Below are 126,519 nucleotides of genomic sequence, written 5' to 3'. Positions count from 1 at the left end.
GAACAGCTTGTGAGAGGTCACAATACTGTGTGCACCTCAGGTGGAGAAGAGGTCTTACGTGAAGTGCTTAAGATTAGCTGAAGCCACCGTCAGACAAACCACCCTGGTCCCAGGGAGGCCTCAGAAACACACGCACGCAAGCAGACAATTTAGTATGGGTGTGGACTGCAGAGGTCCGAGGCTGTCTGCCCAAAGTCCCCTTCCCTGTTGGTACATGGACCTCCTACCTGCACCCAGGGCTGGCCACAGCTCTGCTCCCCAGCCACAGGAGTGGGTACACCAGCCTGTGGGGGCCAGTGAGAAAGACCACGGGGACTTTGTCTGGAGCTCTCTGCCCCTGAAGTCCAGCTTCTCTGAACTTGGAGCTGTTGATGGTCACCTTGCCACCATGTAGGAGAACTGCCCTGAGGAAGAAGCCAAAAAGGTGGGAGAGGACAGAGTAATAGAATTATGGAGGGAGGGAGGGAAGGGGGAGAGAGAGAGAGAGAGATTATGGATACAGTGTGAGCTCCTGGATCCAACTGTGCCTAAAGGTATGACCCAGTTACACAGCAATGAATTTCCTTTCTGTTTAAGCTAGTTCGAACAGTTACAAATGAAAACATCCTGAGTAATATAATTACTAGTTGGCCATTGGCTGCAAAAATGCAACATAGAATTCTCCTAAACTGGGCAGTACCCCTAGGATCCCTCCTTCAGCTCAGGCCAGGATTCGGGGAGGCTCCCTTTCCCCTTAAGGCCAACCCATTAGTGAAAAATGCAGGTTACCTGGCCTCAGCGTGGGAGCAGAAAAGACACAGGCCCTTCTACTGGGGGTGTGTCTACACCTAGCACTTCCCTCTCACTCTCAGTGTTCCCCCTTCCCTTCCGTCTCATGGCCTGTGGGGCCAGGGGTCAGGACATGACATAAAGAGGTAAGTCAGGACTGCAGGAGAGCCCCATCTCCTCTGGTGGGGGGGTGGCACGGAGCCAGCTGATTGAGCTTCTCTGCACCCTCATGAAAGGGCGCCTGTGACCCACGATCCACAGCAGAGTCAGGAGCTAGTTGAGGGCAGGGTTTGGGGAACAAAGACCTTCTCAAGTGAGCTTGGGTGGGTGGGGATTTCCTAAAAGGCCCCGGGAGACCACAGCCCACCCACATGAGGGCTGATGCGTCCTTACGAGCACGTGCAGCTTCTCTCTTCTGGGCCGGTGGGGTCTGGCTCCTCCATCTCATCTTCCCACATCCATCCCGCATATGGACCCTGATGACCGGGGGCCTGGCCTGGCTAACCTGGGCCAGCAGCCTCAGCCCCCAGCCCGTGCATACTTCAGGTTCACAGGCCCAACCACAGAGCCCAAGATCTAGGAGGTAGAGGTGCCAGATAAAATGTAGGACACACCCATGCAACGTTTGGGGCGTGCTTATACTAGAATCTTATTTGAATATTTATTTGAAATTCAAGTATTCAATAGAACTGACTATTCTGTATTTTTATTTGCTAAAACCTGGCAACACTAGCGGGAGGAAGCCCCAGCAGAGAGAAGGCTGAAGTGGAAAGGGAGACCCCAGGATTGGCCTCCTGCCCACCGGGGACTTGAGCTCTGAAGCAGGCCTTGGGCCAGAGCACCCCATCCCCACTGGGGGAGCCGTAGATGGCTACAGGGGCACCCAGAGCAAACCTGACGTCGGACACGGTGGAAAACAGGCACCCAGCTGCTCCTGCCCATCCCCATCCGGGTCACCTGCAAGGCCACTCTGATGACAGCACTCTAGGATCCTCTCCCGTGGCAGCAGCCACTCCTGGCAATAACTGTGTGAAACCTCATGTGGCTTTGGGGAGGATGTTGAACTGCTGGGGCCGACCTCCAATCTGCTCCGGTGACTGTCTTTCTAGGAAAGGAGGGTAAACGTCCACTCGCTTTCGACCTTGCCCACACTCCATGTAAGTGCCCAGAGGAAAATCAGCCCTCCTCACGTGACCCCGGCAGTCAGGGCTGAGGGCCCTCATGTCTGGGGGGTGCCCCGCAGAAGGTGAGCCTTCTGGGCAGCCTGCACTGGGAACAACTCCCCCCACCCCAGTGTTTGCCTGCTGACCTGGAGGCCTGGCCCTGCAGCAGCACTTGAAGCTGCCAGTGAAGGGACAGCCGAGTCCCTACAGCCTGGGCCTGAGCTCTGGGAGGGTGGTGGGCTGCATATTTAGCTCCTTCTCCTGCCCGTGCTGGCCTGCCAGGATAGTGACTACTAAAAATGGTTCATCTGGTTCTTTCCCAGACAGAACATTGTCACTTGGCATAGAGTGAAGGGGCCCCACAGCCAGGTAGGGTGCGCATAGCCCCAAGCCACGCCTCTTTTAGTGGAGCCTCCTGGTCCAATCACCCCGTCGGGGTGAGTAAGGGGTGAACTGAGTAGTACACAGGGAGCAGCCGTCCCCACCTTCTGCCACCCCTTCTCACCCACCTGTGCCCTATTCATGCGAGCCCTGGGGCGGGAGGGGCTGCAGGGCCAGAAGTCCTGCATGAATTAGGAGCACTTCCACCTTGCACACCTCCTGCCACGAGAAATGTCGTGATAAACACACTTTCCAAATGTGAGCAGAGCCACTGGCTGTGCACAGATTATCATCACCTACATTTAAAGGAAACATGGGCTCAGAGGGGCTCAGAGGGGCTCAAGTGCAATAGCTGCCACACGGACTCACGTCCTCAGAGGCATGACCTAGAGTTCCTCCTACCCGGGACACTTCATTCCCTAAGAAACCCCAGAGTCCGAGGGTGGTTCCAAGCCGCTGGGCCATGGTTCAGCTCTGACAGGCCCTGCCATCTGAGGCAGAGATGCTCGCTCCTTCCTTCCTTCCTTCCTTCCTTCCTGGCCACGTGCAGGCGTGTGCCCAGCTGGGTGAAGCAGAGTGTGCAGTACCAAATGCTGGACCATGGGGGCCCCACAGGCACGACTCCTCCCTGTTCAGTGTTTGCCAGGCTTAGACTGTGATCCACTAAGTGCTGGACATACGCTCAGTGGTGATCCGAGGAAATGCAAGTGTATAACTAACACATGGGGTGAGTGTTGTTTCATGAACATGGTATCAGTTATAGATATGCATATATATGCATGTATGTATGTATATGTACACACATCTATACATAGATGCATGCGTACATGCAGCAAATGTGAACGTATCACACGCAGGATGAATGTCATGCACAAGGGTGAGTGTTTTTTCATGAAAATAGTATCAGCTATAGATACATATGCATATGTTTATATATGCATGTACACAGCTGTACATACATGTGCATATACATATATATGCAGAGGGGGTTGCCATGTAGCTTCTATCACCTCCTGTGGTCACAACCAAAGATGGTTGCGCAACTCTCTTATTCTGTTTACTTCAAGAGAAAGAAAAAGTAACAAGCCAAAAGCCCCTGGGCTTCTCAGGAAACCAGCTGACAGACATTTTTAGCACAGGATGGGAAGGTGGGGGCTGGAGACCACGTCCCCGCCTGCCACGGGCGCTGGAGGGCGTGTTGGCATTGCCTGCAGATGTCCAGGCAGAGCCTGGGCTTGGGCAGCAGGAAGCTGGCTCCGTGACCTTGGCAAGTTCTCAGCCTCCCCAGTCCTCCATCTTCCTTGATCCTTATAAAGGAACAAGAGCCTCTTGAGGCTGTTTTGAGGTTAAACACGACATCATGTGCGAAGGGTCCAAAGCGTGTCCCCAAGGGGACCTTTCCTCCTCATTCTCACAGCCAAAGGTTTTTAACTTGCCGAGAAGCCCAAGCTGTCCCCAGCATCCTTTACAGTGACAAAGGCCCCTCAGGACCAGCCCCACCCTCGTAGCCTACAACTCACCAAAGGAACAAAACATAGACAAACACTTAAAAGAAGCAAAAACATAGACGCCGCCGAGCCCGCCCCGTCCCTCAGCGTGCGTAAGATATACACAGGAAGGAAGTGGCCGGGTGATTCAAGGAGGCAGCGCTGCAATGTCTCGAGGAAAGGAATATTTTCCGACAAGCCCGCCCTGGCTGTGGTTTTGAACAGGATTTCAGACGCAGCTCTGGCCAGCACCCCTGCCCCCACTGTTCCCGCCCGACCCCCGCAGCACTCGCAGTGCCTGCAGTCTAGACACTGCGGCCAGGGCGGGCACCTGGCAGGAAGGCACCCCGCGTGCTGCGGCTTCAAGGCCTTGGGGCTGGAACTGGGCAGGGCACGGGGCCGGGCTGCAGGGCTGAGGGGCGACATGGAGTCCAAGAGGCTTGTTCTTCTGTGTTCCCAGTTACTGACTCACCAACAAACCTGTTTTTGATTTCTGGTCATAACCAGCTTCAGGCCCTGGCAGGTCCAGCCCTGTGGAACCAGGGTAGCTCCAGGCATGTCACTCCCACACTCAAAAGTCCCTTCCACGCCCCTGTGACCCATAAGGCCTTACCTGTGGGACCTGGTTCTGGGCCTGTCCTGCCCGTGCCCAGAGCCTCCTGCTTTCCAAGGCTTTGCACACCACGGGTCCAGGCTCTTCGGAGGCAAGCACCCAGATTTGCACCTCCCTGCGTCTGTGCCGCCTGTCCCCTGTCCGGCCTCCCTGTCCTCTGTCCCAGGACTGCCCATCCCCAGAGCCAGCTTAATGCCACCTCCTCTGTTCACCTTCCTCGCCTCTCCACCTGCAAAGTCTCTATCCCCCACTGTTGGCGCTGATCTGGCATATGACTGTTTCAGCAGCTGCATGTCCAGCCGGAGCCAGTCACTTCACCTCTCTGAGCCTCAGTTCCCCATCTGTAGAATGGGGACATTGAGAGTTGCCAGATGAGATGAAGTCACGGATGCAAAGCAAGGAGCCTGGCACATACTACCAGCTCCGTCATCGTCATCAGGCCACCTGAAGGATTGCACTGATGACGATGATGATGATGGCCTTTTATCCTCCAATAGAGGGTAATCTGTCCAGAGTAGGACTCATAGGTTCTCTTCATCTTCCCTTAGTGCCTACAGAATCTTTCCTCATACAACAGGTGCTCAAAACAGAAATGTGAGGGGTGATATCTCCAGTGGTGTGGGGCCAAAGGATTCTCTGCACGGTGGAGGGCGGTTAAGAGCTCAAGCACCTTTGCGGGAGTTGAGAGAGAAGAGCAGCTGCGGGGTGGCTGTGGCCCCAGCTGCCAGGGACTGTCCTAGGACCAACGTCCACTGCACGGAGCCTGACAGCCTGTCAGCATCAGCCCGCACAGGGACAGGGCTGCATCCAGACCAAAGGCTCAGGAAGACCTTGCAGGGCTAAGCTCTCAGTACAGGTGTGTCTTTGAGGTGATGCTCCCTGGGGCCCACAAAGGCTCTGTAGTCCAAGCCCACATGTCCATCCAGAAAGAGGAAGGCTTGGGACACAGGTCAGCCTCTGTCCTGTGTCTCATGAAAGCACTAAGTCACAAGAAGCCTGGCTACCACCTAGCAGTGAGCCAGACACCCCTGTGGGGCTGCCCTCTGGCTTCTACGTGGACAGCCCTGGAGTATCTTGAGAGACTGATACACGGAGTGGAAGGGAGGGGAGACGGTCCAAGCTGTCCACTGGAATATTCCATTGCTGCTGCCAGCGGGGTTGCCGAGTGTCTTAGTCTACATTCTGCTGTTTATAACAGAAATACTGAAAGTGGGTGATTTATAAAGAAAAAGAATTTATTTCTTACAGTTATGGAGGCCGAGAAGCCCAAGGTCAAGGGCACACATCTGGTGAGGGCCTTCTTGCTGGTAGGGACTCTCTGCAGAGCCTCGAGGCAGCACAGGATGTCATATGTCGAGGGGGCTGAGTGTGCCAATGTGCTAGCTCCTCTTCTCATAAAGCCACCAGCCCCACTCCCGTGATAACCCGTTAACCCACGAATGGATCAATCCATCCATGAGGGCAGGCCCAGCCACCTTGCGAAGTCCCTGTCTCTCAATACTGCCACACGGGATTCAGTTTCAAATGAAGTTTTGGAGGGGACAAATATTCAAACCACACCACTGAGGTCACTTCGATTTTCCAGAGGTTCATCATGTTCCTCAGTCAAAACAGACACGTAGTTCTTGAGAATTTCAGGACAGAGATTTGTCGAGTGTTTCTGGCTTTTCCCAAACAAAAGCGATGTTCTCAGACCTGTTGGAAAGAAAGAGGCCTGTAGACCAGGGCCGAGAGGGGGATGCCAGGCCCCGAGCAGAGCAGCCAGGCTACCCGTGGGTGATTCGCTGCATGTCGGGGCCTGAGGAAAGGGGCACCCTTGAAAACTAGTGCTGTGAAGGTGATCTCAGGGGGTGAACAGGGCTCCTGTTTCCATGACGATCGTAGGGGGACCTGGGCATGCAGCCCGGGCACAGGCAGCTGCCTAACGCCAGAAACGGACCAACACGGGCCCTCGCAGGGTCTATGCCGTGGGCCGTCACGGAAAGCCCCTTGGCCATCAGCTTCCCACTTTCAGAGAAACTCCAGGACCTCTGCCGGCCTGCCCTTTTCCGAAAGCTTTCTCTCCTTTCCTGCAAATAGGTGGTCCCTTCCCCAGGGTATGGCCCACCCTCTCCTGGTGTACCCAATCCTGCCCCTGTCCACTCAAGGGCATCACTCGCTGGTTCTCCCTCTTGTCTTCTGCATTATCAATTTTTTTATTTCTAGCAGAGAATTCCCATTAGTGAACCCTGTTTTCATTACTCCCAGGTTAAAATCAAACCTCTCTGCCTGCCCCTTGCATCGAGATGGAGTAAACTGGATCTACCCTCCCTCCTGGAGCAGCCGACGCAACCAGCCAACAGATGAGAACAGCAGGACATCAGATGAGAAAGGACGGTGGTTTCTGGGTGATGGGAAATTGGACGGGTGAGCCCTTTAATGAGCCCAGCTCCCTGTCCCCAGGGCATTTGCAGACTGCAGAGCAGAGAGCCAGCGGACTCCCTAGGCGGAGGAAACAGAGCTGAAAGTCCAGGGAGACCAAGATGACTAGAGTTTTCGGGACAGGGAACCGAAAAGGAGAGAGCTGGCAAGGGAGAGCCATGGCCATCTGCAGAGTGTGCACGTGAATATTCAGCCCATGTATGTGAAGAAACTGCCTGGAGCCAGGGAAAAGCCACCCTACTCAAATACAGGACAGTGGCTGGGGCTCCCGTGGGGCTCCCACCGGCCTGACTACACGTCTTCTGGTTCACTGGGCATCGTGCAGTGTACTCAGTGGGTACTCTGCACTCTCCCCTCCTTTCTCTCTAGTCTTCCTCTTTATTGTGAAATATAATATACATCCAAGAAAATGTTTAAAATGCAAATGTTCAGCTTAGCAAGTTATTGTAAAGCAAACACCTGTGTAGCCACCACTGGGATCCATCCAGATCACACGTCCTCCCTCCCGAGGCCCCTCCCTGGCCCTCAGCCACCTGGCATTCCCAGTCAGCACTCCCTTCGGCTGCTTCCCTGTTAAAGCAAGCAGCCTTAAATGATAAGGGCCTATCTGCAGGTCTGTGCAACGTGTAGAAATGGAATCGTGCAGTGTAGGCATGGTTTGAGATCTGGCTTCTTTCTCTCAGTATTATGCTTTCAAGATTTAACCATGTTGCTGTATGCATCTAATTCTTTTTTTTTTTTTTTTGCAATGTAGAATCCATTGTATGAATATACATTTATTAGTCTGCTCTACTGTTGGTGGACATTTCTGTTGTTTCCATTTGAGGGATGTCTTAGTCACTTTGTGCTGCTATATTAAAAAAAAAAAAATACTGCAGACTGGATGGCCTAAACAACAAATACTTATTTTTCATGGGTCTGGAGGCTGGAAGTCCAAGGTCAGGGTGCCGGCATAGCCAGGGTCTTGGTGAAGGCACTCTCCAAGGTTGCAGACTGCCGCCTTCTCACTGTAGCCTCATGTAGCACAGAGAAAGAGGATGTGAGCCCTCTCGTGTCTCTCCTTGTACGGGCACTGATCTCACATGAGGGCTGCACCCTCATGTCTTAATTGGCTCCCACAGGCCTCATCTGTGAATACTATTACCCTGGGGTTAGGGTTTCAACATACGGATTTTGAGAAAAGACATACATTCAGTTCATGGCAGGGGCGATGATAAACACACTGTTAAGAATACACGTATACATGTATTTAGCTACAAAACACATGCTTACTAGTAGGTATGTACCTTCCAGTGGAATTGGAAGCTCACGGCTGTGCATATCTTCAGCTTTAGTAGATATTGCTACATCATTCTCCAAAGGGATTATACCCCTAGCTGTGTTATGAGTTCAAATACTTACTAGCACTTGGTATTGTCAGAACTGTGGGTGTATGGAACTATCTTGTTGTGATTTAACATCCTCGTCTCGTTTCTGATCTTAGCAGGAAAGCATCCAGTCTTTCATGATTATATACATTAGTGTGAGTGTTTCATAAATGCCTTTATCAGGCTGAGAAAGTTCCCTTCTTTTCCTAGTTTGGTGAGTGTTTTTTTCATGAAAAGGTGTTGGATTTTGTCAAATTATTTTTGAGATGTTCGTGTGATTTTTGTTTTACAATCTACTGGTATGATGTATTACATTAATTGATTGTCAAATATTAAACCATTCTTGCATTCCTGATATAAATATCACTTGGTCATGGTGTATAATTCTTTTTATATCTTGCTGGATTTGGTTGGCTATTATTGTGTTTAGAATTTTCATATCCATAACCATAAGTCATATTGGTCTGTAGTTTTCTTTTCTTGTGATGTCTGGTATTGGTATAAGGATAATACTGGGCTCATAAAGAGTTGGAAAGTGTTACCACTTCTTTTTTTTTAGTGTGTGAGAAATTGGTGTCAATTCTCCTTTAAATGTTTGGTAGAATTCAGTGATGAAGTATTCTGGGACTGGGATTTTCTTAATGGGTAGTTTTTTATTACTAATTCAGTCTCTGCTTGCTATAGATATATTTAGATTGTCTATTTCTTATTGAATCAGTTTCAGTAGTTTGTATCTTCATAGAAATTTGTGAATTTCGTCAGTTATCTAATATATTGGCATACAATTGTTCCTAGTATTCCTTTATAATCCCTTCTTCTTTTGTAAAGTCGATAGTAATATCCCTTCTTTCATTTATGATTCTAACAATTTGAGCATTCTTTTTTTTTCTTGGTCAATCTAGCTAAAAATTGATCAATTTTGTAGGGCTTTTCAAAGAACGAGCCTTTCATTTCACCAATTTTCTTTATTGTTTTTCTATTATGTTTATTGGTTTTTATTCTCTATTTTATTAATTTCTGTTCTAACGTTCTTTATTATTTTCTTCCTTCTGCTTGCTTTAAGTTTAGTGTCTTAAGTTAGAAGTTCAGACTGTTGATTTAAGGTCTTTCTTCTTTCATAATGTAGGCATTTACACCTATAAATTTCCCTCTGAGTACTGCTTTATCTGCATTCCATTAGTTTGAGGGTATTGTGTTTTCATTTTAACTCATATCAATGTTTTTCTGATTTCCCTTTTGATTTTTTCTTTGACCCACTGGCTATTCAGAAGTGTTTTATAGAATTTCCACATATTTATGAGTCTCCCAAATTATTTTCTTGCTATAGATTTCTAAGTTCATTCCATTGTGGTCAGAACACATATTTTGTGTGATTTCAATCCTTTTAAATATATTGAGGTATGCTTTATAGTTTAGCATACGGTCTCTCCCAGAGAATGTTCTATGTGTACTTGGGAAGAACATGCATTTTGTTGTAATTGGATGAGGGTTCTAGAATTGTATAAATCATCCATCTGATCTTGCTGAGCCTTTAACATATTAATCATTATTATTTTAAATTCCTTGTCAGACAGTTCCAACATCTCTTGCTTTATCATATGGCTCATATTTTTGTTAAAAAAAAAAAACAGACATTAGGCAGTAGAGACTGAGGTAAATAATTTTCATGCTTGGAAATGAGCACACCCTTCCTTCTGCTAGGTCTTTAATGTAGGGGTTCTATTAATCTAGTCAGAAGTTGGGCTGGGTTTGAGATTTAATGTTGCTATGGTTATCCTCACGTTATAACAGACTTCAAATTCTAGTGTTACCTTGTGTTTAGGATGGGGGCTGTTTTGCTAACTCTTTTACTTCCACTTCTCATAAGGATGATACCATTTGTTGCCCTCCTCCTCCCCAGGGTTTTAAGGCATTTATTCCATGAGTGGTAGAGCTGGGGGAGGAGAGGGGAGAAGCGACCTGCAACACTGGGACACTTTCTCAAAAGTCTCCTTGGTCTTCTCTGTGAGTATCTGGTGGGATACATTTCACTTTTAATTTCATATGTACAAATTATATAATATATGCAACATGTGAAGTCTATTAATCGCTGCCTGTTAATTTTACAACCTCCTGTGTTGTAGAATCCTTTTATTCTTTAAGGTGGTTTTACCAACTATTCCCTAGGGTTTTCCAGGCACACTGTCTTGTCCTCTGCAAAAAGAGATAGTTCTTCTTTTTCAAGTCTTACGTCTCCAGTTGTTTTCTCTTAATCTGATTATATTGCTAATATGTTAAGTAATAGAATTTTAAAAATTCTTGCCTTATTTCTGACCTTAGTAAGAATGTTTCTATTGTTGCCCCATTAAGAAAATTTAGGACTGAGGTGTATATATATATATATATATATATATATGCGCATATATATATATTTATCATGGTAAACACATATCTATCTGTTTTTTCAACACTCAGAGTTCTAATGGGTGTTAAATGTTTTCAAAGGTTTTCTTGGCATCTGTGGAGATAATCACCTAACTCTCCCTCAACTTATTAATGTGGTCAGTTTTAATAGTAGATTTCTTATTATTGAATCATCTTTGTACTCCTCGTATACAATCTCTTTTCACTGTAATACTGATTTAGTTCTACCGTTTGGGAAGTCCTTATTTTTCTTTTTCTTGATTTCCACATTCTTGTGGCCAGCGTACTTCACAAGTAGTTCTGTTTCCTCAGAATAAGTTAATGGAAGGTTACCTTTCAAAATGCTTTCTTATACATCAAAAGGTACTTTGCTTTCATACTCTGTTAATAATTTGGCTGGCTCTATCATTTCAAGTCAAGATCATTTTCCCTCTGGCCTTGAAGGAAGTCTTCTATTATAATATTTCTCTCTAGCACACCCTGACGCTCAGCTCATTCCTTGGCCAGTGACCTGAGCCACCCCCTTCCCTTAGCTTTCTAATAATGCATGACAGTGTGCCCAGGTGTTATCTTTTCTCAATCATTCTATTAAATAACTTGAGTGAGTTTAAATTTTAAAAATTTCCCTCCTTTTCGGCTCTGGGAAGTTATTCTCCCGCCATTTCTTTCTTTTCCACTGTAGTACACAAAATAATGGCTCACCAAAGGTGTCACATCTTAATATCTGGAACCTATGAATATATTATCTTATATGGAAAAGGGACTTTGCAGATGCAATTATGTTAAAAATCTTGAAACGGGGAGATTTTCCTGAATTATTTTTGTGGCCCCAACCTAATCACAAGGGTCCTCATCAGAGGGGGGCAAGAGGGCCAGTCAGAGAAGGTGACGTGACAGAAGGCACAGGAGAGAGTGTGATGTGGTGACAGAGGAGGGCTCACAGTCATAGAGAGAGACTGGAAGATGCTACACCCACTGACCTTGAAAACGGAGGAAGGGGCCATGAGCCAAGGAACGCAGGCAGCCTCCTGAGGCCGGGAAAGGCAAGGAGACACATTCTCTCTTAGAGCCTCCAGAAGGAATGTAGTCCTGGTGACACCATGATTTGGGGACTTCTGGCCTCCATAGCTGTAAGATAATAAATTTGTGTTGTTTTAAGCCACTGAGTTTGTGGTCATTGTTTAGAGCAATAGGGACCAATGCACTTCCCTCCATTCTTATTTTTTTCTGTTTGTTCTTTCTGAACTCCTACTAGACACGTTTTGTACAGCCTGGACTGAAGCTACTCGTCTCTTAACTGTCCTCTCAGACTCTTCATCTTTTTGTCTTCTTGCCCTACGTCTGGGAAGTTACTTTGACTATATCTTCCAATCCTTTTCCTGATGTGTTTTTAATTTTGACAATCTATTTTTAATCTCTGAACTTTTTCTTATTCTCTGATTTCCCCTTTCTCTAGGTTCCTGGTCTGGTTTCATGGATGCAGTATCTCCTCCAACATCCCAGAGATGTTAATCATGACTTCTAACTTCTATTACCTATGTCTTCCAGGGCCAGCTGTTACTTTCGTTCATCTTGCTCCTTGTGTCCTGTGTGATTATTTTCCGTGGTTGCCTGTTTACATACACAAAGGAATGACGAGGCTGATGCCTACAGATAGCTGGCAAGGGTCCCTTTGTGGTTCTGGGTCTGTTTACTCAGCAGGCCTCTCCCCTTCCTGGGAAGGCTGGCTCCAGTCGTGCATGGAGGGGTGAGTCATAGCACCTGGCGGCCTTCACTAGAGGGTGCCTGGCTTCCTCATCTCCACAAAAGGACCAGACTAATGAGGGCTTTATTCTGGTGGATACTAACCCTCCTTCCAGGTTGACTTCAATTTCTTAACAAGATGTCGTAGTCAATGCGGGCTGTTATAACAGAATACCATAGACTGGGTGACTTATACACAACAGAAATTATTCGTCAGTTTTGGAGGCTGCAAAGTCCAAGAACAAAGTGCCAGCAGATTCAGCGCGTGGTGAGGGCTTCCTGGTTCATAGCGGACCATCTTCTCGCTGCGTCCTCGCGTGGAGGCAGGGGTGAGAGAGCTCTGCAGGGTCTCCTTTATAAGAGCACTAATCTCATTTACGAAGGCTCTACTCTCATGACCTAGTCACCTCCCAAAGGCCCCACTTCCTTATCCCAGCATATTGGGGGTTAGATTTCAACATATGAGTTTTGGGGAGACATAGATATTCAATCTAGAGCACAGGCATATCATTAATTCTATCCTAGAGCAAACACAGCACTGCTAGCCTCTTTGTCTGAGGCCTGGTGGAGCCTGGGGTTAGAGGCAGGTAAAGAGCCCCCTCTGCTGTTCCGTGGACAATCCCTCCCTCCACACCCCTGAGTAAAGTCACCTGCCTACTGTTCTCCAACTGTGGACCCTGAGCTTGGAGCCTCTCCAGGGTACTCAGGGAGGGTAGCACCTCTGCCCAAGCCCCCACCTCCCACCACATACCGTCTCTCCTGCATACTTACTGGGATGTAGTCGCTTCTGCTTTGGTTTAAAAATCAATGTGGTCATGTCTGTTTTTATCTTCTGGAAGTCCGTGAAAGCCACGGGGCCACTGATACTCCACTTCTCAGCTCTGCTTGAGATTATGCTATTTGGCCATTTCCAGGGAATTTGGAAAGGGGAGGGAAGCAAAACTTTCCTCTGGCTGCCTAAGCTGACGCAGCCTGCGGCACACTCAGTCATCACTATACACGTGGTAACACGTCGGTGTGTGGGAGGAGTCCTGTTCCTTGACAAGGACAGAGCCATCCCACAAATGAATGGGTTGGCTCATTCCCTCAGCTACAGTGCTCCAGTCCAACAAGATAACTTACAATCACTGGCTAACTTTTTTCATGAGAAACATAATTGTCTGTAAACTCTCTGAGAGTGGTGAATCAGTTAGGATTATCTCTGGCTATGGATTTTTAAAAAAGGCTAACACAACAGTGGCTTACACAATACAGCAGATTACTCAATATAGAAGGTAGGAAGTCCAGGTCTGTTACAGAGGCTACACCGTGACAGGGACTCAGGCTCTATCTATTCTGTGCTTGCCTGTGTGTAGCTTCCATGCCCAAGATCACCTCACGGTCCAAAATGGCTGCTGCAGCTCCAGCCATCATGTCCACATTTCAGCCAGCAGAAAGAGAAAGAAAAAGGAAGGGCCCACCCACTTATTTTAAAGTTACTTCCTAGTATAGAAGTTGTTTCATGAAACTGTCACTCACACCCCATTGGCCAGAATTGGTCCAGATAGCCATGTACCTGCTCATTATTAAAGAAGGGGACATATATGGTGGGACTCTGAAGGAGCCTAGTCAGGTGCCATATCTCCTCTGTGATTTTATTTCCCTCAGTCTGGAGACAAGAATTCTGAAGGCACAGTTCATCGATTATTTGCTAGACACCCAGTTCCATCATAGCCTTTAGCTTTGAATACATTGTCCAGAGTTACCCAGACCAGGACAAAAGATCTTGGCCCAGATTTGTTCAGAGTAGAAAAGTCTAAAAGAATCAGGGGAATCGGTGGACATATCTGTACTCAAACATTTTGGGATCAACGGAGACTGTCAGTTTGAACTGGCAACAGAATGGGAGAGAGAAAGGAAATGGAAAACAACTTGTTTCCCAGGGCCTTGGCTAGCAAGCTGTCCTCTCATCCATTTTCCTGCTGGGTCCCAAGGGATCCGGCCCTATGCATCAGTCCTGCTGCAGCACGTGATGCTAGTAAGGCTGCTTATGAAAGAAGAAAACAATTCACGAGTACCCCCGCCCGTCCCTCCAATGCAACCATTTTAAAAAGTATTTTGTCCCCACATTTTAGCATCTCATGTAAGGATGGGAGGAGAGAGTGGGACTCAGCTGCGGGCAGGCAGGCTGTCGAGAAGCCCGGTGGGGGTGGGAGCGTGGGGGTGGCCTCAGTCTGGCTTGGCCAGAGACCAGCGGCTTGCAGGCTCTGTGGGTCTGAGCAGCACTGATGGCAGCTTTGGGGTCTGAGTTCGCCTCCCCAGTGGGAAGCCCCTGGTTGAAGGGCAGAAGCCAAGTTCCAAGAGGGACAGCTGAAGCTTTGGAGAGCCATCAGTCAAAGGGGCCTTGGAGAGGACGAGGCACTGAAATGTGGGGCCCAATGTGGCAGAAACCCAGAGCCCAGAGCCAGGCTCTCAGCCCTTCCCCATGGCCTGCCCTGGCAGACCGGGCAGGGCAGGTGCGAGCATGCACAAAGAGCCCCTAAACTGTAGGACTCTCCCTCCCAGGGATGGTGCCCCTCTGCCTCCAAGTGACCCCACCCTGGCACTCCCACCCAAGGTGAACCAGCCCTGACTCCGATACCACAGCCATTGTCCCAAAGCCAGCCATGGAGGAAGGGTAGCACAGGATTCGGCAACCTTGAACTTCGTCTCGGAATAGAGGGCGCAGGCCTGGGCCTGGACCCAGAGCAGTGAGTGGCAAGGCATCCCGGGGAGCAGACTTTAGCACCTGCGTGGCAGGATGGCTCTGGGAAACCCTTGGTGGCTTGGCACAGCTGACTGCAGAACACTCAGGGACACGGATACCCTGCCAGGTGGGTCTCCCCCACACCTGAGCGTCTGAGGGGCCCCTGGCTTTCAGCGGGAGTCCAGTTCCTCCCAGAGGGGGATTGGCACCTGAGGCCCGGGGCTGGGGGGGAGGCTTGCTCTGCTTCCCTGTCTGGTGCTGACCTCCTCCAGGGAAGCCGGCACAACGCTCTCCACAAGGGCTGGGTGAGGGGGCTCGCGCTTTGTCAGGGACACTCTGGTCAGGGTGATGCCAACCTTCCCTGGGCACAGCCTCTAGGGAAAACCTAGCAGATGACGCAGCCCTGCCCAGCGGGGTGGATCAGAGGGAACTGCGTGGGCGAGTGTTAGTCCGCAGCAGGGCTTGCCCAGCAGGGCCTGGCTGCGGGCTTTGCCCGCCCACGGGGCGCCTGTGGCTGCCTGGGGAGGCGGGGGAGCAGGGCACCCACAGCGTGGTTGACTCTTCCTGCTTCTTGGCTCCAACAGCCTTCACTTCCTGCTTTCTTCCAGGGCCTGGGGTCCTGCTCCAAAGTCAGCCGCTGGAGACTACTGATGTGCCACTGTGGCCTGGGGACGAAGGTGACTTGGGGGACATGGTGGCCACATAGGTCTCAGAGCCCCGAGCTCAAGCCCTGGGATGGGGGGGTCACTCCTTCAATGTCGGGGCCCAGGAGCCAGTGGGACCTTGTTCCAAGGGGCACCCTGGGGGCAGGGTCAGCGGCACTGAGCATGTCCCTGCAACAGGCACCAGCCAGGGGCCTGGGTGCAGCTGTGGGGCTGGACCTGGCGCCACAGCAGCTCCCCCGCTGCCCACTGTGCTCCTGGCCACGGCACGCAAATGCCAGCAGCTGCTTTGGTTTGGCTGCTTCTTTCCAGTGTTGTCAATGCAACGGGCGTTTGACCTGTTCTGTCCCAGTGCACCCTGTCCCCTAATGCTTGGGCTGTTTCCTTGGTGAGGTGGTCATGCCTCTGAGGCCTGGGCTCCCTACGGTTCGGGGGTTGGGGAGCAGTGAAAACACCACCGATTACCGGCCCACCCGAGCCTGAGCACCATGTGCTCTGTGGTGGGGAGCCTGTCTGGGCAAGGGCCTTATCCGAGAGATCAGGCAGATTGGTGGAGAGCCATCAGCAGAGCCCCAGCACAGACCTGTGAGCAGCAGGCACCTTATTAGGCTAATTATGGGCTGCCCAGCCCACAGATGCCTGTAAAACTGAGATAAACTCAGGGTGGAGAGGGCAGCTCTGAGGTGGTGTTTTCCTAGGGAGGCTGCTTACCAAAGGGCCTCGGGCTGGGAGGTGAGGGGGAGAAAGATGAAAGAAGATGGGGGAAGGGAACCCCACAGCCAGCTCCAAACTCTTCCTCCCTCCACTTCCTCATCTGTAAAGTTCATCCCTCTGACATTTGTGATGTGTCAAGAGCTGCTGGCCACTGGGAATGGTTGGTTACAATAATGTCACTAATAAGATCGGCTTGGCACTGTACACAGATTAGCTCATTTAGTCCCCCGAAACAAACCCATCTTCATTTTATAGCTAGGGAAACTGAGGCTCGGGGATGTTAAAGGATTTGTTAGTAGATGTCAGAGCTGAAACCAAGAAGTAGCCCTGGCCTTAAAGGGAAAACAAGTCCAGGAACCTCCCAGGACAGGCAAGCTGGTGGGATGCAGAGCATCCCCGGCGCCCCTCGCTCCAAGGCAGACGACGTTGGCTGGCCACCGCGCGCCCCTCCCGCTCCAAGGCGGCTGAACCCCTTGGCACACAGCCTGGGCGGCGCGCGTCACAGAGGAGAGGGCGCCACCGCCCCAGGCCTGAGCGCATCGCCGCGGGGCCTGGAGCTCGCGGCTGGCGGTGGGCGCGGCTCCCAGTCCGGTGATTACGCTCTGGGCGAGTGCAGGGAAGCCTGCGCCGAGGGGTGGGGAGCCCCGCCACGCGCGCCCCGCCCTGCCCCGCCCTCTCCGCCTCCGGGCGCCCAGCATGCCCCAGTCGCCCCTTACCCCTGTCAAACCTTTTCGGCAATGACCCTGGGGACTGTCCCAATGGCAACATCAGAGAAACCTGGACTGGATAAGGGAGGGTGTCCACCGGGTGTGGGGGGCGGGGAGGGCACCGGTTCCTGCCCCACCCTTCCCCCCAAGCAGGGCTCCAGGCTTTCATAGGAGTGCCCTCCCGCCCAACCAGCCCTCTTCCACCCTGCGGCCCCTGGTTCAACCTCATCCCTCTGGGCAAAAAGCCTGCCACACCCTGTCACCCGGTCCCCGTTTTCTTCTAGCACCTGGAGTCATCCTCACAGCCCAGAGCCTCCAGGGCCCAGCCCCTCACTCCCAGCTAGTGTCCCCCAGGGCTGCACAGGCTGGAGGATAGGCAAGGGGCTACCACACCTCCAGGAGCCTGGCCAGGCTGAGACTGCCCCAAACGCCGGAAGGGACAAAGGGCCTCTCCCTTGGGGGCCACCCAGGATCACTCAGAAACTCCAGGCCCTTCCCCAAGGTCCCTGTAACTTCAGGACCACCACCCAGACCTGGGGGTTTTAGGAGCAGGAGGGGGCGCATCAAGTTCCACATCAACGCAACAGACTTCACCGGACTTGCCCATCTCCTTTCATTCCTCCAACTGCAGCACCCGGGAACCTGCTGGAATACCAGGGCCCTTCCCAGACTTACCGAGCCCGATACTCCACTTAACATGCCCTGCAGAGGAGCCTGGTGCCAGCTGTGGTGTGACACCCCCTGTCCTGGATCCCACTCTCACTCCCTCCACACCACGAGCTCAGCAGCCCAAGGGCTTCTCCCTCCCAAAGCTACTCCAGAGCTCCCCCTGGGCTCCCTTTCTTTATAAACTGCAGCCAGGCTGACCCTGGAGCTCCTAACCTGCCTAAATGCACCCCTCTCACCAGTGGTGGGACTTGGGCGTGTGGGCAGGTTGGGGTCAGATCCACTACCTGGCTCACAGGCTGGAAGCCCCAGTCCCATGTGAATTAACCAGGCCAGGGGGTAGAGGTCTGTCTCTGTGTCTGGTCTCCTTTCCTGAAAGGCAGTGCCAAGTGTCTAAGCAGGGACAGAACAGGGCACTCTGCAACCTCTGCCCGCCAGAGAGAGAAGGAACAGAAGGGCCATGTGGAGGTGGGGTGGCTTCCAATAAGCCCCAGACCAGCACAGCAGGAAGCCACCGCACTCTGCCTCCACTGCCTCCGCCCTCGTGTCAGTGCTGATGGGATGCCCTTTCATGGCCCAGCTTGGGTCCCCGCCCAATTAGCCTGGCTAAAAAAGGCAGCAAGTGCTACCTCACCCTACCCCCAAACTCCAGGGCAGAGTCCCAAGTCCCTCACTGGGCCCCACCACCTTGTCTGCCTTCTGTGTCCCCACGTCCAGGCAAACCAGCCATCAGACAGTGTCAGTCCCCAACGCCAACCATGCCCTCTGCCCTGGAATCTCACAGACCAGTTTCTTCTCTACCAAGTGCCAACTCTGTGCATCTCCTGGGTCTTGGTGTCTTTTCCTCTGGAGTAGTACCTCATGTCCCTATGGTGTCCCTGTGGTCTCCCTGACAAAGCCTCACTCCGTCCCTTGAGGGCAGATTCGTGAACTCACCCAAATACATACTCCCTCTGCCCACCCCCCAGCCCCCGCCACAGGTCCAGGCACATGGGGTTCCATGAGTCAGAGAGACCCCAGCTCTGCCGAGTGAGTCTGTGAGCCTTGGTTTTTCTCACCTGTAAAATGGTGCTTCTCACGGGTGTTCCATGCTCATTCACGTACTCGGTGAGTATGTATTCCGCACTCACCATGCAGGTATCAGATACGGCTTTAGGCCAGGCGGAGGCATCTGCACACACTCAACGTTGTGATGGAGGAGACAGCTAACACGCAAAACAACAACAAAGACAAGAAAGAGAGGGCAGTGAGGGGAGAAGGAAAAGAGGATAAAGGGGTGTGAGCAGCAACAGGGGCTCCTTCAGACGTTCGTGGTCTGGGCCTCTGCAGAGGAGAGGCAGCACGAGCAGGTTGCAGGAAGGAGCAGGCTGCGGGGAGAGCAGCCAGTGCAGTCTCTAGACCGGAGCCCTGAACGACTCCAAGGACAGACAAGAAGGGTGGCCGGATGGCAGCGGAGGGGTAGAGGCGGGGACAGACGGACAGAGAGGGCAATGGAGTCAGGGCACGGAGGTGGGGTTCATGCCGAGTGTGACAGGAACACATTGGTGGGAATAAGCAGGGTGACAATTTAAATGACCTCTCTGGCTGTGATGGAGATGGACTTAAGACACAGCCACAGAAGACAGACTGCTGTGGGCCCGTGCCTGTGGCCAGGCAGCCCTGGTCACCCTAAAGCCCCTCCCCAGCCCCCGTGTGCCACAGCAGTGACAGGAATCCCTGAAAGCCCCACAGCCCTGACTCCGCCCCAGCTCAACAGGAGGGTGTTGATGTCTTCTAAGGGCACATTTTGTGCACAAAATTCAGAGTTTATTTTATCTTAAATTTAAAAGTTTTAAAATCAACATTCAATTCATTAAAATTGCAAATGTAAAGGCCCAGTTCTTGCTTAAACTTTTAAATTCAATTTATTAATGTTCTTATTTTATGAAGAAGCCTAGAAAATTTTCACCATCACTTCACAAAGGGTGGAGGAGACACTGATTTATGTTTGGTCCATCCATATGTTTTGTTAATTAAATCTCTTTAAACGCAGTGAATGAACTACATTAGTACATTTAATTTTCAATTTGCTTTTTAAGTACAGCACTTCAATAGTCTCAATGACAAACCCTTCCCAAGCACTTAAGTACTATTTATAAATCTAATACATTAAAATATGGTGACTCAAGTTTTCTAATGTTCCAGTATTTTATAAGAACTTAGATTTCAAGTTAAAATCTCAAGTCTAAATTAATTACTCAATTATGACTTTAAATTCTCATTACAAGGCTGATCTATGATTCTAGATAGTCTTAAATGTGACAAATGCTGAAAAGACCAAGTACACATGTTTAACAACCTTAAAGTTATGGATTTGATTTTCATTAGCATCTGGATGAACAATTCTACAATTTTATCACCCAAGACGGTATCAGAGTCACCTTCGGAGGAATGCTGCGGTAGGTTCTCGGCTACCCGAGGGTTTAACGTCCGGGGTGGTCCTGCCTGGAGCTGGCTGGGGGGCTGAGCCTGCCACTCAGTTGCTCTGTGGATCCCCTCCATGAGGCAGAGAGGCCAAATCCTCCCATGCCATTCCCTGGACACCAGTGACGTGTCACCTAATTCCTATTGCTTTTCACAGATGTTCCCTGTCCCCACTCTGGTGGCTCCACACTGGTCTCTTTACTGCTTTATTCAGTTCTGGACTTGTTTCCAGGACTTCCTGTCTGTTAGCAGAGCTGACATTTGTTTCCATGGCACCTAGCGGACTCTCCCCCCACCTGGTGACACCTGATTATAGCTGCTTGGTAGTCTAGTCCCCCCAGCCTTGGTCATCTCTCCCTACCCAGGCTGTACCAGTCTTGAGTTGATTGTGCTGTCTGGTGGCCCCAGCCTTCCCCAGCCAGATGTCCAGCAGCACAGACATGGGGACAGGAGTATCCCAGTCCCTCCCTGGGTCCCCAATACAAAGCTGTGTAGAGAGCAAGCCCCATTCACCAGCCATGGGCTCTCCCAGAGCCAGCCTCCCAGCAAAACCCCCTCCTCACCCCCCTTATGTTCAGGGACATCCCTGTAGCCCTCCCTCCAGCACTTCTGATGTCGAGCTGGGACCTACCAGAAAAGCGGAAAAGTGGGTCTGCTCAGGCAGGGGCTTCTCAGGGGTGCTGGGGAGCTGAGCGGAGGGGATTCTCAGCCTGACCATCCATATCCAGGCAAAGGGAGGGGGGGAGTGCCCAGCCCAGGCATCCTGGACACAGCCTGCAGTGACAAAGAGTAGATGTCTTCCTCTCAGCCTGGAGAATTTGGCTGGCAACAGAAAGAGGCGGCCTGGGAGGGCTGGGTTAACCAAGTCAGAGGACGGTGGGCCGGGCCCTGGGACGCTTGTATCAAGGGCCCCAAGGAGATAACAGCCAAAAAAAGCTGGTGAATGTCCCGGAGGCAGAGGGTGGAGGTTCTGAGCAGGCTCTGAGGCAGACTTCCTGGGCTGGAACCTGGGCTACACCCTCAAGCAGCAGCACCTCTTGGGGGACTCAATTCTTTATACCTTGGGGGCACCCCACCTCCTCCAATTTTATTTAATTTTATCAAATTAATTTTGATGTGACATTATTACATTTAACTAAATGTCAAAACTATAGATAAAATGTGTACCCTAGCCATCAGGGGAATGCAAATCAAAACCACAATAAGATAGCTCTTCACATCTGATAGGCTGGCTGGCATCAAAAAGACGGACAGTAAGGTGCCGGGCAGGATGTGGCGAAGCTGGCCGTCTTAGAGATTGCCAGTGGGAGCGCAACGTGGTGCAGTGGGAAGCAGCCTGCAGGTCCTCACAGCTTAAACACAATATTACCACATGACCCAGTACTCCTAGGTACACACCCAAGAGAAATGAAAACGGGTGTCCACACAAACACTTGTACACAAATGTTCATAGTGGCATCATTCATAGTAGCCAAAAAGTAGAGATAACCCAAATACCTATCAAATGATGAACGGATTTTAAAAAATGATATATCCATACAATGGATTATTATTCAGCCATAAAAGGGAGTGAAGCACTGACACATGCTACAACATGAGGCAAATCCATAGAGACAGAAAAATTAGTGGGTGCCCGGACTCGGGGGAGGAACAGTGGGGTGATAGCTAAAGGGTACAGGGTTTCTTTTTCAGGTAATATCCTACAATCAACTGTGGCAATGGTTGCATATGTCTGTGAATATACTTAAATGCATTGAATTACATATATTCAATGGCTGCATTATATGATATGTGAATTATATCTCAATTAAAGTTATAGAAAAAATGCACCAGGAGAATGCTTCTGCTACTATCCCAGTTTCCCGTATACACAGGACATCTTTTTGCAAAAATAAGTGTGTGTGTGTGCGTGTGTGTGTGTGTATGTATATGCAATTTTTAAGAAGTGCCCCCTACTTTCTTACACAAGTAGTAGCGTCTTCTATGTACTACTTAGCACCTTCCTTTTTTCCTTTAACTTAACAGTGCACCCTAGCGCCGACTCTGTTTCCATCTCTCACCTGCTTTTTGGTGGGTGCACAGTGCTTCTGGTGGGGGGGATGTTAGACATCACAACATGCCCCCCCAGGAACAATTGTGCCTGCATGTTGCTCCTCTACATCAAGGTAGAGCCTCCCTGGGGGAGGCTCCCGGGATCCGAGGGCAAACTGAGGGCAAGCTTGGCAGATGCTGCCACCTGCTCCCTCCCCGCAGGCAGGAGTGGAGCCAGGATGCCAGTCTCGCCAGCCACACAGCTAGTCTTGGTTCCCCACAGACGCCTCCATTGGCTCCCCTGCAAGCCAGGTTGTGGTGGGAAGGAAGCGAGTCGATACAGGTCCAGCACTTAGAACAGTGTCTAGGCCATAATGAACATGATCTCAGTGGGAACTCTCATTATCACCACCCTCATCTTCACAGCCAGGCAGCTGAAACCTGGCTGGGAAAGCTCTGCCTGCTGGTCCTAGAGGGTGGAAGCAACTGTAGCTGTGACCCCAGGAGTCTAGCGAGGTCGAGCCCGGTGGGGGACAGAGGCACTAGTGGACTACTGGGAGGATCAAGTAACAGAGGGTGCTGGGAGGGGGCTGAATAGTTGGCACCTCTGCCCCGACACTGAGACCCGCGGGGGTCAGTGCATCCTAGGTCCGGGGGTGAGGCAGGGAGGAGGCAGGGAGTGATGGCGTGAGTGCGCTTTAGTAGGTTTCAGGGAAGGCCTCTGATGAGCATCTGAGCGGAGGCTTGCGGGGAGTGGGAGCCCACCCCATATCTGCAGCAGAAAGGGCAAAGGCCGGGCCACCAGGGCTGCTTACTGTACACAGGAAGCTGCAGGGAAGTCCAGTACCTCCAGCAGGGTGGGGGCTGGCGGGAAGGTGGAGCAGGGTCTGGCTGCAGCCTGACCACGCCCACGCCTGCCGCTTAGACACCCTGGAAGCGTCACGGTAGGGGATGGGGGATGGGGGATGGGGGTGGGGCGGGTAGTGGAGAAGGCAATTGTAACAATGCGTGTGGGCACCCAGATGGGTTGATGATCCGTCTGGGGTAGGGTGTCGCTGCTAAAATACCATGAGCACTCTTCCCTGAATTCCAAAAACGTCACCCAAGTCACTCTCCTTGGTGGCCCTTCTAGGGGTCCTCCCCCAAGATATATTCGGCGATTCTCCTGACCCTCTGACTCACCCCCAGGAAGGAGACAGGAGACAGGGGTAGGGGATGGGTAGCAGCAAAGCAGCAACAGCCTGAGGGGACAGGCAAGAAGAGACAGTGTCCCTCGCTCGCTCGTACACCCTGCAGGGGCAGGACGCTCACATGCGTGGAGGACAGAGGATACGTGGTCACGGGCCACAGGAACCCGGGGGATGCCGGTTACAAGGACGCGGGTGGGGGCTGGGGCCACGTCGGGAAGGGCGGGGTACGTTAGGGCCCGGGTGGCCCCAGGCTCGGCCGCGCCCCCACACTCACGTGACCTGTGACCTGCTGAGACTCCGTCCCGGACTGTAAAAGTAAAAGAGAAGGGCGGAGTCTCCCTCCCTCTGTCTCAGGGTCATTGTCTGGATTAAATGAAGTCGTGTGGGTAAAAGCACCTTAAAATTACAAACTACAAAGAAACAGTGCAAGTGATGATCATTATCATTATTACCCGAAACCACAACTTCGTTTTTTAATCATTAAGAGTGTGTGTGTGTGTGTGTGTGTGTGTGTGTGTGTGTGTGTGTGTGGCTGCGGGGCGGCGGGGCTCTCAAAGTGCATTCAAAGTATTATTCCCCAACCAGGGGCAGAAAGACGTTGGGAGGGCCAGAAATACAAAGTCCAGTGGCGGCAGCAGGTGGTCCCGCAGGGCGCCTGCACGGAAGTCCCCTGGCGCGGCCGGCTGCTCGCGGGAGCCCACTGCCACTGCCGCGTGCGGTTGGCGGCGGAACGCGGCTCGGTGGCGTCGCGCTGAGGGAAAGCAGAGTGCATCGGACCTAGACCCGCGGGCCAGTCGGGTTCAGAGGCAGTGGCCGGTCGTCAGGACCCCGCCTCACCCGGGGGTCTCCCTGCCTCTGGCCCTGCTGCCACCAGTGCTGCCTCAACTTGTCAGCCCAGATGGGAATCCCGAGCCTTCCTGGTTTCCACGGAAAACCATCCTCACTAGCAAGCAGCTCATGAATTCCAAGAATTCACTGGAGCTTTGGAAAGCCCAGGAAGGGCCTTCCTGCTCGGTTCCTCTCCCCTCCCTCCCCTCGTCCCGCCACCCCTCGCCCTGACTGTCCCTGGGAGGCCCTGATGGCCCTGACAGTGCCGTACCCCAAAGCCCTGCTTCACAAACCCGCAAAGCCCCACACGCTGACCCTGACCCCACCTCCACCGCATAGAGAGGGTCCCGCGGTTGCGAATGTTGCCTCCCTTCCCTCCTTTCTCGTTCCAGCAGCCTAGTGAGGGGCAGGACAAGGTGCCAGGAACACTCCCTGGGGACAGGGATGCCAGGAGAGGCTCCAACAGGACATGACATGGGGTCTGCATTTTAGAGGATGAGTGAGATTTGAGTAAAACAGTTTGTTTTGGCTCCAGGAACAAAACAGCAGAAAAAGGGAAAATAAACACAGGGCTAATCCTGAAAGAAGAGATAAGGAACATAGCAGGCTGAGTCAGTAAGTCCCCTTCAAATAGGATGAAGCCCACAAAGGAAAGAACCATGGAGGGAGGGCAACTAGTACTAAAATGTTAGAGGAAAATATTCCAGACCTGAAGACAAACGGTGTCTTCAGGTGTAGTGATCCTTGGAATTCAGAGTGGTAAAATGCCGTGCCCTTGGAAATGGCTGCGTGAAAGTGCAGAGCAACAGGCTAACAGGTTTCAAAGAGTGAACATAAAATGTTCACTGCAAAGGCTGAGAACCACAGTGCATTGGACTTCCCATCAGTAAAGATACTTTCAGACCTCCAAGGACTTAATAAAAAAAAAAAAACCACCTCCCATGCATCCTTTCTTGGACAGTTACTTGAGGATGTATTCCAGCAAAGTGAGAAAGAAAGCTAAGAAAGGGAAAGACATGGGATTTGTGTGGAGTTCCAGGCATGTGCAGGCCCAGGGGCAAGGAGCCAGATAGTTGGGTGGAGAAGGCAAGGGAGGAGGTCCTGGGAACAAAAACAGGGTAAAACTGAAGTGATGGAAGAGGCACATTATTACTCTGTTAACAAAAAGGAAGAAAGCCAGTCGGGTGCGGTGGCTCACGCCTGTAATCCTAGCACTCTGGGAGGCTGAGGCAGGAGGATCGCTAGAGGTCAGGAGTTCGAGACCAGCCTGAGCAGGAGCGAGACTTTGTCTCTACTAAAAATAGAAAGAAATTATCTGGCAAACTAAAAATATATATGGAAAAAATTAGGCGGGCATGGTGGCGCATGCCTGTAGTCCCAGCTACTTGGGAGGCTGAGGCAGAAGGATTGCTTGAGCCCAGGAGTTTGAGGTTGCTGTGAGCTAGGCTGACGCCATGGCATTCTAGCCCGGGCAACAGAGTGAGATTCTATCTCAAAAAAAAAAAAAAAAAAAAAAAAAAGGAAGAAAGCCAATTAAAAGCTAAAGAGAAAAAAAAATCTATGTAACAAAATTAAGCTTCAACTATAAAGCAAACTAAAATGTGATAGGTAGAATGTAAAATGGGTTCACCCTATTTGCTCTTGATGCTAAGAATATCTTCCTTGAATCATCAGAGGAGGAGGTGATGACTTTAGGCTCACAAAGAAGGAACTGTCCCCTAGCCCAGGGTTTAGCTGTGTAGTAACAAGTAACAGTGACATGCTCAGCCTCAGGGGTGTAGAGGCTCCCACCTTTGGGACCCACCTTTGCAACAGACAAAGTTGCAAAAGTAAAGGCTGAGGAGGGCTGGGGTGGGTGGAGGGTAGGAACAGTGGAGGCAGGGGCTACCCTACCCTTACTCCCTTACTTTCCTGTGAAGGGGAGTCCAGACACAGAACACAAGTGTAGCAGCAGACATAAGGCAGGAAGAGTGCTATGTAAAGTTTCAGAGAGCACCTACAGGAGAGTTAGAACACTCCCCCTAAATGTAAATGGAGGGGGTGGGAAGAGGTGGGAGGAAGGGGTGGGGAGATGGAGGTAATTACAGTTGACATTGGGAGTAAGGAGTGCCAACACCCACACAGAAGCAAAAAATTCGTGTGTAACTTTTGACTCCCCTAAAACTTAACTACTAATAGCCCATTATTGACTGGAAGCCTTACCAATAACATAGACAGTCGATTAACACATATTTAGTATGTTAGATGTATTATATACTGTATTCTTACAATAAAGGAAGCTAGGGGAAAAATGTTATGAAGAAAATCATAAAGAAGAGAAAATATATTTACTATTCATTAAGTAGAAGTGGATCATCATAAAGGCCTTCATCCTCATCATCTTCACACTGAGCAGGCTGAAGAGGAAGAGGAGGGGTTGGTCTTGCGGTCTTAGAGGCAGCAGAGGCAGAAGAAAATCCACATATAAATCAACTCATGCAGTTTGAAACTTTGCTGTTCAAGGGCCAACCATGTTCATCGTTCTTATTAAGAAGCCAGCATATTTTGCCAAACACTCATAAATCACAGAGCAGAAAGACAAGCATTTCATTAAGGCTTAAAGGAATAACCAATGAAATATTTAAAATCAGAAATGATTTAAAAAAGAGAGAGAGAGAGAGAGATTTAGCCCTGTGTGGTAGAACTGGTTGAAGGGAGTCAAGGTGGGAGGGGGCGAAGAGAGACATTCCCGCATTAGGGTTTTCTTTGGTATTATTTGGTTTTTTAAACCTTGCTCATATGTATTACTTTGAGCGAAATTCCTAAATCTTAAAAATAAAACCAATTATCAAATTACTTCCAAAGTCCTTGAATACCATGGCTTAATTCTTCATATAATAACCATATTTTGCTGTTTCATTTTTTAAAGCATTATCACTGGTATTAGTTTTGTAGCCAACTGTATACAAAGCATGCATTTTTTATTGCGTACATGAAGAAAAAAAGAGTTTTCAATACTTACCTGAGAGTACTGTGCCAGCTGGTGAGGAGAAAAATAACTGCCCACCTCCACCATGTTCAGGTGCCTCCAGGGACCCGGGTAGGTGACTGTGACTCCTGCCGGCACTCAGGTTAACATCCTTCTGTAGTCTACTATCAATGAAACCTGCTTTTGTTTTAGAGGCTTCCCAGCAAGCCTGGGCCCAGGGTGCCTGGCCCCTTCTCCTCTCTGGCAGAAGCAGTTCTATTTTTATTCTGTGTTGTTGGATGGCTTGTGTCCAAGCCAGTGGCTGTGCTCCAGGTGCCAGACTCGCTGGCAGTGCTCCTACTTTGGGACAAAGCTCTGCCTATTGCAGGGAGCAGCACCTGGTCACAGCCTGGTCACAGTCAGGTCACAGCCATTTGCATACACTTAAGTCTGTACTTCACAAGGAGAGTCTCCAGTCCTGCTTGAATGAGCCCAGATGACACACAGGAGCGACATCTGTGGGCCATGTCACAGACTGTCAAATCGTCAAACATTTCACACCTAGAGCAAATACAGAAAAAGGAAAAGCAAACGCCATTGTTCCCATCACCCAGCTATAATACAGGCATAGCTCAGAGATACTGCAGGTTTAGTTCCAGACTACTGCAGTAAAGCAAATATCACATCAAAGTGATGCACACAAATTTTTGGGTTTCCAGTGCATATAAAAGTTATGTTTACACTCTACTGTACTCTATTAAGTGTGCGATAGATACCATTATGTCTAAATAAATGTACATACTTTAATTTAAAAATTCTCTTTTGTTAAGAAATGCTAGTGATCATCTGACCCTTCAACAAGTTGTAATCTTTTTGCTGATGCAGGGTGTTGCCTCGCTGTTGATGGCTGCCGACTCATCAGGGTGGTGGTTGCTGAATGTTGGGGTGGCTGTGGCCATTTCTTAAAGTAAGATGATGATGAAGTTTGCTGCATAGATCGACTCTTCCTTTCATGAACAATTTCTCTGTAGCATGCGATGCTGTTTGATAGCATTTGATCTGCAATAGAATTTCTTTCAAAATTGGAGTCAATCCTCTCAAACTCTGCTGCTGCTTTATCAACTAAGTTTATGTAACATTCTAAATCCTTTGTTGTCATTTCCACAATGGTCACAGCGTCTTCACCAGAAGTAAAGTCCATCTCAAGAAACCACTTTCTTTTCTCATCTGTAAGAAGCAACTGTTCATCTGTTAAGGTTTGATCATGAGATTGCAGCAATTCAGTTACATCTTCAGACTCCACTTCCAATTCTAGGTCTCTTGCTATTTCTACAACATCTGCAGTGACTTTCTCCACTGAAGTCTTAAGACACTCCAAGTCATCCATGAGGGTTGGAGTCAACCTATTCTAAACTCTTGTTAATGTGGATATTTTGACCTCCTCCCATGAATAACAAATGTTCTTAATGGCATCTACAATGGTAAATCCTTTCCAGAAGAATTTCAGTTGCCTAGATCCATGAAAAGAATCACTATTATGGCAGCTATAGCCTTATGAAATGTGTTTCTTAAATAATAATAATTAAAAGTCAAAATTACTCTTTGATCTATGGACTGCAGAATGGATGTTGTATTAATAGGCAGGAAAACAACATTTATCTCCTATATGTCTCCATCAGGGGTCTTGGGTGACCAGGTGCGTTGTCAACAAGCAGTAATATTTTGAAAGGAATCTTTTTTCCTGAACACTAGGTTTCAAAGTGGCCTTAAAATATTCAGTAAACCATGCTATAAACAGATGTGTTGTCATCTAGGCTTTCTTGTTCCATTTATAGAGCACAGGTAGAGTACATTTAGCATGTTCTTTAGGGCCCCAGGATTTTTAGAATGGTAAATTGGCATTGGCTTCAATTTAAAGTTACCAGCTGCATTAGCCCTTAATAAGAGAGTCAGCCTGTCCTTTGATGCCAGGCATTGACTTCTCTCTAGCTATGAAAGTCCTAAATGGCATTTTTTCACAATATTAGGCTGTTTCATCTACATTGAAAATTTGTTGTTTAGTGTAGTCACCTCCATCAATTATCTTAGCTAGATCTTCTGGATAACTTGCTGCAGCTTCTACATTTGCACTTGCTGCTTCACCTTGCACTTTTATGTTATGGAGACGGCTTCTTCATTAAACCTCATGAACCAACCTCTGCTAACTTCAAACTTTTCTTCTGCAGCTTCCTCACCAATCTCAGCCTTCATAGAATTGAAGAGAGTCAGGGCCTTGCTCTGGATTAGGCTTTGGCTTAAGGGAATGTTGTGGCTGGTTTGATCTTCCATCCAGACCACTAAAACTTTCCCCATATTAGCAATAAAGCTGTGTTGCTTTCTCATCATTTGTGTGTTCACTTTTAATTTCTCTCAAGAATTTTTCCTTTGCATTCACAATTTGGATAACTGTTTGGTGCAAGGGGCCTAGCCCTCAGCCTATCTCAGCTTTTGACATGCTTCCCACTAAGCTTAATCACTTCTAGCTTTTGATTTAAAGTGAGAGATGTGCAACCCTTCCTTTCACTCAAACACTTAGAGGCCATAGTAGAGCTATTAACTGGCTTAATTTCAATACTGTCGTGTATCATGGAATAGGGAGGCTCAAGGAGAGGGAGAGAGGTGGAGAAAGATGGGGCAATGGCCAGTTGGTGGAGCATTAGAACATACACATTTATTAAGTTCACAGCCTTATATGGGTAAGGTTTGTGGTGCCCCAAAACAATTACAATAATAACATCAAAGAGCACTGATCACAGATCACTGTAACAGGTATAACAATAATGAAAAAGTTTGAAGTCTTTCAAGAATTACAAAATGTTAAACACAGACATGAAGTGAGCACATGGAAAAATGGCACCAATAGACTTGCTCCACACAGGGTCGCAACAAACCTTCAATTTGTAAGAAATACAATATCTGTGAAGAACAATAAGATAAAGTAAGTGCCATAAAATGACGTGATCCTGTAAATCCTAAATAAATGTCATGTTGCAGGCACAGCTGAAATCCCCTTGGGCCCTTCTGAGTCACCTCATCTTGACTTTGGGGTTAACCTTCACCATGTGGGCTCATACTTTGGTCTATGGTATTAGTCAGCTCAGGCTGCTAAAACTACCTACCACAGGCTGGGTGGCTTAAACAACAAACATTTACTTCTCACAGTTCTGGAGGCAGGGAAGTGCAAGATCAAGGTGCCAGCGGATCCTGTGTCTGGGGAGGGCTCTCCTCCTGGTTTGCAGAAGGCCACCTTCTCCTTGTATCCACACATGGCCGAGAGAGTGCTCATCTCTCTCAGGTCTCTTCTTGTGAAGGCAATAATGCTATTTATGAGTTTTTTGAAATCATGAGATCTACCCTCAGGATCTAATCACTTCCCAAAGTCCCCACCTCCTATTGCCATCCTATTGGGAGTTAGGGTTCAACATATGAATTTTGGGGGAACACAAGCAGTCCACGAATTTTGGGGGTAGACATGCAGTCCATGAGTTTTGGGGGGAAACACGCAGTCCACAGCAGGTAGGGATGCACGAGTAGCACGTAACATTGCTTGGTGTGTTGTGTGCTCCTTTTGCAGCTTGTTGTCTTGGTGCAGCACAGTTTTTGGATAACCACTGGGCAAAGCACTCAGCTCTCGATCACACCTTTGCACTGATGTGTGGGTAGCCACTGGCGTGTCTGTCCTCACGTGAACACATTGAGGGCATTGTCCAGGTTTGCTCTCCCCAAGGGCAGCCCTTGCATGCCAGCAGTTGATTTCAGAAAACTCTCTGGAGTGTGTTTACGGTTAAAGGAGCAGGAGAAAGACAATAGACAGGGAGTGGCTCTGTTCATCAGGGTAAGCATGCAATAACTATTTTCCAAAGCACAGTAATAAATCAATCAGTGGCCTTCATGTTCCTGGTGTCTGTGATGATGGCTCCTCTCAGGAGGTGCAAGGGAAGCCTGCTGATTGTACAGATCGTATCAGTATTTATTGCTCTCCCTGCTGCTCCTGGGGAATTCATAAGTAAATCATTACCCAATTGCTATAAGGTTGGGAATAGAAGACATTACGATGGGGCAGGTGTCAAGAATGAACCCAGGAGTTGGGGCCAGGAGACCCAGGCTGAGCTCCCTGCCCTGTCACAAGTTCGTAAATGAGGGTGATGACCGTCACTGCTCTGTGCCTCTGGTCTCCGGGTTCCAGGAAGTCTGGGGCGTGGATGCAGCACCCAGAGGCACTGCAGCCAGGGCACAGGGAGTCACGGCTATGCGGGGGAAAGGCTTAGTTGCTTGGAGGGCCCTAAAGGAGGCCTGAGCCTCAGAGTGCCTCAGACTGGGTCCCCCTGGGGGCAGCCGGCTCACTGTCTTGGAGGACACTGCATTGGACACTGCCAGGTACAGACCCACAGACCGGCCAGTGTTCTGGCCCTGGAAATGCGGCAGCAAGAAAAAAGCTGAGTGGCCAGTCCCGTGTCGTGGGGCCTACCAGCCTTCTGGGCCAGCCCCACAATGCCAGAGAATAGACAAGGGTACCCCAGGCAGGTTAGAATAAGCCTCTAATTAATCCAGAGCTTAAGGCAGCTGTGGTCAGTGGGCCAATCAGACCAGGGTCTCTCCCTGACTTTTGCCGGCTGTGTGACCTTGGGAAGGCCACTTTACCTCTCTGAGCCTTATATCCTCTGTGCCTCTAAATTAGGGGTACTCATACCTTCCTCTGAGAGTGCTCAAAGGGAGTCACTCAACCAGCAAGTTCTAGCACAGAACCCAGCTGAGCCGAGGCAGCCCTGCAGGCCTCTGGGGCAGGGGGCTGCAGTGTGCCCTAGCCTGTCTCTGTGTCCCAAGTCAGTCCCAGGCCCATCCACATAGAGATAGCCCAGCAGGGCTGACTCCCTGGGGACCCCTTTCCCAGCAGTGTGTGGGAGTGGAGGTCAGGCCCTGGGGGGCCGAGCATCTGGGCATGGTTCACAGTTCCTGCTGACCCAGCACCCGACATCCCATGCCTCATTGCCAACTTCACAATGGCCCTATCTGGACCATGGCCAAGGCCGCTGTCCCAGTGAGGACGGTGAGGCTCTGGGAAGGACCTCCCCAGGGCTGCAGGGCAGTGTGCTCAGAGCTGAAGGCCCAGGCTGAGTCTGTGCTTAGACCCAAGTGCTTTCCCCAGCACCGCGTGGCCACTGCCCCGGGTTGGGGTCATGCGGGCAGTGGCAGGTCAACTGGGCTGCAGGTCCTTGAGGATCGGTCTGTTTTAAAGACTGCAGTGAAGTGATGATTATTTCATTGTTAGTTCTACTTTTCAAGGCTGAATGACTGAAGGGAAATACTATGAAGGACAAACCACAGGTGGAAGGAATGCCCAGTCCAGTTTAATTCAACCACGTTTTGCGGCACTTGCTGGCGGTGCTGCGCGCTGTCCCGCCCATGCAGGAGTTCCTCACGCCCTGCATTTCTCTAGCTGCAGCCTGACTCGGGGTGCAGGAAGGAAGAAGGCTGGGACAGGTGGGAGCTTATCCTGGACTCCCTGGGTGGGCCTGGTAGAATCGAAAGGGGCCTTAGTGCAGGGCGGTCAGGAGGTCAGAGAGGAGAGAAGATGCTACCCTGCTGGCTTTGAAGACAGGGGAAGGGGCCACGGGCCTAGGAATGTAGGTACCTCTACAGGCCGGAAAAGAAAAGACTCCAGAAGGAACCAGCCCTGCTGATACCTTGATTTTAGCCCTGTAAGACTCGTTTTGCACTTCTGACTTCCAGAGAGATAACACAATAAACTCGTATTGCCTCAAGACACTGTTTGTAGTAATGTGTTACAGCAGCAATAGGATATTAATAGAGACCCTGTGCTTCCCATCTTCTGTCCAAACCTGCATGTCCTGTGGGCTGTGGCTGTGAAATCCCGACCTCTGATCCATGACGGCAGAGGACAGTTGGTGCAGACAGTACCCCTGCCAGGCGTGGCTGGGTGCCTTTCCTGGCCTAAACTTCTTTCCACTTAGAAGACCGCAGGAGTGGTGCCAATGCAGGAATTTTATGGTGGCATGGATGGGGTTTGATTGGGGAGATCGAGCCACCTGAGTCCCCAGAATAAATCACACACTGCCTAACCTGTTATTCAAAGCCCTCTGCAGTCCACCCTACCCACCAAAGGCCAGTCTACACTCCAACCTGACTGACAGGCCGGAAGGAGAACATTTCAGAGGATCTTGGCGATCGTGCCCCAGTAAGTCCCCTGAGAAAATAATGTGGCCCTTCCTTTGCCTACAGTTACTATGCTTCCTTCCAGAACACAATCACTTTGTGGCATTCCTGGCAGGCAGTGTTTCAGCTTCTGCTTGAATATCTCCAGCAGTGGGGAGCTCACTGCCTGCAGGCCAGCACCAAGTGATGATAAGTCCTTCTTCAAGGAGGCAGAGGTAATTGTGAGCCTTGGCCAGGCTCTGCCCTCTTGAATGACCAGAGGACACCCCCTCCCTCCACCAGATGCCACTCTTCACCTGGTCAGGATGCAGCCAGCCACAGCACTTCACCTAACTGCCACAAATTTGACTTCTGAATCCAAGTCCTGATAAAAATGCAGAGGGGGGTCAGGAGTGTCCTGAGGCTGACCGCTCAGGCCTGCCTCCAGGGCGCCGAGCCACTCTGCTCAGCACAGAGGTCCTGTCGGCCACAGAGCTGCACCCCCTCCCCGAACGGCTTTATGATTCTGTGCACCTTTGTCATCTGGTCTAGGACAATGAGAAGAAAATGTGCTCTGTGCATGCTACTCAATTACATTTGCTTTTTAAACACCAGAAAAACCTACTGCTTGCAGTTTTCTCCTTCTATAAGACTGGGGGCCTCTCAAGGCCTCAGGAAACTCCCAGTTCCTGAGATGGGAGCCCCATGAATGCTGGGCCCCCCAGTCTTCTAGAAAGGAACCCCTGCAGAGACTCATAACCTCTTTCACATTTCAGCAGTGACATCATAACTGACGGGTTGCTTTTCTTTCCTGTCAATACTTTTTAAGCATCTGGGATCCTCTCAACACACAACTATTTATGGGAGCAGATCCATGCTCTATCTGGGGAAGTTCCTGAGCAATAAGGAAATGTGCCTGAGAAGGTGGAACAGTGGCTGTCCTGGGAAAATGCTCCAGCCAAGAATGGGCTCCAAACGTCTCAGCACCAGAAAGCCCTTTGTTTGAAAACTTGTGCACTTGTTTTTATGACGGTTCAGTACGTACTTGGGTGCATGCATTTCCTCCTTCTCATCTGTGGCACAGAAAACAACGTGGATCAGGGAAGGCCTGCCTGTTTCCATGGAGCTCCAGGAAAATCTATCTCGGATCAACTGCATTGCCTGTAGTTGTTAGGAATGTAATATATTTCACATTTCTTGGTGGTTTTTATTTACCCTATGAATAGCAGGTGATCATGTAAGAACAGCATATGGCCCAGAGCAGCCCTGGGTCTGCCCTTGGGTGGGGCTGAGAACATAGGCCACGCCTGCACCTTCCTTCCACGTGCTGCAGTGGGTGCCAGGCACAGCCAGACCCCCTCCACCCGCCTCCCCCTGCCAGCTTTGGGCTTCCTATTGCCTTTGTTGAGGACATCGCCTGCCCTAGGGACAGTCAGGGGCAGTTAATGATCACAGGAGACTTAAATGGGCTATGGTATTCCTACTCTCCAGACCCCCCAGGGCCCCCGGGCCAGTCCGTGCTGCAGTGCACTTTGGGGTCAGTGCAGGAATTTCAGTAGCTAGAAACAGGGTGATTGCTAGACTCTGGGCAGAAACGCCAGGGGGCAAGCATCTGGGGTTGAGAGATGTGGCTGCCACCCAGGGACAGGAAGTTGAGGTGTTTATGGGGGTGTTTTAGGGAAAGGTGCTGTGCCCTTTGGGGGAGACTGCCACTGCCATGTCCCTTCCTCTCTGCTCTCTGGGATAGACAGAGGCATGGCAATGGGATGAGCCGAAACAGCCTCCTACAGGCAGGCATGGAAGCCAGAACACCCGCTCTCCACAAGAGCTCTCCTGCAAAGCCTCCTCCCAGCATAAGGCCTGCACAATTCCAGCTGAGTTTCTGCCCCTTGGCCAATTACAACTGCTTGGATTTGTCCATTTCAGTTCCCTTCCCCTCCCACAGTCTCTGCAAGACACACCCTTCAAAGGAACCAGTTCCAGCAAATATAATAATGAATCATAAATTTTATTTCAAAATGTAAACGTCACTAAACATGCATACACGTTAAAACAATAAAATTTACAATTTCGTTAATTTTTTTCTTTTGCATAGGACATCATTACAATATAGAATCTATGCCATACAAAATACATACAAAGTTTTATCCAAGCAAGCCAAGGCCAGACTGGGAACTGTACAACTGTAATACTTCACTGTAGTGATCCAGGAAGGATGAAACGTGGCCTTCGGAAGCATGGTTGGGTGCTGGTTAAAAAAAAAAAGTTCCTATGGAAAAGGAAAACACGAGCTCCATGGAAATGGTCTTGGACCCTTGGATTCTGCCTTGGGCTTTTGGCAAACGATTCCAGAGAAGCTCCTCCAATGACTTTGGATGGGAAGGGGTCGCCTGTGTGGACCTGGAGCAGCTGAGACCCCGCTGTATGCATCCAATGTACCCACACAAACAATTCCCGGCCACCAAGGAGCCACAGCAAGCCCTAGCCGGACACTGTACAGATACTCAGGAGAAAGCTCCCCTTGTGCAGAGCCCCGGGTCCCCAGCACTCGGCACAAGGGGCCTCTCTAGGGTGAGGCCAGGGAGCAAAGTCTCCACTCACACACCCAGAGTCAGGCACCCTGACCTGGAATGGACACTGGGGCTGTGACCCCGCATGGGGTCTGAGCCACGCTGGGAAGCCGCTCCCCTTGCTCCTCTGGGAGGGCAGCCTGGGGAGGGAGCCGGCCAGCTAAGGCCAGCTGTTGTGCTGAGTGAGTGTCCTTGTAGGTATTCAGCTCACACACTTGGTTTCCAAATGAGCGTGCACAGTGGCCTGTCAGCAGGTCCTCTGGAAGAGGCCAGGGAACAAGGCCGAGCCCTGGGGGAAAGCTGTTTGCACGCCCACCCCCAGGCCTTCCTGCCTCCACTCCACTCCCCACCCTGGAAGGCATGACTTGCAGGGCAGGGGACGCTACTTTTCTCCCAGCCTGTTTATTTTTAAATAAAAGTAGTAAAGTTTTAAAGCTGTATGAGAAAGGGAGAGGCTGGGCAGGGCCAGGTAGCCACACTGCAAGTCATCTTGATAAGGGGTCAGTAGAAACCAAGCGTGGACACAGGCTCCTGTCTCCTGCCACATTCAACTCTTCCGACTGGGGAGGGCTGGGACAGCAGGCAGGAGGAAGGGCCTCGCCCCGAAGGGTGTACAGGCCTTTATCAGTAGTAAGCTGGATTGTACATCCAAATTCTGGTACAAAATTCTCTGGAATGTGTGTAGGACAAAACTTCAAAGCCTCAGAATCAGGAAATCAGAATCATAGGACCTGGTTCTCCCCGAGGTGATCCTGAATTCAAAAACCATCAGCCTACATCTCCATTTCAGCTTTGGAAAATATGGTCACCAGAATCGCATATGGAAACTTTGGACAGGAAAAGATGTGGATAACTTTACAAAGCATTTCTTACTGGTTACAATGTGACCAACACATCACACCCTCTACACCTTCTAGCACTGTGTCTTTGACTAAATGACCTTCTTTAAATGGTGGGTTTAAAAAACAAAAAGAAAAAGTGACATCTATCAGAAGTCAAAATAATCAGGTAGCCTTGTAAACACAGCCACAACCAGGAGCCCAGAAATGAGGCCATGCTATTGCTCAGATCACATCTTCCTCTTGGGTGGCACAGCCGAGGTCCTGAACGAGGTCCCCAGGGAGTGCTAGGACCCTGTGCAGTCCACCGTAGCAGAGGCCAGCCTCGCTGCCCACCCCACCCCTGCATCTCCCCTCACTGGGCTGAGCAGTGGCCCAGGGCGTGGTGAAGCCTGGCTGGGGTCACAGGGACACAGGTGCTTCTACCTGGAGGCTGCACTGTGGTAAATCCTGCACCTGCACAGACGCATGGCCTTGGAATAAAGTCGGGGAGACGGGATTTTGCACCTCAAGTGCTGTGGGTGCAGTGGGACACAGGAAGGCACCTCCAGGACCACGTTCCCTTCAAGGGCATCACTGCCCGCTCCTACATAGCACCCAGCAGGAGAGGACTCCAGGGCTCTTTGTGGAAAGGGCTGTGTTCGTCTGTGTTTTTCTGTATGGCTGTAGGATTCAGTAGGCATTTGGGGAGCTGCCAGTGTTCCCCTAATATGGCTGATGCAAAGAGGGGCTTTCTTGTTCGGGACATGAACTGAACACCCCGCCCTTGATGGCTGAGCCCAGAGTCAATTTTAGGCCTTTTTGTAGGGAACTCTCCCTTCACTCAGGCGACCTTCACTTTGAGATCTCTGCCCCTGTGGCCCGCTAGAACCGAAGTCTGCCCCAAAATAAAGACTCGAGTTTTCACTATTATTTCTACAAGCCCTATGGGTTCCTTAAACCCACCGAAACCGGCAAGCATGGCCATAAACCACAAAAATGAAAGACCCTGAAATAGACCCAGGCTGGGAAGACATTCTACACGTTAGAAGAAAACGAAGGCTGTTTCAGGAGGGTCCTGCCTGTGTAACTGCTTCAGTGGGTGCGGCGTTCCGAGGCCCACCACCCTCTTACACAGGCACCCCCCCATTTCACGATGAGATGGAAACCTGCTAGTGAGAAACCATCTGAACTGAGCCTGAGATTTATGGATCCCCCCTCCCCCTTTCAAGTGAGATGAATTTAAGCCCCAGATGATTCAAGAGGGTCTGGCCAGGAATGCCCAGCGGGAATTCCCTCCTGGTGCCCTGTCCCCACTTCCCAGGCCAGGCTGGGCCTAAGGACCGCACCCTGACATTACACGAGAACCACTTTGGGAATGAAGACACACTCATTTGCCAAAAATAGCCAACTCCTGCATATTTCTGTTTTAAGGCAATGTTACCCTTCCATCTATCAGACGGAACAGCCCTGGGTCATTTAGAGGAAAAATTAAATTAAGTGCTCTCTTTGGAAACAGCCAACACCCACTTCCCTCCCCCACCCCCCACCCTGCTCTAAAACAAACCAGCTCTATTTTTTTTATTCCAAGATGACTGGGTTTGGAGTCCTTTCTTTCCCTTCCTATGTGCAGACAATGTGGAGTTAGGAAACCTCCTCCCGAGACACCGTGGGCAGATCCAGATCTCAAGAGCACTGGCTTCTCCCGCGGAGTGCCTCCGGGGACACGCCGCTCCCTCTCCCTGCCTTCCGGAACCCTGGACGGTGAGTGCACCAAAGGACTTTGGAATAAAATTCCTGAACCTGGAATGTGAATTCCTGAGACATGAAATGTGTTCAGAGTGTGGCTTTCTCTGCCTCACACGGAAACAACTTTGGGAGGGACCTCACTTTGGAACCGGGCATGAAGATCTTTGCACCCCAAGCACCCAGGGCTCTCTTCTGTCAAGGTCCCTACTGCATATCAACTCTCTCTCCCAGACCAAATGCAAGCAGGGCTGTCCTAGAGCCCCAGTGCAACATGGCACCCAGGCTGGCCAGCTCTGCATCTGACCAGGATGGGGGCTACCCCTTCCTACCACCATGCAGTGCCCACTGTGCTACTCCGAAGCCACCACCATGCCATTAGCTGATCTCAGCTGACACATGGTAGTTAGAAACGGGCACCTGGAACACACTGCCACCTGCGCAGCTGCTGTGGACAGAGGGCACCCATCCACTCTGGAGCCAGCCAGAAACAGCGGCCAGAGGCTGTGGGTACTGGCTGGGCCTGGGTCTCTGTGGCTTCTCTATGCGCACCCCATGCCGTGGCAGGGCCAGTGGAAGCAGGATGGCCACAACCAAGGCACTCTGGGCCCAGGAAGCCCACCTATGGCCCTCTGAGGTCCCAAGGGCCGTTTCTCAACAAAATGAGTACCCACTGAAATGGGTATCTCTACAAGATAACCCAAGTCTTCCCCAAACCCACCCACCCCCACCAACACACACACACACACACACACACACACATATATACACATACACACACACACATACTCTATCCTGGGACCTTGTATGTACAGGCCCCAACTCTCAGGAGGAAGGGAAGGTGGTGCCTGGGCTGCAGGCTGGGGTGGACACCCCAGGTGTCTGCAGAGGAACTTGCTGGACCATGGCTTGACCGATCTGGCCCAGGGCTCGAACCCCAGCTAGCTCAGGCCAGGGCTATGGGAGCAAGCACCCCAGCTCTCTGCTCCCCCTCTCCTACCAGGAAAAGGCTAGCCATGGGGCACCCTCAGCAGTCCTAATGTGCCACAGACTGGGTGTGGCCTGGGGCCTCCCGGGCAGGGCAGGGAGAAGCTGCAGGGAAAGGGATGAGGGATCCAGGGGACATGGGGAGGCTGGAGATTTGCTGAGTCTGTGCTGGGGACACGGTGGGTCTGAGAAAAATGTTTCCCACAACTTTCTGTCTGGTGTTCCCTGGGGAGGAAACAACACACACATATGTTCCCCGACAGCATTTCCTATAACATCCGCTGTGCCACTCCTAAAAAGTTCCAAGTCACAATGTTCCGGTCTCTTGCTACAGAAGGGTCTCTACGAAGTACCGAAAGCACTGCCACAAGCTCGGCCGCTCACAAAGACCCTCCGATGAGGCAACCCCATGACCTCACCCATAGTTTCAAACAAAGGTGCCTGGACGGCAGCCCCATGGGGGAGAACTCCGGAACTGGATGCGCCAATGAGACTTTCTGCCATCTTTTTAGAAGACCAGAATCCCCATCGGAGAACATGGTATGATAGCAAAGGGGCTCCATGTGCCTTCTGTAGGGACACAGAGCAATGGGGTCCCGGGCAGGCATATCCCAGGCCCCTGCCTCGCCGGGCTGGGCTGTGCAGCAGTGGGCCCAGCCAGGGCTTGTAGCTCAGCTTCCAGTGCTCCGAGGGGCCACCAGGGGTCTCCTGGGGCAGGGAGCAAGGCAGGCAGGGCCCCAGAGGGCACCTGCCCCCTCCACAGTCTGAGAGGCAGGTGGTCCTTGGCGCCACAGCTTAAGGCACCTCTAAGGGGGCCTGTTTCCCCAGAAACAGCTGCGTGGTCACCCAGCCAGGCCTGTGCGGCCAGAGCTGGGCCGCAGGCAGGAAGACGGGGAACGCCTGCCACTGAGGACCACAAACGTCCGTGACCACGTCTGCTCCCAACTGACCAGCCGACCGGCAAGACGGATGCCCAGTGCCACCTGGCCTAGTTGGCCTGCTCTGTCCCCACTGTGTTCCTGGACAGAAAACTCCAGAGTGCAAATCTATGTACAGAGTAAGGCGGCAGGAAGGGGTGTCCTCACTGACCTCGTGGAACGTGTCCATCCCTGAGAATGGGGGTTCAACACCGCTGAATCTCAACTTCGTGGGCATGTCTATTGTGCAATTTGTGGAAGGTGTTTTGGGAAATTTTTTTTGCTTTTTGATTTTTTTACAAATTTACTTTGACACCTGAGGTGAAGAAAGTGTTTTTTCGTGGACTTCTCCTGAAGTTCTCTCTTCTTCCTTATTACAAAAGGGAGGGCGGGGCGGCGGGCGGCGGCAGGCGCGGAGCGGGGCTCAGGGGGAGCTGGCGGGGCTGATGGTGGGGCTGCTGGCGTCCGAGCGGCTGTAGTCGCTGAGCGAGCCGGTCCGCGAGCCGCCGCCGCGCCGCTGCAGCATGCCCGGGTGGAAGTTGGCGTGGCGGCGCGCGTGCTTCGTCAGGTGGTCGCTGCGCATGAAGCGCTTCTCGCAGATGGGGCAGCTGAACTTCTTCTCGCCCGTGTGCGTGCGGTAGTGCCGCGCCAGCTCGTCGGAGCGCGCGAACTTCTTGTTGCAGTCCTGCCAGCTGCAGGCGAAGGGCCTCTCACCTGCGGGACGGGCGACAGGGCAGAGCGTCAGTCTGGGGGCACCTGGCCCTGCCTAGCCCCGGTCAGGCCCCACGAGTCCTCACCCTCCTCCCCCTGAGCCACCCCAGCCTCTCATTAACCCCCTGCCCCGTGCCCCGTCTCCACCAGCCTGTGACAAATCCATCAGGCTGAAGACGAAGGTGGGCCAGTGCCCTTCCTGCCCACACTGGGATGGAAGGGGACCATGTCCCAGCGTGACACCGCACTTCAGGCGCTGAAGCAGCGGGCCCTGTGGGGTGGGTGTGGGCCAGGGCCCGCTAAGCACACGCAGGCTGGTCCCACCGGAGTCCCGCCCTGGATCCCTGCACCCTGTGGTGCGGGGAGGCGGTTCCCAAACCCCACTGCCCGATCTGCATTCCAACCCGTCTCAGCCACATCTGTAACAAGGGGCCGCCCGCTTAGACTGGGAGATTTTTAGGGCCTGAGGTTCTCCAACCGCTGGTCTATGGCTCCTCCCACAGCAGGCTGGTCCCACCGGAGTCCCGCCCTGGATCCCTGCACCCTGTGGTGCGGGGAGGCGGTTCCCAAACCCCACTGCCCGATCTGCATTCCAACCCGTCTCAGCCACATCTGTAACAAGGGGCCGCCCGCTTAGACTGGGAGATTTTTAGGGCCTGAGGTTCTCCAACCGCTGGTCTATGGCTCCTCCCACAGAAGTCCCAACGTGGTCAGTGACCGTGAGCAGGAGATTGCCACAGGATCCTGCAGACCCCAGCATGGGGACAGACAAGGGTGGCAGGCAGAACACCTTGTGCAGGGTGTGCAGGTAGGGAGGAGATGGAACACAGTGGGGGTGGAAGCACTGAAGAGCAGTTATAGTCAGGACCCTGCCCCTCCTCCCATCCCATGCTCAGAGTGAGACAGGCTGGCCAGCATTTATCCAGGTGAGCTGAACCACAAAAGCAACATCAACTGCTCAGGGAGACTCTGCCACCCCAGAATGCAGCTCTTCTGGCATTGGGGGCCGCCATACAGCTGCCCTTCCTACCCTGTCTCTCCCCTTCCTTCTCTCCCCCCATACAGGCCCTAAAGCAGACTGCCAGTCCCTGAAGCTGGCCCACCTATGCCCAGCAGAGGACATCCATACCACCCACCCATCGTGAACACAAACAGACACCCAAAGATGGTCAGACAACCAAGGAAAATCAGCAGCATAAAGGAGAAAGGCCAAGTGCAACAAAACCACCAACTCCAGAGGAAAAGGACGTAAAGCCAGGGAACAGCAGAGAATTTAACCTAAAACTTCTAATTAGCATTTTTGGAGGAATTTGAGACAACATTTGATGCATAGACCAAACAGGATACCATAAAAAGAAAGTTCAAAGAGCAAAAAATAGCATTTAGAAGTTGAAAATATCATTGCCCAAAAAAAATTCCATAGAAAAGCTGGAAATATACTCAAGCAAATATCCCAGAAAAATAGAGCAAAAAAATGGTTCTAGAAAATACGTGAACATCGCAGTGCATGTCTTCTAGTACTGAAGTTGAGGGCCAGGTGTGTCACATTTGCTCTCCTTACTGATCTTACTTTTGGGGAGAAAGGGTGTTGGGGTGGGATTTGAGATCAGGTAGCCACCATTGTTTCTCAAACCAATTGGACAGACAGTAGAGATGAAAAGTTGAGAGCCAGCAAATCAACCCAGGGAGTTCAACATTTAACTATCAGGAGGTGTCAGGTGAGAAAACAGAAAAAATGGAGAAGAAATTACAAAAGAAATAATAGAACAGCATCTGTCAGAGTAAATAATACAAAACGAAGACAGGAGACGAACACAAGCAAGGTTGGCACAGAAGAGGGCAGAATAAGTGAGCAAAGGCCCTGCTGTCAGAATTTCTGCAACGTCGGAACACACTCAAAACAAGAGATCCCAAAACTTACTAGAGAGGGAGGGAAGAAACAAATACTAGGTCATCCACAGGCTGGGACAGACACCAGACATCTACGTCACACTGGATGCTAGAAGACAAAGGAACATGACCTTCCAAGTTCATGTCTCTTGCACTCTGCAAAAATGAGAAAAAAACCCCAAGAGCCCAGGGACATGAGTGAATTGTGAAGGGTCATCTTAGGACAAAAGCGAGGCAGAGGCCTGAGAGGCCACTGGAGCAGAGGACCACGACTCAGAGGGGAATAGTTCCAGGAAGAGAGAGCTCTGTGCACCAGAGGGAATGGTCAAGAGACTGGATAAATGTCAAGACACTATGAAGACATATTACTATTCTTTGTTTAAAAGAAAAAAAGAAAGGCAATTAGAAACTCCAGGAAACACAGAAGACATACAAGAAAGTTGTCATCCAAATTAGATGCAAACTAAAATTCCACATGATTAGGAGCAATCAGTCAAGAGCTCTGTGCCAAGCTCGGTTCTAGGGCCCTTTCCTATGTTACATTATTTGTCCTTCACAGCAACCCCATGAGGCGGCAGAAGGAAATATAATCCCAGCACAGGCCCTCGCTGACAGAAGCAAACTATACAGTCATGTAAGTCATGTAAGCCTTAGCACCAGCTGTCGGTGTTCAGAACTGATCCTATAGACAAAGCCCATACAACTGACTCAGTGGCCCCCCAGAGAATGTGGATTCAAGGGAAAGGTGGGACCGCACATAGTGTACGGTCAATGGATATATCTAAGTGTAAAACACAGGTTTAAAGTTATAAGGATAGCCAATAAAAGTAGTAAAATAATAACACATTATCAATTCAGGAGGAGGTGGGGGAGTACGAGTGAGGTAAATCCTTAAATTTCATGGCAGGAAGGTAACAGAGAGTATCTAAACATGATAAATTAAGAAACAGCAATAAAATCATACAGCTCATTTAAGACAGTAACCACCAAGATAATTTAAATCAGAAAAGAAAGGTGCTGGTCTGAGGAGTGGAGCTAGACTGGTAAGAATATTTTTTGTTGTAAGCTCTTCTGTGGTATGGGTCTTTAAAAAAAAATATGTATTTCTTTGACAACAACGAAAAGTCATCTTAAAATATATTCTAGTCCATTATTTCCCAAACCATGTTCAAAGAAATGTTATCACTGAATGAACTGTTAATAGGTTCCAAGAAAAAAATAGAAAAATTTGAAAAAGGCCACATGGTAATTCCACTCTTTGAGATATACAATGCACATTAATCATTCACAGCCTGGAAAGGTCGAGCATTAAATGGTCTAGCATTAACTATTTTGGGTATGAAAGATGAGGCTCTAGACCCTGTGTGCACCATGCAGAGACGGTATGGCCTTGGTCAAGCTCCTCACTGCCTCTGGCAAGGTGGACAATGGTCCCCACAAAGATAAGCCAAGTTATAACCGCCAGAACCTGTGGATGTGAACTTATTTGGAAAAAGGGTCTTTGAAGTCCTGAGATGAGCTCACAAGTGTGAGAAGAGGAGAGAATGGGAGGGGAGGCATGGAATAGAACCTCCCTCAGAGCCTCCCTCATACTACCAGCACCTTGATTTCAGATTTCTGGAACTGTGAAGACAGTAAATTTCTGTTGTTTTTAAGCCACCCAGTTTGTGGTCATGTGTTACAGCAGCCACAGGGTATGAATGAATACACTGCCCCAGCCTCACAGTGGGGTCCACGTGGCAATTCCATGGGGCTGCACAGGACCATCCTTGGCACCGTGCCTGGCATGCTCCCAGTGTTCACTCCTGAAGTGTGAGCTATTATTGCTGCTCTTATGCATAGCTATCCCACCCGGGTCTTCTCACTTTTGGGCCTGTGGGGGAGGGGAACCAACCCAAATTCAGACTCACCCTTGCTTCCTAACAGCCCTTACTGGGGGCTTTGTCCTTTTCAGGTCCTTCTGCTTATAATCCTGAGAAGCACATGGGGTGAGCAAAATTATAGGTGGGCCACGGGATACTGGGGCTGCAGAGAACTACAGCATCCAATGGGATGGGACGCTGGTACCAGGAAGCCTAGAGTGGAGGAAGGTGGGAAGCCGGGCATGGCCACCAGCACACAGCTCTCAGCCTCTCTGGGCGTCAGCAGCTCCACACTTTGAGCACATAACCGATGCCTGGCCTAGGGGACATGGTCTTGACCCAGACAGACAGTGTTCCCTGCTCAATTCTCTATTCCCCTGTCAGCCTCCTGCAGGAGAGGCAGCAGCCAACGAACTGGTCCACAAACAGAAGTTATGATTCATGCTGGCAAGGGGCAGCACCAGGTCTGGCCAGGCGGCACCTGAGTGGTAACATTCGAGCAGCACCCAGCAGGCTGACAGGGAGCAGCCACCACAATCAAGAATGGGTTGGGGAGAGGCGGACAGAGAACAGCATACTCCAGGCCACTGTCACTCACACTTTTTGCAAGGAGCCCCAAGTGCTTTTATTTACATGGGTTATCATTGCTGATATTTACCATATTAGAAATTAAAACGGAAAAAAATCCCACAGTCAAGCACACATTCCAGTAGCTGTCAGCGTCATGATGCCATCACACATCTTGTAGTGTCTGGAATATCCCACTGTACTCTTTTGGGAGAATGAAGAGCACATAATGTTATTGTTATAAAAACAGTTTTGATTTCATGGCCCCTGAAATGGTCTCAGGTACCTGCAGGTGTTCTCTGACCTCACTCTGAAAACCACTATTCTGAGGACTGCCTCCAGGAGGGTGTGTGTGGCTGAGCAGACTGGGGTAGGGGCACCCAGAGTGAGGGCTGGGGGCCAGCAAGGCCTGACTCTGCAGGGAGTGAGCCCACTTCCCATTCTAAGGCAAAGGGGCAAAGGGAGCCCACTGGAGTAAACAAACCCAGGCGTCCTTCTTGCTAGGCTCAAATCTAGCTTCTGCCTCTTCTGGGCACATGACATGGAGACAGCAACAGTATGATAGGACTTCACAAAAAGGGGGCCCAGTCTAACTGAGAACTGGCCCTGTCAGGAAGGGAAACTGGTCCTACCTTCCAGACCCCTGGCAGGGAGCTCCTAGCCTTCCCACAGAATACCAAAGCCACTCCAGGTCCCACCCTCAGCAGCCTGGAGTGGCCCACCTGGCCCTAGCTGTGCAACGCCTATGAATGGGGCTGGCAGGGAAGGGGGAGGTGGTGGGAGGGCCCGGCCACTGAAAGCGGGCTGGGGGAGGGGCCAGGTGGTGCAGGGTCAGGGTTGGAGGGGCTGCAAGTACCAGACAGTGGGGTCACAGGTTGGGGGTTGTTAGGGAGGGTACCTGGGTATCTGGCCTCAGACGTAGGATTTGGGGTGCGTGCAGCGGCGCACAGTGAGGCAGGGGCCAGGGGTGCAAGGAGTAGGGCGGGGTATGGTGGGGCGGGGCAGGGCCGGGTTACATAAATGTTCCCTGGCACCGCAGCGAGGCAGCGGCTAGCGGAGCAGCAGCCCGAATGCGATTGCCTCATCTTATCAGGGAACAAGGCGTCCCAAATGCAGCTCTTGCCCAAGCCGAAGGCCCAGGCGGGAAAGGCGTGTTCCCTCTGTGAGGCCGGCCAGGAGGGAAGCACAGTGGCACTTTCCTCCTTCTAAGCCCCCGTCTGAGTGCCCGGCCCTGGGCCCTGCCCCCGACCCACTGCAGCCATGTGAAGTGCCACGGCTCACAAGCATGCGTGTCTGCTCCAGCCCAACCTCTGGGCTCAAACCTCCATGGCACAAACTCCCTTCTGTTCTGGCATCCTGTGCAATGGGCATGCTCCCAATCATCTCCTGCCATCCAGCTGCAGCCAACCTGCCCCTCAATACCCCCTAGAAGTGAGGGGCCCTTCCTGGCTCCAACAGCAACTGTGCAGACTACAGTGCAGTTCTTTCTGTCTGAGCCTCTTGTGTGTACTCTAAGGAGGGGTCATTTCTGGCTGTCTCCCCAGTGCCGAGCACTGAGTGGGCAAGAGCCTTTCCTGCTGGCCTCCTGCTTGGTCAGCTCCGGCTGACTGTGCCTGCCCCAGCGGGCTCCGGTAAGCCCAGCTGAGCTCCCCTCTGGCAGGGGGAAGGGAGAAGGGAGAAGGGAGGGTGCGCCTCATTGACCACAGGGTCCCTGGAAAGGCAGATGGATTTATCACCTTCACAGCAGTGTCCTGAATCACGAAAGCAGACCTCTGTGGGCCCAAGAAATCCACGTGGGTGTGTGCCTGTGGGGTGGCAGGGGCAGGGCGGTCAGACTCAGGGGCAGGGCAGTCAGACTCAGAGAGAGCCCTCCAAAGAGAAACGGCTTCTTCCAGGCTCCCAGGCCACAGTGCCCAATCCCTGCTATTCACTACCAGTGAGTGGGCCATCATTCATCAATAGATGGCTTTGATCTGTGGGTGCTGGCTTGGGGCCATTTCCAGCACCCAACCTCAAGACTGCCATATTCTTCACCCCAGGAGGCCTGTTCACCCTCCCACTCTGGGGCAGCTCAGCAGACAGCCAAGTACAGGGGCTGATCAACTGCTGGCCTCCAAGGAAACCCAGGCACGCAGCCCTGGGGTGGCAGAAAGGCCTATCCTCTGTGGTGGGGAGTGGACTTTCCTAATTCCTTGGCTGCCCTGCTGGTCACTACAAATGCTGGTGGTTTATTAACCCACGAGGAGCTGACATACAGATGACCTGTCTCCCGAAAGTCCAGGTTGGAAACTCTTACCCACCCACTGAACGAGTAAAGGAAGTGAGACCCAGGAGGAGGGAGAGCTGCCACTCGCTGGCTGGTGGCAGAGCCAGAGCCACACCGGGGACCCTTCCCGCTCTGGGATGCAGCTTGTAGCAGGGAGGTGCACCCTCCCAGGACACAGCTGGCCTCACCCGCTCCCTGCTCCCCAACTTGTGTGTTGATACCTGGGGAAGCCGCTGTCATCCAGCCTGTTACTCAGTTACTGTGAGGGTTAAGTGGGAGAATACACTCGGGCACATGCCTGCTGTGCAGTAGTGCTTGGAGGAGATACACGGTTATTACCTGTGGGCAAAGGGGCCCCTGGGAGGCATGCACGTGAGGCAGACGGTAGCAAACAGGACACACAGCAGGCAGGGCTCACTCTTCCTCCTAAAGCTGCCTGGGTGGGGCCCCTGCCCCGCCCCTGCCCCAGGGTGCTCGGATCTAATGCTGCTGATCACACTACTATCCATTCTTGCACATGCTAGAGCTGGCAGGGCATTGAGGGGACACTGGCACGCACAGCACAGCCTCGGGTGGAACGTTGTTTCAACAAGGCAATCACCTTAGGCAAATGCATGTCTGCAACATTCTATGTTGGATGTAAAGATAAAGTAGGCATTTTTGTTGTTGCTTTGCTTTGCTTTGTTTCGTTCTGGAATAGGATAACTTGATCCTAAAATTTATACAGAAAAATAAACAGAAATAGCCAGAAAAACTCTGCAAAAGAATGATGTGGAGGAACTAGATTACCAATATCCAACATACCATTGCATAAGCTGGTAACTGGCCAGTGAAGTGGAGCAGAAATACCAGAATGGGACCCAAAGGCAGTGGCAGCTGTGCACAGGATAAAGTGACATCTCAACTTTGAGGGTGGGAGTGGGCGTTCAATAAATGTATCAGGACACCTAGGTAGCACCTGGAACTTTCTTTCCAGATAGGTTAGACCCATATTTCACACCTTACACCAAGCTAAATTCTAAATGAGTCAAAAATTCTAAATGAGTCAAAAATTCTAACATGAAAAATGAAACCACAGACATTCTATGAGAAAACAAGAGAAAACTGTTTTATAATGCTAGAAGTTCTTTCTATGAATCAAAGTCCAGAAGCCATAAAAGAAAAGATTGCTAAATTTGATTACACAAAAATATGAAATACTTCTCCATGGACAAAGTCAGCATAAACAAAGGCAAGATAAGTAACAAAGAGAGAAAACAGTATTTACATATCATGAAGGGCTGACCTCCAATATATTATAGAAAGAGCTCACAGAAATTTAAAACAAGATAAACAACATCCAATAGAAAAATGGGCAAAGGCAGTTTATAAAAAAAAGGGAAATACAAATGGCTCTCCAACACCTGAAAAGATGCTCAACCTCGCCCATCAGGAGGTAAAGGCAAATGCACCCCCACTGGAACCCTCCCTTTACCTATCCACTGGAGAGGCTGCAGGAAAACAGGCGTTCTTTGCTCAGGGGAGTACAAACTGCCACCACCCCTGTGGAGGGCGATTTGGCAATACCTGTCAAAGCAGCAAATGAGCATATCTTTGACCCTGCAACTGAACTTTTGGGAACCTATTCTACAAACACACTTGCACACCTACAAAGTGGGATATATGCCTGATTATTCAACACAGCAGGAGCCCGAAAACAATCCATGTCCTTCCACTGGGGCCCGTTAAATAAATTATGGAACACCCACATAAGGGAATAGAAGTTGAATGAATTCTTTACGAACTGATACGGAAAGCTCTCCAAGCCACACTGAGTGAGGAAAACAAGGTTCAGAACAAAAGGCATGAAACAGGAGGATAGATACACAGTAAAGCTCTGCGTGTGTGTTTGCCTGTTTGTGCAGAAAGAGGCTCTGGGGAATCCCTAGGAAAGTTAGAACAGAGATTACCTGGGGGGATACTGAGCAGATGGACAAGGAAGGTTGGGAGAATTTTCCCTGGAAAACTACTTAAGTCTTTTGGATTTTGAAACACACAAATGCATTACTTATTCAAAAAATTAAATTGAAAACAAAAAATCCATAGCAAACTAGAAAAATGCTAGCCATCAATAAGGCCAATTTAAAAAGGAGACATTCAACACTCTGCACACATTCCCAGCCCCCATTCTGTATTGACACTCCCCGGCACACTTCCTGTTACTACCCCAAGAGCTCTCTTAAAGTAACAATGGTCGCCCAGGCAGACTCTCCTCAGAGGGAGCTGGAGAGTAGCTTCCAGTAGAAGTGAGAAAGTAGCAATAAAATCCAATCTACCTTTCCAGGAGATGCCCCCAGGACAGGGCCCCAGGGCTCAAGAGCCCAGGGTCACACTGGGAACATTCTGTTGGTGGGCCCTGATAAACCCTTGGTTCTGTTGGTGGGCCCTGATAAACCTTTTGAAAGGCCCAGCAATTTAGAAGGGGTCACACTTAAACGGCTGTGGATGACAAATATTCCGCCAAGAATTTAAATAGCAGCAGCTCCCAGATTGTAATTATGTGTCAGAGGTCCCCTCCAGGCTCCTGAATACTCCACTCTGGCCAAAAACACCACTTGGTAAACCCTCACGGGCTGACAACAGATCCAGGCGGATGGAATAGGTGCTGGCAGCTGGGAGGCCAAGTCCATCCGGCCACCAGAGCACAGACCCCAAGTTCAAGGCAGGTGAGTCTGTCCCTCTGCAGGGGCTGGTGAGGAGTGGGAACCAGGGAATCTGCAGCCTGCTGGGAAAGCGTTTTCTCTTAGACCAAAAAAAGAAAAGGAAGGAGGGAGGGAGGGAAGAAATGAAGAGGGGAACAGTACGGAGAAGCCTCTTGTTCCTGCCTCTGGCAGGCCATGCTGGGCTGTGACGGCTGGGGTGGCACCAGCCATCGCTGCCACAAGGGGAGGTCTGCAGAGACTCATAGAGAAGTCCAACAGTTCCTTGACAGGGACAAGCCCTCAGCCAATCTGGGGCCGCCCACACCTCCCCTGCCAAAGAAACAGCGCTCTCCAAGGTCAGCCAGGGCCTCTGGGAAAGGGTGTAGCGTGGCAGGGGTGGGGCAAGTGGACTTGTCCCACGGCCACCTGCTAGTGTACACAGCCAACCCCTCAGCTGCACCCCAGGGCCCTGTGCCCAGGCTCTTTGGGCAACTGACGGAGGGGCCCCTCTCTGCAGAGCCTTTGGCAACCATTGTGCCCCACTTCCTCTTCCTGTGCCTCCCCTCCCCCACCTTCATTTCCTCCCCTGCCCAGTCCCTTGGTGCCTCCTGGGTGGGCCCTCCCTGCCCTGCTGCAGACGCTCAATGGCAGGACTGGGAACAGTCCGAGGCACAGACAGCTGGGTGCGCACACTGCACACTGGTGTGGCTTTCACTTTCAGCACGGGCTGGCCCATCTGATTCTGCCAACCCTGAGGGACAGGAAGGTGTCAACGGGAAACCCATCTCAGAGAGGAGGAGCTGAACGACCTCACCAAGGTCACAAGCCCAGAACCACAAGGCTTCCCAGGCTAGATTTTACCTAGAAGGAAGCCGTTCCTGCAGCCCTCCCATCCTGTCCCAGTGGGTGAGAGCAGAGGAGGAACTGTGGGGGAGCCATGGCCCCATGTCGCAGACTCCACCCTGCCAGTCGCAGTGTGTCCCTAGCTTGATGAGGTCCCACCCTCTGCACTCTGGGGCCCCTGGGCTGATTTCCCACTGGGGACCTCAGAGGTGGCCAGTTCCCCTGCAGCAGGAGGCAATGACTAGGGAAGGAGCTGGGCTGGGCTGTGCCCACTGGGCAGCTCCAAACCAGGGAGCTGAGAGGGGGCTGTGGGGACCCAGGCGGGTCCTCAGCTGGCACCTGCCACCTGGCCAGTTCCAGGTGTGCAGCAGGCTCCGTTTGCTCAGGAAAAGAAGTCAAAAAGGTTCCAGCAGAACATAACAAAACAATCTACTTTTCAGAGTTGGCTTCATAGAACACACAAATCAGAAGAAAAATGAGTATGTCATTTTGACAATGGGCCTAAAATACCTTTAGTTTTTGAGGGAGCCAAAGCAAAAAAACAAAAAAAAAAAGTCGGACACTGACGTGTCTTTTCTAGAACAGTTGAACAGTGCTAGGAACTTCTGCTCCAGACCCCAGGGAGGAGCGGGAGAGCCCTGGGCCTGTCCTGCAGTAGGCCAGGCTCACCGACCCCAGTGCCTTCCCGAGTCCCCAGCCTCACCCACTATGAGCTGGTGACACCTAGTATCTTCTGGGGATACCCTTGGGTTCCAAAGTCCTCCAGCAGGGCACAGACACCCACAAAGTACCAGCAGCCCCTGAATTCTGGGGGGAATCTGGCCAGGAGGATGAGGCCTCACATCCAGCCCTCTCCTGCTGGAGGAAATCCACACAGCCGTGTGGAAAGACTGCACCACTGAGCAGGAGAGACAAAGCCCGGCCCCTTCCTATCACCCGCCTGCCCCATGCTTATCTGCCATGGTCCCTTCCTCCTCACATCCTGCCTGGCCCTTCACCCTGTCTCCTATGCCCTTCACTGTCCTAGCCCAGAATAGGACACTGAGGGAGCTGACCCCAGGGATGCCAGTCATGAACAAAAGAGGATGCCACGCTCTGCACTAGCCCCCCATAAGCCCCAGGGTTGGAGTGACCCCTTTCTTAGTAGCTTTGCAGGGGACTCCAAGACCCGAGGCTACCTGGGTCTGCCTGATGCCCAGGGAGGGCTGGGGAAAGCAGGGACAAGCCAGCAGGGCAGGATTCCTGTCCTGTGCCCTGCCTCCCTGCCCCAGGCCCCTGAGGCCCAGGGGGTAGGGGACTCAGTGCTCCTTGGTATCTCCCCCAAGGTCACTGGAACCAGGCTTCATCTGTTGGGTGGGATGGGGTGGAAAGAGGGGTAAGCACATGAAGCCCATCTGGCTGTCTCTAATGTTCTTATAAACACAGACAAGGGCCACTTATAAACAGGCCCATTCCCAAGGATGGCTAAGAAAACAGACTACCAAGTGGCTGAGGCCCACCATGCAAGTGCACTTATGAAGTGCATACGCTACGGAGCTATAATTGCAGGAAGGAAATACAGAGGTTGTCTTGGGAAGATGGGATTGGTGCGTGATTGTCCTTTCTGCATGCCTACATTTGTCAAGCGAATTGCTTTGGAGAATCAGGAAGAATGCAACAACATTGTATTACAAAGTTGTGTACACACACACACACACACACACACACACACACACACACACACGCACTTCACCCAAGCCCCAGCTCACAATGGAGACTGCTTCCACAGAAACCCAGCTCCCCTGACCTCTGATAAGGAGCACTAATTTGCACATACCAGTACACTTGCCTGGAAAGGTCAAAAGGGCCACATACCAGGAATTTCGTAAAGGTGTTTTACCTCCTTTTGCTAAGGGTTACAAAACACATTTGAAAATTTCTGTTCCCAAGGTCCCTTTTAAAACAGCAATAATAAAATACCAATGGTTTCTGCCCAGAGAAGGCCAGAAGCCACCCCAGATGAGGGTTCTGGAGTTTCTCTCCTTCACTTGCTTTCTCTGTACACACACACACACCCGAGTCACATTCCTTGTTACTCCTGAAGGCAGAGGGTATCTGCCCCTGCCCCAGAAGCTTCCAGATCATGAACTGCTACATGCGAAGACCTTTTCCAGGTGATCAGTGCTACGTGTGGACTCACGCAAGCTGAACCCAAAGCACAGACCCTTCCATTTCTTTTCTCTATATTCTGAGGATCTCATCACTAACTGCCTCCAGAGGGAAGGAAGCTAGGAGCATTGTTCCCGAGCTGAGTGGACTGATGCACGTCCAGTCCCCTAGTCCCCTTTCCTTTGCTGTCTCGAAGGGAATGTTTCCCAGCTTCAGGAACCAGTATGCTGTCAACACCCTGGTTCTGGGCATACCCTCGTGTCTGCTACACACCAACACCAAGCCCTGACGGCTGGTGACAGCCCAGGAATGACATTTCTATCAACCTTATCAAAGATTTTCTGAAACACCAAGGGAAGACAGGAACATGAGTTTGGAATCCACAATTAGAGATTCCGGTTTATTTAGCTGATAAAAATGTTCTTCAGTTGAGGCTGATCAAAAGTAAAGGTAACTTGTGTCAAGAATATGGAAAGAACTCTTAAATTTCAGCAATAAGCAGACACCCAATTTTAAAAATGCACAAAAGATCTAATGCTCAACCAAAGAAGATAAAAGAGATTTGGTAAACAACTATGTGAAAAGGTATTCGGCATCATTTGTCATTACAGGGATGCAAATTAAAACAATGAGATACCACTATATATAAGAATGGCTAAAATACAAAAAGCTGAGAATACTAAATGTTGATGGAGCAACCGGAACTCTCATTCATTGCTGGTGAGAATGTAACATGGTACAGTCATTTGGGAAGCCAGTTTAGCAGTTTCTTACAACGTTAAACATAGACTTACTATACAACCCAGCAATGCTGCTTCTAGGCATTTACCAAGTGAATGGAAAACTTATGTTCACACAGAAACCTGTACACAAACATTTACAGCAATTTTATTCATAATCGTCAAAAAAGCAAGCACTTTCTGCAGATGAGTACACAGTGGTATAGCCATACAATGGAATACTACTCTATGATAAAGAGGATACAACAACAAAATGGATAAATCTTAAATGCACTTTGCTAAGTCGAGAAAGCCAGATGCAAAAGGCTATATATCCTACTATTTCATTCATACAACATTCTGCAAAAGACAAAAAATTGTAAGGGCAGAAAACACAGCAAGGGTTGCAGAGGTTGGGGGGCTGGGGCGTGGTTGACTACTATAAAGGAAATGATGGGGCAATTTTTAGGGTGATGGAACTGTTCTGTCTGGTACTAGGGTAGTAGATACAACACTTTGCATTTGTCAAAACCCATAGAACTGTACACGTCACACTTTTAATATATACAATTTGCAAAAAAATAGCCAGGAGGCTGGGGGATCCCGGGACAGAAAACAGACTATGCCAAGAGACTCTCACTGTATTACAAACATGTGATGTGGCCTCTGCAAGGGGGTGGGAAGTAGGAGCTGACCTAACTAACAGTGTTACTGGGAAAATGTGTTCTGACTAAACGCAGTAAGCCTGCAGACGAAAGGAACCGTGCTGTATGCAGTTAGTATTGTCATTTCAAGTACAGTAGGATAACAACTCTGAAACTGCCCCACAGGTACGCTGGCTTGAACAAATAGGTGAAGGAATGTTGGGGGTGACAGCTGGTGTCTCACTGTTGGAGAGGGGGTTACACACCAGCAAGCGGGGAGGAATGAGTCCTTGGGGCAGCCCCCAGGCTGAGACCTCCGTGTGAATCCAGGCTTAGTTCAGTGGACACACAGAGGGATGGAGAGAAATCAGTAAAGGCACAGCAATGGAAATGGGCGAGTGTGCACACACGCACATTTCCTAGCTCTGTCCGCTGATGGCGGCTAGAACAGCGATGCCCCAGTGGCAAGGAGCACATCCACACCCAGATCCTGGGTTCTGAGACCATTTTCCAAGGAAAGGAAAGAGGCTCCTGGAAGAAATGGCTGATTCTAAGAGTGGGACAGGAAAAATATAAGATGAACCTGAAGCATCTTACAATGCCAGAAAGTCAGGAAGTACAGAAAAACCCAAAATGACGGGGGGCACGTCAAGGGGACACAGGAGCCAGCCTGAAAGAGTTCCTGGCCAAGGTGGGGCCATTTGAGCAATAACATAAATAACAGTGACAAGTCATATGCATATCATTCCCCCACACATATGAAGTGATGAGAAGGGCACTTCACCTCTGTGGTATTTTTCCCAAAAAGCCATAAACCCAGCCTAATGAGGAAAACATCAAACAAATGCAAAGTGAGGGACATTTCTTTAAAATAGCTGGCCAGTATTCCTTAAAACTGTCAATGTCATGAAAACCAAGCAAAGTATGAAAAACTCATAGCAATGAGGAGCCTAAGGAGATATAACCATGGTTTAGATAATGAACTACAGAAAATATATTTCACTCACATTTTTTTGATCACTGCAACAATGACCATGTGGCTTATTTCTGAGTAATAAACCAATACTGCTTAGATAGTGCAAGTAGCTAAGAGAGACGCTACTATTAGGAGAAAAATAAATGCTGGAGAAAGTAAGTGATTTCTGAGGTTCCTCAAACACTTTGGGAACATTGGCTCACACAGTGGTCACCTTTACCAACTAGACACCTCCTCGATCAATGACTCCCCACCTTGAGGACAAATGCATGGGAGCCGTCTGGCAACTGCAGCAGCAACAGCAAAGTGTCTACTGGCCCAGCAGCCGCACTGCCTGTCTTCTCTCCCCAGAGAACAAGACTTCAGTTGCACCAGGCAAATATGCTTCCTTCCCGACTCCTTTGCAGCTAGGATTGGCTTTGAGAATGATTGTGTTCAACACATTCTGCAGAAGCCACTGGGTGCATTTCCCTGATAAAGAGGGCCATAGTCCTTTGCCCTTTCTTCTTCCTTTTCTATCTGCCTGGATTATCTTCCAATGCTGTAGAAGCAGCAGCCATCATGCATCCATGGGGGGCAATGGTCAAGTCCACACATCAGCAATGACCAAAGACAGAGAAAGAATGAGCCTCGGTCTCTTGTGGCCCCCTGGGGCTGCCACACCAGCCCTGGACTATCCACGTCAGGGCCTGTCATCAGAGAAAGAGAAACCTGACCACCTTCCTTTCCCTGTACAACTGTCTTCTTGTGAGCTGCCTTCAGACGCTTCCAGAATATCACTCGGTGTAGTTTCAGCTACTTTCTGGGTAACATTGCTGGGCAAGAACAAAAGCAGAAGGCTGGCTGCCTGGGAGGCTGGACAACTCAGCTACCCATGCCTGGTACTCCCCTAACCTTTTTGCCCCCCAATCTCCTGTATTGGGCCAAAAGCCAAACATGAATTCTGGATAAAGACGACAGGTCACTCACAGGCATTTGCCACCTTCCTGGCCCCAGATCCCATGACAAGGAAAGAAAGATTTTTAACAGGCAACGGGAAAGGGAAAGGGGACAACAATAATAATTTGGAAGCTGGAAATTATTAATAGAAAGGCAGCAGGAAAAGCAAAAAAGCAATCCACATTATCCCTCAAAGGCTCAGGAGCCTCTGGCAGAGGAGGGGACTCAGGTGGGCTGGATGTTGGAAGGTAGGGAGGGAGGGGGCAACTGGACATTAGATAAAGAAGCTGTGCATGCGAGGTCTCCCCCCAACCCCACAGATGCTACCTTCCCTTCCCACACCTGCCAGAGACCAGAGGTTGACTCGGAGGGTCAACATCGGAGGGGCTGTGGACTGGGGATCCCCACATGGCTCAGGGTGGGCAGCTGCCAGAGCAGGGGCTTGGGGAACAGCTCGCTTACTGGACATTGCCATCCCAGCCCTCTACCCAGCCAGCTTTCCTAGTGCTACAGGCAGGGCCATTTTGCCCCCAACCCCTGGGCAGGGGCAGAGGACTTCTCTCTGGGGGAAACCCCTGAAGGAAATGGCCCAGTAGACCATCTGCAGGAGCCCACTGTCACTGAGCGGGCTAGAGTGCCTGGGACCCCCACCCAGCTCCCAGCCCTCTGGGCAGCATCAGCAGACACCAAGGATTATCAGACAAGGCAGAAGAGCACAACTTGGGCAAGCGAGAGGTCCAGACCCGGGACCTCAGAGGAAGCAGAGGCCACGAGGGAGGGGAATACTTCCAGAGCTGTCCCCAGTATCCTCACAGATAAGATAGGGCTTGGCCGAGGCAAGAACTGGATGTGCTTTAAAAAAAAAAAAAAAAAAAAAAAAAGGAGGCCTAGAAACCTGAGTTTGAAAGTGAAGACACAGCAGGGAAAAATATGGCAGCAATGAAAATCCTGATAGCAGGTTGGAAGAGAACACTGAGAGAATTTCACAGAAAACAGAGCAAAACGACAAACGACAAATGGATGATAGGAGGGAACAGATAAGAAAATGTAAGGTCAGTCCAGTAGCTCCAACTCCAAATCAAAGGAACCTCAGGGAGCCCTGGGAACACAGGAGGTAAGATGACCATGAAGAAAGTGGCAAGGACGTTTTCCAGCTGCTACAGGGAAGGGCCCACTGCAGAAAACAGCTGAACCAGGCACCTCCATGCACATCCACGTCTCAGAGCCCTGGATGAAGGCATGAGCCCAGAAGTTCCAGAGAGGACAAGAGTATGGCAGGTCTGCACGGTCAGAAATTCGAACAGCTTCAGCCTTTTCCACAGCAATGTCAGAGGTTGGAAACAGCACAGCAAAGCCTTCAAAACCCCATGAGAAAACCGTTCCAACTGATGATGGGACACTCAGCCAAACATAAATCAAGTGTTAGACTAAAATCAAGACATTTCCAGACCTGTGAGCCTCAAAACAGTGGCCTTTGGTGTACCCTCCCAGGCAGCTATGAGGAAAGCAGAAGGCAGGGGCTTAAGGAAATGGGAGCTGGGTGGTGGGGAGGGGATTTCAGGATGACAGCTAGGCCCCTGGGGATGATGCTGCACAGGCCACACTGGGCAGGCTGCACATGGCCAGGGGTGTGGGGACAAGCCAGTGACAGCACCAAGACAAACAAGCAAAAAAAGGAAACGAAATGTATTTAATGCATGGGTCACCTGCAACTGGCATTTACTCAGTCACGACATGGCAACACTGCTGACCCAATCCTACCTATCCCATTATCACATACGGGGGGAGGAGCAGGCAGTGTGTCTGTGGGGGTGGGCAACAGGGAGCTACACCCTCATCTGCCATGGTGGGAAGTCAAGAGATAAGGCCTAAAATTGAAATGTCAAGAAGAGCCCCTGCAAGCATGTTATTGAGAGACCGGAAGATAAACACCAGAGGAAGCAGCTGAAGTAGCTGGCGGTGGTGGCAGTGTTGGGGGCCGGGGGGTGACACGGCAAGTGACCTGTTTTATCATGATAAAACATACAGAACAATTTGATCCTTAGCTGCCTGTATTACCGCGTGCACTACTCTACACAATTTTTAAAATAATTTACAAAATAAGATGGGTGTAGCATTCTCAGCAGACCAGCCTTTCCTCAGAAAATCTCATTCTCTTTGTTAGCTCCCCTTCAAAGCCAAGAGAAGGTGTTGGTCCTGCCATCCCCCTCAGGTGTGTGGAGGTGACACAGGGCCCTCTGCTCCAGGAGGTGGGGGACTGTCCAAGAAGACCCTCCCTGGGCAGCTGGGTCTCCCCTTTACCTACCTGAGCCACCGTAGTAGCACTGTGATTGTTTCTGTCACTTTTGAGTTCATAAATATCTGTGCCCTGGTTCCTTTCTTTTTACCTGCAACTACTTAAAACTCAAGGCTGGGGATGGTGAGAAGGGCCCCGCCAGTCACACCGTTAACAGCTCCGACCCGAGCTGAGGGGCTTCAGGGCTGGACCCACCCACTTCCAACTCTAACAGTCACAGTCCCGAGCGGTTGACTTCAGGCTTTGCTTTCTTCGCCCCACACTTACTCCGTGTGATTCCAGAATTAGAATTAGACATATTGGGCTTTCATTTAAAGACGTGCAGCACCAAAATATTTATGGACAAAATGATATTGTGTCTGGGATTTCCTTCAAAACAACCGAGGGAGGGGTGGTGGGAAGCGGAGCAGGACAGAGGTGAGACAAGACTGCAGCAGGGTGGGGGCACGTGCCGGGCGTCTATCTTATGTTCTTCACAACAGACATTTAAAAGCCCCACAGACAGGGCCACCAGGCCTCGGGCCTGGCCTGGCGGCCACTATTCCCCACTAAACTTCATCCCATCCCCCTTCTTACTTTTCCAAGGCCCGCAGGCCATGGTTTAGGGTGGTTTGGGGTTTGGTCAGCTGCTTCTCTGTCCACCCTCCCAGGGCAGGGTCCCATCCTGCACACCCGGCTGATGTCCGGGATATCACCGTCAGTGAACATAGGCCTGGGGCTCACTCCCATGGCGGGGAGGGCAGAGCCTCGCTGGGCAGGGCCTGGACATGCCTGGGCCCTCCGGCCTGACGCTGTCTCCTGGGCCCAGCTGCAGCCAAGCGCCATGTCTGCCACGTCTGACCCCAGATTACAACTTGGGTCCTGAAGGCAGAGGGCTCCAGGGAGTCAGTTAGGTCTGTGAGCTAGGCAGGACTGTTTGTGGGGGCGGGGAGGCGGGGATCCTTTTCCCAGAAGCAGCCTGTTCCGGTTTCTGTTTAAATGGAGAAACAGACTCAGAAGTCTCTCTTCTCCTCCAAGGAAGGTCGATGCCATGCAGTGCAGGGTCCTTGGTTTGGGGGGGCGCGGTGCAGGGTGGGGGTCCCTGCCTGCCTGAGAGCCCCTCCTCCCCGGGCCTATGCACAAGCTCCCCCACACGTCCTGCCAGATCACTGTGGGAACTCTGGCCACAACCCCCGCAGCCCCCCTTCCCAGCAGCTATTCTTGGTCTGTGTCTCCCTTTGGGGGGGAGGATAAGGGTGGAAATGATCAGAAGCTAAAATTAGCAAACGGCAAACAATTGAGGCCAGGAATCTGAGGTCAGCTGAGGACAACAGTTTGTTCTCTGCGGCCCTGAGTGGTTTTAGCAAGAAAGAGAATTGAAAATGAAAACAGATCTGGAAGCAGCCCAATCCCTGCCGGGACCAGGCCCAACACGGACAGACCCAGGTGGGCCAGGCCAGATGGCAGGGACTTTGCCCAGCCCTAGACCCGCCAGCCAGGGCTCCCCTCCTTCACAAGGGGGTTATGGAGGCAGCACTCAGGAGCACCTACAGCTAACTTGGGAAGCTCGGACAGGCTCCCCAGTCACTAACTGGTCAAGACTTCCTTTCTCGAGTGGTCAGGCACGGTGGCTGTAAAAGCCCCCATTACCAAGGCCACAAGCCCCTGCTCTGAAACCTCCAGACACTCGCCTTTTAACACGACCCAGTAAAACTCCCTAAGTAACAGGCCAGGAAATCAGGCCCAAAGAGGGTCTGAGAGGGGAGCCCGGCCACACAGCCAGCGAACTGAAGAGCCAGCGTCCCACCCACATCTAGGCCAGAAAGGACTCACACAGCCTCTCCCTTCTTACTGGTGCCACCAGGTCTGCGCATCCCAAAAAGACAGAGAATGCTGGGAGCCCAGAGAGCCTGCAGAGCTGACACACAGAGCCCAGGGCAACTTTCCTTATCCAGTCCCTTGTAGAGTGTGGAAGGCCACCTGCAAACACCAGGGTGTGGCCAACCACAGGCCATGCCTTTGCTGTGACACAAACACCTTTCCCTGGACTGTGAGATCTCAGGACCCTGATGTCCAAGGCCAGACCACAAACCCCACCAGACCTGAGGGTCCAGAGGAGGCCTATTCAGTCTGAAGTTCCTGGGTAAGGAGCAGCCTGGGGCCCCCTCTGTTGCATAAACTCTACTTAAATAGTGACTTCTGTACACTGCAAAACCCTTTTAGACATCTAATAACAACCCTCCCATCCCCCCCGGCCAGGGTGCCGAACATGGGCACTTTCATGCTTTGCTGGTGGCCATTACACTTATCCTTCCTTTCTGAAAAGAGGAAAATTTGCCCCTAAAATGCACATTCCTTTGGCGGCTCCTAGGAGTTCACGCTGAAATAACAAGAATGCACACACCATGGGTGGCCATCACAGGCTGCTCCAGAAGAGTCAGTCACTGGAGACACCATGTGAGATGAGTGCACCCCAGGCAAATGTTATGGCCAAGTTAAAAGCCAGTTAGAGCCTTGGGATGTGATCATAATAGAATGTTAAGGCAGGAAAACGTAAGGCATAAAATAACTTTATGGGATGATCCCAAATTTTACCAGTGGTGACTTGTGGGCGGTGGAATTAAAGTTATTGATATTCCTCCCTGTTTCCCAAATCACTCTTAATTAACATGCTCAACTTTTACAATTAGAAATAAAAACAAAACCAAGGCACTCAAATCATGGTCTTTTGGCAAGGCACCTTCTCAGAACAGGACGCACACCTAACCCTGGCCTGGAACACCAAAAGCAAGTCCGTGCCGTGGGCTGAATAGACATTTCTAACTGTTGACTGGGGTGTCTTAGGCTTTGACCATCTCAGAATCTGCCACCAGATCCAGGGATGGCAGATTTGGGTCAACTTAAAAAGCAAGTCGTTCCTGCAGACACTTGGATCCAAGTGGAATTCTCTACTTGGATCTCCACCAATGCTTCCCACTCCTAGCTTCCCTACTGATGTCATTATCATGTTCTAAGAGAAAGGCCGTTGCAAGCCAGGCTCCTTACTTATTCAAAACCATGCAGCCCTAAAAGGACCCCGGGCAGTGAGTGCCAGTACTGTGCTCTGGCCTGGCCACAGCCACATCTCAGATCTCTCTGGGCCTCACCTTCTCCACTGGCCTAGCCACCTCTAAGGCTCTCCTAGAGGGTCGAACCCAGGCCAAAACTGCCCTGTGTATTCTTCGAGGTGTGAAAGCTGGGATACAGAGCCAGTTCCCGTGCAAGTTCCAGACTCCATGAAAAAAGTAGAGGAAGCTGGACTAGAGACCATCTTATGTACCAAACTGCCTTCTCAAAATACTTGGCGAGTGAAACAGGAGCAAGGAACCAAGCCCTGGGTCTCATTTCCTTTACCCAAAACCCTGGAGGGACTTAATTCCCTACACTCCAAATTTTAATCATCTGGTGAGGACAGAAGCTATGTGGAACATCCTTGCCTGGAACCACACATACTCCCTCCTTTGAGATCCATAATGAGATGAAGTTCACAGACGTCCCCCTGCCAGGCCAAGACACAGCCGTTCTCGTTTGACCCAGGCTGGGGAGAGGCCCAGGACAGGTTCTGAACAATGGGCTTATGTGGTTGGAAGGCGGATATCCAGGGCCCCTGTGCCCTGAGGCCTGCTGCCCCCCTCCCCTCCCTAGTCCCAAAGCCTCTTCTCCGTGTCCAGGATCCCCAGGTCAGGGTGCCCAACATCCCACTGTGACTCGGGCAGACCCTATCCGCTTTCTAGCCTATAATGGGCCTACTGACTGAAAAACAGAAGTCGAGGGCCAAACTACTCTCTAAGTTCTGGAATGGCTAAAGGTCAGGGGAAATTCTCTCTGGGGCTTCACTTGGTGGGGAAGAGCACACCATCCTGTGAAATGTTCACAGATTCTGCAAAGGCTACTCCAAGGACTTGGCAGCTTTAGCAACTCTCTGAGTACTTTTGCTTCAGCCAAGAACACATGGCTGATTACATTGTACCATTTAACTTTATGTGGAGTTCCAGGGACATTTGAACTCATCTGCTTTTCATTAATTCACACCCACATTCACATTGGCAGGAGGGACACTGGGAGCTGTGACCACCCCCCACTCCCACCCCAAGACAAATAGTCTTGAAAGAGCACCAAGGACCTGAAGCCCCCCTGCTCCTGGCTCCCATCCTCCGCTGGCCTGAGTCACAGCACGGCAGCACAGGCTTGGCCCAAACCTGCCTCATGGGGCCGGGAGGGCTTTCCTCCTGCAGCACAAGCCTGTGTCCTCTCCACTCCCACCAGACACTAAGAAGAGGGGCAGTGCCCTCGCACTCAGGCATCCAGCAGTCACGGACATATCAAAGGAGAGGTGACTACACAGAGGCTGGCATGTGGCGGGAGCTAGCCTGGCCCTAGAGACTCGGGTCCAGTGTCAGCGCAGCATGAAGCAAGCAGGCTCTTTAGCCCAGTCCCCAAGCATGGTGGCCATTTGACCAATGAGAGGACTACTGTACCCACTGCCACCTGACAGGACACCTGCCTCCCTCGTGAGTTGGCCAGTGTCAGTCCATCCCCGGCTCTGGGGCGTGTCGAAGTCATGAGTGCACTGGGAAGGCAGTGTCGGCTTCCCCTCCCTTAAATGGGCAGCAGCAGCAGCATTTCCCCAGGTGCTGGGATTCCCCTAAATGGAGTGACAGTCACAGATCATGACCCTCCCAAGTTAGGTAACAAAAAGCCCCTGCAAGTGGAGAGGGTAGGACGGCAGAGGACACAGTACCCCAACCTACTGTCTGTACTCCGTGGTTCAGAGAGAAATGGGGTACTATGGTCTGAATGTTTGTGGCCCCTTGAAATTCATTAAGTCGAAGCCCAGGCTTTCAAGGTGATGGTATTAGGAGGTGGGGCCTTTGGGAGGCGATTAGGTCATGAGGGTGGAGCCCTCATGAATAGAATTAGTGCCCTTAGCAAAGAGTCTACAGAGAACTCCCTCACCCCTTCCCCCAAGACAACAGGATCTATGAACCAGGAAGAGGGCCTTCAACACAAATCTGTCAATGCCTTGATCTTGGACTTGCAGCCTTCAGCACCACGAGAAATAAATTTCCGTTGTTTATAAACCACGCCATTATGGTATAACTATAGGTGCTAACACTACAGCCATGACTGAGGAGGCCCTACCCTGCATCCTGCCACTCCAGAGGTTGGGGGTGGAGGGCACAGAGATGCCAGTGTCCCTCAAGCTGCACATGGCAGGACGGTGCCTGCAGGCCCAGCCACTGTGACACCCACTTCCCCTTTGGCCATTTCTTCCCTTGGCTTCCAGAGTCATGCTGCCCCCTCCTGCTCTCCGCTACCTTGGTGTCCTCCCATCCCGCCCGCCCCCCTGGGTGAGGGCTATCTCTCAGGAACAGCACTTCCAAAGCAGAATGACCCCTGGATCCCACCTCCCTGCCTCTCTCGTTGCCCTGCCCCAGCCCGGCCTCCTGAGGGTCCCCTCTGCCTGGCTGGTGCACACCCAGTACCAGAAGGTTTGCCACCCCCAGGCAGGAATGCCCAGGCAGCCCCCCTGCCAGGAACTTCCAGAGCTCACCTCCCACCACCCCTCTCAGGGAGGAGCCTTATCCCAGCTCCTGCCCCTTTCCCCACCCACAGCACTTCCTGAAGTGCAAAGAAGCTGCTCCTCTGGTCCCCCCAGGTGGTTCCCACGCTGGGCCACAGAATTTTCTTCTTGGAAGGCTGGTGCTGCCCACAGAGCACTGTGGGGGACACCTGCTGGCCTGGGAAGGCATCCAAACCCAAACTCGCTGCCTGACCTTCTAGTTTCACAGGCCATCAAATCCTCCCACCTGCTGAGCTTGGGGCCCTGCCCTGTCACAGACCTGACCTCGCCATAGCGATGGAAGCCAGTGGTGGGGGGACCGAGCTTCCCACCCAGGCCTGCCTGGTGTCACAGCCTGCTCCTGCCCCCAGACTCAGGACTCCCGGCTGCCCCTCTCCCCTGCCAGCCCACCCAACCCACCTGCCCAGTCTGCACCTCCCCAGACCCTCCCTGATGCTGCCCGCCTGGAGGGGTGCAGTGGGGGAGAGGGGTGAGCTGGCCTGCACTAACCCACACAGGGCTCTAGAAGCCCTGGCCCCATCACCCAACTCCTGGGATGTCCCTGTCTAGAAACTGAAAGGTTTCAAGGCACAGGTGGTATTTTCATTTCTTCTTCCAGTTGAAGGTGATGATGCCTTTGAATGAGAAAAGAATATACGGAAGCAAACGGCTGCTGAGTAACACAGCAGGCTGACTGGGGGCCTGTGTGGAGAGGGCCCCCCATGCCCTGAGAGAGCTGGGGGGCAGCGTGAGCCTTGGGGGCCTGGCCCGGAAGCCCCCAGGCCCAGAGACTGAGGTCCGGACAGGGACTGAGGAGGAGGGAGCAGGTGGGAGAGGAAAGCCCACCAGGCTGTGGCCCCGGGGCTCCTTGTTACCCCTCACCAGAGGGGAAGGGGCAGCTTAGAGGGAACCAAAGGCAGGAGGGAAGGGCCGAGATACTATGCGGGAGCTCAGGCCCGTGGCCAGGGTGAGAAAGGCCACAGAAAGGTCCCCTTCTGGACTCAGAGAAAAACAGACGGTGGGGGGAGGCGGTGAGTTTCAGAAAAAGGAAGAAAGTGTTTTCTGGAAACCACACACAGGTGGTCTTCCCAGAAACCAAGTCGAGATCATCGACCTGGTGTTCTGTGCAGATCATCCCTGGGTTCCCGTGGGGACCTGACGGGGCTCACGAGGGCAACGCCCAAGCTGTGGGACACCCCGACCTGAGGAAGGCGTCTGCCAGCCTGGGGCTCGTGCATGCCTGTGCCCAGTGCTGGCACACACAGGCGCTCCCTCAGGCTCACTGCTCTTCCTCCAGAGCCAGGGACAGGACACAGCTACTCCCCACCAGCGGCTGCAAACTGTGCCCATGGGGTAGCAGAGGCAAAGGTGGCAGGAGATGGGGGGCAGCTGGAGCCCTCCCTAGGAGGTCGTCATTTGCCCTTGGTAAACTGACTGCGTAAACATGACTCCACATGACTAGCAACGCCTGAAGACTGTACACCAGGCTGGTGTGTCAGCCTCGGCTGCGGCATCAGCTGGGTGATGACAGCAGGGCCTGAAGCAGGGGAGGAGGCCTTGGTAGGGGTCATCTCCCCCCCTCCTCCCCTCACTCACTCGGGATTCCTTGCCAGTGTCAGGACGGGATCCTGCCACACTCCATGCAGGTCCCCTCGCTGCCCATTGCAGGCACACGGCAGTTACTCAGGCCAGATCTGTCCCCACCCCCAGGGCTCTCCAGGCAGGCACTAGATGAGAGGGAGGCCCCCAGGCAGGGCAGGGGCGCCCGCCCCAACTGGAGCAGGGTGAGGGCGCAGGGCCCAGGCCTCAAGGCCTGCAGAGCAGCGTATGGGGTGGGCCACACAGCAGTACTCTCACAGCCACCACATCCTCAAAGGACAGAAGCACCAGCCAGAGCCAGGCCCCTCGTGACACTCAGGGAATGAGTAAAGAATCCCCACATCCCCCACCCCCCAGCACTGTCTGCTGACCCCACAAACACAGCCGAGTCTGGTGTGTGCCCGCAGCTGGGCCAGCCCCATCTCAGCCACCACACCCTTGACCCCCAGCCACCTTCTCCTCCCTCCCCTGGGCCTGGTGCTTCTCACTCTGGCTGCAGGGCCAGTCGGGCTCCTGGGGAGCCACCTGCCTCCGGACTTCCCTGCTCTGCCCCAGCTGCCACCAGGATCCCACTACGGTCTCCTGCCCTACCGTGCGGGGCCGAGACCCGACCACCCTCTGCACAAAGGTGGGAGGCCAGGGCAGCACCCTCTGAAGGGTTGGCGGGGTACACCAACCCCATAGTGTGGAAGCACCTGCCCCAGACCTCAACAGCTCGCACTCCCTGGCCCAGCCCAAAGGCCAGCCTGCACCTCGCCAGAAGCATTGTGGCTGAATGCCCAGGATGATTCCAGGGGGCCGCCGGGCTGGCGCCTCGGCCTTCTCCTGGTTACCTGTGGCACCGCATCCACACTCCACTCAGCTGGCCACCTCCTCTCCACATCAGGGGGAAGAGGGCAGAGGGAGGACCCTATGCTGGCCCTGGACAACACAGCCACCCTGCTGCAGGCTGTCCTTGGGTGCACGTGGAGAGTGCCCAGGCAGCTTGAGGCCAAAACCCCTGCCACCCTCACTCCTGCCCCACTCCACATCCTCCCCAGCTCTATTCTGCACTGATTCCGTGAGATTTTTTTTAAAAAAGAAAGGTTCTATAGCCTTTAGAGCAGAAATCTGTAGACTCAAAAACCAGAACTCATTCTCAACATTCTTAGAACAGATCCTGAGCGAGCCACATCAGGAGTGCTCCCTTCCCTCCAGCCCAAACCCTCCCCATGCAGGAGAGAAATGCACCCTCAGCCCAGCCCACCAGGCCTCAGCTCCTAAGAAGCAAGCGAGCCCTTCTGCTGTGGGCCAGGCCCATGACAGTGGGGTTAGAGGCCACCCGAAAAGGCAAAGGCTACCAGCCAGGGCACTGAGGAGCCATGTCTAGCCAGCGCCTGGGTGGCTGGGAATTCCTGGCCTTGGTCCCTGGCACCCCTGCCAGCTGGATGCATGGAAATGTCCAGCCACAGCCCGTTCTCAGGTGTGCTCCAGCCTGAAAATGCAGGTGAGGGTGGGCAATGGAGACACACAGGAGACCACTCTCTGCTGACACTCCTCCAGTCCTGCCACAAGGAGGGGCGTGAGACCAGGCGCTTACCACCCTCCCGGCGTATCCATATCTGCAAGGGTGTGGGCACAAGAATGGGGGACACCCCGTCTCTGGAGCTGGAGAGGCAGGCTGAGGACAGTGTAGGTAGCAGGGTCTAACAGAAGGCAGTTGCAGAGATGTTGGTGGATGCTTGTCCCAGGGGCTTGGGGAGCATCCCCCAGGGCCAAAGTCACCCCTGACAGCCAGGCCGTGTGTGCACAAGTATTGACTGAGCAGCAGTCCGGCAGGGGCCACATGCAACATGTGGCTCTCCCATCTCTGCCTAGTGATGATGGGAAGTCTCCCAGGGAGGAGGGACACTAAGCATAATATTATACAAAGACAGACCACTAGCACACCAAAGGAAAGTGTAGGCAGGGGCAGGGGGACAAGAGGCCTCCCTGAGGAAGAAATATTTAAGCCTGACAGCCACATGGGGCCCCCAAGGAAGACCCAGGAGACAGTTAATTCTGTGCAAGCAAAATGGGCCTTTCCAAGGAGACCATGTGGAGTCACGATGACCCACAGTCAGTTGAAATATCTCCCTCCCAGGACCCAGCTTGGCCTGCTGAGCCATGTACACTGCTAGAAAGCTGGAGCCGGCAGCTCTCAATGACAATGGGCATTTTAAGCAGAAAATGTTTCCAGGTCATTTCCTGCAGTTGTCTCCTAACATAAAATCCAGTTCACATTACTATAGTTCAGGATGCTGCCAGCACAGGTGGGCACAAGGACCCCACCAAGGCCCATGAGCACCCAGGCCACCTGCTGGTCCCCACGGAAGGCTGGACACATCCATTGGATCTCCTTGCCTTCTCCCTGAAGTGACCAGCCTCAAGTCTGGTCTCCCTTCCATTGCCGGGGATGAGGCCCGGGACAGTGCACATGCAGGCTTGGGGTCCGCAGGAGGCTGCTTGGGAGGCTGTGTGCACCTGGCCTGTGGGAAGAGCCAGGGCCATATCTGGAGTCCCAAAGGCATCTGCCTCTGCAGGCCTTGCTGCTGTTTCTCCCAGGGGGGTGCCAAGTGGACACCTGAGCTGGCAGGCCCTGAGTAGGGGTACAGGACAGGCCCTGGCTCAGCTCAGAGCAAAAGAAGGAAGAGACCCACTCAAGGCCCCATGAGCAGCACACAAAGATGACACCTGTGCCTCAGCATCCTCCTCTGTCCAAGCAAAGGGGCCAGGTCAGGAGGATGTGGAAATGTCAAGCCCAGGAACAGCCCCTACCCCCACCCAGCAAGTAGGCTCTGCTTGGTGGGACATTCACAAGTACCCTCTGAAAGATGTCAGGAGAGAAACAAGGCAACACTCTTAGAGTCATTCAAAATATTCACCTCAGACCACACAGGAAGCATTTTGATGCTAAACACACTTACAAGAAAATGGAAAGAAAGCAGGAAAGGGGGATGAAACCGTGGTTCAACAGCTGAAAAGCCAGCCTCAAGCATGCTTATGTGCTTCCCTTTAGGAAACAATTCTCATATTTGCAAACATAGAATTGCTATCCCAAAAAAGAAAGAAAATAAAGGAAAAAAAAATGTATCTGCAGATGGCCCAAAGCTCATGAAGGCAATTACTCCTGTAAACAAGAAGTGGATGTCTGCTGCAACAGGAGAAGCCCAGGCAGGACACAAAAATAGCAGACGTAAGTCCTGAGTGGGATTTCCCGGGCTGCTGACGTCTAAGATGCTGATCGCAGCGACGAGCTCACTCCACTTGAAGGAGCTATTATAAAGTGGTCAAGTGAAGCAAGTTTTTCTACAGACAGGATTTCTGTTGTTCTGGCCCGAAGAAAGGCTGCCAGTTACAAAACCCATCAGGGCGCCTGGGCCTCAGGAGAGGCTGGGTAGCAAGCAGGGCACTGGCCTCCCCGAGGAGCCAGTCGTCACCCTCGACCAAGACCGCACATTTCAGAAAGTCTTGCCCAGAGTATGTCCTGTCTCAGAAAGTCCTTCCCTTTGGGTGGGGTCACTTAGCAGGACTGGCATAGCCACCTGCTGGCAGAGTACCGCCTGTCATCATGAGATGGTCCAAGACTATTGACTGAGTGGAGGGGCAACCCCCAAGTCCACCTCAAACAGGTGGGCTTGTCCAGAACTGCTCTGATGCCTGGTGACCAAGTCTTTCACCTCGAGGTCAAGGTTTTAGTTCAGCTACTTTTGCTAATTAGAGTCTGGCCAGGTACAGCCTGTGGTACCTGGGAGGGCTGGGTTACCTGGTATGGAAAGAGCCTCACCTGAGATGAGGCCACTACTCCCTAGTCTGAGCACAGCCTGGTGCCCAGCAATGGGGTCTCCATAGCAACAACAGGATGCTCCTGACACCTCACAGTCTGTACCGCCTTTCTGCAGCTGGGTCTTGGTTCATCCTCCAGCATCCCTGAGGTGGGAATTTTATAGACATGGAAGCTGAGGCTGGATGAACCTGGGGCTGCCATGCCATGAGGCTCACCCCACATGCCCTGCCACAGGGCACTCTGGGAAGGCTGTAAGAATCCTAGGGAATGACCCAGCATCTACTTAAAAAAAAAATAGTTCTAAATTGTCTATGTGCCTGTTTCTTTTCAAAAGATAAGACAGAAAAAACGTCTGTTCATTCAGGTGTCCACGGCAATGTTGCAGGGGAAAAAATTCTACTCTTCCAGGTTAATCACACGTGCATGCAAGCACATATATGGCCCGCACATAAACCCCCTCCTCTGTGCCTCAGAGGTCAGCATGACCAGACCTGCTCTACAGATGAAAACCCAGAGGTGGGCTCAACCAGCTCTGACTCTGTAGTCAGCCAGTGGTCCTCATCAACATGACACATTGGTCTCTCTATTTAAATAACAAAGCACAACCCCACAAAAAGGCCTTTCTCTGATAAAAGATACTGGGAAGCTCCTAAAGAAGGCTACTAAACTACAACATCCATGGAGTCAAACTCGCCATGGCTGCCTGAGAAGAGAGATGCAGTGATGATGACATGGGGCTCCAAGTCCAGAGCCCAGGCAGTCAGGACTTACAAACACAGAGACACTGGGTATCTCATAAAACTCCCAAAGGTGTTCCCGCTTTGGATTCCTTTACCACTTTTCAATACCATTTCAATATGTTTAACTTGAGCTTTTTCTTCAACACTACAAAAAGTAAATTCACCAAAGAATCAAATTTTGTATACATCCTTGAAAGGGGTTGTGTCACCAGGACCGTTTCTGCTTTACAAAAGAGACAAAGGATGACAAGGCGGTGGCTCGGTGCCCAGATGAGGAGGGATGGGGCAGGGGGGTGCCACCAGGGGCTCTGCATCCTACCATGGGAGAGCTGTCTGGTGTTCAACTCGGAGAGCTGGGAGACTTGAGGTGTGAACAAGCAACACCAGAACCTCGTTCGAAAATAAGTGCAGCAAATCTAGACATTTTCTTTAGTGCTAGGTTGGGGGGCCCTGTCCCCATGGCAACAGCAACAGTCCGTGCTGCAGGGGAAGGCTTTCCACACAGGTCCATGCCTGGGGTTGGCCCTGAGGGCAGAGAGGGCAGTGCAGCTCAGCACATCCTCAGTCTGAGGGCCAGTGTCATGACAAGGCCCCGAGTGGCCCTGCACACCTACAATAAAGACCTGGGTGTGACTTTGCAGAGCAGCTCACAAGACACACCACCCACCAGAGTGACCTGGGTCAGCCCTACTGATGATAAAATGAATGAAGCCGTTTCCTTACACACTCACCTGGCTCCTCCATGGGGCGGGTGACTTTGCATAAGGTAATTTATGGGTGGGAAGCCCAGTGAAACGGAAGGTGAAGGGCCAGGCCCACACAAGAAACTGCTGCTGTGTCCTCCCACTGCAAGGCACTGCCTAGGCCCATGGAGAGTGAGCAAGGAGGTAGGAAGACACTGACCAGGTGCAGCCGGCCCAGGCCACCTGCACAAGCAGTTAGAGCTTAATAGCAAACACCAAAAAGTCAACTGCACCAAGGTGTAAAACAAGCTCACACCTTGATCTCTGGGGAGAGGGCCAGGCCTGTGGCAGGACAGTCCAGCAGTGGGTGGGGAGGGAGTTCTGTGGGCTCAGACAGACTTCTCGGTCTATCCGATGGCTTCTGGAAGCTCCAGTTAGGGGCATCTGAACACTCCCAAAGGAGAGAGGCATCCCCCCAAAATTTTCTACGTAACTTAACCAGCCTTAAAGCCAATAAAATCCTGGTGTGGTGTTTACGTAAGTGCTTCCAGCCTGTGGACCTCAGCCAGCACTCTCCTGGCCTGTGGCCCTGCTGCCTGTGGCAGTGGGGGGTCCTCTGTGCCACCCCCACCCTGCCTCACCAGGGCCTGGCCACCGCCTAAGAGAAAAAGTCAATGAATCACTGAAACATTCCTCCTATAAAGGGAAGATAAATGTTTATTAAGAAATTATAGGAACCAGGTCAGCCATTTTGGTAACTTAGTCATTCAAGCTAATTAAAAAAAAAAAATCAAAATAGAAACCCATCCTAGAAACTCAAGAGGATGGGAACTTCACTAGCCACAAGCACTTCAAGCCTTAGCGCAGCCTGGTTGCCAAGGCAACCCAGTGTTTACCTCTAGCTCTCCTGTGTAGGAGGACCCAGTCTGCGACCAGGAACAGCCAACCAAGCCACCTTCTCTCAACACCCCAAGGGATGGGCCACCAGGGCGTCCCCAGAGGGCAGGAGGAGGAAGCCACAGCCTCCCCCGCAGGGTCTCCCAGACTAAGCACAAAGGAGAGGCGCCTTCACCCACCCCCCGCAAGCCCTGGGGCCCTGCTCCCCTAAACACCCACCTGCTATTTGTCCTGAGGGCCAGAACATTCAGATCTCAGAGGACAAGGAAGAGTCCATGAAGTGAGGCTAGTCTGCACCCTCAGCCCGGCAGCCAAAGAGCTCAGTTCCCATCCATTCAGGCCAGGGCCAGGACCTAGGCTGCCGGGCTCCCTGCTTTATGGAGGTGGAGAGGAGATACTTGGGTCAGAATGGCCCCAGATGAAGTGCCCCCATCAGGGACCAAGAGTACGAACCCTCCAGCTCAGCTCCAGAGTCCTCCCTCCACCACAAAGGCTGGTCCTGCCTGCACAGCCACAGCTCGGCACACTGCTGCTTTCCTTCCCTGCTCTCACAGGGATAGGCCTTTAAGTGATGCAGCCCCACTGGGGTTCACAGGACCAGGAGAAACAAACATCTCTGCTGCAGCCTGCGCCACCTGTCCAGATGCCTGGGGACTGGCTTGCTTCCAACACAACAATTATTCTGAGAGTTGGCTGCATGGCTGACCACGTGTGCACATGCACACACAAGTGTGCATACACACGCATATCCGTGTACATACACATGCAAATACACGCACACATACACATGCACATACACACACACATAAACATTAACATCTGTCTTCTAAGCCCATGTGCAATGCTGAATGTGCAAAGGAATTTAATACTCGGCTCATAATTCAGGGCAATGAGAAAGATCAGGGAAAGGGAAATAAACGTTGAAGTTTATCAAAGGCTAAAGTGAGTAAACTTAAGAATGATGTAATCTGTCCTAAGCAAAATACTGACATGTAATACCCAGTCCATCACCAGGGCAGCTTCAAATCAGTACCTATAAGTAGCCAAGGCTGAATTTCCTTTAAAATTGAAGGCCTGACGGTCATTCAGGACAACCACCTGCCTTGCCACCAACACTGCACAATGCCCATGACGGCACACAGTAGTGGGCTCCCCGCTCCACCAGTCACAAAAAGGACATGACATAAAATGCTACAGCTTCATGAAAGGTGGCATCCTACAGACTGACCCAGAGAATGCCCTGGTACCGTAGGCCATGCGTCAAAGCACAGCCATGCGTCATATAATGTTTTGGTCACTGACGGACCCCACAGACAACAGTGGTCCCACAAGATTATAATACTGTATGTTTACTGTACCTTTTCGATGTTTAGATACACAAACACTTACCATTACGTTACAACTGCCCACGGTATTCAATACAGTCACACGCTGCACAGGTTTATAGCCTGGGAGCAACAGGCCACACCATATAGCCTAGGGAGCAGGCTCTACCATGTAGGTTTGTGTAAGTATATTCTACAGTGCTCACACAATGACAAAATCGCCTAACAATGCATTTCTCAGAATATATCCCGTTGTTAAGTGATGCACGACTGTAATTTTAGAAAGAAGGGCTTGCTGTGCAAACAGAAAAAGACAGCCCTCTGGAAAAGGCAATCAAACCTCGAGAACCCACCCTAACCATGCATGGTTGTAGGGGGCTTGAGTCCCTGTGGACCCTTGCTTGCTGCCGAAGCCACCTCCCACCACATCACCTATGCTAGGAGACAAAAATGGCAACTGGTGAACAAGCACAGGAAAATCCTTCCAAGGCAGCGGAGGAAGCAGGTGAGGCCTCAGCAATGGGATGGAAGGGACCTGAGTCCCCACCCACTCTGCCTCAGGTCACTCGGCACCCCCAGTGGGAAAGGGCCACGGGGTGGAGACAAGGACACCAGCAGTGACGAGCGGGCAAACCAGACACGGCTGGCTGGTGAAGAGAAGAAAACCAGCAGAAAGTCTGGAAAGCAGACAGGACAAAATGTGTCAACCAACAGAAAGCAAAATGACCAGACTGCCCATTACTTCTACACATCTTATATTCATGAGTGGCAACTACGTAATTAACTCACAGTTATCATCCCTTATTCAATGAAAACACGCTGCGGTTTGTTGTTGGTATGATGCCCGGGTACACGAGGGTGCTGTTGGCCCCAGCTTTCAGACCCTCTCCGGGAGCCACACTAGCCTTTGAACAGCTCACCCAGCCAACAGCTCAGGCAAGCAGCCTTAACCCTCCTGGTAACCTGAAGCCAATGACCTGTGGGCCCCTCCCAGGGTTCTGAGACTCACATATGCTTTTTCTCTGTTTGCAATCTCTTTTCCAACTCTTTCCTGCAAAAACCCCTGTTTATGCTCTGCCATTACCTTTAACTTCCACCCACAGCCCCAAGTTTCCTTTATTCTTTTTCTTTTCAGTGAGCATTTATACAATAAAAGAGTTAAAGACAGCGAAAAGGCTCAAAGGAAGAATTTACAGGAGGAGGAAATTCCTGGCTATTTCACAGGTCCCGCACATACTTGGGTGTGGCCCAAGACAGACTCTCTGGTCTCCTTAACCCACACATACCTGGAAAGCCTCCAGGGAGCACCTGCCCACCTCCCACCCTGCCACAACCATCCACAGCTTGGACGCAGCCCCAGTGGTGATTCTAGCCCCTGAGAAGAGCCACTGACCTGCCCTGGGACCCCAAGAGTGAGTGGGGAGGTCCCACATACGGAACCACAAGGCCCTCGCTGTCCCAAATGGCCACGAGGCTCCCCACTGTGTTCAAGACCTCTCCTTACTAGGAGAGAAAGGCAGATGTGTCCTCCACCAAGGCCAGGCTGGGGAAGGATCATCAGACTGCCAGCCTTCCCGTGAAGATCCCACCCAGGGCCCCTAACCAGGCTGCTCAGTCACCATCTCGCTGACTCCCTCCCACATCTGTGCAGTGGCTATGGCGGGGGTGGGGGGTTAGGGAAGCCGTTGGGCTCCTCAGAGCTCACTTCACCCTCAACCCATTCCTCAGCTTCCTTCCAACTGGCCCGTGTTTACAAAAGACAGGCACTCGCCAGAACTCCACCTTCAGAAGCTCCTTCTGAGATGGAAGCCTGGAGCAGGCACAGAGCCATGTGCTGTTAGGCGAGTGATTTTTGACTGGGGCTCTCATTTTTTGCAAAGTTCTTCCATGATGCACCCTGGGCTCCAGCTCCGAGGAGATAAGCCTCTGCCCTGTGCCCGGGGACTGAGGATCACCCACCCACACAAAGCAGGCCACGCCCTGTGGCAGCAGCACAAGGACATTTAATCTGAGGCATCAGGCCTCAGTGCTTCTCCAAACAGGTCACCTTGGGACAGGCTGGCCAACGGCCACACAGTGTGACCAAGTTTCTGGTTAGCGAGTGTTTTTGTGTGATGAGCTTCAAAAACAGAGAACGATAAACAGACCCCCTGCCCCCATTAAAAAAAAAAACCTGTGGAAGTGTGCCCTCTGTTCTGTCTGTCCAGAATATGTGGTGAAAACTAGGGACTTGTCAAGGCTGTGTTTCAGGCCCTTGGTGCCATGCTGTGTCCCCCACCCCCGTCACAGACACACACACATACACAATGCCCAACAAGCAATGGCAACCACAGCCCAGGCCCAGGTCAGGAGCATCATGGAAGACACAACAGAGCCAGGTGATTAAAATGGGGGGCAGAGGGGTAGATGAACAGCTTCTCTACCACGGCTCTAGTTCAGCTGAGGAAACTCTATGCCTCCCCCAAGAACCTGACTCACAAACAGCTGATCTACAGTTGCGGGGGGTGAAGACAGACTCTAAGATCTAAAGCTGAACTAGAAATCAGAGGTTCCACACGGCCACCATGTTCCAGGTCTGGATACTCGGTTCAGCCACAATAATCAACAGGATGACACATTCACTTACACATGTATATATGTACGCATGTCATGTATGTGTATACGTAGGGGCGTGTGTGTGTGTGTGTGTGTGTGTGTGTGTGTGTAGTCAAACAGCAGAGCTTTTGGCTGGGTGAGGATTTCTCCTGTCTCACAATAAGTGCCTACTGTCCAACCAATGCCAACAAGAGTAAGAAGCTGGAGTTCAAGTATCCGTTATACTGGTCCAGCGCGGTGGCCAAAGCCTTCTGAACACCTCTCGCCCTGGGGACTGTACTGGCAGCTTGTCTATACCACGCCAAGCCCGGCCACAAGCACAGCAGCTACTTTTGAGTTGCCAAGCTGGAGAGAAGTTTATTCCTATCATGACGGGAAGTGGACTTCTCAAGAAAATAATCCTATTTGGGGCTACGAAAGGAAAGAAAAACAGGCTCAGGTGAGGTGTGTAGACTTGGGTCAATAGTTGTTTTATTCTTGAAAGCATGTAAAGCCCCACTTTAAGGGTGTGGCCAGCTGCAGACCCTCCCAGGCCTGGGAGACAGGCTGCCTATAGCCACCAGCCGGCACTCAGGTGGGCCAACCAAGAACACACTCACAACTACCCCTTGAGCTGGCTATAAATGCCACCTGGAAACATTTTCATTCCAAGTAAAATTAGGGTGTCTTGTTTGTTTGGGGAAAGGAGCACCTAAACCTCCCCTAAGTTGTCCTTTGACTTTAAAAGACTTTATGAGGTAGAAAGCCAACCAGGTAAACAGAAGGGATTGAACCTGGTGGACTACCTTAACCACATGACCCAACAACGGGCTGAGCTGACATCCTGTGCTCCCTCCACGGTACAATAGAAGTGCCCAACACCACTTGTATAGTATTTTACACCACAATTTGGTGTAAAATACCAGGTCTTAATCCTGCAGAAACGTCAGTTCCTCTGTGTCAAGACAGACACGCACTGAAGTCCATTAATGCAAGGCTTGTTATAGCAAAAAACAAAAAAGGCAACGTGGCTGTCCTTTCAATGGATGAAAGGTTAAGTAAATTATGGTGTAGCCATACAACCACATTTTGGAATACCATGCATCCATGAAGAAGAATGAAGATGCCTGTTTAGGCAAACACACACAACAAAAGCCTAGCAAAAGAATATGTTTGCTAGGATCCTACTTATGTATTTTTAAAAAATGTCTATGTGGATGCACATGTATGTATATGTGCAAATCCATTTAGAAGGTCTGGAAAGTGACGCACCAACATAGGGTACTGGTGGTTAGCCGGGGGCCAGGGGGAGAGGCTTGCATGTTCTGAGCATACATTTCTGCGTTGTTTTTTTTTTTGCTTTTTTTGAGACAGAGTCTCACTTTGTTGCCCGGGCTAGAGTGACTGCCGTGGCGTCAGCCTAGCTCACAGCAACCTCAAACTCCTGGGCTTAAGGGATCCTACTGCCTCAGCCTCCCGAGTAGCTGGGACTACAGGCATGCACCACCATGCCCAGCTACTTTTTTCTATATATATTTTAGTTGGCCAGATAATTTATTTCTATTTTTAGTAGAGACGGGGTCTCACTCAGGCTGGTCTCGAACTCCTGACCTCGAGCGATCCACTCGCCTCGGCCTCCCAGAGCGCTAGGATTACAGGCGTGAGCCACTGCGCCCGGCCTGCGTTGTTGAAGAGGTTCACAACTAGGGCCACTGCAGCCTGGGTGATGGGGGAAAGCCCTGGCCTGGGCATGTCCCTGAACAAAGTGCTGGCCATCATGGTCATCAACGAGCCTGGCTTTGCCCTGGGTAAAGGAATTCCCACCCAGTTACCCTCCACTCTGACAGGCTGCCTTTCCCAGGCAGCTGGGCCTGCCAAACCCCACCACTCCAGACAGCAAGCAGGAATCTCTGGATGTAGGACCTGGCAGGGTCAGGGAATTTGGCTGCCCTCAGGAGGGCCCAGTCCAGCCTTTCCTTCTCCAAGTCCTCAAATTTCCACCCCAAAGCCTCTCAGCCTCCAAGAAAATCTGCTCCTGGTCTTTCTGCTCCCCAAAGCTAGTCTTAGCAAGCTTCCTAGGTCTGGGCTGAGAAGTTCTGATCAGCCAAACAAGTGGCTTGAACTGTAAAGATGTTTTCCTTTGTTTTGTTTTATTGTGCATTTGCCATAACATCAACAATTACCTAACTGTGACAGAAGGTAATCTGTCCACAGGATGACTACTGGGGAAGTGGGAGACCACACAGCTTACCCATAACTGGAAGCTCTCTGCAAGTAGCTGTTCAGGGGGCTGCAGTGGGAGATCAGAGCAGGGCCATGGCCAAGGGATGCCTGGTGCCCCCGGAGTCAAGGCTGACCCTTGCACCTTTCAAAGAGTCTTCACATACATGAACTCATTTCCCTGAAAACTTTCCAGGTGGTCAAGGAAGACATCTCCAAGCTGTAAGGAGGTCTGGGAATCTATCCCTGGCCACAGACCTAAACAGCACAGAGCTCCTGGCTACCTTCTTGGCTAAAGTGGTTTTGATATTCACCCTCTGCCAGGACCATCACTATAGGTCCTGGGAAGAGGGGTCCTAGTGGAGTAGAGGGCCTGGCATGACCTCAGTCACTGCCTGCAGAGACTAGAACACTTCTGGAGGCCCACAAGCCCACTTCTGAACCTGTCTGCAATGAAGCCATCCTAGTGTGGCCAAGCCTGTCTGTCACCCTGGCCAGCTTCTCCCTTCTGTGGACTGCTCCCTTCTTCCCTATGAACACTACCAGTGACTTAGGCTCTGCGCACCTCGGCAGGGAACTGGAAATGGGCTCCCCAGAGGTGTCCTCCACCAGCTGCTGAACCAGACTCCTTCCAGGGGCAGGTTTTTGGGATGTGCAATTCTTACAATCAGATTCACCTGGGGTACCAGTTAAAACACAGTTCCCAGCTGCACGATGGAACTGTATGTATGTAGCAAGTCAGCAGCCAGGGCCTGGAAATCTGCATTCTTTCCAACCCTTGCCCCTATCGCCTGCCCCCCACACACCCCCGCAGGGAGCCCCATACACTCCTGACTCGGAGGCCTGCAACCACCCTGGAGATCGCGCCTCTAACCTCTGCTCACCTGAAGGGCGGAGCAGGATCCCTGCTCTAAGAACTAAGAACTGACGTACACTGCGCGGCAAAGAGGGTTGGTTCCATTCTCTTTTGCCTGTCTTGAGTTTCTAGGCACTCCAAAGAGACTGGACCCAACCCCATGGCGGGAGGCCCGGGTCTCCAGCGCCCCTGCCCCAATTCTCTAGCCAAGGGGCTCGCTCAGGGCCAGCACAAGCTGACTGAAGGGGCAAGCCCACCAGGAAAACATCCCAGGGCTGAGGCCGGGGCAGAGCCGGCCCCGCCCCTGACAGCGAGCCCCTCCTCCAGTCCAGCCTCTCCGCAATTCTCGAAGCCAGCTACCAGGTGCTGCTAGGTGGGAAGCCACCTTGAGACCCCCTGCAGGATTTCCCAATCATTAAGTTCCCAGCCTAGAAGGAGCCTCGCCCTCCAAAAAGGATCTCAGCCCCAGCCACGCCCCAAGCGCTGCCCCCACCCTATACGCAGGGTCCGCCCGGTTGGGAACCTAGCTTGGCCCCTCCCCCACGGCCACACCCACCCAGGCGGCAGCGTTCCCAAGCAGAACTCCGAGCCTTACACTAACCTCACCTCTTTCCCAGCCCACGCACCCTTAATTGACCCGGATTGCCTGGAAATGGCCTCGCTTTCACCCTCTACCCCCTCACCTGCCACGTGGTTTGGGGTGGCCACCGCAAGGGGCCAGGAAGCGGGAGGCAGAAAGTTAGTCCGAGATCCGCCCGCCTCACCTGCGACCTCAGGCCCGCTCGATTCCAAACGTACAGGAGAAAAGGGCCTTCAGCTCTAGGGTATGGAAGGCTGTAGTTTCTTTTTATGCCTTTTAATCAGCATGGGAGCTAAGTTACAAACGAGAAAACGCAACCCTTGGTAAGATGGTAGCAGTATTAACTATATGGGTTTCCAACCTGCCCCAAAGGTGGAAGAGTTAAGTGTCACAGAAGAGTTTACGCGAGCTAAGAGAAACAGACGATTTTTTAAACCAAACCGGGAGACGGGGATTGCCATCCATTAAAGTGTTTGTGTTGAAATTTCAAAAGAAAAAAAAAACTGCCATAGATGAATTAAGTACAAAGATACTGGCCCGCGCGATGGGAAATACTACTCCGGGGTTGGTGGGGGCGGGCGGCGGTCAGCACCCCCCAGGCTCCGGGCTCAGGCGGCCCGCCCCCGTGCAGGTGCAGCCTGCCCGCATCCGGGCCCAGGGCAGGTGAGAGCTGGGCGGGGAAGAGGACCGCGGTCTCGCCAGGCAGCAGGCAAGGCCCTACTTTCTGGAGAAAGCGCCGCCAAGCCCGGAGCCCCTCGGGCAGGGCGCGCCCTCGCCGGCCGGATGGGCGGGGGCTCCCACAAAGAGCCGCAGGCAGGACACAGGGACCCGGGACCGCCCTCCGCGTCGCCCAGCGCGGTCGCTGGCTCTGGCTACGACAAATTAAACCTTAGTGCGCTGGAAAAATTACAGGAAGAAGAGAGCGAAGAATGTGCCGAGTGGCTAAAGGGAGTCCTGTCCCTGCGTGAACTTCGCCCGCCGCGCGCCTGGGCCGTCCCCTCCCCTCCGGAGCGCGCAGCCAGCCGGCGGGGGAGGGGAGGAGGAGGGACTCGGGAGAAAACACCCACCCAACCCCCTGGCTCCGGGCACCCCACCGTCACCAGCGTCGCCTGCGGTCCCCGCCCGCACCTGCCCGCGCCGCCCCCCAGTCTGGGCGGGGTCCCCGCCCCCGGCCCAGATGACGACATCCGCCCCCGCGGCCCCGCCTGAGCGCGCCCGGGGAGGGGGCGTGCCCGGCGGGGGCGCGGTCGCCGAGCGGGCGCCGGCTCCGAGAGCCCGGACCCGCCTCACGCCTAGCGCGGGGCGGCTGTAAACGGAGCGGCGGGGGAAGGGGCGAGGCCCGACCGTCCCCGGTCCCCCAGTGCCCCGCGCCCGGCCGGCGGCTCCGGGGGCGTGGCCGGGCAGCTCACGCCGGCCGGGTCTGCGCGCTCTGGCGCCCGCGCCGCACCACTGACCTGTGTGAGTTCTCAGGTGCGCCTTGAGGTGCGAGGATTTCCCGTAAACTTTCTCACAGCCCACGTAGTGGCACTTGTGCTTTCTCTGCGGGGACTCGAGGTCGGCACGGCTTCGGCTCCGCCGACCCCTTTGTCTGAGGCCGGGCTCGCCGCTCCCCGCGGGCCCCGGCTCCCGCTCGGGCTCCAACCCTGCCTCGGGCTCAGGCTCGCTCCACGCCGGGCTGGGGGGCGCGGCTGCAGTGCCTTCGCCGCCCGGGTAGGCAGGCTCGGGGACCGGCGGCGGCGCGGGCGGCAGGCGACAGGGGGTCCTAGCCTTGCGGGCCGCGGCGCCCTCCCTGCGCTCCCCCGGGGCGGGCGCCGGCGCTTGCTGGTTGAGGTCCGCTAGGATCCGCGCCACCACGAAGAGCGAAGCGCTGTCCTTGCCGTCGCGGCGCTCCTCGACACGGGGCAGCGTGGGGGTGGCGGCGACGGCCGCGCCCTCGGGCCGGGATTCCGGCCCCTCCCGCGGCCCGTGCACGACCGCGCGGCTTGACATGGACACGAGGCACTCGGCGGCGAAGTGGTCCACATAGGCGGCGGCTGCCATGCTGCAGGCTCCGGCCGGCGGCAGTGCTCGTCGTGGCGAGTCGTCAGCGGCGCATCCGCACCCACGGTCTCCGGAGAGCGGGCGGGGGGCGGGGGCGCGGCGCGCCCTCTCCTCGGGCTGGGCTAGGCTGGGCGCGCAGCCGCCTCTGCCGTCACCCGCGCGGCTCCGCGTCCGTGAGGCGCCGGCCTGGCCGGGCACCGAAGAGTGAACGCATGGGGGGGGGGCACGGGCCAGTGGGTTCCCCGCGCGGCGTCAGCGGCGGCCTGTCCTAAGGATGCCGAGCGGCGACGTTAGGGACGACCGCGCCAAGTCGCGGCCACAGCTTCGCCGCGCATTGTGGCAGGCGGGACAGCTGCCGTGCGCGCCGCGGCTCGGTGTGGGCGGCCCGGCCCCGGGGGTGGGCGGGGCCGGGGCCACATCTGGACCCGACGTCAGCCCCCAGCCACATCCTGGCGGCGCAGGTTACAGGCGGCGGCGGCCGCGGGGAGCAGCGCGCGCAAAAGGGGCGGGGAGGCCGGGGCGCGCACCGGCGGGGCGGTGCGGTCGCGCGCCCGCGCATGGGGGGAGGCGTGGTCGAGGGCAGGGGCGGGCCCCATTGGTTGGTGCGTGCACGGCGGGCCAATCCAGGTCGCTGGAAGGGCCTACTGGGCTGCCGGGCCTGCGCGCGCCAATGGGCGTGCCCCCTTGGCCGGCGGGAGGAGGGGCGGAAGTTGGAACCGGGCGCTGAACACGCTGACGCACGACGTCCGCGGGCGGCTGGTCGGGGTGTAGCCGCTGGGGGCTGTTGCCCGTACCCCCTGCAGCGGGGCCCCGGCCGGGCTTTTTCCTGCCAGACCTTTTGTGTGATGACAGCCTTGAACGCTGGCGTGGAGAGGAGGGCTATGGAGGATGCCCTTTTGTCCCTCCAGCCCCGCCCGCGAGGGGCGCGGGCGAGGAGGCGTGTCCGCTCTGGCTAGGAGCCGGACGGCGGGCCTCGCCTAGGGGCGGAACGGGCTAGTGCCGCAACCCAGCGCTGCGGGTTTCCCGGGTGGCCGCTCGCCCCCTCCATGCGCTTCCCTCGCTGACCTCCGGGAGTCGGCGCGGCCCAGGCGGGAGGGAGGTCACGGGTGGGGCGGGGCGCTCCCTGAGCGGCTGGGGACCCGGGGCGCGGCCGTGCTGTCCTTGAGCCTGGGTCAGCTGGAGCGGGACTAGCCCTGGGCTGGCGGTTAACCTGGCAGTCCGGGTGACGTGCTCACCACAGTCTGTGCTTGCAGAAATGAACTACGTGCCAGGGCAGCCGGCACGGCAGTTCAGGGAACGCGGGGCCCCTTCCTCCTCCTCCCTGTCCCAGGCCCGCTGCCAACTTCTCTAGGCTGCCCCTCTCCCACCGTGGCTCGAGAGGCTTCTAACGCCACCAGCTGCGAGGACCCCGCCCACCGCGCCCCACCCACCCATGCCTGGGCCTCTGGGAGGAAAACCTAGGCTGAGCCCAGCCTGCTGCCTCCCTGCCTGGGCCTGGCCAACCTGCCCTTGACTTTCACCGGTACCCCCACCTCCCACCCCGTGGCCCCAGCCGCTCTCCAGGCCTAGGTCCTCACGGGAGAGACCAGTGAGTAACTTCCTGCCGCCTGGTAACCCAGCTCAGTAAACCCCTTTTTGCCTCGCCCTTTTCAGACCCTGGCTGCAGCCCTGGTTCATTGTCCTTATTGGCCATTTCCAAGGAGTCAGTCACCGTGCTGAATCTGAGAGGAGCAGGGAGAATGGAGCTGGCCCAGGCACTGAACCCCAAATGGGGATGCGGGGGAGAGTCATTCTGCTCACAGGGGCCCAGGCAGAAAAGACTTCACTTTTCAAGAAACCAAGGGGGAACTGAGACAACCATTCTGCGTTGCATGTCATGATGATCCTAACCTTGCATGGACGTTTGAGCACTCTGGGTGTCTGTAACTAAGACCCTAAAATTCTCTCTGGCTGACGGAGTTGCTGTCCTCTGGGGAGACTACTGAGGTGCTGGGTCAGGTTTCTCCAAGAGGGTCTGTGTTTGGCAGGAAGTAATCGTTTTTCTCCCAGGCAGATTGTGTTGATGACATTTAAGAGATTTGTGTCCTGACCAAGTAATGATTCAGAATGTTCCTCTGTTCCTGCCACATGTCACCATCAGTCACTTCTTCATTAAGAAGGGAGCCGACCCTAAGCGGACTTACCAGCCACTCATACCCTCCCAGCCCCTCTCCAGCCAGCAAAATTCTGCCCAGTCTTCAAGATGAGGCATCTCTCCACCTCCGTGACCCGTACCAGGTCCCTCCTAGCCTGTGTACACAATGGTGGGGCTCCTACCAGTGTACACTATTCTAGACATTGGGCTACTATGGCATGAACAAAACAACCCTGTCTTCATGAGGGGAAGCCAGCCTGGGTCAAGGGTTCTTTGCACTACCACACCCCTGCGCAGGAGTTCTCCATGAATGTGGCCTCCGAGAGGGTTTCGGTTGTGGCCCCTGGCATTATGGATACAAAACTCAGTCCCTTGACTGGTTTCTCTGTAATCCATCAAGTATTGTCGATTGTTGTGGAGTTTGCTGACTGGAACCTCAGGCCCGACAGCCTTTATATGAAGCGCATGTGGCGGTATCTTCCAGAGAGATACAGCTCTCTTCCCCAGAGGAAATCTCTCCATAACTGTGGGTCGGTGTTTTTCTTGCTAAGCAGGATTTGACAGCGATGGCTTATGTACATGTGAGGATGGGGCATCTCCTTTCAATGGAAGGAACAGAAAGGCAGAATGACCAGGCAAGAGCAAATGTACTGAGATGTCTGGGGAGTAAAGAGACTCAAGGCTGGAGGGGTTGAGTTTCTGGGTAAAGGTGGTGGAGGGACAATATGTGTTGACTTCACCTTCCTTCTGGAGTGTCTGAAACAGTTGTTATAAAGTAGAAATCCACAAGGACAGGGAGAGCAAGAGAGGAAGTAAGAGCAACACAATTGTTGAAGCTAAAATACTTAGCAGACCTGAGAAAATGAAATCCTGAGATAGTAGCCGGGAAGGAAAGCTGAAAACAAACTCTGTGGGACTCCCAGAAAACTCAAGAATGTGGGGCACCAGGCACCTCTGATCTCAAGGGTGAAGGACTAAAATAAGAAGGACTGGCTAAAAGCCTGTCTAAGGAGCTCTCAGATGCCCAGATCCCCTCCCCAGTTCTGTGCATCCCAACAGCTGCCCCTCCTTCATCCTGACGCAAGACTGCATGTTTATTATCTGAAGATGTTCATTACCTGAAGAAAGTAAAAGAAAAGGGAGTGCCTTGGGCTGGGAGGCACTGTTACGCCCCTGACTCAGGCGTAACAAAAGCAATCCCTGTAACCAAAAACATTTGTATGCCTTAAATATTTTGGAAAAAAAACAAGTGACAATGCAATCATGCTGTGATAGGCAGAATTCTAAAAAATTCTTTCTCCCAGTTAGTCAAACACTAATCTAGGTGTTTCCGTGAACAGATTTTGCAGATGTGATTAAGGTTCTAAACCAGTTGACTTTAAAATAAAGAGATTGTTTGGGTGGGCCTGAGCTAATCACATGAGCCCTTGCAATCTGGGTCTAGAGGTGAGAGACGAGGAGCTCAGAGAGGGTGGACGCAACGCTGGGATTCAGGGTGAGGAAGAATCTCTGCTGCTGGCATCGAACATGGAGGGGCCACGTAGCAAGGGACGCCAGCAGCCTCTGGTACCTGAGAGTGGTCTCTGGCTGGCAGCCAACCAGAAATAGGGACCTCAGCTCTACATCCACAAAGAACAGACTCTTACACGTGAGCTTGGACAAGGACCTTGGGTTCCAGAGGAGAACGCAGCCCAGGCAATACCTTGACTTCAGCCTTGTGAGACCCTGAGCACGAAGCTATAGCATGCCCAGACTGCTGAGCCGCAGAACTGAGAGATGATGAAAGGATGCTGTATTAGGCCCCCCGAGATCATGGTGGTTTGTTGTGCAGCAATGGAAAACTAACACCCATGCTGCTTGAATCATAGAATTGATCAGGTAAAAGGCAAAAGGTAATATTCATCTCTGGGGAGGGGAGGGAAGGGTTAAAGGACTGCTGTGTTTCATAAGAAAACTTGTAGAACTGTTTGACTCTTTAAGCTCTGTGTATGTATAACTTAGATGTGTGTATAAAAAGATGGTGCCAGAGACCACCAGCTGCCCAACAAAATCCATCCCCTCCTTCCACAGTAGTGACCAAGCACACTTCCCAGACACCTTTGCAGTGAGGTGTGGCCAGGTGACAAAGTTCCCAACATGGGAATATGGGCGGAGGAGCTGCCAGCCACTTTTGCACTGGGGCTTATAAGAGATTGGGTCTCCATACTGTGTCTTTTCTGTTCCCTCTGCCATCTGGACGCTTATGACACAAAGCTCCAGGGGATGATGGAGCCACCAGATAGAAGGAGCCTGGGACCCAGAAATAATCTGGCCAGGAACATTCTCCTGGACTGTCACTGTATTTGTGCCATAGTCTAATTTGGGGACTACCTGCATTGGGGCTTAGCCTGCCTTTACTGCCTTAGCCTACCTTAATAAAGGAGGAAGATGGAGCAGGGAAGAAAAACAACAACAGAAGAAAGTCTGTGCTGTGAGGGCCCGGTGCCAGGTGGAGCAGGCCCGCACTTTGTTCTGGAGTGCTGTTCTCCAGGGTTGCCTGCCACCAGGAAGACATGAGGTGCCCTCTCTGGGCGCTGTCCTCTCTCCTTCCCAGGCCAGCCACTGCCTGTAAGCCCTGCACCTGCTCACAGTGCCCAGCCGGGAGCTGAGGGTGGCTGGCTTTATCCAGGATGTCTCATAAGGTCAATGCTCAGTGCCCCCAACCCACAGAATGGGCAGGATCCTCCTTGCCCAACCCATGGGTCACTTGTCAGCTCTCCAGTCTCCCACACACTCTCCTACCTGGTTCTACCTGTCTCCCGACATACTCATAATGTCACTAACAAATCGTTTAATCCAAAGAGGACTTTGACCCCAAAGTTTTTGCAGCCCTCGAGTCTGACCATTTCAGAACTGGATTGTTGGATGAGGAACTTCTGATGAAAACCCTTGTCTCAGTCACTGATGGTTTGACGTGTAAAAAGGAGAACAACCCTTTCTCTGTTGTATGACATGGGCTTAGGGTAGAAAACTCTGTTTTCACATCCCATCTCCCAGTGGTCCAGAGTGCAAAATAACTCATCAAGTCCTAAATGATGAAAGCCGACTTCACATCTGGTGCACATTTACATGGGGAAAGATTAAAACCAGCAATGCTTCTGAACCTGAGCCATCAAAAGAGAAGAGAGATATTTACAGTGTCTGCAACAAATGTATGAAGAAAGCATGTTCAAATGATGGATGGTCCCTTCCAGGCTTGCCAGGGCAGATGGCTCCCACTCCTAAACATGATGACTGACACGGGACCCTCGCCCTCCTTCATGGCCATCTGGGAAGGTCTCTGCCTCAATAACAACTGCCCCTTCTTCTGTGTGCCACCCCTCCCACCCCCATTCTCACTTCTTGGTCATCTGCCATTCATAACTTGTGATCCTGTCCCCGGGTGGGTGCTCAGGGTCTAATGCTGCATTTTATCCTTTGACTCTAAGATTCCTGCGAAGCCCCTGGTCAGTAGCAAGCCCAAACGCATCAACGTGACACATTGACACACACAGGAACTCGACAAGGAAAGTGCCTTTCCTTCCCATTTTACAGGTGAAAAAACTGAGCCTCAGACAGGGCAAGAGACTTTCCCAAAGTCACATGCAACTAGATGCAGAGCCCAGATTCTCTGCCTAGAGTCCTTTCACCTCACAGTGGGTCCCCCACCCCCAACCTACGGGAAGCCAGCTAATTAATGGGGGATTTATCAAATCAATTCAATAAGAGCCAGGTTGGTCCGTGCCGGGCTCTCAAGGGAATCCATCTAATGAGTATTCTCATTAATGGGATTGGGAGCATTTATCACAAACAATGTGGGATGGGACTCCCTTTAATCCTAGGCTGTTTGCATCTAGGAGTGTTACATCTAGAACTGAAGGATGGCGAGGGTTAGCTGATCAGACACACATGAAGCAGTTTCCTTTTATGTTAGTGCTAAAGTGAGTGACAGATAGTATTATTTAGGCATCAAAGTCACAGAAAATGGGGCTAGAAATGAACCACCAGGCCACTCACGGTCAGCTTGAACCCCTCAGTCTGGGCACACGTGGTCTGCTGTTAACCCGGGGAGCAGGAAACATATCCTCAGTCCTTCGTGTTCTTCATGTATTCAGTTTGTTTCATGGGCTCTGGACTTCCTGTGTGGGATGGTGTATTGAAAGAGTTAAGAGATATCAGACCCAATGTTATAGTTAAGTTTATTTCAATAATATTTTCAAAATGTAGTATGAGTTGGCTCTTTCTATCCAAGCCTCTTTGAACCGGAACTTTCTGATTTGGTATGAGGTATGAAACTTCTTTCATATGTAGAGCAGAGAACTGCACAATCAGGGCTATTTATATTCTAGGAAAAAAGAAATATTTTTCCCCCAAGGAAAGGCAAAGGAGAAGTTGAAAATGAATCAGATTTAATCACATTACAGGTAACTTAAGAGCAGTCAAAAAGCTGCCATCTGCGATCTGAAGTCATTACCTGAAAGCCCAGAAATCATTCCCACTGGGAACCACCTCCTGGGCCCCTGGAGGGGGCTGGTGGGTGAATGTGAGGTAGGCCCTGGGACAGTCCTCTCCAAGGGGGTCCGAATGCCCATGGCTCTCGGCCAGCCCTGGGATCAGTCCCTGGGTGGTGGCCCCGTCTGTCTCCCCTCCCAGTGCCTTGGGCAGGCAGCCACTCAGGAAATAGGTGCCCAATGGATGGGGAGTTCTCCAGCCACATTCGTGGTCTCCTTGAAGTCTGCGCTTATAGACTTTTATCTGCCCCGTTGTCATTATGAAGCAGTAACGCCTGGACTGAGAGAGCTCTACTCAAGGACTGCAGTCCGGATTCCCGAGTCAGTCAAGGGCAAGACAGCCAGGTGAGCTCCCTGTTTGTAGAACCACCCCAGAGGTGCACACACACTTCCACCTACAGCAGCTCGACTGGCCACATGCCGGTGACATAGAGAGGTCCGGAAGGTGCAAGGACCACCCCTGCTCCTAGGGAGACCTGCAGTGCAAACTGAGAAGGACTGAAGATGCCCTGAGTCTCAGTTCAGGACTCTGTTAAGCTGAAGGAGAGCCTCACGCTTCAAGGCAGAGATTGTTCATATAATACTGTTGCAGTTTTTAGAAAATTGGCCACAAGTTTTTTGACACTCATCCTATTGAATCTGGGCCGCTTATTACTGCTTCAACCTGGAAGGGAGGCTTTGTGACTTCCAAGGTTACATCACACAAGGCAGGGCAGTTTCCTCCTGGCTCCCCTGGCAGGGCCACTCACACATACTCCCCCCTGGGGCACTGAGCTTTATGTAAGAAGTCCGACTACCTGTGTCTGGGGACAGTCCAACAGTCTAGCAGAGCTCAGCTTTCCTGCCATCGCCACCACGTGCCGTGAGCATGAATGAGAAAGCATCTTGGCAGCAGAGCCTCAGTCTTCCAGCCCTTGGTGTTCCAGCTGTGTGAGTCACCCTGCCTTTCTGACCTCCCAGCTGAGGCCCCAAACATGAGTGGAGCACAAGCAAACCATCCAAATTCTTGATCTACGGAAGCAATGGTTATTGGTTATTGTTGAAAACCATTATGTTTGGGGTTGTTTGTTACACAGAAACAGTAATTGGAACAAACATGGTCCCTATACACCAAGAAACTACTGGCCTAGTGCCCAATCAAAGGAAAATAATACCTGTCAACCTTGGGTGGCAGGGGGAAACCAATGATCCCGGCCATAGGTCTGAGGTCTGTACTCTATGGGCCAGCTAAGGCACTTTCAAGGGGATTTGACCTACCCTGTATTTGGCTTAAGGATGATTTCAGACTTCCTCATGCTCATGGCTGCCTGGTGGGTCCCTGGTGGTGAGCTCTCTGCCTCCTCTGGAGGGAGGAGGGATGTCCCGTGCCACTCTTCCATCTGGCCAGTGTCAATGCAGGGTCCTTGCAGCCTGGCCTCCTCCTCAGAGAGATGGCAGGGACTATGGCTATCTCAGATCTGGCCCTTCAGACACAACAGCCATAGTCCTATGCTTCAACAGCTTCCTTGTTGTGACATTATTTAATTTAAAAAATATTAAAAAGCTTAAAAGGTAAAAATTGCTGACGATCTCCATTCTTTTCAGGAAAAGAATCATTTCTTTGCTCTTTTCTGCCATCTACAGACTAGTTTTCCCTTTTTACTTGTTGTGTCAGCCATTGCTAATTGTTTCTTGTTAGGTAGCTATTGCTGCATAACAAAATACCCCAAAGCTTAGTGGCTCAAAAGAACAATAAACATTTACTACCACGCTCACAGCTTCTGTGGATTTTGGATTGGCTAAACTGGGGGATTCTCTCTCATAAAATTATAGTCATGGCATTGACTGGGGCTGCAGTCACCTGAAGGCTTGATCGGGGCTGGGGAATCTCCCTCCACGATGGCTGACTCAGATGGCTGGCGAGTTGGTAATGGTTGTTAGTGGGAAACCTCATCTCCTTCCCACTTGGACCTTTCCACAGGGCTGCTTGAGTATCCTCACAACATGGTAGCTGGCTTTCCTGACCCAGAGCAAGTGATCAAGAGAGAGAGCTGGGTGACAGCTATCTTTTTTATGGCCAAGCTTCAGACATCACGTAGTATCACTTCTGCCTTATTCTATTAGTTGGCTCTTCTGAGTTACTAAGTCTGGCCCAGATTCAAAAGGAGGGAAATTAGGTTCTACTTTCTGAAGAGGGAAATGTCCAAAAATTTGGGGACATGTTTCAAAACCACCATGACTACTCAATATCTATTATTCTCCTCCTTCTGTAATTTTATTCTAAACAGCAAGATGCCTGGCCCCACACCTCCCTTCCTTGCCCCATGTTCTCCTCCTGAGGCTTGAGCTCAGCCCTGCTTCCCCCTCTGCTGGGTGCTGCTCCTTCCATGGCCCTGTCTTCCTGTCATGGCATCCCCCAGAGCTGGGCTCAAGCTTTTCCCTGGGAGCTGTGCTCCTGGGCTCCTCAAAGGACTCTACTCTTCTCGACCCAGTGGTCTTATGGGCTCCCTTGGCCTTACTCTAGTTGATTTTGGACCATGGGGCGTCCCAACAGGGGATCGCAGGGAGAGGGGAGGATGGACCCACCCCTCTGTATCTCTGCAGGCTGGCTGTGTCCCTCGGGAGCAGGCCGTGGCTTTGAGGGGACCCGTCTCCTCACAACTGTGTCCAGGTTTGAGACACAGCCTTCCCAGTGCAAGGTGACCCTGAGTGGTAATCGCCCCCCACTTCCTTTCTGGAGGGGATGCACCTGTCACAGCTTTCCCTACACAGTTCCTGTCTTTGTCAAGTCCTCAAGAAGGACTGCACCTGTGAGTCAGCAGGCGCCTCCATAGCTGTGGCCAGCACTGCTCTTGCCTCTTCTGTTAGCTGGAAACACACACGTAGCTGGACATTTCTCCTGTAAGTCAGAGTAGCTACAACATTCTCATTTGGAATACAGTCCTGAAGTTAACTTAGTGCTGCAAACGTTGACTGATTGTAGGCACTAAGGCGGGGTTTCCGGGCAAGGTACCAACAGTGCCAAAATGCAGGCGCGCACAGCCAGGTCTCAGGACCACACAGGGAGAAGGCAGCAGAGCTCAGGAGGGGCTTCCAGGAAGGGGGTTGTGTGCAGAAGCTCTATCGATGGGTTCACAGGAATTTGTGGGTCCATAAAAGACACAATGGGATCCCGGTGTGATGGACACACCCCCAGGACCCTTGAGGAACTCTGCCCAGCTGAAGGGCAGAGCTCCATGAGGAAGATGATGCCTGCTGGTGGCAGGAACCCAGGGGCTTGATGAGGGCAGAGGCAGCTGTATGCCACAGTGAGAGGAGAGAGAGAGGAAGAGGGAGAGTTGAGATGCTCAGAAAGGGATAGGGGAAGGAGGGCCAGAGCTGCCATGCCCTGAGGGGCCCAGCCCTTCAAACCTTGGGCTGGCTCTGCTGTGTGGTTCTGGGCCAGTTGGTGAACCTCTCTGAGCCTGTTTCCCCATCTGAAGAGCATAGAAAACACTTGTTGTGAGCACAGCATCAAATAATGCAATGCTCCAGTGTGGGCACGGCACACCTGTGGTATGCAGTTTTTTTTTCCCTCTTCTAAGTCTAGGGTCACCGTCACCCCAGAGTGCTCACCTTACTACTGCCCAGCCCTGGGTCATCTCCCCAGGCCCTTTGGGAACCAGGTGAGGTTCCCCACTCCCCCAACCTGTTCTGGGTGATGACCACGACCTCGGGTCCGACCCTGGCGTGTCCCTAGCAAGGGCAGCAGGCGTACCAAGGAGCAGCAGTGGTGCAGGGAGCAGGTGTTGGCAGCTGCTGCAGGCCCCACAATGTGGCTTTTGTCAGCGTTCCTGCAGAGCCCAGGAATGACCTGTGCCGGGGAACAATTCCCAAGGCTCTGCCCGAAGGCTTCAAGCTCTCCACAAAGCTGCTAGAGCCGTTGGGCGATGGCTTTTGTCATGCAAATGCAGGCGGAGGTTACCAGCCAAGCTCCCTCCCTTGCATGCTAACCACTTTGTGAGTCAGATGAAGCACAGTCCCAGGACTGTGGAAGTGTCCTGGGTTCCCCAAGCTTGGCTAGCCTCTCTTATTGTCCCCCTGCCACCGCTCCCCCTGGGCCCCGCTTGGTGAGTAACACGCTGAGCTCTGGACGCTGGCCCTGACTCCCAAGAACTCACAGTGTGGCCAGAATGAAACAGGACCTGAGAAAAGAAACAGAGGCCAGAGGACATAGCTCTGAATTGTGCAGCTGGACTGGAAGAATGAGACCGGGGAGCTTGTTCCAGGGGGAGCCTGGCTGGCGCGGGGAGGCCCGGTCCACAGACTTCTGGCGCGGGGAGGCCCGGTCCACAGACTTCTGGCGCATGAAGTATGAATGGGTTTACGGAGCAGGTGCCAGGGACTAGCGGCTGGCCAAGTACCCCTGGGTGGGGCAGACACCCCAGGGCTGGGCCCATGTGCCCTTACTGACTTGGGGCCAGAGGCTCAGGGGTCTGTCCGCCACCGCAACCCCCCCACTACCCCAGATGGTGATTTAGCAAGTTTCTGAATTTCTCTGAGCCTGGGTTTGTTTTGCTTATCTGTAAAATGAGAATAAGAATAACCTATTTTAGGGTCATGGTGAGATGAAATAAAATAATCCAGGTGAAATGTTGACTTCAGTGCCTGGCACGTACTAGGCGTGCAATGAATGGTACTGACATCTAGCAATTTGGCAATATTTATTAAACTTGGGAATGCATACGCTCATTTCCCAATAATGCTACAAATATTCTCACATGTGCAAAATGATATGTGTATTCTTTGCAGATTTGTTTGTAACTGCCAGAGATTGGAAACAGCCCAACTGTCCATCTGAGGGCCAGGTTACATAGATTATGGTCTGTCCATACGTGTAACAGAGTGCTTTGCAGCTGACACGGAAGGAGCACACTCTTTGTGCGATGATACAAGGATCTGACCTCACAAGGAAAGGGGAGGTAAGCAAAGCCCCTGTGTGGTGTGTGCATGAGCCAACATCGTGCCCTATGGAAGGAGTGGCCCAGCTTGTCAGGGGCCCGGGCCAGGGAAGAGGCAGGGTGTAACAGGAAGGACAGAAGGTGTATGCAGGGCCCATCTCTCTCTCTCTCTCTCTCTCTCTCTCTCTCTCTCTCTCTCTCTCTCTCACACACACACACACACACACACACACACACACACACACACACACAGAAAGACAGCAGCTCTCTCCTGCAAAACCAGACAGACTGTTGGGTGAGGTGGGGCGCACAGCTCTGTGGGAAGGAATAACACAGTCCCCATGGCAACAACAGGCAGTTGTCATTTTCAGACTGCAGCAGCACCCACAGCACAGGAAGAGGCTGCAGGCCACCAGCGGGGCTGCCTTCAGGTCCTCCGTAACCCCACCTCAGGCTCCTCACCTGTAAAATGAGGATCTGACCCACAACACCCCCGCACTATGATGCCTGGGAGGAGAAACCGAGAGGCAGGCCGGGAGCGTACTTTGAAGCAAGCTTAGGGCTCTGCAAACTCGAAGGCTGTTAGCCTCCCACGCAGGCCCAGAGGGGTGACCTGGTCCTCTGTGTGCAGCCTTGAATTTCTGTCATAAAAGCATCTTTCAGATAAATAAATAATGACTAGAGAAGAGGAAGAGGGCAGATTGCATTTCATCTGGGCTGGAGAGCTGCCTGGCCTCTTGGGCCAACTTGGACAAGATGCCCACAGATGTGAGTCCCCACCAGGTACTGTCCACTTGCTTTCCAAGCACCCCTGCCTTTCCCCCACCCAAAGCCCCAGCCTAGCCCTCCCAGCTTGGAAACTGTTTCCACCATCCCTGTCTCTTCAAGGAAGAGCGTTTTCGCAGGAAGGCACCACCCTGATCACTGGCCTTGTCCCACGGCATGAAGCAGACCTCACACTGGACATTGCCAGCTGGGCCGGTTGGACGATGATCATGGTGCTCAGCACCTCCCAGGCCTGACCCTGCCGAGAAAGGCAGCAGATGAACTCTGACTCCCAGGTGTGGCCACTTGCTCAGCCAGGTGCAGTAGGCAGCCTCCCCTCTGTCCACGTGGGCATGGGACGCAGCGTTCTGTTTGCCCGTTGAGACTGGCCTTGTAGATCCATACAGGGGCAGGAATAGGCAAATCAATTCTGTTTGTGCTTCTGCCAGTTTCTGGAGACATGCCTCGATGGCCTTCCTTCTGCAGATTCTCAGGTGATGCCCTCCCGCTCTGGCCTGTGCCCCGCTCGGGTTGGGGGTGCAGGCCAGGTGGCTCCAGGCCCCCACTCACACTAGTGCTGTGGGGCTGTGGTCACAGCCACACTCCATGGGCAACAGTAAACACTTTAAAACCCCTTTTATAAAGCAGTTAAAACAAAGGCAGGAGTATGATGAACAGTATACAATATCCCCATGACATTTTAAGGTGAAACAACATCTCGTGCCAGCAGCTTTGCAGGAGGCCCCCTTGGGCGTCAGTCACTCTCAGCTGTTGGGGGAGAAAAGTCTGAGATCCCTCTAGCTGAATTTGTGTTCCTATTGCCTTTCACAGACCTTCCTGCCAGGGCATGATCTCTAATCTTTATAGGAATAGTTTTATCTTCTGCAGAGGGATTGCCTGGCGGGGGTGGAGGGGTGGGGGCTGAGAGGCAAGGCTTTAGAGGAGGCTGAAGTCAGGTCACCTCCCACCACCCACCCCGGGTGGAGTCAGACCCTGAACCCCTCCTGTGGCCAGGTGGACCCAGGTGAGGAAGCTGGGGCTCTGGGCTGTTGGAGCAACCTCACCCTTGGGCCAAATGGGGAGGCCACATGGGCAAGGTGACTCCTCTGTGCACAGCTTAGGGGCCCAGCACTGCCCAGAGGTCTTGTTTGGGGTGTGGTCTTGTTTATGCTGTACAACAACTCTGAAAAAAAAAATCCCCACTGTTCTTGAACAAACCAATAGTATCTGTCCCAGCGTAATGACAGAAATATTGTGAGAAATTAAGCATCTGGCATTCAGATATCAGACTCCGTTTTAGATTGAAGCTGCTTGGATTATGCTGTTTTGGGCTTCAATGTTGCCTTACCAGTGTGCTTCTGCAGGTACTTTGAGGCTTTGGGGACGATCATTGGGCTCTGCCAGGCCTTGGTGGCCCTGTCTGAGATTCGAGGGGGTCGGCTTGGACCCCTGCTGGTTAGACACCCACAGCTCAGCACCAGCCGGTCCAGGCTTGCGTCCAGCTCTCCACAGTGCCTCCCCTCCACGGTGCCAGCACCCCTGTCTCCACTAGGTCCTGATGGCGTGAGACGCCCAGCACCTTCTGACTCTGGCTGGAGAGTGAGTATCAGAGAGGGAACAAGGTGTTGCAGGGTCCCCCACTCATTTCTGAAGGAGAAAGCCCTGGGACCCCACAGCAACAAGGTCTAGAAATAAGCGTTCTCTGTCTCACCTCTGGGCCTGGGCCAGGCAGGGACACCCACAGGGCAGCTGAGGGAGCTGAGATCACCCTCAGGCCACCCAGGGGTTGGTCCAGGGCCTGTCTTGCTGTGCCTCTCTGACCCCTCGGTGCCTGGCACTGGCACCACCCCGCCCCTCGCATTCCTAAAGGAGATTCTCCAGGGATCTCTGTGTTTTTATCTCCCCCACCCATCTCAACTTCACAGATGAGAAAACTGGCTCAGAGAACTGACATGTTCCACCCCCCTGTCCCTACCCACACCTCCACCCCCACCTGCTGGCCTCACGCCCCTTCCCCTGGCCTCCAGGTGCTCCACCAGCCTCACCTAGGGCCATGGAAGAGGCAGGGAGCCCTGCTCTGCAGAAGCTCACGCCCGGGTGATTTGGACTCGAAGGCTCGAAGCCGGGGTCAGGAGCACTATGCAATCCTCCAGCCAGATCACACACTGCACTTTGCAGAACAAACACTTCCTCTTAGCCCCATGCATGCCCTGGCCTGGAACACACTCCTGGGCTTTCCTTTTTCTGCTCTGAGAGCCTTCTCTGCACACGTCTCTCCCAGCAACCCGGCACTGTGCAGTTATTTAAAGCTGCTTCTGTTCATTCAGCCCCTGGGATTCCTACCAGACCCTGAACTCCATAGGGGTTGGGCTGGGCTCAGGGGTCCCAGGATGGGCCTCGTGGCATCCAGTGAGGGTGTGCCAACTTCCCCCTGCCCCACAGTACCCCCAGCACCCTCCATGCACACAGAAAAGCCTGTCTAGGGCAGGAGCTATCCCAAGCCCAGACCCCTTCACTTGCCTCTCCCTGAATAGGGGTGTCCACAGGGTACTGTGCACAGGCAGAGCTCCCGGAGCCCTGCAGGCCTGGGGCCTTTCTCCGCTGGCCTGGGAAAAGCAGTCTCAGCAACCAACGGCACCTGATCACCCACAGGGCTGAAACGGGTTAAAAATCTTGTGAGGCTCAGGCCCAGGTAGAAAGGCCTTTCTGCGTTTTTAAAAAACCTCAATGCAAATCCGATGCAAAAAGGAAATAAAAATATCTGAGGGTATTTCTTAAATTAAGTCTGACACATTACCATGTCATTCGAGGAGAAGAACCAAAACAGACATTCCCTGGGTTTGTTTCTTAAACATTTCCATGAATGAGAAGCAACTTTCCTGACAGACCCTCTCTCCAGATGGCCCAATTCCCTGGGGACCAGCTTCTGGCCTGATACGATCTCCTGGGGGGGTTGGCCATATTAAGGCCCTGGGGCCTCCTGCGGCTGCAGGGTCCCAGAGGGCTCCTGCAGCTCGGCAGCTGTGGCAGATGGGCTGTCCCCTCCTGCCCACACAGAGCAGCCACCCCCATGAGGCAGGGGCCTGTGCCCAGTGGCCGAAGGCTGGTCGTTCTTCTCAGATCCAGGTGGAGGTGCTCAGGCGGGAAGGCTGTGCCTACTGAATGCTCTGTTTGAAGCCACACTCGGGCAACTGCCAGGAGGGAGTACCTGGAGGGCCCACCGACACCACCCTCAGCTGCTGAGGGAAGAACTGAGGAGGGGGCTTCCTGTCCGGTGTTGCTGAGGGTGCTCCTGAGAGCCAGGCTGCAGGAAAACGGGGCCCCCACTCTGGCCAACTCCCAGGCCCTGCCCATGCAGCTGGAGGGGAGCTCAGGGCTGCCCAGGGCCGGTGTTCTGGAGGCGCAGGAGGGCGGGGAAGGGAGAGTCAGTGCTATCCCTGGTCCAGAAGGAAGGAAGTCCCAGGTCAGGAGGGCCCCCACCCCCTCCCGGCCCCTGGAGACTCTGGGCTTCTCTCTCCCAGGGCCCTCCAGACACACCTCTGCCCACGGATGGCTCAACTGACTGCCCAGCTGCTCCCGCGCGAGGTGCCCGGCCAGCCCAGCCGGTGCAGGGGGCAGGGGGCGGGCTATCAAGGGTTGGGAGATTCAGGAACCGAATTTTAAAAAAAGATGAGAAAGGAGTGGCCGACTTTTAATTTTGCCCATTAAAGGTGTTGTCACAAAAACAATCTCTATCTCCCATAACCATTTCATTTAAAAAGAATGTTTTAACATTAAAAAGAAAACTCAAGTTTAAAAAAACAGAAAACTTTAGCATTATATTAATAAAAGGAGGCAAAGCTGTCCTTTCTTTTTCTCATTGTCCTGTGACCGGGGTGGGGGGGGTGGGAGGGGGTGCTCTGTCCGGAATCTCTGGGGCAGGCTGAGCTGGTCCGGCCAAGTGGCCTGGGCATCCCAGGGCGCCCTGCAGGCCCTGCTAGTTGGGGACTGATGGCTAAGCCTCTGCTGAAGGTTTCCTGCTCCCCAGACACAGCCCCCAGGGGCTGAAGAAGCCTGGCCAGCCCAGGTGTTTCCTGGACAGCACCTGGCCTGGCCCCAGAGGGGTTGGGCGCAGTGGCTCCTCCCTCCCCAACCTGGCATCTCTGGCCTCCAGGCTGGCACTGCCGGCTGGCCAGCACTGGCCCAGACACTCTGCGTGTGCTCGGAGCCAGCTGCCACACAAAGCCGCACTGTGGGCCTCTGGCAGGCAGGCATGTGACAGCGAGGGTGGGCAGCGGCCCGGTTGGGTGTGCCCCACCGCCTTCCTCCTGGTCAGGACTCGGCATCCTTGCATCTGACCCCACAGAGCAGAGCCAGGCCAGGAGAGGTTTGGGGGACCATGGTGGGGTGAACAAGCACAGAGTCGTGGTACCCTGGAAGAGACCTGTCATCCAGGGGACTCTAACTGGACTCATTCTGGGATCGGCCCCAGCACCCAAGCCCCAACTTCACCTAGAGCCTGGTCCTTTTGTCTCTGTCACTGGCCATTTCCCTGTGACATAGCCTTTGAATCCAGTGTTCTTGGTGTTAAGGAGCCTTGACACCGGCCTCAGGGCCGTCTGTGTGGCAGAGCCCCAGCCCTGGGCTTGCGCACACTCCCTTTTCCTTCTTGTGACAGATGGTTCTGACCTAGGGCCTCAGCCTGGGCCAGCTCACTGCGTGGAGGAGAGGACCCCTGAGCCCGGGTCTGCCCACCAGGAGTGCAGCTCCACACTGAACAAAGACAGCGAGCACCTCCGCCCTGTCCCGTGAGCCCTCGGCATGCTCACAGCTCTCACAAACTAAGCAACAAACCAACACAGCCCACCCAACGAGGGAAGCAGAGGGTCCTCCTTCCTCACTTAGTGTGGGCCAGGCCACCCTGGGTTCCTCTCCTTTCCAAGCCTCCACACCGTATGGCCTGTGCTCCAGGCTGGCGAGGATGGTAGGGAGTTGTGTGTACCCTCTGCACAATGGCACGCTATGCCTTTTTAAAATACGGTGACCCCAAACTAATGTGAAAAGAATGCATGCCCAGCTATTTGTCTGGGAGGCCCCATCTTGATGAAGGAGGCACATCTTTCTCCTGGCCCAGGCCAGACCCCAGGGTTTCCCTCTAGAATTCTCCCTCCCCTTGTTCCCTGCACCCCCCGTCACCCTCTGCATGGAGGCCAGTGCCACCCTCAGAGCCAGCAAGAGGAGCCTCTATTCTGGGGCTTCCTCCAGCGGTGCCCCTCCCCATGTCCCCAGGGGCAAGGTGTCTGTGGGCCCCGGGGATGTGCCCACCCAGAGCCTGTGCCCCTTCTAGGCCATACTCCAGGCACAAGGACCTGGAATTTCGCCCCAATCAACCCCACCCCACCAGCCGGGCTTCGTGGGCCTCCCACTCTCTTCCCCATAAGTGTTCATACTTGTGGGCCCAGGGCCACCAGGGTGGCTGTTTCCAGTGACAGCCCCCCACACGCAGCCTCCCCAGCTAGTCCCCTCCTGTGGGACGGGCAGGGAGAAGGTGGGGCTAGGGCTACATTCCTGGGTGGGATGTCACAGACGCCAGGATGCTACATTCTAGCCTGGCCTTCCAGGTGGTTGTGAAGACTTAAGTGTCAAGGTAAATGGACAGAAGGGATTTCATCAGCCCTTTGTCTAGCTTAACCCATTGCTTTCCTACACTAGGACCACGTGATATTGTGATATAGTGAGAACTATATATTTGGTCTAAAAGCCAAAAAGACTAAAAGTGTCTACCTCACCTCCTTTTCCTGGCACACAGCTCCTAAAACCCAAGGAATCCCTGAAGTCATAAGTGTCTTTGTGTGCTAATGCGGTGACTGATGGCTGGGGGCTCGTGCATGGCCTCAGGATGGGGGCTGGTTGCCAAGGGAATCAACCACGCAATTAGAGGGTTGGGATTTTCAGACCTCTGGAGAGGGGAGAAGGGCTGAAGGTGGAGTTGATCACCAATAGCCAATGAGTCCTCAATCATGTCTACATACCAGAGCCTCCATTTGGAGGGCGTCCAGGTAGCTGAGCACGTGGAGGTTCCCGGAGGGTGGCACACCTGGAAAGAGCATGGAAGCCCCGCACCCCTTTCCATACGCCTTGCCCTGTGCGTCTCTTCCATCTGGTTGTTCATCTGGATTCTTTGTAATATCTTTCACAATAAACCAGTAAACTAAGTGAAGTGTTTCCCTCCTGAGTTCTGTGAGCCACTCTAGCAAAGGATTCAACCCCAGGAGGGGTTGTGGGAATGGGATTCACAGTCCATCGGTTGGAAGTACAGGTTGGCATCGAATGTGGGGGCAGTTTTGCGGGGCTGAGCCCGTGACCTGTGGGGGCTGACACTATCTAGGCCGATTGTGTCAGAACTGCAGAGAACCAGAGAACTGAATTGCTTGGTGTGGAGGATGCGACCCACACATCTGGAGACCAGAATGTTGCGTGTGTGTAGAGAAGAAACACAGTTTGCCCTCCCTGTGCGGGCGTGGAGCAGGTGGGCTTTTATCTGTTCTGGGCCCAGCAGCCCTGAGGCCCTTACCCGTGCCCTGCATCTGCCGGAGCTGGGGCGGAGCCCGAGCCCCACCCTCCACTTGTGCTGCTCCCGGAGGCTGTCCCCACCCCACCAGCTCCTGCCCCCTCCTGGCCCCTCTCCCCACCAGCTCAAGACACAGTGATGTCTCTTGGTAGTTATCACCCTGGCCTTGTACCCCACCCCTCTATCTCCATCTTGTGCCCCCACACCCTCCTCCCCACCCTGGGCAGGCCCAGTGGGTGGCTGGCCTCGGCCATTAACCCCTTTCCTCACTGTATGAGGCCCACTTTGATGGATCCCCTCCTCCCCGACAGTGATGTAGGGACCAGTCCTGGCCGGCCACTGCCAGCCATTCTACTCTCACCTCTCTTGCTGGGGAGCTGAGGACTGTGTCCTGCTGAGGAGTCACCTTTAACAGTCTGTTGGGAGTTCCTGGGTAAGGTTTCCTTCTTGATAAAATAGACCAAAGGGAAGAAATGGTCTAGCAGGTTTCACTGGACTTTTGCCATGTCAGGATGTTACATCTTTTATCAGCCAAGGGTGAGGCCACGCCCTGAGGAGGGCCAAATGCTGGGAGACACCTGGGGCCTGGCATAGGTTGCCCACTGCCACTCTGGCGGTGCACTTCCTGTTACGAGATTGTCCATCTGACTGCTCCGGCCAGCTTGAGCCTGGGGCTTTGTTACTTGCAGCTGAACACGCTACACTTGGCCCTGCCCCTGCAGAGCCTCTTCTGATTCAGTCCCTGGCCTCGTCCCAGGATTCAATCCCTGCCAACTTTGTGTTGTGACCCCTGCGTCAGCACTCCACCCAACAATCTGTACCTGAAGGACCGAGGTCATCTCTCACTCACAGCTGTGTCCTGCCTTCCCCCACCCCTCCCCGGCATCCTGGTGGCAGGCCAGATACCCAACCAATAGCGTTCAGTAGGGTTTGTTGACACAATGCATTTTTTTTTGTAAAACATCCATTGGGGAACGTGCCCATTTTGTTGTGCAATATCTCTACAGTCCACATGGTATTAGATTTCTGAAGTAGGAAAACAGTTTTCCCTCCCTGGAGATTAATTAACAGCTTCTGTTACAGGCTGGCAGTCTCTAATGCACGGTTCCGAAACCTAAGTATTTCTGAAAACCAAGACTTTTCCCATAAATTAATGACAAACTCATTCAATGGCAAATCTGACCTGGTCAGAGAGGAGGATCGTTAAAGTCTTAATGTGAATATTTACATATTTTGCTGCAGCAGTATGAATGTGCTAGGTATGGGTTGCCCTCCGGATCCCACTGGGGTGTTACTTCACATGCATTGTAAACCAACATTATCACTGGTCTAAAATCCAAATGTTCTGAATTCAGGAAAACATCCACCCCCAAGGGCTTCTGATAAGGAATTGTGCAACTGTGTTAGATAACAAGGGATTCATATTACTCTTTATTTTCCTTTTTTGCCCTGGCTGCCAAGAAGGTCAAATTTAAATAATTAAGCTTATTCACAGCAATTAACCTTTGTCTAAAGTTTCTTAGTGCAATAATCCTGTCTTTTCATAACTTGCTTTTAAAAAAATCATCTGTGCAATATAGTTTTCTTGAATTGGTGTCTTGTATTTCAGCCTGCTTCATGTCATTATTTTTTAGATGAAATGAGGATAAACATTGCAAATGAGTGAATTTAGGAGGATTCTATGGACTATTGAGACAGATGATCGGTCCCTCAGGGTCCCCGTCTGCCCTCCTGCCTCACGGGGGTACGGATGAGGGAGGGGCTGACATGATTATGAATTTATTCTCTCTGTGCCCAATCCCAGGTGCAGGGGAAGCAAGGGACACTCCCCTGCCCTCCCAGCAACCGCAGACCTTGGAGCCTTCTCTGTCAGCTCATCCGCTCCAAATACGTCCAGCCCCCACCCAGACGCAGCAGTGAGCCCACTTCAGGTCAGTGCAGGAAATAACTGATTTGCAGTGTTAGCGACAAGCTCCCCAGTTGGCCTGTCAGGTCCATCCTGCTAGGCAGGCTCAGAAAGAACATTTGGAGAAGTCACACATTATGAGTTAATTTTCATACAAAACTATGTGTGTGGATATATCAATAATAGAGTCCACATGTTTAGTCACTACAATAAAAAGAGTGACAATCACTAAATGATGGAAATTGCGGGTGATTCTTTTTGTGGTGGGGGGAGCTTGCCATTATAGTCTAAATTTTCAATGATGAATAAGTATGACTTTTGCAATAACAATAAGGAGTACAAGTTTGGTTTTAATCCCTCTTGCAAATACGATTATAGTATGGTAGCCTTTTTCTAAGCAACCTCTCTGGATCTTCTTAAGATACTTTCATGGAGGTGTGTCAGATTTATCTGAAAATGCAATCAAGCTTTGAAAAACTTACTCCAGTTAAATTTCTGAGTCTTTTCCCTTCATCAGGTCACATTTTTAAAAAGCTGTTTAGAGCTTTGCCTATAGGATGTCAAAACAGTCACATGCATAGTTCAGTAATTCTAATTAAAATAAGCAGACTTCCACGTCTAGTCAAGACAGCAACTGGCAGCAGATTAGCCTTCCTGCTGCAAACAAGTTGAAAACCAGACAAAATGTATGACACTACCATTTGCAGATTTGGGCAACAGGCAGTGTGGGAATGTGATCCCTCAGAGAAGCTGGGCAAATAGCATGAGCCCTGCAATCTGCCTGGCTTCCTGCCTGCAGGCCCTGGTGCAGAGAGGGGGTCCAGCCGAGAATGGTGTGGTCTCACTCACTGAGCTGAGGAGACAGAGACTAGGATGAGGAGAGGCTGAGGAAGCTGGAATTAGCAGGGCAGAGAATTGAGTAGGCGGTATCCAGGCAGAAAAAGCGGTTCATAAATCTGCATGGGGTCTCCTTGAGTCTTTGGATGAATACTAATGTGCACCTTTTTAGGACAAGACTCCACAGGTCTCGGCAAAGAACAGCAGCAAAACACAAGTACAGGGAGCTTCAGGCACTGCATTCACCAGAGCTCATATGGGGTTGGGAGGCACTCCAGTTCTGGCCAGCCAGAGAGGGCAATCCTCGCTGAAAACCAGATTACAGTCATGTGCCACATAACAACGTTTTGGTCAACAATGGGTGGTACATACAACAGTGGTCCCACGAGATTATCATGGAGCTGAAAAATTCCTATCGCCTAGTGATGTAGTACCCATGTGAAGTCATAATGCAGTGCGTAACCTTTTCTATGTTTAGATACACAAATCCTTACCGCTGTGTGACAGTTGCCTACAGTGTTCAGCACAGTACCATGCTGTACAGGTTTGTAGCCTGGGAGCAATATATATACACACATATACACACACACACACACACATACACACACCATATAGCCTAGGTGTGGAGTAGGCTGTACCTTCCGGGTTAGTGTAAGTGCACTTTATGTTGTTCACATACTGACAAAATAGCTGAACAACACATTTCTCAGAACATATCCCTGTCATTAAGTGACACAGGACTGTAGTTCAATAGAGACTGCAGAAAGAAATGACCTCAGATAAAAGCTTAACAAAGTTTAAAAACAAGTTTTGAAAGCTTCAAGTTTATTATGCACAATGAAATTAAGTGCCTATCAGAACAAAATGCAACACTTTCTAAAGGAAGACAACAAAATCTAGATATTCAACAATATTCTCAAGTGCACCATTCCATAAAAATTATTAAACATTGAAAAATGTGGGAAAATATAACCCATGACCAGAAGAAAAAAGTCAATAGCAACCAGGAAATAACAAAGATGATAGAATTATCAGTCACTGCCTTTAAAACAACTATTACATTCAAGGATTTAAAGAAAAATGCGAACGTATTGAGGGGAGACATTGAAACCATAAAAAGAAAGAAACAAATGGAAAGCCTAGAGCTGAAAAAACACAGTATCTGAAATGAAAAATTCACTGATGGAGGTTCTTGGTCTGGGCAGGATGGAATAAGCACATTTCACCCTGTCTCTCTGCGGAGTGAAGCCGAGATTCCCGGACAGAAGGCAGGAGCAGCTCTCTGAGGACTCTGAAAAGGACATGGTAGGCAGATGGGGGAACAAGCCCAGAAGCTGAAGTGCCACCAAATTGGTGATGCATTTCCCATTTACTTTTTCTCCAATATTGCCCAGCCTGGAACCTGGGAGGGCACAATGGGTGTGGACAGAAAGAGCTCGCAGAGGAGCCCTCTCTCCCTGCTCTGAGGAGCAGGAAAGGGGACTCTTGAGAGTCACAGAGAGAGGAGAATACCCTGGTTATTTTCCTGTTCTCGGTCTTCCCGGCCACAAGCAATCCCACAGCAGCGGCAGTGACAGCAACACAGTGGACAGGAATCCTTCTCTCCAACCAGAAGAGCCATGGCACAGGGTAAGGGACAAAGTCTCATTGTTTTTTTCTCTCACTGTGTCTTCCCACAGACTGGCCCTGCGTGCAGTCACACTTGCGGGAAGTGTACACCAGAGTGAGGAACTGAAGCCCTGGCTTTCTGGCCACAGAATGGGAAAGGGAGGCTCCAGGGAGCTGGAGCTAATGGACAGGAAGGAGCTCAAGAGAGTAAGCCCATGGGGTTGTGTATGAATTCCTGGGCTCACGTCTGAGCTGCACATGCATGGATCTGTCCCTACACAGCACACCACAGGCTTGGAGAATTGAGCAAAAAGGTAGACTGTCATTCCAGGCCCAGGCAGGCACGTGGAGCATGCACAGACAGAGTGGATTGAAGCAGCATTGCAAAGGATCCGGGACCTGAATTGACATGGGAACCACAGCTCACAGATGGTGAGTCAGAACCTATTACCCGAACCAAACCAGGTCGATTGTCTTAAAACAAAAACATCAGCATTCTCTTTAGGATTTAAACAAGACATAGAGTCTTATGACATAATATTCAAAATGTTCAGGATACAACCCAAAATACCTTACATTTGAAGAACCAGAAAAATCTCAACCTGCAAGAGAAAAGAAACTCAAAAGTCACCAACCCTGAAATGACACAGATATTGGAATTATCGAAGACTTAAAGCAGCCATTATAACTATGCTGCAATAATTAAGGGGAAACTCTTGAGATAAAATGAAGGATTGAAAATCTTAGCAAAGAAAAGGTATAAACAAGAACAAAATAAAAATTTTAGAACTGAAAGCTACAATAAGTGAAATTAAAAATTCACCAGATGGGCTCAATGGCAGAATGGAGAACAGAGGAAAGAGTGCACAAACTTGAACCTAGAGCAATAGAAACTATCTGATCTGAACAGCAGAGGAAAAAAAAAAAATGGATACAGCATCAGGAACCTAGAGGATACTACCGAAAGAACAAACTATATGTATCGTTGAGTCACAAAGGGAGAAGAAAAACACTGTGGCACTGAAGTGACACAGCTATACCTTGTTTTATTGCACTTCACAGATACTTTGTTTTTTACAAGTTGAAGGCCTGCGGCAACCCTGCATCAAGCAAGTCTATCGGCACCATTTTTCCAACAGCATGCGCTCACTTTGAGTCTCTGTGTCATGTTTTGGTAATTTTCATAATATTTCAATTTTTTCCCATTATTATTATATCTGTTATGGAGATCTGTGATCAGTGATCTTCGATGGCTACTATTGCACTTGTTTTGGGGGGGCCGTGAACCGTGCCCATATAAGACTACGAATTTAATCTATAAATGTTATGTGTGTTCTGACTGCTCCACTGACCAGCCTTTTCCCCTTCTTCCTCCCACTCCTTGGGCTGCCCTATTCCTGTTGATGTGACAATATTGAAATCAGGCCAGTTGATAACCCTACAATGTCCTCTAAGTGTTTAAGTGAAAGGAAGAATCACGTGTCTCTCACTTTAAATCAAAAGCTAGAAATGGCTAAGCTTAGTGAGGAAGGCATGCAAAAGCCCAGATAGGCCCAAAACTAGGCCTCTCGCACCCAACAGCTGAGTTGTGAATGCAAAGAAAAAGTTCTTGAAGGAAATTAAAAATGCTACTCCACTGAACACATGAACGATAACAAAGCAAAAGAATCTTATTGGTGATATGGAGAAAGTTTTGGTGGTCTGGATGGAAGATCAAACCAACCACAACATTCCCTTAAGCCAAAACCTATTCCAGAGCAAGGCCCTAACTCTTTAATTCTATGAAGGCTGAGGGAGGTGAAGAAGCTGTGGAAGGAAAGTTTGAAGCTAACAGAGGTTGGTTCATGAGGTTTAAGGGAAGAAGCTGTCTTTAGAAGATAAAAACATGAAGTGAAGCAACAAGTGCTGATGTAGAAGCTGCAGCAAGTTATCCACAAGATGTAGCTAAAATAATTGATGAAGATTGCTACACTAAATAACAGATTTTCAGTGTAGATGAAACAGCCTTCTATTATAAGAAGATGCCATCTGTGACTTTCATAGCTGGAGAAGAGAGGTCAATGCCTGGCATCAAAGGACAGGCTGATGCTCTTGTTAGGGACTAATGCAGCTGGTGACTTTAAGATGAAGCCAATTCTCATTCATCATTCTGAAAATGATGGGGTCCTTAAGAATTATCCTAAATCTATTCTACCTGTGCTCTAGAAATGGAACAATAATGCCTGAATGAAAGCACATCTGTTTAAAGCATGGTTTACAGAATATTTAAAGCCCAATGTTAAAACCTACTACTCAGAAAAAAAGATTCCTTTAAAATATTACCGCTCGTTGACAATGCACCTGGTCACCGAGAGATGTACTGGGGGATTAATGTTGTATTCATGCTTTCTAACACAACATCCAGTAATTTTGACTTTTGAGTCTTATAATTTAAGAATATATTTCATAAGGCTCTAGCTGCCGTAGATAGTGATTCTTCTGACAAATCTGAGCAAAGTAAATTGAAAACCTTCCGGGAAGGATTCGCCACTGTAGATGCCATTAAGAACATTTGTGATTCATGGGAGGAGGTCAAAATATCAACATTAACAGGAGTTTAGAAGAGGTTGATTCCAACCCTCGTGGATGACTTGGAGAGGCTCAAGACTTCAGTGGAGGAAGTCACTGCAGATGTGCTGGAAACAGCAAGAGAACTAGATTAGAAGTAGAGCCTGAAGATGTGACTGAACTGTTACAATCTCATGATAACCTATAACAGATAAAGTGTTGCTTTGTATTGGTGAACAAAGAAGGTGGTTTCTTGAAATGGAATCTATTCCTGGTGAAGATACTTTCTAGATAATTCTAAAATTTATGTGGAAAATAAAAGAAGTTAGAATAGCTAAAAAAAATTTGAAAAAGAAGAATAAAGATCAAGAATTCACACTACCCAATTTTAAGACTTAACTATATAGCTACAGCAATAAAGTCAATATGGTACAGTGAAGGGACAGATAGACATGTTTACCAGTGAAATAGATTAGAGAGTCCAGAAATAGACCTACACAAATATGGTCAATTGATTTTTAAAATTGAGATATAATTCACAAGCCATAAAACCCTTCTGAAGTGTACAATTCAGTTATTTTTAGTATATTCACAAAGTGTGCAAATGCCATCACTATGTGGTTCCAAAACATCTATCATTCCTATGGAAAAAAAAAAACCTATACTCATTAGCACTGATTTCCCATTCTCCCTTCCTTCAGCACCTGTAAACTATCAATTTTCTTTGTATCTCTATGGATTTACCTATTTTGGACACTTTATATAAATGGAATCATAAAGTATGTGGCGGCCGGGCATGGTGGCTCATGCCTATAATCCTAGCACTCTGGGAGGCCGAGGCGGGAGGATTGCTAGAGGTCAGGAGTTCAAGACCAGCCTGAGCAAGAGTGAGACCTCATCTCTACTAAAAATATAAAGAAATTATTTGGACAACTAAAAATATATAGAGAAAAAATTAGCCGGGCATGGTGACGCATGCCTGTAGTCCCAGCTACTCGGGAGGCTGTGGCAGAAGGATTGCCTAAGCCCAGGAGTTTGAGGTTGCTGTGAGTGAGGCTAATGCCATGGCACTCTAGCCCAGGCAACAGAGAGAGATTCTGTCCCCCAAAAAAAAAAAAGAAGAATCCATAAAGTATGTGGTTTTTGTGTCTGGTTTCTTTCACTTAGCTAAATTTTTTTCAAGGCTCATTCATGTTGTTACGTTTAAGTACTTCATTTCTTTTATGACTGAATAATGTTCTGTTTTACGGATATACCAAATTTTGTTTATCCATTTATCGGTTGGTAGACATTTGAGTTGTTTCCACCTTTGGCTATTTGAATAACATTAATGTCAAGTTTTTGTATGGACATATGTTTTCATTTCTCTTGGGACTATACCTAGGGGTGGAATTACTAGGTCATGTGGTAACTCTATGTTTGACTGTTCAAGGAACTGCTAGACTGTTTTCTAAAGCAGCTGCACCATTTTACATTTCTTCCAGCAGTGTATAAAGATTCTAATAGCTCCACATCCTTGCCAACATTGCTTTTACTTATCTGAGATATTTGATTATAGCCACCCTAACGGTGTGAAGTGATATCTCATTGTCACTTAGATTTGCATTTCCCTGATGGATAATGATGTTGAGAATCTTTTCATGTTCTTATTGAGTATTTGTATACCTTCTTTGGAAAAATGTCCACTCAAATCCTTTGCCCATAATTGTTTTTTTCTTTGTTGTGTTGTATGTAAGATATATATAGACATAGATATAGATATAGATATAGATATATGGTCTGTCTAGAAAGTATCCAGCCAGGTAATATGAAAAATAGAGACATTTATTAAAGAAGACACAAGATACAAGAAACATTGTACATAGGACAATGACGCCTCAGTCACCTTCAAAGTAGGCACATTGGCACCTCACACAGCAGTTTTCCCAGAGTTTCTTAACCTAACTCGTACACGTTCAACATTATCAGGTGCTCTGCTTGTTGCAGGCCTTTTAAAATGTGGATCACTTTCAACAGATTCTTGACCATGTTTGAAGCATTTGTGCCACACTTTTATTTGCACTGCACTCATTGCATCATCCCTGAAAGCCTTCTGAATCATCCAAATAATTTCCGTGGAGGATTGTTCAAGCTTAACACAAAATTTGATGCATATTCATTACTCCACTTGCTCAGTCATTTTGAACATCACAGCCACACAGTACACGTGCTCACTCAACCGCATCTAGTGTCCCCACTGATTAGTACAGTGAAATCGTCATTGTTCACACATGCACATGACAGTCTACTCTCCTTGGCCACCAGGTTACATAGATGTCGCACAAACCGTTCTCATTATATTAACAATGGCTGGATACTTTCCAGACAGACCTCGTGCGCGCGCGCGCGCGCGTGTGTGTGTGTGTGTGTGTGTGTGTGTGTGTGTGTGTGTGTTTATATTTATCCTGGCTCTTCAACACTAGTCAAATATACAATTTGCAAATATTTTCTCCCATTCTGTGGGCTATCTTTTTACTTCGCGATAGTGTCCTTTAAAACAGAGGTCCCCAACATTTTTGGCACCAGGGACCAGTATCATGGAAGACAATTTTTCCACAGACTGGGGCTGGGGGGATGGTTTCAGGATGATTCAAGTACATTACATTTACTGTGCAGTCAAACCTCTCTACTAATGATAACCTGTAATTGCAGCTGGTCCCCTGCCTCTACCTCAGCTCCACCTCAGATCATCAGGCATTAGATTCTCACAAGGAGCACGCAACCTAGATCCCTTGCACGCGTAGTTTACAGTAGGGTTTGCACTCCTATGAGAATCTAATGCTGCTGCTGATCTGACAGGAGGCAGAGCTTATGATGCAAGTGATGAGGAGCGGCTGTAAATACAGATGAAGCTTCACTTGCTTGCCCCACTGCTCACCTCCTGCTGTGTGGCCCGGTTCCTAACAGGCAATGGACCAGGGGTTGGGGACTGCAGCTTTACATGTAAGTTTTAAATTTTGATACAGCCCAATTTATCCATTTTTCTTTTGTCTCTTGTGCTTTAGGTGTCATATCTAAGAAACCATAGCCTAATCCAAGATGATAAACATTTATATCTATTTTTTTCTAAAAGTTCTATAGTTTTAGTTCTTATAATTTAGGTTTTTGATACCTCTTAGTTGATTTTTATAAATGGTATGAGCTAAGGGTCCCCCTTCATTTCTATGTGTTTAGATATCCAGTTGTCCCAGCACCACTTATTGGAAGGACTATTATTTCCCCATTGAATTGTCTTGGAATCCTTGTTGAAAATCAATTGCCCATAAATGCATGGGTTTATTTGTGGACTCTCAATTCTCTTACATTGATATATGTCTATCATTTTTCCACTCTCACATGGTGTTGATATTGTAGCTTTCATTTAGTTTTGAAACTGGGAATTGTGAGCCCCCAGCCTTGTTCTATATCAAGAATGTTTTGGCTGTTTTGGAACTCTATATTTTCCTACAAATTTTAGGATCAGCTTGTCAATTTTGCTAGTACACCAAAGAAAGAAAAGTCTGTTGTACTATATGCTAATTTAAAAAAATAATGCAAGTCTGAAAAAAATACTGGATGGGCTTAACAGAAGATGAAACATGGCAGAAGAAAAGGCAGTAAAATTGAAGACAAGGTACCAGAAGTATCCAAACTTAAGCCCAGAGAGAAAAATGTCTGGAAAAAAATGAACCTATGTCAAGGAGTGTAACTTAACTCTACTTATAATCCTGGAAGAGGTCATGGACGGATAAAGGGTATGGAGAAATAGTGACTAAAAATGTTCCAAATTCTAAAGAATGCAATGAAACCTAATAAGAATCAACCCAAAGAAAATCATGGCAAAGATCATTCTATTCAAATTGCTAAAACCCTGTGATGAAAATCTCAAAATCACCTAGTAATTGTTGGGAGCGGTCTCTGATTACGGGTGAGCACATAGCCAATAGAATCATTGCTGGGAGCCTTGTCAGGGCCCTCTACCAATCACTTCCCGCCACGACTACCTGCAATGGTATATAAGCCCACTGTCCTTCCTGTTCGGGGTCTCTCGCCATGTAACTAGACTAGATGCCTCATTAAACTGCTGTTGGAAGAACTCCAGTTTGTTGCGTCGTCCTTGCAGGCGAGTGCGGCGCGACAAGTGGTGCCGAAACCCGGGAACTTCTCGCACCGGCGGAGACGACCTCTTTGGAGGTGAGTTCAGAACCACAGCAGCTGGGGCGGCTTTATTTTGGACCCCTGCCCTCTTCTGACGCCGGCACCGGGTGCTTGTGACCTACCCCATGGGGAACTCTCCTAGTTATCCCTGACCGTGTCCTGCGCCATTTTGTGCAGGACGTGGACCGGGTGGCCCCATGGTTTCTCCACTCGGGGTCTTTAACGATTCCGAGTTGGGATAAGCTAGAGCAGGACCTTCGCCATGCCCGAGAGTCTGGTCCCCTTTGGGAGTGTGTTCTCCCTGTGTGGGCACTGGTGCGCTCCTGTTTAGAGGACGACCGTTGCAGCGGTCCGGTCCGGGAAGGTCAGCAAGTACTCAGTGATTATCAAGATAGTATGTCTGAGAGAGGCAAAGTGGGTCCGGCTCGGCCGGGGCGGCCGAGGAAAAGGCCGGAAAGGAAACGTAAGTCCGCGGGTAAACAGGAACGGCGGGGACGCCTGCCGCCTGAAAGGGACATGGAGGAGGTGGCTCTCAAAATGGCCTCCCTCCACATGTCGGCTTCCTCTTCTTCCCCTTCTTCCTCTTCTTCCTCTCGTCCTTCTTCTTCCTGTTCTTCTTCATCGTCTCACTCTTCTTCCCGTTCGCGTTCTCGCGAGGCGGAGGAGGGGCTGTCTCCGCAGGAGAAGGCGGAGCTGGAGGAGGCGGCGGCTAGATATGAGGCGGAGCGTAATCGCCCGCCCCCGTACGCTACTGCCCCTCCTTTTCCCGTTGCGGGATCCGCCCCTCTAAATATGGAGGGCGGAACCTCGTTTGTGCCTCCCCGAGCTAGAAAGAAGATACAGAGGGAGTTTGCTTTCCCCGTCTTTGAGGACGCTAATCAACATCGCTTTCACGAACACCTAGATTACAAGCAACTAAAAGCTTTGGCTGAAGCTGTCAAGGCTTATGGGTGCAATGCCGCTTACACCCGTGGCCTACTGGAACGGCTAAGTGCGCATGCCATGACCCCCAGTGATTGGGCTGGTACCGCGCGGGCCTGTCTATCCATGGGGCAATATTTAGATTGGAAATCCATATATCAAGAAGCCTGTATTAATCAAGCTCGGCAGAACGCGCAGCAGGGCCAGCCTGCCTGGGATGCCGATATGCTCTTAGGACAGGGTCGTTGGCAGAATAATCAGCTTAATTTTCCCATTCAGGTCTATGGCCAGATAATCAATTGGCTATAAGAGCCTGGCAACAACTGCCGGGCCCCATGGCGCGCGGCAATGCCCTGGCGGATCATGCCACTCACGCTTATTGGGTTGGCTCTCCGTTGGAGGCAGCTCGCCAGTTTCATTCTCTATACCATACTCCTTCACTGACGTTACGTCTCAAATTTGGCCTCTCGCGGGCAGCCGCACGCGATATTGTGCTGCAGTGCGCGGCCTGTGCACCTTTTCGTCCAGCACCTCATGTAGGTGTCAATCCTCGTGGTCTTCGGCCACTCCACTTGTGGCAAATGGACGTCACTCATTACTCCTCCTTTGGCACTCTTTCTTATGTCCATGTTTCTGTTGATACCTGCTCTGGCATAATTCATGCCACTCCCTTGACAGGTGAAAAGGTAAGTCATGTCATCACCCACTGCTTAGAGGCTTGGGCTGCCTGGGGTAAACCTCAGGTTATCAAAACTGACAATGGCCCTGCCTATACCTCACAAGCTTTTCGTCAATTCTGCACACGCCTAGGCGTGGAGCACCGCACGGGCCTTCCCTACAACCCCCAGGCCCAGGGTATCATAGAGCGTGCCCATGGCACCTTAAAGGCCTATCTCAAAAAACAAAAGGGGGAGACGGGGACGAGCCCTTTGGGCTTACGTACCCCTAAGCCTGTGCTCTCTCTCACCTTGTTCACTTTAAATTTTCTTTTGCTGGATGATCAGGGGCGCTCTGCTGCGGACCGCCACGCCAACCCCGGTTCCCCTTTATCAGAGCAGGTCTTGTGGAAGGATGTCCTGCTTAACAAATGGAAAGGCCCGGATCCGGTTGTGAGCCGGTCCAGGGGAGCTGTCTGTGTTTTCCCGCAGGACACTCCTGATCCAGTGTGGGTCCCGGCACGCTTAACGCGGCGAGTGCAGCGGTTGGCGGATGTGGAGGATGCAGATGATGGGGCGTCCGCTGCCGGGGATGCTGCTGCTCCTGACCTTTCTGCTGCTGGCCGCATCGGTGACGACGGACCGGCGCTGGGCCATCCTGTCGGTGTTCCCGAGACCGATGCCGGTGACCCATGATGCCCAGATCTTCCCCCGGCTGTTCGCTACTAATGCCTCTTTGGGCCTTGCCAATCTTACATGGAACTCCTCCTCAACATTTGAGACGTCGGTCCACGCTATTCAGCAGCGTAATCTGTCTTTCCCCTCCACACCTGTTTGCCTCTGGCCCCCTTTTATCTGGATCACTGCTACTTCCTCTGGTCCTGGTGTTCTCAATTGCTCCACGGCAAACTGCTCCTATGCCCGTTGCTGGAATGCCTCCAGCCAGTCCATGGCAATTGTTGCCCGTATGCCTCGGCATATTCCTTGGCCGGTGGAGGCTCCTAGCTTCTTGACCCTTTTCCGACAGCGAAGAGATTTTGGCGTTACTGCAGCTGTAATTTCCACATTGGCAGTGACTGCCGCACTGGCAGCCGCTACGGCTGCAGCGGTAGGCTCTGTTCAGACAGCACAGACGCTGAACAACCTATCGGCATCTGTGGCTACAGCTCTGGACACACAATCCGCCGTCAACGCGCATCTGAAGGGTGGTATCATGATACTGAACCAACGTGTGGACTTGGTCCAGGAGCAAATAGATGCCTTATGGCAGCTGGCACAGCTGGGCTGCGAATGGCGTTTCACAGGACTATGCATTACCGCGGTACCGTTTGATAATGCTTCCGCCGCGGCCAACAAGTCTCGTCAATTATCTGCTATGTTGACAGGACACTGGTCTAGTCAATTTACCGCCTTGACCCGGCAGTTAACTCCACACGCCTGGACTTGACAGTGACCAATGGTCTCTTTCCTACATTTCAGTCAATAGTCCGAGGACTTCGGGACTGGGCTGGCCTGGGGTCCCTAGGGTTCATGGGGATCCTGGGAGCAGGTTTCGTGATCTGGGGGTTCCTGCGCGTTCGTGCACAGCGCCGCAGGGACCGAGTGGTGGTTACCCAAGCCCTAGCCGCCCTCGAGTGTGGTCAATCCCCTGGCATCTGGCTACAAATGTTACGCTCCGAAGGTCAAGCCCCTCTCGCACAGCGTGACATGGCCCATGCACTCTGAGGGGTTTCCCCATTGCACCAGATTGTGGCGTGTCACCCCCTTACCAGCCGTTGCACCTCCCAGAGTCTCTGCTCATTGCACGGGAGACGGTGGCCTTTGCACCTGCTTCAGGGACTCCACCCCCTGGATCCGGACCTTGAGGTTGGAGTCCCCAAAGCTTGTGTTGCAAAACAAAAGGGGGAGCTGTTGGGAGCGGTCTCTGATTACGGGTGAGCACATAGCCAATAGAATCATTGCTGGGAGCCTTGTCAGGGCCCTCTACCAATCACTTCCCGCCACGACTACCTGCAATGGTATATAAGCCCACTGTCCTTCCTGTTCGGGGTCTCTCGCCATGTAACTAGACTAGATGCCTCATTAAACTGCTGTTGGAAGAACTCCAGTTTGTTGCGTCGTCCTTGCAGGCGAGTGCGGCGCGACAAGTAATGAAAGACATATTATGTCCCTCAACAAAGAAGATATGCAAATGTTGGGTTAGCATGTGTAAAGATGTTCCACATCATCTGTCATCAGGGAAATACAAATTATAACAGCAATGAGACATCATTACACATGTATTAGAATGGCCAAAATCCAGAACACAAACAACAAATGCTGATGAAGATGTGGAGTAACAAGAACTCTCGTTCATTGCTGGTGGGAATGCAAAATGGTAGAGCCACTTGGGAAAATGGTTTGTGGTTTCTTACAAAACTAAATATATTCTTACCATACAATCCAGCAATGCACTCCTTGGTATTTATCCAAAGGAATTGAAAACTTATGTCCATACAAAAAAATTTGGCTTTTTTCATAATTGCCAAAACTTGGCAGCATCCAGAAGATGTCCTTCAGTAGATGAATGGATAAATAAAATGTGGTACATCCAGACAACGAAATAGTATTCAGTGCTGAAAAGAAATAAGTTGTCAGGACATGAAAAGACATAGAAGAAACTTAAACGTATATTCCTAAGTGAAAGAAGTGGATCTGAAAAGGCTATATACTGTATGATTGCAACTATATGACACTCTGAAAAAGGCAAAATTATGGAAACAGTAAAAAGATCGGTCAAGGGTTAGGGGAGAAGAAGGGATGAACAGGTGGAGTGCAGAGGATTTTGAGGGCAGTGAAACAATTCTGTACAATACTTTAATGGTGGATCCATGTCATTATACATGGGTCCAGACCCATAAAATGAACAACACCAAGAACAAACCCTAATGTAAACTAGGACTCTGGGTGACAGTGATGTGTCCATGTAAGTTGATCAGTCGGTGGAGAAGGCTGTGCATGCGTGGAGGAGAGGGTATGTGGGAAGTCTCTATACCTTCCACTCCATTTTTCTGTGAACTTAAAAAATAAAGTCTATTTTTAAAATAGGCACATTACATATAGGGAACAAAAATAATAATGACCATCAGAAATAATTGCAGGGCAGAAGATAGTCAAATAGATATTTTTTAAGTGCTGGGGTAAAAAAAACTGTTAACTTTTTCTCATTCAAAAAATTTCTTCAGAAGAAAATGGACTATTTACAACAATAATAATATGAATGTATTGTGGAGTTTATTACATATGTAGAAATGTATCTGACAACAATAAGACGGAAGGCTAGCAGAAAAACAAAGCATGAAAGAGAGAAATGAAAGTATAATATTTTAAGGAATTTCATCTTATGTGAGCAAGTATAGTCTTATTTGATAAGTTAATGATGGATATTATAAACTGTAAAGCAACTAGTAAGAGAATGAAGATAATAGGTATAGCTAGTAAGCCAATAGATGAGATAAAAATGGAATATTTAAAAATACACAATTCAAAAAGACAGAAAAAAGGAACAAATGAACAAAAAGTAGACAAAATAGCAAGATGGCAAGTTTAAAGCCAACTACTTCAATAACTAAAAAAAAAAAAAAGAACTAAACTAAAAGGCAGAGAAGGCCATACTGAATTTAAAAAGCATCTCCAAATATATGTTATCTACAAGAAACATACTTTTAATATAAATCCCAGGAAGGTAAATAGTAAAAGAATAGAAAAATATGTATCATGCAAACACTAATCATAGATTATAAGGATTCTTTCATTAACATCAAATAAGTTAGACTTCAGAAAAAAGAATACTTCTAGAAATAAGGAGGGGCATATCATATTAGTAAAAGTTTACATTCATCCAAAAGACATCCACCTCCTACGGATTGCCTTGTGTCTCCCCTAAGTTTGTATATTGAAGCCCTAACTCTCAATGTGACTGTATTTGAAGATAGGGTCTTTAGGAGGTAATTAAGGTTAAATGAGGTTGTAAGAGTGGAAGCCTGATCTGAAAGGATTAGTGTCCTTATAGGAAGAGGAAAAGAGAAAGACTTTGCTTTCTTTGCATGCCTGCACTGAGGAACATCTACATGAGCACACAGTGAGAAGGCAGACGTCAGCAAGCCAGGAAGGGAGCCTTCACTACAACCCTGCCATGTTGGCACCCTGATCTTGGACTTCCAGCTTCCAGAATGGTGAGAAAATAAATTTCTGTTGCTTAAGCCACCCAGGCTATGATATTTTGTTATGATGGCCCAAGCTGACTAAGGCACTGTCTTAACTCTGCATGTACATAAGAGAGCTTCAAAATGCATGAGGTAGAAACTGATAGAACTGAAAGGAGAAACAGACAAATCCACTGTTACAGTGGGAGATTTCAACACCCAGTAGACAGAAAATCAGCAAGGGCAGAGAAGACTTGAGCAACACTATCAACCAGCTTGACCTCATTGATATTTATACAACATTTCATCCCCCATTGCAGACGGCACACTATTTCCACACACAGACCAGATGCTGGATCATAAAACAAGTCTCAGTACATTTAAAAGGGCTGGAAATCATATCAAGAATATCCTCTGACCACAGTGGAATTAAAGTAGAAATAAATTACATAAAGATGTCTGGAAATCCTCCAAATATTGGGAAGGCAAACAGAATACTTCTAATAATTCCATGGGTCAAACAAGAAATAACATGGAGAATTAGAAAGTCTTCTGAATTTAATGCTAGTGAAAACACAACTTGTCTAAAATCTCAGGATACAGCTAAAAACAGTGCTTAGAGCAGGGGTAGGGAACCTGTGGGTAGGCCACATGTGGCCTTCTAGATTCTTAAGTGTGGCCTTTTGACTGAATCCAACTTTTACAGAACAAATCCTTTTATTTTTATTAATACATTTTGCTCATCTTTTATATTTTTATTTTATTTTTAAAATGAATGTATTTAAAATACCAAAGAATAAAATATGTTTCAATGAAATAATACTCCCAGATTGACTGGCACAATTAGAACATTAGTAAGCCATAAGGGCTAAATTGACGGCTGCTACGCTCATGATTTAGTTCTACCTTCCTCCACCTGACTGATGCCACCACCACAATGAGGCTGGTTGGCAAGAGTTTATAGGGATTGAGTACACTAGTGTCTTAATCAGCTTTTGACGATGGTCCACTGTGTGTCTGTTTAAAGTGGAATTTGTGAATAGTTGCACAGCTCCACAGTATTTTTTAATTCTGTCTGCATAACAGCCCATCATGTCGAAGAAAACCAAGAGAACGCTGAAGGAGGAAAACCGATTTTTTTAATGAGGATTGGGAATTGCAATATTATCTTCTTTCTGCTAAAGATAAGATGATGAGCTTGCTTTGTGATACTGCAACATCAACATTAAAGAAATTCAGTGCTCATAAGCATTATAACACTTATAAGGACCACAAATATTTTAAATGAGAGAGAGAGGCATGAACGGTTGTATTGTAGAAATTAAAATATGAAAAGCAAAAGCAAAGACAATTCTTTCAAGCAGCAATAAGACGTAGAAATAATGCCACTGAAGCAACTTATAAAGTAGCTTATATACTCTGGGGGAAAAGGAAGCTATTCATTGATGTAGAAATTGTGAAAGAATGCATTGTTGAATTTGTAGGATGCTTAGACCCCGATAATGTTTCAAAGTACAAACAGCTGCTTCTTTCAAGGAGAACCATAACTGATTGGCAGCATGAAATAGCCTTCAATTTAACAGAACAACAGCATGCAATACTTCAAAAGGAAAATATATATTATTCAATCACTTTGGATGAATCAACTGATACTACTGACTCTGCGCGGGTTTTATACTTCATTTGGTTCATAACAGAAGATTTTCTTTGCTACAAAGAGTTACTTGATTTGGGCACTCTTGAGAATAGAACATGGGGAATAGATATCTTCAACAACTTTCAAGATAAATGTAGTGAAGTTGGACTGAATTTGGTAAATTTAGTGAGTGTATTACAGATGGTGCACTTTCCATGACAGGAAAACATGAAGGGTTTATTGCACAGACAAAAAAAAAAGTATTAATATTAACAGATCCACATGCTCTCGTTTCTTTCCATTATATCTTGCATCAGCAAAATCTCTGTGCTAAAGCTACTATGTTAAGTGAGACTTTTCAACAAGATATAAGTATTGTTAACTATATTCATGCAAATGCAACATGGTATCATCAGTTTTGTAATTTGCTTAAGTTGAACAATGAGGTAGGTATTTAGTGTAGCTTTGCTGTATCATTCTAAAGTGTGTTTGTTGGCTATCACAGGGGAAAGGTGTTAGCCAAAATTTTATCTTTGCAAGAACAGATAGTTAAATTTTATGAAGAACAGAATCAGCAATGTGAATTATTGAAAGAAGATTTTTATAGGAATACAGCATTTCTGTGTGATTCAAGTCAAAACAACTTGAATATTTCTTTGGAAGGTAAAACTAAGCCTATGTATGATATGTGGCAAAAAATCCAAGCATTTAAAACACAGCTATCTTTTTTCAAAACACTTCTTCAAAAGAAAATTTCAGATTAACATTTTCCCCAGTTAGCAAAAGTCATTGATGAGCAGGATGATATATGCAAATCATCTGAAGAATACACAGCTGTTATAGATCTAATATTAAATAATTGGAGAATACAATGCAAGGTTCACTGACTCTGAGAATCATGACATCACACTCAAATTAGCATTTCAGCCTCACCTAGTTGATATCACCAAAGAACTACAGATGGAATTGATTGAGCTGTCAGTAGATGACATTTTAAAGTCATTGTTTGATGCTAAGAAAGATTGAATTGGAATATGGAAAAATGTAGTAGAATACCCACATCTTTGGCAACATGCCCCCAAAATGCTTTCTTGCTTTTCAGTCGCTTATTGCTGTGAATCTACATTCTCCTACCTAACTCAAATCAGGACGCCCTTAAGGTCATTAATGACTGATACCCATCTAGAGGATCAACTGAAACTGTGGACCTCCATGCTGCAACCAAATATTCAAATGCTTTCCAACAAAAAGCAGACACAACAAAGTCATTAAAAGGTTAGTTAATTTTAATATTAACAAATAGTTTTCATTTTTTGAAATTATTAAGTACATAGTAGTTAGATTTTTACAAAGTAATGTACCTTTTTAAGTATATCTAATTGAAGTTTCTTGAATGCAGCCTTATTTGATTATAGCTAAGTTAACTCAGCCTTCCAACATGAAAATGTTCCGCATCCCAGCTTAGAGGTAAACGTATGGCTTGAAGTACTCATATCAGAAACGAGAAAGGTGAGTGGCAGCCAGGACCTCAGCAGTGTGCTAATGACGCTTTGGGAGAAGCTTGAGGGCAGCACATGAGGGGCAACTGGCCAGGGCAAGGGATCAGGCTCAGGTTCTGAGCAAACTGCGGGAGCTGGAAGAGTATGTCAGCGCTGTGTGCATGTGCGTGCGTGCGTGTGTGTGCGTGTGTGTGTGTGTGTGTGTGTGTGTGTTGCAAGGGTGGGGGCCACTGACCTCCTTGAGCACCAGAGAATTCCTTCAACTGTGCTTTCTGCCTGAAAATGGAGTAATGCTTTTGGGTGTTCAATGCCACCCCCAGATTCCAGGAAAGCCCGAGCAGCAGTGTGGCTGGTGCCTGCAGGGGAGGGCTAGGCCTGATGGCGGGTGGGCAGCTGAGACCTGAGGGTGCAGGTTGGTGGGAACAGGGGCATGTCAGGGCCTCAGGCATCTGGCCCAGGAGTCTGTCTGAATTCCCACAGCCCCCGTCCTGGAACTGACTCCCTCGGCTTTCTCATTCTCTCTGGGTGGGGGCAGGACCGAGCTGCTGTGTTCTGACCTCACAGTGAAATCTGAATAATTGATGGCCCAGCCTAATGTTTCGCCCAATTGTCATAAAGCAGGAAACACAAGCCCAGTGTGCGGCAGACCAGGCCCTGGACAAAGGGCTGTTTTCATCACCCCCTTTCCCGGGCCTCAGGTCTGCGTGGCTCTCTTCCCAGCACATGATCTGTGACAATCGTCCTGTGTTCTCCCACCCCTCCCTGGGAAGCCAAGGGAGGGATTATCTGGGAGGTGGCTCCCCCAGAGCGAGGGGGAGGGCTGCATACCCCACCCCCAAGTGTGTCATCTGGAGCGTGTGCCCAGCTGTTGCTTGATACGCACTTGGCATGGCCTTCTCTTTGCCAAGGGCTGCCGGCAAGGCTGCTATAAATACAGAGCTCTTACCCAAACTAACAGCGCAGATGGGTCCCCAGGGGCCCGTGAGCTCCCAGCTCCAGCTCTGTGTGCTAGGAGTGGGATATGAGGAGCAGGTAAGGGGGGCATCCGAGGGTCTCCCTGAGCCCCCAAGCAGAGGGGATAGAGTACAACCCTGTTTGGATTTCTGGTGCTGGCACCTGGGGCTAGGACTCATTCATTACACCCATGAGGGAAAAAAACTCATGGTAAATGAACTTCAGACACACTCAGTTCCATGAGTGAGGGACAGGTGACAATCAGATCCCTTCTGACCTGGCACCCAAGGCCATGACAGCATGTCTAGGCCAGAGTGGAGCAGCAGCACGAGGGTGTCGGTGCCAACCTGGCCATTGCTAGAGGTACAGAAACCTGGCCAGCCAGGCAGGATGTGGCTTGTGTTCCTTGCAAGGCTTCCCAAATCAGTCCTATGTACTATCTTGGAAACTCACAGAAATTTTTGGTGAGCTCAAGTTTAACACCTCCACCCTCCCCAAGTTCGTAGGACTGGGCCCTGGGGTCATTTTTGTAGGTTAGGGCAAGGAGGAAAGGGCTGGACCTCTTCCTGCTGACTACGGGAAGGTACTGGAAAGGTGAGCTTCCCTGGGCAGTGGCTCCAAAAGTGCTGGCCACATACGGCAGTTTCCAGAGCATTCTTGGGTTTGTCTGGTGAGAAAGACAGGCAGAGTGCACATGGAGAGGTGAATCTGAGAGCAGGGCCGGGGGGGCTGCACAAACTCAAGGTGCACAGCCCCTGGTTCTGAGAGCCGGAATGCTGTTCTTATCTGCTATTCAATATCGCAGCCCCTTGGGCTCAGGGATACCTGTGAGTGTGCCTGGAACCTCACAGGCCCCCAGGACTCTGCCCCACTGGGAGGGGAGCATGTGCCACGCCTGGGCCCTGGAGTCCCCGGCGCTGGGTGGGGAGGGGTTGGCCCAAAACGCTGACTGGGAGGCGGGAGGAAGGGGGAAAAGGGACCCCCTCCTCCGCAGATGCTCCCCTGTCCCATCGACTTCATCGACAAAACACAAATTCAAGGATAGGCTTATTAAGGATCCCAAGAGGGTGACTGCAGAGCGCCAAACTGAGCCCTGCCCCCCTGAGCGAACTGCTTGCCAGGCCTTCCTCCCATCCTCCCAAGGCAAATCCACCTCCCGCTAGGGACTGAAGGTCTGGGACAAGCCAAGCGGCAGCACAGAGAAAATGGGTGTGGAGGTGTCTGCCCATCCCTTCCTCAGAGCTGCACACCCCAGGAACTCTCCTCCGCCTCAGAGAAAGTTCTTGCCCAAGATGATGCCCCCAGTGGGTTGCCTGTGGCCAATGGCTGACGATGTTGATGTCGTTAGTGCAGAGGCCCAGCCCCCTCTTCCTGCAGGGGGGACTGCTGTGGGGATCCAAGGCTCCAGAGGGATGCAAGGGCATCCTGGGCCCTTATCCCCGGTCCTGCTGTCCTCATTCCTCACAGGCCCGTCTCCCGGGGAGACGGCTCTAAGTGGGATAGCCTAGGGCCTGTCCTGTGGTAGGGGTGGCAGGTGACAGGTATGAGGGACTTGGAGTGGGAGGCTAGGCTGCTCCAAGCACCACTCAGAAGATGAACAGAAAGGTGCAATTACCTCGAAATGTGCAAGCCAGAGGCCTCCTGGAACATTCATGGAAATCCTAATTTCTAGCACTTGGGGAGCCTTGAGGGATGGAATGGAGAGGGTGGATGGCTCAGAGGACGAAGCTTAGAAGTTACTCCTAGGTGTGCTGGTACTCTCGGCCTGGGTGCCCCATACTAGGTCAGGGTCGGGGCCTTAGACCTGGGCTGAGGAGTATGGGTGGGGGCAGGTGAGGACCTAGAACTTCCTGTGTACACACTTGGCCCATGGAAGTGACCCCTCCTGGTAGGCATAGCAGCCCCTCCCCCATCATTACAGGACCACACAATGGCCTCTAGCTTGGCAGATGTCTAACAAGACAATGTCACTTCTTCAGGACCTACCTCTACTATCCCTCCCCGCAGCCAGCCAGACTGATGGGAAGGGTCGGATCCCAGTGCAGCCCAACTGGGGAGGGGCTGGGCCTGCTCAGGGAGAGGAAGGTGTCTTTTGATTTTTTTTAATTGTGATAAAATACACATAGCATAAAACTTACCATTTCTAGGTATATAGATCAATGGCATTAAGTGCATTCACATTGTTGTGCAACCATCTCCAGAATGTTTCGCCTGCCTCAGTTGAAACTCTGTACCCATTGAGCACTAGCCCTCCCCCTCCCCCAGGCCCTGGCACCCACCATTGTGCTTTCCGTCTCTGTGAATTTGACTGCTCTAGGGACCTCATAGAAGTGGAGTCGGTCAGCACTTGTATGTTCATGGCTGGCTGACCTCACTCAGCTTAATGGTCTCAAGGTCCATCCGTGTTATAGCATGTGTCAGAATGGGACAGGAGAGATTTTACGCCAAAGAAGCTGTAGGCCCCGACTGGACCAGGAAGACCAATAGCATGTGTCTGGGCCTGGGTCCCGAGGATTCTGGAATGAGGAGTGGGGAGCACAGGGTGAGGGAGGGCCCATCAATGCGGGTACACCCTGTCTGGTGTGGAAATTCATGCCCAGGCAAAGACCCTAGGAGATGGTGCTGCCGTGTGCTAGAACACCTGGGAAGGGACAGCCCAAGGCCAAAGTCCCCGAGTGAGGCAGGAAAACCCTGGAGGGGCTGATGGATCCCCTGTACACTAATATGACAAAGGGAGCACTAGGGAGGGGGTGGCTCATTGTTGAGAAGCTCAGCGGTGCTGTCCTCTGAGGGTCAGGGCTGGCAGTAGAGGTTGCTACGGAGACCCCAATAGCAACGGGGATGATGACAGAGTCTCAGTGGAATAGAGGACAGATGGTGGCACTTAACTGTCAGAAGCAGGTGGATGCAATTATCTCAGTGGCTGGCCAGTCAGAGTAGCAGCTGGGGGCCTGCTGTGCAGAGAGCCAAGGAGGTGGTTCCTAGAACCCAGAGTCCTCAGAGGTGGGCTGGGTGGGCAGTCAGCAAGGACGTGGCTTAATTGTGCAAAAATAATAACCAGGATGGATGATCAGGAATCTGAGGGCAGCCACCTCCCTCTTCCAAGTCACAATCCCTTGACCAATTTCTGGCCCTGAGTCAGTCCTCTGACCCAGCACCCAGACAGAAGGAGAGGCTGGACCTGAAAACCCTTGGCAAGTGGAGGCTGTAGGGACTCCTCCAGGCCTTCCCCAAAGGATCCCCAGCCAGGTACTTGTGTCTCCATACACAGGGGAATGGGAAAGAAACATCCAGAACTTTTTGGGACCATTGGATGCAGGGTCTGAATTGATATTGATGAGTAGAGATCCCAGTGTCACCATGGCATGTGGGACCAGGTCTCAGGTTCCCCTCATTGTGGCCCACCTGGTCATCTCTCCACTTCGTGAATGGACGTTAGGATGGAGGTTCTTGGCAGTAAGCAGAACCCCCTATGTGGGTTCCTTAATGTGGAATAAGAGCTTCCAGAGTTGGGAGGGCCAAGTGGAAGCCTCCAACGCTGCCCTCTCCCCTGGCTGGAATAGTAAATCAAAAATAGTATCACATTTGGGCCAGGCGTGTGGTGGTTCATACCTGTAATCCTAGCACTCCAGGAGGCTGAGGTGGGAGGATCGCTGGAGGTCAGGAGTTCGAGACCAGCCTCAGCAAGAGCGAGACTCCGTCTCTACTAAAAGAAAGAAATTAGCCGGCCAACTAAAAATAGAAGAAAAAAAATTAGCCAGGCATGGTAGCCCATACCTGTAGTCCCAGCTACTCAGGAGGCTGAGGCAGGAGGATCTCTTGAGCCCAGGAGTTAGAGGTTGCTGTGAGCTAGGCTGACACCACGGCACTCTAGCCCAGGCAACAGAGCAAGACTCTGTTTCAGAAAAAAAAAAAAAAAAAAAGAAAGAAAGAAATAGTATCACATCCCAGGGAGAATGGCAGAGATTAGTGACAGCCTCAAAAAATTCAATAATTTAGGGGTGGTGGTCCTGCCATGTCCCCATTTAATTCACAGGTCTGGACCCTACGAAAACTAGTCGTATGATGTCAGGTTATAGTGGATTATACAAGCCAAACCACGTAGTGCCCATTGCAGCTGCTGTGTCAGAGGCGGTGTTGTGGGTAGAGCTGATTAACACGGTTCAGGAGTGTGGCATGAGGCCGTCCTTCTGGGACTGTTGTCCTTTCCATTCCTATAAGAAGGGGATCAGAAGCAGTTGGCATTCCTGTTGGGTACACCACAGTACACATTTATCCAAAGGGGCCCAGACCATCTGGTCATTCCATGAACGGATGATTGCTGTATACTGGATTCTACCTACAGATGGCTTGCCCTCCAGGCTTACCACACGCTGATTCGGTGGCTTTTGACGAGTCCAAAAACTGGGATCAAAATCGTTCATCCCACAGTCATGGTGGGAGCTGGCTGAGGGGTGAGGTGTGCCGGGACTGCAGGAAGAGTAAGGGTCCGCGCACCCCTGGGAGAGACCTGGCAAAGGAAGGGGTGCTGGAGAGTGTCACCACGTGCGTGTCAGAGGACAGGGCAACGGGGGGAGGGGGGGAGTGGAGTCCATGGGCTGGCAGGGAAGCAGGGCGGGCACTGCTCCAGGCCTAGGTGGAGAGGGGATCACTTTAGGGGTCAACAGGGCAGACCCCAGAGGGTCTCAGGACAGGCTTGGGTGGCGAAGTGTTGGACATGGTAGCCAGGCAGAGCTCCTACAGCCCA

At 51.2% G+C, this 126,519-nt stretch overlaps 1 protein-coding gene and 2 long non-coding RNA genes across 4 annotated transcripts; 1 reads left to right on the top strand and 2 right to left on the bottom strand.

The window, feature by feature from the left end:
• Positions 1-5,651: 5,651 nt before the first annotated feature.
• On the bottom strand, positions 5,652-27,549 carry LOC123644460. 2 transcript variants are annotated; one of them, XR_006737141.1, is made up of 4 exons: positions 27,334-27,549; positions 18,879-19,025; positions 11,584-11,731; positions 5,652-6,107 (listed from the first exon to the last, which is right to left on the bottom strand). It is a non-coding gene; the product is annotated as an uncharacterized LOC123644460 (long non-coding RNA). The 2 variants fall into 2 exon arrangements; XR_006737140.1 differs by lacking the exon at positions 27,334-27,549 and adding an exon at positions 20,915-21,115.
• A 7,909-nt stretch (positions 27,550-35,458) lies between these two features.
• Positions 35,459-82,400, bottom strand: KLF13 (Kruppel like factor 13). The gene is made up of 2 exons (XM_045560544.1): positions 81,366-82,400; positions 35,459-41,223 (listed from the first exon to the last, which is right to left on the bottom strand). The coding sequence occupies exons 1-2, from the start codon at positions 81,949-81,951 to the stop codon at positions 40,934-40,936; spliced, it is 876 nt and encodes a 291-aa protein (XP_045416500.1). The 5' UTR covers positions 81,952-82,400; the 3' UTR covers positions 35,459-40,933.
• An 11,019-nt stretch (positions 82,401-93,419) lies between these two features.
• On the top strand, positions 93,420-98,094 carry LOC123644461. The gene is made up of 3 exons (XR_006737142.1): positions 93,420-93,554; positions 95,663-95,897; positions 97,419-98,094. It is a non-coding gene; the product is annotated as an uncharacterized LOC123644461 (long non-coding RNA).
• The last annotated feature ends 28,425 nt before the right edge of the window (positions 98,095-126,519 follow it).

The sequence above is a fragment of the Lemur catta genome, chromosome 9 (genome assembly GCF_020740605.2).
Source record: "Lemur catta isolate mLemCat1 chromosome 9, mLemCat1.pri, whole genome shotgun sequence".
Lineage (NCBI taxonomy): Eukaryota > Metazoa > Chordata > Mammalia > Primates > Lemuridae > Lemur > Lemur catta.
Note: the sequence above shows the minus strand (reverse complement) of the source record. Positions and strands in the feature narration are given on the sequence as shown.

Excerpts from the sequence above, each read along its gene's own strand:
- KLF13 (XM_045560544.1), bottom strand. The coding sequence starts at position 81,951 with ATGGCAGCCGCCGCCTATGTGGACCACTTCGCCGCCGAGTGCCTCGTG. Across the intron at positions 41,224-81,365 it reads GCACCTGAGAACTCACACAG|GTGAGAGGCCCTTCGCCTGC; the intron begins GTCAGTGGTGCG and ends CCCGTCCCGCAG.